This window comes from Martes martes (assembly GCF_963455335.1).
Source record: "Martes martes genome assembly, chromosome: 14".
Classification (NCBI taxonomy): Eukaryota; Metazoa; Chordata; class Mammalia; order Carnivora; family Mustelidae; genus Martes; species Martes martes.
The window spans coordinates 47184815-47310155 of NC_137902.1; the positions used below are offsets into that span (position 1 = coordinate 47184815).

The 125341-nt window shown below is 49.3% G+C and overlaps 2 protein-coding genes and 1 long non-coding RNA gene across 11 annotated transcripts; 1 reads left to right on the plus strand and 2 right to left on the minus strand.

The window, feature by feature from the left end:
• Positions 1-5217: 5217 nt before the first annotated feature.
• On the minus strand, positions 5218-58754 carry TSPAN14 (tetraspanin 14). The gene is made up of 9 exons (XM_080823507.1): positions 58669-58754; positions 30894-30991; positions 17105-17155; positions 15084-15230; positions 13427-13597; positions 11336-11461; positions 10168-10212; positions 7990-8109; positions 5218-7023 (listed from the first exon to the last, which is right to left on the minus strand). Exons 2-9 carry the CDS (start codon positions 30972-30974, stop codon positions 6952-6954), a joined length of 813 nt encoding a protein of 270 aa, XP_080679633.1. The 5' UTR covers positions 30975-30991; positions 58669-58754; the 3' UTR covers positions 5218-6951.
• Positions 58755-59042: 288 nt separating this feature from the next.
• LOC308355470 lies at positions 59043-76157 on the plus strand. 2 transcript variants are annotated; one of them, XR_013967970.1, is made up of 4 exons: positions 59080-60288; positions 63144-63268; positions 68850-68958; positions 75635-76157. It is a non-coding gene; the product is annotated as an uncharacterized lncRNA (long non-coding RNA). The 2 variants fall into 2 exon arrangements; XR_013967969.1 differs by lacking the exon at positions 63144-63268 and having other exon boundaries at positions 59043-60288; positions 75635-76104.
• Positions 76158-81311: 5154 nt separating this feature from the next.
• On the minus strand, positions 81312-101185 carry PRXL2A (peroxiredoxin like 2A). 8 transcript variants are annotated; one of them, XM_080823141.1, is made up of 7 exons: positions 100994-101185; positions 98385-98486; positions 90717-90879; positions 88638-88729; positions 85640-85780; positions 84802-84966; positions 81312-82104 (listed from the first exon to the last, which is right to left on the minus strand). In XM_080823141.1, the coding sequence occupies exons 3-7, from the start codon at positions 90859-90861 to the stop codon at positions 81991-81993; spliced, it is 657 nt and encodes a 218-aa protein (XP_080679267.1). In that variant the 5' UTR covers positions 90862-90879; positions 98385-98486; positions 100994-101185; the 3' UTR covers positions 81312-81990. The 8 variants fall into 8 exon arrangements, with proteins under 8 accessions (XP_080679267.1, XP_080679268.1, XP_080679269.1 ...); XM_080823142.1 differs by having other exon boundaries at positions 90717-90896; XM_080823143.1 differs by having other exon boundaries at positions 90717-90896; positions 98369-98486; positions 100994-101177.
• Between the last annotated feature and the right edge of the window lie 24156 nt (positions 101186-125341).

The window sequence follows — 125341 nt, forward strand, 5'->3', positions numbered from 1 at the left end:
CCGGCAGGACCTGTGCTCCCGACGAGAAGTGACACCCTCTCCTGCCTCCCCACCTTTAAGGCACAGAAAGCAAACAGACCTTGAACTCCAGATACCTGCTGAGTCTCCTGCAGACCTCCAAGCCTTGGTCCTGAGAGCACAGAGAAGTGGGGCGTTTTGCATCAGCCCACCTGAGCTGTGACTTGGAATCCAGGCCGCTCAGCCTGGTGGGGACTGGCCTGGTGGGGATCTGCTGCCCCTCATTAATCTCCCCAGCAGTAAATGGGGAGCACATGCTAAGTGCCCTGGGCCCATGTTAAACACTTCACCCACCTCGGCTCATGTCAGCCTCAAGACAAGGCCACGTGGAGCCATTACTATCCCTACTCTACAAAGAGGGTTCAAGGAGGCTAAGTAACTTGCCAGAAGCTCCACGGCTGGTGAGTGAGTAGATGGCTGGGCAGTCAGGGCTCCCACGCTCTTTCATCTCCAATAATGAATGGAATATTCCTGGGCCCCCTGTTGGAGTGGGGGGGAGAGCATTTAAATGAAGAAACCAAGGTACTAAGTTCTACTTTTTTTTTTTTTTTTTTTTGAGCCCAAACTCCAACTCAGGCTCAGGCCTCTTCCCACCACAGCACAGGTCCTAAGCCAAACAAATCTGGGTCTAGGCTCTCGCTCCTCTCACATAATGACTTTGGTTTTGCAGCCTGGCAGGTGCAGGGGAAGGGGAAGAGGCCGGCACAACCCATCCCTGTCTCCACTGGGGCTGCACTCCCACAGAGCCAAGACCTCCTCCTCCTCCTTCCCCTCCTGTCTCCGTTTTGCCTCCAAAATGAGTACCTGCGTCTCTGGGGAAGGGGCCCTGCAGGCAGGCAGAGGCGCCTCGCGGGTGCCCCCCTTCTCCAGCAGTGGGATCGACCCAACCACCAGGGGGCAGCAGTCAGGCCGTGAGCCGTCTGGAGTCCAGACACCCAGGGCAAGGAACCAGGGCATGCTGGGAGATGGGGTGGTGCTTGACTTTCCAAGGGCCACATCCTAGAGCTTCCTCCGGGCTGACAGGAGCCAGGCTTGTGTCTGCCCAGACTCTTTAGCTCCCTCCCTATGCAACCTCAGGGGCAGCCCTGAGTCTTGAGGGCTGATCTTCACTGACAAACAAGGTTGCCTCCCAACAACCCTGTTCCCACAGGACCAGCCATCTTCCAGGGCAAAGGCAGATGGCTAGCGCTCCCTTGCCCATCTTGCTCAGCCTGTCTGTGGAACCTCTGCTGTTGGAGGTCCACAGGCTACTGGGAGGAGTCCTTGGAGAGACATCACCCCCCTCCCATCTACCCCCTTGGCCCAGAGCCAGCCCATACTTCCATCACGGATGCTCATGCCCACGGCACCCTCAACATACCAGCTATGGGCTGGCAGCAATAGACATGCCCCAGCCCCGAGAACCCAATCATCACAATGTCAGTCCACCTCCTTGGGGAACTCCTTTAAAAACATGTTTTTCTTGCAAACCCTTCTAGGAAGTCATTCTAACAACAAAATACCATGGAGTTTTTATAAGCCCTTGTAACAACAAAACACCACACCAACTAAAACATCCACCCACGGAAGCATCATGAGGGCTGTTGGCAGCCTCCCCAATGTTCACCCCCTTCCACAGGGGTCTGTTGCCCTGACACGTGGTTTGAATGGGAAGGACGAGCGCAGGGGCTTCTGGGAGTGGGGGCTTCCCTCAGTGGCTTCACTACCATCCCACTCCCGTCACAGTGAGGACCCAGGTTGTCTGTGACGGGTCTGCGCTCCCTCTGTCTCGGCTGACGGGGGCACTGTGGAAGGCAGAGCAGAGAGAATAAAAGAAACCAGATCCTGTTGGCGTCGCTGAGCCACTTGGATCAAACCAACCCCGAAACTCACCCCACCTCTGGACTTTCCAGTTTCAGGAGCCAAACACCTCCCCTCATTGTATAAACCGGTTTGAACTGGGTTTTCTCTTACCTGTGACTGTAAACATACTCCCCTGGGCAGAGCAAGGTTCGTTCACTGGCTGGCGGGCCCTGCCTTGAGCGGTGTGACAGTGAAGGTGCACTGTGGACCGGCATGCACTCATGGAGAAAGATTTCAGGGAAATATCAAGTAAAATTAATTGTTGACTACCACGTAAAATAGGATTCTACCCTAAATAGGATTCATATGAGGATTTCTCATATGAGAAAGATTTGGGAATATGAATCCACACTTTCTGGAAGGGTACCTGGGAGGGAGCAGTTGCCTCTGGGGAACGGGAAGCGTACTTCTTCCCATTACACGAGCCCACGCTTAGACTACTTATACATATAAAATAACTAGTTTTAAAGTTGTTTGAGGTGATAGATTTACAGTTCGAGGTGCTCATTTATTTTGGTGGTTATTAAACCCTGCTTCCAAAGCCCCCACTGAAGTAGGAGAGCAGAGCACGGGAAAAAGGCGGAGGGAAGAAAGAATGCTCTCGGCCTTCCTGAGGAATGGTTCATTCCCTCCTCCAAAGCCAGGTTCTCTGAAATCGGTCACTTTGCAGGAACGGTGCCCACTTGAATGTAGCCTTGACTTTTTCTTCCTCTCAGAGCCATTTCCCAGTCCTTATTCCCCAGCGCCCACGGCAGGTTTTCCAGAGGCATCCTGGAGACCCCAACAGCATTCTGAGAATGAACATACCTCTCTTCACTGCCATCTGGAGGCCGAAAAGACTGGTCTTGCTGATTTGGCAGAGCTAAAATGGCACTAAGGTATAGGGTCCCCTGGATGTTCGGAGTGCCACGTCGGCCCTGGAAGGTCAGGCAACAACCTCTTGAGTAACAGACACGAGCTTATGGAAGCACCTTTACCAAGATCCATCACTGGCGCCAAGCTACCACAGTTTAGGGGCAGACAACCTAAAAACCCTGTGGCCCTGTGGACAGACACCATGCATGACCCTAGAGCTGGAAACGCCCCCCTGTGAAAGTCATACAGTCATTCCACTCACCTCGTACACCTAAAGGCACTGGCCCTCTGGGGGGCGGGGCTGAGAACTTGACACCTGGGCAGGACCTTCCTAGGATGCTGGGTCCTTCCTTGGGTGCTGGGACCACTGCAACATCCCCTTGCCTTTCCCTGTGCCTCTGCAGTCCATGCTCTGAGGCTGCAGACCAAGAGCGGTCAGATGGCCCCTGCTACCAAGACTGAGGCCTTCCCTTCTCTGCTGGCCTCCTCTTCAGGGGAGCTCTCCCTCAAGGTCCCTAAGATCGCAGAGGCCCATACTCATATGCGTGCCCATTACCACCCCAGGGGCAGACCCACCCGGTGCACAAAGACCTCGGTGGGCTTGTTGCGTGGATAGCAGCTCTGGCCTTGCAGGGAAGTGAGCCTGCGGCCCGAAACCAGGGTCTCAGGGGCAAGGCTGAGCACCATGATGATCCGAACACCGAGAATAAGGCTGAGCGCCATATTGTCCCAAATCCAGGCACACAGGCAGGAGTGGGCATTCCCCTCCCTTCTCCAAACGCCTGTCAACCTGCCACAGAGCCCGTGAGCTGGGCAATCTTCGGGAAACCACTTCTCCCCGGGCATGTCCTTGGTGTGGTTTCGCTTAGCAGGAGCCAGGCCTACTCGAACAGGTACAGGTTCTGGAGCGGGTTTCTAGAGTTTGAATCTAGATCTTCCAAATCCTCAATAGGAACTCCCCTTTCTCCGAGCTGCACATTTTGGGCATGAAACTGGTTTCCTCCGAGCTGTTTCGGTAACTGAATTTAACTGTTAAGTGCCTGGAGCACACCCTAGTTCCGGAAGGCTGTGCAGCCAATTCATTTTTATTGTTATTCACATGGGGAAACTAAGCACAGGCTTCCCGGGCACTAGGAGACGGTTTTCCTGTCCTAGAAGACGGTTTTCCTGCCCAGCTCACAGCCTAGCCCTCCAGGCAGGGCGCACTCCTGGAGACAGGTGAGCCCAGCAGTGGTAGTTGCTGGAGGGCGTGACAAGGATGGGGAAGCCTGGGCCCAGAGGGTGGTCCAGAGTGCTGGGGGCTGCAGAGGCCAATAGGGCTTGGTGAAGGGGTGAGCAGCTTTCAGTCAGGGAGGAGTGCTGGGCTGTGGAGGGCAGGGTACAGAGACCCAGACAACGAGGCCCCCCCCACCCCAGGGAAGGGAAGGCAGGCAGGCAAGGGGGTAGAGGCAAGTTTTCGGAGATGGGGAAACACCTAATGTGTGAGAGGGATAGGACATGGGAAAACAATAATGCAGCCGAGTCCTACACGGAGCAGGGCAGGAGGGGCACGGGAAGGATAAAGGAAGAGCCAGAAATGTTGCAGTGAGAGGTGGCGGTGGGAGGGACGTGCACAGGTCACGGTGGCCTCCTCCCGGTCTGGGAGGGCAGGGAGTGCAGGGGTTGCTCGGGGCTGGGACGGCTGCACTGTGGCTCCGAAAGGAGGCAGGTTTGCTGGAGACAGCCACGCATGCACCGCTTCTGCCAGGCTTCCTCTCTCTTCTCTCATCCAAACACTCAGAGTCGGAGGGGATGGCTCAAATGGCCAGACCTTTGTTAACTAATTGAAAAACACACTGAACTTTGAAAAAAGTCCTAGCTAGTCTTCACCTGCAGCTGGGCTGGGAGCTGTCAGGAGACTCACAAGGGGTCCAGCCACGAGGGCGACCCAGATAGATGGGCCAGAAGGAGCCACCCAGGAGGCTAAGCTGTTGGACGCCCACACCCCAGCAGCGTGGGTCCAGAGCCACCATCTCCCCGGGGCAGGATGGGTCAGAGGCATACGGCAAGGTGGACAATGCTACTAACCCTTCAGTTGGGCCTGCAGGTCCAGACACACTCATTTAGCAGCAGGGCCCAGATCCCCACCCAGTGTCCCCAAGCTCTCACACCTGGATCACACTACCCGAGGCTATACAGAGGTTGCCTAATGATTTTCCTGCCCACCTGCAGAGTCAGAGTTCTGCCTCGTGCTTCCAGCTGGACGTAAGCAAGCCACAAACCTGCTTGTTCCGGGTGTAACCTCCACACAAAGGATAATGGAAAGTGGCGCACGGAATCTAAAACAAATCACTTGATGGAAGTTGTTTCAAACTGTACCGCCCGTGGATTCCTTTACCCTCCACTGTCCTGTCCTGTCTAGTCACTCCCAGTGCCTTCAGTTCCCTTGGCAGCCGAGTTTACCACCACGATGTTTCATGCCATCTTGATGTCACTCAAAATAAAAACGACCAAGACACCAGCATTAATATAAAGATATATTCCATAAAAGAGTTTGGCAGTCAAAGAAAAGCATCACACTTCCTGCAAACACAAGCATTCTTCTTCCTCTAGTCTACAGAGAAAATTATAAAGAAATAAAACAAAAAACAACAACAACAAAAAAAACCCAGAAACAAAAATCATAACATCATCCACAAACACCCACCAGTATACACCACACTAGCATGTACACTTCGGCAAGTAAGTGAAGGTAGCACTCAAGTCCCTGAACGAGGAGGACAGAACTGGTACGGGGTCCGGAGAAGCGTTAGAGAGGAGCCCAGCCAAAGACACACAGACACGCCAGCCACCCCCCGCGGGGGGACCTGCGGTACATAAGACAGACTTCATTTCCAAGAGCAAGCCCCAGGACAGCCCTGCCAGGGAGGGTGGACATGATCACCACAGATCCCTGACTGGGGACAGTGGAGGGGGGAGTCACCACCAAAGTTAGCCAAAGAAGAACCATCCTGACCTTCTACCCAGCTGCAGGCTGGGGTCTCGGGCTCGACACAGGGGCCCGGCCACAGTTACGCTCTCCAGGGAGAGGCAAACACCAGGCCGGCCAGCGGCCCTTAGCATGTAGCCTCGATAGAAGCCCTGGTCACTGGTTCCAGGCTGGACGTCTCTGGCTGGGGCTCCCTGGCCTTGCAGTGGGGGGGTAGGGGGAGTGGGAGGTGAGGTCAGGATTCAAGTTCCAGGTGACGGATTCAGTAGCACCAAGACCAGAAGACGGCGAGGCCTAGCTGGGGAAGGGAGTGGGTGCATGTGAGCTGGGGTGCAGAGGAAGGGAAAGCACGTGTGTGCACCTGGGCTGTGAGGGATGAAAAGGAGAAGTTGAAGGGGTTGGTTCTTGAGACACACGAGGGAACTGAGAGGAATGGCTTCAGTCCCAGACATCGTGTAAGGCTGCTTGGAGGGAATGCCAGAGGAAATGAAGAAATGGTGTGAGAACATTCTTATCCCTATAAATAAACTATTTACACACTTTCAGAAAGGGAGAGCCGACTCTCAGAGGAGCATCCGCCCGTGGCCCGCTCCCCCTGTGTCATCAGGACCTGATACTGTGGAAACTGGAGGCAGGTCTTGCCCTGGGAGGGGTGGTCAAGGAGGCACTCCGTGGCGCCTGTCCACACATGGCTCAGGCTTCCTTGGACATGGCAGAGGAACCTGCAAATACCCCCCAGCTTGTGCAGACACACATGCTCTGCTGGTACGGTCCCCTCGTGCCCCTTTCCCTCCCCAGTTCCAGGCGGCACCCTTCTGTGGCTGGGAGAAGCCTCGTCCACGTCTGCTGTGCCCCCACTCAGGTCCCACTCATAGCAGATATGGCTGCCCTCCAGGCCGGCACTGACAACACGAGTGGGGAGGCCAGGGTGCCCTGCAGACACGCTTAGTCTCCAGGAAAACTGAGTCAGGCCCTTTTCACAGCCATGGGAACCTTCTGTCCCTCAGAGTCCCTACCCCACTTAAAGACATGGTCTCCGTCTCTGGGTAAATTCCGAGCGGGCGGGTCTCTGTCACAAGTCCGTGCAGGTCAGAGGAGCTCCTTGTCTTCAGCACCAGCAAACAGAAACATGGAGGTCGCGTCACGCTGATGCCGAAGACGGGGTGCTGGCTCTGGCTGGGTGTGTCCACTTCTCTCCCTCTGGATGTCGGGTTGACAGCAGCGAAGGGCTCTGGCGTGGCTCAGCTCTGCTTGCTCACCTCTGCTCCTCAGAAGTGATGGCCTGCCTTCACCGCCTCAATGTCCGAGATCAAGGTCTTCGCCAGGAAGATACCAAAAATCTGAAACCAAAGCCAGGGGAGGCTGTCAGTGCTGGGGCCCGACGTGAGAGGGCGGGCACAGAGGGCAAGGTGCACAGGGCCTGCTCTGCAGACACTGAGGATGCAGCACAGAGGACGTACCCGCCCGTAAACAGGGAGTCCTGGGGTCTGTTTTGCTCTATCCCTGGGGCCTAGAAGTCTGGGGCAAACGGCCAGCAGCAGAGAAGGCCTGCCTCCAACAGGGCCATGCACATCACATATCATGCGCTGGGACACACTTTGTACCCACAGTTAACCCCAAAATAACAGTCACCTGACTGGTTTTGATGTAAAATAATAAATCCTGATGTTTCCTGTAAACTTGGATTCCATGAAAAAAACAAGGTTCTCCCTGGTTTTAGCTGCGCTGCCATCCCACCTTGGTGACCAGCATCGTCACTGTTTTTTTACCAGGAACAGACCAATGTGAACTCGGAAATCTTGGAATTTTGCTTATTTCCCCTTTAAATTCCTGTTGTAGTTTATATCTGATAAGCCAGTCCTTCCGAAGTCCGAAGCTTTGCCCATTTCGCAAGTAAATTTGTTCTTTCCTTTTCTAGATGCTTCTGTGTCTAAGCTTCCCTTGTGATCACTCAACACACACACTGGTGGGTTGAAGGAGGAAGGAGAGCGTGGACGGTCCGCAGCCCCCAGGCCACATCAGGCACCCTCTTGACGGCAGCATCAGAGCTGAACGATGCACCTTCCGCACAGCGGTGGCGGCCATCCCAGAGGCTGCTTGGGGGCTGCCAGTTTCTCCTCCCAAGCCCTGGGCACCCCGGAGAACCGGTCTCTCTGACTGGCAGAGTTCCTGCCTCCCCTCCCCCTCCCCGTTCTCCGGGCAGCTGCCAGCTCGGCCCCCAGTCTCCCCACGTGTGAAATCTGGTTCAGATGAACAGGTGCGACCCACAAGGACAAAGGAAGCCACAAAGGGCAGGGGGAGCAAACCTGTAGCAGGGAGATGGCGATGAAGACGCCAGCCACGATGTAAATATTGCGCGGAAGCCAGCCCTCCAGCGCCTGGATGCAGCCTTTTGTGAAGATGGACTCGTCCCACTTGCTCTTCAGCTGAAGGGAAACAGCACAGTGACCTGAGCCCAAGACATGCGGGGCGTCCCCACCCCGGCTCCCCAGGGGGCTCCCACGGCGGGCAGGGCGAAGCTCAGCCGGGGCCGGGGGGCTGGAAGGCGGGTGCCCGGGACGGACAGAACCCTCCAGGGGAACTGCCTCCACCTGCCTCAGTCTCTGCCTTCTCCCTGGGCAGTCTGCATCTTCTACTCCGCCCAGAGGAAGGCCCCTGGCGGTGGTCTTTACCCACTTCTGGTGAGGCCTCCCCAGACTGAAAGAGGGACTAATTTGGCACACTCCAGAGCCCACATCTGAAGGACACAGAGGGCCCTCAAGGCTCCAAGGAGGAAGATGGGGCTTTAAAGAGAGAAACTAGAAGGGCCTTCAGCATCTTCTGAGTCAGAGAAGTTGGCTGCGGAAGGAGGGGACAGTGGCTTCCCAGAGTGTGTCACCCCCGCCAGGGAAGCTTGGCTCCAGGAGCCAGAGTCACAGTCATAAGCCAACGGGCACCGTCCAACCCTGACCCCTAGTGGAGGCTCAGGACGCACACAGGAGAACCTCCGGCACGCGCAGCGCATCCTCACCCCCACCCACCGCCTCGTTCATGGCAATACTGGTGGAACAGTAATCTATTTTAGTGGGGCGAGGGGCTGCACTGTGTCCCCCTAAAACTCAGAATGTGACTGCACTTCGAGACAAGGTGTTTGAAGTGGGACTATAACCCTAACCTGAATCATCCGGAGAAGCCTCTGAACGGCAGGACACCAGCCATATACCCTAGCCCCTAACCCCCACTCCTAACGCTAACCCTAATTCTAAAGTTATTTCCCCCAGACAGGTCTCTGAACTGCAGGATAATAGGCACATACCCTCACACTGTCCCCGGCCCTAACCCCCATTATGCTGGCCCTAAACCGAACCCAAACTCTAGATGTGAGGGAAAAAACGATGTGTTCCATATCTACAACAGATTAGTACTGAGCCATAAAAAAGAGTAAGATCTTGACATCTGCAACAACATGGATGCAGCTACAGAGTATCATGCTAAGCAAAGTAAGTCAGTCAGAGAAAGAGAAATACCATATGGAGAAAAAGGTAAACAAATTATAAAATGAGGTCATCAGATAGGCCCCAATCGAATATGACTGGCATCCTTATAAAAAGTGATCAGGACACCAAAAGACAGAGGGAGGACCATGTGGGGACACACACAGGAGAAGGCAGCCACCTACAAGCCCAGGGGAGGCCTCACACCAGCCCTGCCAGCACCCTGATGTCGGACTTCTAACCTCGAGTTCTGAGGAGAGAAGTTTCCATGTTTCAGCCACAGTCTGTGGTACTTGGTTACGACAGCCCTAGAATCTAACACAAGTAGCAACGAAAGGACGATGCTGGTACAGGCCCGTCCCTGTGTAACAGGCGGAGGTCCCTGCAGAAGGGCTTTGGGCCTCCCAAACCGGAGGCACACATCCCTGGCGTCCATGGCCAACAGGAAAGGTGCCCGTAGATTCCCCAAGTTCCCTCCTTCAGAACAGCAGTCACTCATACCACCAAAGGCCACTGAGCAGTGCCTGGGGGAGGGGGACACTCACTTCTCTCCACCCTCACACCCCCTATGGCCTGAAGAAACCCCAGGAGAACTGAGCCTTCCTCCCGCCCCAAGACCCGTCTCCCTCCTCACTGTCACCCTGCCTCCACATGGCGGCTAAACCAACCCCTGCGCACCTGCAGCTTCACCCTGAACTCCTACAGAACAGACACCCACGGAACTCCAAGAAGCCATTAAAAATAAAGCCTTTGTTCCCTAAACTTTCATCTGACCTCTTTCCACTAATGAAGCAACTGCTAGACTTTGTGACCGCAGTTCCCAGGCTGGGAATCACCCCCATCACTGGTCCCCGGAGTCCTACTGCCAGCGGTTCCTACCCAGCTCGCTCCCAGCTTAGACGGCCCCTCCCCGAGTCTCACCCACTCCAATTTGCACTTGTGCTAAATCAGGAAGTTGGGCCACAGGGAATAAACCTGACAAACTCAAAGTTGCATGCCTCAGGCACTCACCTGGGTCCTGACGTCATATCCACACTGTGTGTTCACAACTTTTTGCTATAAGAAAAGCAGAAAAAAAATGGTCATTTTTGTTCTCTTGGGAAGCCGGTGGTAGAAGGTTCTAGAAAAGTCCCAACCAAACATCAGCAAACACCTGTACAAGTTTCATTATAGCTTACATCCTTTAATCCCAATGCCAACTAACCTTTCACACTAGGACAAAGGTTGACCAACTGTGTGTGTGAAGGAGACCCGTCTATGTAGCAACTATTCAACTCTGCTCTTGGAGCACGAAAGACACGAACAAATACATAAATGAATGTGCATGGCTGCATTTCAGTAAAACTTCATTTACGGACACTGAAATTTAAATTTCATATGATTTTCACCCATCACAAAATATTATTCTTCCTTTCACTTATTGTCAGCCATTTACAAATGGCTGAAACTACTCTTGGCTCGCAGATCATACAAAAACAGAGAGGAGGCTGGATCTGTCCCATGGGTCACAGTTTGGCAGTGCCTAAGCGGGGAGATGAAAGTTCCACTCGCTCAGTATTTCATGATCACAGTGGGGATATCAGGCTCTGTCTGTGCGGCCACAGCAAACCAGAGCTTCCTGGTCTGGGAACTGGGTCGTGTGACAGTGGCTCTGCCCTGCCTGCTCCGAGCTCTGGGGCCGCATACTGGACACCTGTGAGCACACCAAGAGCTGTAAAAGGCTCAGTTCTAGCAAATGTTCAGTGCTCCTTCACACATCACCCCAAGGGCCCTGGTTCTGGAATCCATGGACCCGGGCTATGGGCTGGGAATGAGAACAGGTGAAGAAGAAAAGCGAGATGCCTCCACCACCCCCAGATGGTGAGTAAACCCCCCACCCCCCTCGTTCTGTGCCCCGGGCATTCTCTCCAGAGGATGGTGAAGAAGGCGGCCCAGGGCTCACCACATTTCTAGCATTTCATCCAGGAACCCTAAGTGAGAGCCACTCAAGGGAAGGACGTGACTGGTTTTCTCCTGCCTCACCCAGAACACCAGAGCAAGGGCAGGTCATGCAAAAATGTGCCTGAGATTTACACACAGAGGACTTGGGAGCTATAGACCCTGGCGTGGTGTGCACAGGGAGCACAGAAGCAGCCCAGAGCCCAGAACTGCTACACGCCCCCCGGGCAGGCCAACTCACCGCAGGGTCTGGCACGCAGCAGGAGAAGGGCACCCCACACTTCTCGCGGCTGTAGCTGGCACCACTGCAGTTGAAGTAGATGTTGAGGTCCCAGTCTTCTGGACCATATGCCCCGCAGCACTGGTTCTGGGGTCACAAAAGTCGAGAACTGTCAGGGGCTCTGGCTCTGAGCCAGGGCTAAGACCACCCCCCCCACACACAGGGGATTGGGGACATGAGGGGAAGTGCTGCTCCATTCACACACAGAGAAATCCGGGCCCCCCCATTGACCTCCCACATACACAGATGCTAAGCATGATAACCTAGGCAGCCTTTAAGAAGGAAACCAGGAAACCTCATCTAGGACATCCCCCCCACCAGGGTGCAGCATGCAGGACTCCCTCTGCAGTGTCCCCTGGCCTCCCCGGTGACACACCATTCAGGTCCAGACCCTCCTCCCCCTGGAGCTTCTCCTTCTTCCCCTCGCCTCAGCCCAAAGTGTATTCCTCACTCTCCGTGGAGACCCTCAGTATCTCTGATGCAGTTCTCTCATATCCTCCAAGAGAACCCCTCCTTGTGGGCAGTGAGTGGGGCTTCCTCCCAAAGAAATTTCCAAGCTGGCCTTACTTCCCTTAGGTGCCTCTTTACAAAAAACAGCTGCTAGACGTCTACTCCCAAGGCCAGAATCATGAGCAGGGTGAACAGTTAACACAATCACAGCTCAGTCCCCCTAACCTGGGGTCTCTGCACCCCCCACTGTCTGGTGTAGTTGCAAACACAATCGCTGCTCGTCTACAAACTTGTAAAACCAAACACTGAAAATGGCACAGGGATGTCAAGGGCCCCCCAGACCAGGAGCAGACTCTGTTGTCTCCGTTGTTACACTTGTCCTGGCTGCTGACATGGCATTGGCCATGATCACAACAAATACACGACCAGGGTTCCTGGCTGTCTTATTTCTAAGATTAAAACCCCACGCCCCCCGCCCCTTTACCCTGCTGTGGTTCCAGCTGCTCTCACGACTCCCAAATATTTCAGCGTGAGCAATCTCCAATTTACCGAATGCCTCTGGAGAGTGTGTTTGCAAGAGGAAAGGATGGCACTGGAGAAGAGTGCCCTGTCCTCGAGGCTAGCGGGGGGCAGGAACACCCGGGCATGCCACGGCTCTGGGACAGCGGGGAACGGCGGGAAGACTCAGTGAGGGCAGGAGGAAATGGCTGAGGTGGGATTTTCGAAGACAGATGCCGGTCACTATTATGACACAGGAAGTGTCTCTGGTCACATAAAGTGGGTTTTGCTGGGTCCCGGGATACACGAAGTAAGGGTAAACAAGTTTTAGTGAACATGAGAGTGGACCAGAGTTATTTTTAATGCTTGCTTGCTTGTTTTCTCCTCAGAACCCAAGTGTTCCACAAGAAGTCCCTAGGGAAGCGAGGTTTTCCGGCAGCGCACAGACAGACCACACGACGGCCTTGCCCCAGCCGGTGGCGGGGAACGGGCCCCCCCCCCCAGGGCAGGGACGGCAGTGGTCCAAGCCTCCAGGTGCAGCTGCACACAGGGAAGGCGGAGGCCAGATGGAGTCAAGGCCAAGGCCTGGGATGGCTTAGACAGCCCCCTGGGGACATATTCCAAGGAGGTCACATTCCTCCCCATCTGGGGAAGCTTCCTCCAGGCAGCTCTGCCCTCTTGAACAGGAAGGGGAAAAGGTCCCAGGGAGGAAGGGGACAGGAATAGCCTCAGACGGTGAGTCATGCACCAGGGAGGGGACGCTCTGCCCCTGGGTACCCAGAGCGCCTGGGACTTGCGGCCGCCTGTGTGGCCAGGACCCAGGAAATCTGGGCCCCTATAGGAGCGTGCCCGCAGGGGCAGCAAGACCGCCTGCCCCACGCAAATGGGGGAGGACACACTGCAAACACACCTACATGGCCAGGCAACAGTAAAAGGGTAGAGTCAAACTGACCAGAGGCCAGAGTGGCCCCCCAACGGCCTCCCTGCCACTTGCCATGTGGAGGAGGGACACCCCAGGTTCCCCATTAGCCGAGGCCTGGGCAGCGTGCATGGCCAGGGAAGCCCACGCTCTAGCCAGGAGGCCAGCACGGATGCGGTGCTTACCGCTTTCTGAAGGGAGTCAATGAGGTTCTGCAGGTCAATGTCGTCCCGGTAGGATCTGATGTTGCTCTCGAAGAACTCCCGGAACCGGTCCCTCACCCAGTCCTGGAAGAGGAAGGCCAGCACGGCCACGGCCAGCTCCAGGAAGAAGATGAGCACGATGGTACCACAGAACTGCGTGGTTGCAAGAACACAGGCGAGAGTCATCACACCTCCAGCCTCCAGCCAGGCACAAAGCCTCGTCTGACCAGGGATCAATGCCTGCTGCAAAGAGGGTGAGCTCCACCCCTGCGACACGAGTGCAGGAGTCCTTGGGAATCCCATGTGACTGGCTGGCAGCCCGCCCCCTCTGTAAATGGAGAGGTGCACCCCCATCCCCATCGCAGCACCACTGGGAAGAGAGGAGTGAAAGGACCAGAAAGCTCCAAGCCACTATGTCCCCCACTTCCTGTGAGGCAGCCTCCCTCCCCAACAAGGAAGTCCTATCCCGGGAAGGAAGGGCTAACCTACCCCACCAGGCCACCAGCTCCTCTAGGGCAGAGCCTGTGCCCCAGACACAACACCTGACCACTCTCCTCGCACACACAACTGTCAAAGTTGCTAGAAATCTACTGTTGCCCCCACTTTAGGGACGAGGAAACAGAGGCTCACTCTGGCACATGGCATGCTTGAGGTCACGCAGCTCATGCAGGACATCTGAGTGCCTCTGTACGTGGCAAGACCTCTCCAGAAGCACAGCACCGTTGGCCACCACAGCGGTGGCCCTCTGCAAGGGCCCCCCGCAGCCGCACCCCTCCCATCCAGCAGACTTCCAGCCAGCAGTGTTTGAGTTCCCCCGCCTATTACCACCACTGGTCACCCTGCGCTCTAAGCTGGGAGGCCACAGCAGGCGAGGGTCTCAGGGTAAGACAAGGGGAAACACCCGTGTGTGTGCGCACACACAGACACACCATACACACCAGGCCCTTCAAAACCTAACCTCCATTCGCACAGAAGGAAAATACTAAATATATTTTTAAAAGGAAAAAAATGAGAAGAAAAAAAAACACATGTTTCGCTTTTTAAATTAAGCCCAGGGAAGAGAAGGCTTGATCTAATAAATTCAACAAATAATATATTGCAAAACACGATTATGTGTTTTCCCCACCAGGTGCTATTTAATTTTAACTGAACGCATTTCAGCATGAATTTTTATCTAAATATAAAACCAAACCCTAAGTAACTGGCAGTTCTGCCAGGAAATTAAGGATTCTGTGTTGCACATCCCAACACACACCCCCTGGAGGAGGAAAACGGTTTCCTAACTTTACTGGCAACATCTTTTGATCTTAGCCAAGAAGGGCAAAGGCGAGTAGCGAACAAACAATTCCTTCAGAACTTCAGAGGGAAGAGGCAAGGGAGGCGGGGGACAGGAGCCGGCTACTTAGCCATCTCTTCCCTCCAGAACCTAAACACCAGAGCGAACCCACTTCTCCAGGGGTGAGCAGCCAGCTTAGCTGACTGTTTCCTGAAATCTTCCCAGTCGGTGGGCAGCCTCCTCCCCACACGGCTGGGGCCCAGGGGGCCCTGTAAGAGCTACGACCCTCTTCGGCCAGATAAGGGGTGAGCCTGCCCAGCAGAGTCCACACCTCCACCCACCCCCACATCTGCAGCCACTCACAAACTTGAGCAGACAGATGTTCTCCCGCAGGGCGCCCACGCAGCCCGCGAACCCCAGCGTGAACATCACCACGCCCACCATCAGGACCAGCACCACGGGGTCGATTCCATGCAGCCGGGTCACTTTGGTGAGGTCAGACAGCACCCCCTGAAAGAGGCAGAGAAAGCATCAGTCAAGTGAGTCAAGGGTGCCTGGGGGGGAAAGGGGGACCTAGGTTATGTCCAGAGCTAAAATAAGGACAGGGACCTGTCTCCTGAGGCTCAGTCCTGTCCTTAACAGCCAGGCCAGAGCACAGAGTGTGGCCCCTGCCCACTTGCCCTCTTAGGGCCCCCTCTGCCCACAGATCCTTGCAGGTCTCAGCTCCCAGGGCCCTTGCATGCAGCAATCCTGGGCTGCACCTTGGCTCTGAGTCCCTCCCAGGCCGACCCCATGCTTTTTTTTGGAGACTGCAGGGTGCCTGTGCCAGGCCTAGAGTGCAGGGGGGCCCTGGGGAACCCTGTGGTCTCTGGTCCAGGCACCTTAGGGCCAGAGCCTCGCCCTGGCCTCGGGCCATGTGACGGCTTACTCTGCATGCAGTTTGTAGAGAATCCCACTACCACGAGCTAAAAACAGCTTCAGTATGCACACTGTTTTGGAAACACCCACCAAGGGCAGACGAAGCAGCGCTGTCCATAAAACCTTCTGTGATGATGGGAGGTGTTCTCTATCTGCGCTGTCCCAAATGGTAGCCACTGGCCCCATGCCCTGTTGGGCATCTGAGCTCATGTTTCATTTTAACTAACTTAAATACATACAGTCACATGTGGCTAGTGAGAACCAAAACTGACAGAAAAGTTCTACAGGATTCAAAGGAGGAAGGAGAAAGGAGCCACCAGCCAGGCCCCCAGGGACCCCTAGGGCCCCAGGGTAGCCAGGCCTCTGCTCAGGGCTCTGCCAGAATTGCTGCTGTTCGGGAGATGGCCACATGGTGGCGATATGAGTCACAGTTTGCGCAGGCTTGTGGGGTTTGTCCGCAGGACTAAGGGACGTTGCACTCCAGCTCCTGCCCTTTAGGGGATTCCAGGGTACCCTGACGATACCCAAACCCCAAGGCGGGCCTTATTCAGCTCCAAAGACCATGGCAAGAAGGCCCATAGATCTAAGCGCTCCTGCCTCTATCTCCCAGAACCCAAGGCAGGTTCCACTGAAGGGATAAGAGGATAGGGCCTGGGGCTCAAGAGGATGCTTTAGTTCCCACCGTTTCCCGCCTGGCTCAGTGCACCTTACTCCACCTTGCTCCTTCTCTCTCCCCTCTTCCGCCCTCCCTGGAGAGAGGGTCCTCCTAGGCTCTCACATCTCCCTGGCGTGCACCCACCAGCAGAGCAGAAGAGGGCACCACAGCTCCGAAGTCTAGTCCCCTCAGAGCTTCCACTGCCCCTTGTCCCGCTGCACAGGAAGAGCCCGGTATCCCCACCGCCCCCTGCCCTGGTCTCCTGTACAGGCTGGGCAAGGAGGCTCACAGGTGTGGAAGCCCCTGCCCTGCCCCACAGGGCACCCAGGGGGATTTAACACAGCCCTGCTCCCGCTCTCAGAAGGACGGAACTTTGGGAACAAACACGACTGTGTTCAGGGAGCTGCTGGCTCCCAGAGGCACGGACAGGAGCAGAAGGTGGCCCCAGGCCCACCCCAGACTCCACCGCAGACAAGCCCCCGGGTTGTCTGAGGCTCCTGGGAACAGCAGAGAGGGCTCTCCGCATTCACGGATCTCAAAAGACCAGCCCAGCCCAGCCGTGGCCCCTAGCAGTGACCCCACCACGGGGAAACAGAGCCAGTCCCAGGGCCCCAGGAGGTCTTGTGATCAGCTCAGTAACCACTTCTCAGAGCTGCCTCTGCGACGACCACAACTGACAGCAACAAACCTACAAACCATTACCCCAGGCAAGAATGCTTATCAGGGGAGTCTGGAGGAAGGAGCAATGAAAGCTGAACACACCTGGTCTGGGTTTCCTGATGCTTCCAGGCCTGCTAACAGTGACACCTACCTTTTCGCTCCATGCCCACAGTCCGACTCCAAGGAAGACAACTCCAGCAAGCTAAGCAGGGGAGGGGTGGAGGGAAGGGGAGAAGTGGGCAAGGAGGGAGAGAGGGAGAGAGTTAGTTAAAAAACCAGGACCATGAATACGCTCCTTCGAGGAGCGTCCACACGACTAGTCAAGGGACGTTCCTGGCTCATGTCCATGGAGGCAGACCAGGGGTAAGGCAGGCCCTTAGCCCCTGCAGATGACACAAACTCTACCCCACAGCAAAGGGATGGCCAGGCGTTTGGGATAACTTACACCTACCTTCCTAACATCTGGCCAAACTCCTTCTACCCCAATGGCCCCCCATGCTCCAGAGAGCAGAAAGCAGGATCTCCGAGCAGGGTCTGCCCCCGACACTGGAGTCAGAGACATCGTGACAGCCCTGCCCTGTTTCTTCCACATTCCCAAATCCCCTGAAATCTCTTCAGTGCAGGATCCGGTGTAAGGATGACACGACCCCCTGTGACAGCCCCCCAGGTGCACTCATGGGCTTTGAGGGCCAGAGAGCCTCTCTCCAGTGCCCTAGGCACCGCCACGGGGACACAGAACCCGTGGCACCAGGGCCACACATGTGCTTCGCATTACTAGTTACTGGGTTATTCATTATAGAATTAAAATAGGCCTGTGCGAAACAACACACTCACCCCAGAAAAGGAGCACCCCCCCACCCCACTGGGACCAGGCTGACTTACCTATACCACAATGGGAAGCCCCCCCACCAACACCACACAAGTTTCTAAACCAGAGACGATTTCTTCCATATAAAACAAAACACCTGGTCTCTGCAGATGACGCTGCCGATTTTTCTGTATAAGTTCTTTACACCATGCTGGCATCTGCCTGCCTTTTGCCAGCCCCTCCCGCTAAATACTGGGGCCAGGTTTGCCTAGGACTCACCTCTCCAAGGCATATTCTCACACTTTAAGACCTCCCTGCCTCCTTTGTTCACTACTGGCCCCGCGGGGGGGGGGCTGGGGAGGCGGCTGGAGTGGGAAGGGAAGGACCTTTAAAGAAGGCCCCCCACCCACCCTCACCCCGGGAGATCACAACCTCTTTCGAATCACAGACCACTTTCAGAGAATGCTTATGTGCCCAATATTTGGGACGGGATTTCAGACGGTTCGCAGACCCCTGACCACTGGCTCCCACAGAAGCCTTGCCCGCACATGATCTGTCCATTTCACAAAGGAGAACACGAGCCCAAGAAGGCCAAGATCAAAACACCCAGCAGTGGAGGAGAAGGGCCTAGATCCCAAGTCATTCAGCAAATACCGCCTGAGGCCCTCCTGAGCACCAGGCCCCCTCTCTGGCACTGGGGTTGGCACAGAGGACGCAAAGCCCCTGATGCTGTTGGACTTTCAACTCCAGGGAATGACACGAGGTCCTGTATATGCCATGCTGGTTTCTCAACTCCTCAAGCCTCCCGCTGAATTAACTCGTGGCTGAAGGCCTTGGTTCTTCTTGAAGGGGTGCACGAGCACTTCCTTTCCCTCCCCAAGCGTCTTACGCTGCAGGGCAGGCAAGCCCGAAGGTGACCCATCACTGCCCACTGAACCCGGCAGGCTTCCCGCCCCGCCATTCCTCAAGGTCCCCAGGGACTTAGCCTCTCACCAGAGCTGGAGGTCAAGTCTTCTTTCTGTTTATCTGACCTGACCAAACACAGCTGGTCATTCCCTCCTGCACTGGTCTGCTCAGCTTTGGGGACACAAAGCACTGGTCACTCTTCAGCCTCTCCTGCCAGTTCCCCCTCCTCCAGGCACCTCTATGAGCAGGTGAGCCTCACTGCTCCGTCCAGGACCCCTCCCCGTCCCCCGAGTTCTCTAGATGAGGCCATAATCACAGGGCTTGGAAGACCTTTACACAGCGGACCCACACACCCGAATCTCCGCACCTAATGTCCACGTGACTCGTGCACGGAACCTAGCTGACAACACTGCAGTTTTCGCATGTCCCAGATGGAGCCTTGCTCTCCCAGCCCCAACCCGCCCCTGCCAACTCTTGTCCTTCTCATTAAATGGCACCATGGCCGCCTCACTTGGTTGTTTAGATCAGAAAACCTACACCTCACGCCCTCCAAATGCGTTCAGAGCAAACGGGGGCCAAGCAAAAGCCCAGCCTGGCTCAGATCCATGGTCAAGCCCTGCACAGAGGCTTCAGGATCAGAACAGGAGGCTGTCCTTGAGGCTGTCCTCCCCTGTGCCTCCCCTGTGTCCCCAACAGCACTGCAGCAACTACCAAACCAATTCCCATCACAGCCTCCCTCCCACCTGGCACCGTGGTGGACGGTGAGAGACACCTGAGAGAAATCTGCCCATCCAGGACCCGCAGCTGAGTCCCGGCCAGCTCCCTCCCACCGCAGCCCAGATGCCCTTCTCTCCCAACGACTGGGCACTAAGAAAAGGGCTAGTGGTTTTTTCCATTCTGTTTTAAAGGAAGAACTAACATGAACTAGCACCAGAAAGACAGGAACCGGCAGGGTGGGGGAGGGGGGTCACATGTCAGATCATGGGGTTCAGTGAACACTGGCCCAAGGCAGGAACTTTGGGGACCAATTCTAGAGATGAGAAGACTGAGGGAGGACCAGACAGGGGAAGTGGCCTGTCTGGGAGCTCACCCAACAGCCCTGTGAATGAGCCAGGCCAGGACACACGCCAGCTTCACCCAGCTTCCCATGGGGCCCCTTCCCCGAATCTCTCTGGGGCAGATGGTCTGTGGGGCTGGGCTGTTGTCCCTGGCGGCCAACCATCTGGGAGTGACAGTTCAGCTGGGTGCTTTCCAGCCTCAGAGTAACCTCCTTTGTCTCTCTTTTATGACCTGATTAAATCCCCTCCCAAAGAATAGGGCCGGACTGCCGCTAAGCCCAAAGGCCTTGGGCCATCAGGTCTGCCGTCCACTGTGGTCACCATGGCAGGTGGTACCACTCTCCTGGGTGCCAAGCCCAGCATTCAACACTTCTCATGCTCAAAGGGCCCCTCTCAAACCCCATCACGGGTGTGTGGTACTATTACCCCCTTTATCAAACAGGAAAGCTCAGAGGTACAATGACTTGGTTTTCTGCCCAAAGGCACACAGCAAGCCAGTGGCAGAGTTCAAACCTAACTGGGGTGTCTCCGACCCTCCTGACAGCACTTCATCCCACCGCCCACCGGGGCCACGAAGACAAGCAGCAGTCTGAGCCCCCCACCGAGGGGGGCTAGGATAGGCACCCGTGGCATGGGAGTTCCGCAGAAGGGGCTTATGGGCTGTGAAACTCTGAAGCTCACAACCCATATCCTCAGGTGGCGAGGATCACTCTGTGTCCCACTCTGTGGCCAGGAAGTAGGGCTTCCCTGGCTGTCACTGTAAAGATTACTGACCCCTTCCCCCAAGACAAAGGCCCCTTATTCTGGGGCCACTCTGGGCTAGAAGCCCCACGGAATCCACTCACCACGTGAGCAAGCCTGTGGCACTGCACCCAACAGGTTCAAGCGACAGCAGAAGTGCAGACACCTGTCCGGGCCCTGCCAGATGGGCAGAGGGTTCCAATACCAAGAAACTTAAAAGCAGCCCGTCATCACCCACAGTTTAATGGCCACGGCCTCTTGCAAGACTGCATTTCGGTGTATGTAAAAGGCCTTGGGCAATTCTTGCAGGCTTCAGAGGCCTTCCATCAGGGAGCTCAAGGCAAACCACCAACAGCAATGCAACCCTCTCAGCTCTGCCCCCCTGGCCTCTGGTTCTTGCAAATCCCCTGGTTGCCAGAGACTGACATTCACAGGGCTGCCTATGGGAGTCCCAGAGAAAGGACCAGAAGGAGACCCAAGAGTAAGCCAGACTCAAGGCCAGAGTAGTGCTGAACACACAGCACAAGTCGGCTGGACCTGGTTCCGGTCTCTACTTTGCACCTTCCCGGTGACTGGACTTTGTGTCAAGTCCAGGAACTCCTCTGTGCCTATGATTTCCTCTGCAAAACAGGGACGACCTTTCCTGGGTCATAGGAGGGTTGCAGGGATTGGAGGAAGTGTATCACAAGTGACATGCTTACCCCAGGGCATGGAGCTGGTCCAAGGGAGCTTTGCACTCCTGCAAGGTGGGGAGCAGAGCAGAGACATCAAGGGGTCTTCCAGATGCCATCAGCATTTGCTGACTCTCTGCGCCGCACCCCCCAGTAACCCAGCCCTAGCCTTTGTCCTAAGACAGCAACTCTATACCCAACCTGACCCTGAGAGCCCACGGGGCTGAAAGTGAGTCTCAAGGCTTCTGTCCGGGCCAGGAAACCTTGCCCTTCAAGACTGCAGCCACTCTGAGCCCTACAGAGTTCAGGGAAGGCCACTTTCAAATAGTCCCACATTCAAAGAGTAAAAACTAAGCCACTTCTCCGTGGGAGTCTGGAAGGTCTGGCAGCCGGAAGGGACACTGGAGCCCAGCTTCCTCATTAGTGGGGAGTGGAGCCCAGGCCGGGTGGTGCCTCAGATGGGGTCACACAGCTATCACACACCAGCTTTCCTCCTGCCGGAAGGGTGGCTCTGAGAATAAGAAGTGTGTGTGCCCTTTCCAGCACAGCCAGCAAACAGATGCTAGGGGCCCCGGTGAGGAGGGGTAAGACTACCCAGAGGCCTCTGGGGGCAGTTTCCACAGATGTCTCTGAGTTTCCAGATAACAGACAGCCCACCCCCACCAAGCCCCGCCCAGGAATGACTGTTTCAAGGCCTTCAAGAGGAAGGAAGGAGAAGGGCAGAGTCATCTGAGGGAGGTTAGAAGCAGCCCTCCAGGCAAGGGAGAGAAGGAACCCCAACTAAGCCTCAGCCCCACCTTCACCCCAGTCTCCACGGTTGCAGCGCAGTTCAGTGAGGAACTGTGGGGCAAAACCAAAATAGGAAGCCAGCACTGACATTTCTATAGAGGGCCAGACAATAAACATTTTCAGCTTTGTGCTGATGTCTGTTTCAAGCACTCAACTCTGCTTTTATAGCAGAAAAGCAGCCACAGATAACACGTTAACGAATGGGCAGGGCTGTGTTCCAATAAAGCTGTATGTGCAAAACCTGGCCAAAAGCCAGCCAGGCCTGTGAGCCACAGTCTGATGAGTGCTGCGCTGAACTTTCACACTGAAACCATGTAGACCTCAGGACCAAAGACAAGATTTCCTTCAGCTTGGTCCCACGAACCCTGGGCATCCCTATAATTCAAGTCTCCAACCTGGTCGTCTTTATAGGGCCTGAACAGGTCATAATAAATAGCCTGAAACCGTAAGAACAAAATCCCAAGTGATCTATCCCCACGATGCAATATTATAACTCTCAATGTGGTGGTGCCTGGAGGTGGGTCTCTGGGAGGTATATAGGGTTGAATGTGATCATGAGGGTGGGGCCTCCATGATTAGTATCCTTGTCAAGAGGAAGAGAGACCAGATCTCTCTCTGCCACGTAGGACCCGGCAAGAAGGCAGCCATCTGCAAGCCAGGGAGAGAGCCTCACCAGAACCCAACCACACTAGCACCCCGATCTCAGACTTTCAGCCTCCAGAAAAGTGAGATATTACATTTTTGTTGTTTAAGTCAATGAGTTGATGGTATTTTGGTATGGCAGCCTGAGCTGACCAAAACAGGAGGATGTTTAAATGGAGAAACTATATCTAGCATCTGATCAAAAGTTACTAGATAGGGTGCCTGGCTGGTTCAGTAGGTAGAGTGTGGGACTCTTGATCTCAGGGCTGTGAGTTCAAGCCCCATGTTGGGTGTGGAGCCTACTTAAAATAAAAAATTTACAGAAAAAATACAAAAATTTACTAGATAGGCAAGAAGGGAAATAAATGTGATCTATAACAAGGAAAAATATTCAGTAACTAGAAAAAGACACAAACATGACAGAGAAGGTGGAATTAGCTAAGACATGAAAACAGATTATTGTACACACCCTTGGGGATTTAAAAGGAAACATAAACATAATAAGGAAAGAAATAGAAAACAGAAGGTCAAATGGAACTATTACAAATAGAAAATACAACAGTGGAAATGTAGAATTCACTAGGTGGGTTTAACAGCAATTAGACACTATAGGAGAAAAGATCAGTCGACTTGAAGACAAAGCAATAGAAACTATTTGAACTGAAGGGTAGGGGTGGGGGAATTGAACAGAGCCTCAGTGACCCATGAGACAACAAGCAATCTGAGAAGAAAAAGGGAGAGAGGTGTATATTTGAAGAAATAATGGTCAAAGTAGTCTTAAATCTGATGAAAACTATAAACCCACAAACCCAAAAGCCCAGTGAACCCCAAACAGAATAAACAAAGAAAACCACACCAGCCCATGTCATAAGAAAACTGCTGAAATCCAGTAATAAAGAGAAACTGTGGAAGTGAGCCAGGAGGGGGAAGAAAGGACACATTACATACAGAGTACACATACACAAGATATTTTAACCAAATGAAAGGAAAATGTATCAAAATGCGTGAAATGCAGAAAAGAGTATCAAATACCCATACTAGGAAAGAAGATCTAAAATCAATGATCTAATCTACCTTAAACAGCTAGAAAAAAGGCAAAGTAATCCCAAAGTAGAAGCGAGGAAATAAAAATATGAGCAGAGGCGCCTGGGTGGCTCAGTCGGTTAAACCTCTGACTCCTGACTGAGGCTCCAGTCATGATCTCAGGGTCGTGAGATCAAGCCCTGTGTCGGGATCTGCGCTCAATGGGGAGTCTGCCCAAGATTCCCTCTCTTCCTCTGCCCCTCCCCCTCTGCTTGCACAGGCTCTCTCTCTAAAAAAATTTAAAATAATAATAATAATAGGAGCAGAAATCAATGAAACAGACTTAAGATAGATGGTGGTAACAACTGCAAGGAGAATGTAAATGGACCTAACACCCCTGAACTGTGCATGGAAAAATGGCTACAATTCTAAATCGTTCTGTGTGCCTTACTATAATTTTTCAAAAATAAAATTTAAAAATACTTTTTAAAGTCTTTAAAGATATCAATGAAATTCAGAACAAAAGAACAACAGAGAAAGCATCATCTAAACTGAAAGAAGTCAGATCCAAGAGTCCATCCTAACCTAGAGCGACAGGAGGCAGATGGATGGTTTTCCTGAGGATGGGGTGGGAGGGAATAACTACAGAGGGGCACAGGACAGTTTCGGGAGTGACAGAAAGGTTTTATATCTTCACTGGGGTGCAGGGGTTCCATGGGAGTATACAGCTGTTAACTCATCTACTACACACACTGGAAGTGGGTAAGTATTACTCTATCAAGTTTACACCTCAATAGAGGTGGTATTTTTAAAAAGTGTTTCTGGGGGGAAAAAAAAACGAGAGAGAGAAGAAGGTGGGAAGATGGGAGCCAAGATAGGAACAGAGGGCACTCCTGCACACAAGACAAAATCAGTAGACTGGGTCATGCCAGCTATCTACTAGGGAAGGATGCAGAGTTACACACATCACCAGTTGGCTAGATTTGACCCCAATCCCGGGAGTGTATAATAGTCATGTGCACTGGGCAATGATCACAGTGCACTGTGAACAGCCTCTGTCAGAAAACCCTGCTGATGACCCTGGTTTCCCACATGCCCAAATGAGAGCAGGACCTGAAGCCCCGCAGGGAGTAGCACCAGGGTGTTCTAGTGGAATCCCTGATTAAGCAATCTTTGCCCTCGGCCTTGGAAAGTGCAACTATGGAAAAATACACATACACACACCCAGGAGATAAGGCGATCTATTTCCTATGAATTGGGGCAACCCTTCTAAAGAAGTAATTTTGACTGTATAAATGTGTCAGCCAGGTCAAAACAACATACACACTCTCTAACCCATTTAATCCCACTCCTGGGAATCTATCCCAGCAAATAATTTCCCTCCCTTGCCCAAAGGGAAGAATCTGTACTATACCAAACTAATCTCTGCATCCTTATCTAGGATAGTAAAAAAAATTGGAAACAACCGAAATGTCCAATATGGGAATTTCCAAAAATACAATCAAGAAGACTATGTGGCAACCTAGAATGTTCTATGCTAGCAAATGCTGACATGAAAACACAGAACTCATGACCACAAGGTTGCTCTCACAAAAATGGGAAAGTGTCCTCGACTGCAGACTGGATGGAGCATGTAGATGGGACGGGGTAAAGCTGGGGTGCCTTGTCTTCTAGAATTTCCATGCAACTACAAAAGTTTGTTAAATAAAACTTGAAGAGAAACAGTTATTATTTCTCAGCAATGGAAGTGAAAATATACTACACACATTATTAAAGCCCTAGACTTTCTCTTTGCACTCATTACCCAGAGACAGAAGCAGAGAAACTGCGTTTGAGACCGGGCGGTCAGGCCTTGGGATGTGGTGTTACATGGACAGAGTTCAGCTCAAATAAGGGCTATTCCAGATCAGAGCGATGCAGAGACCTGAGCTCACCACGTGATGTGGGGAGCCCCCTATCAAAGGAGTTACACCATATAGGCCAAAGAGAATTAAATCCTCTATCCACAAAGGTGCTAGGGGCAGGGGGAGGGAGCTGACCTTTCACGCCTTCCCTGTCAGACTTGCTCTGGCTCTCCTGGGTAGGGTGACCACCTGTCCCCGTCTGTCTGGGACCATCCTGGGACACACCTGTCATTCAGGCAGAATTCTTAATAACCGCTCTTTCACTCTTAAAAGTTTCCTGACTTGTCGCCCTGCTCATGGGAGGTCTTTGTGGCTTTGAAGGAAGGGACCTGAAGCCATGCTGGCCACAGAGTACAAATGCCTGTGGCTCCCCTCTCACCTACAGGCTGCCCACCGGGCTCTGAAGCTAATTCCTGCACTCCCTAAGCAGCGAAACTGTGGCTCGGCTCAGACCTGCCCACGTCTCCGAGAAGGCCAGGGGCGGGGGGCTCATTGTCTGTACCACAAGGGGCCTCAGTTCTTCACCATTCATCCACCTCTGAAATAGATCCAGGCAAGGGCTTCATGTGAACCTTCGCAGGTCAAACTCGATGCTGGTAGTGGGAAGCGATCATGCGGTCGCAGACATCCTCTGAATCGTCCCCTCCAGGGGATTCACTCAGCCAGACCAGGAGGGCTCGAATTCTTGGTGGCACCAGATGGGGTGAGAACAAAAAACAGGACCCCCCTGCAGCCCTTCCTCTAGGGTATACCTCTCCCAGCGGCCCGTCCTCTGCCAGTCAGAGGAGACGGCTTTTTAATCTGAATCATGGGAAAGCAGAGACGGTACAGAACGAGCTGTCTGAACCATCTGTACGAGGCCAGCTCAGTGGCACTCGGCATGGCCACAGTGTTGAGCAACAGTGCCACCAAAACCGGAACTCTGTACCCCCCTCAACACCGACTTCCCCTTCTCCCCTCCCCCTGCCCCACGCAACCCCCCTCTCCTGTCCATCTCTGGGAACCGGACTACTCTTGGGACCGCCTCTAAGTGGGGCCACACAGGATCTGTCCTTCTGTGACGGGCTTATTTCACTTGCCGTGAAATCCTCAGAGCTCACCCGTGCTGTAGCATGTGTGTCACAATTTCCTTCCTTTTTGAGGCGGAGAAAGATCCCGCTGCATGCACAGAGCATGTTCTGTCTCTCTATTCATCTGTCGGTAGACATCTGAGCTGTTTCTGTCTCTTGGCTGTTGTGAATAAGGCTGCTGTGAACACAGGTGAGCAGACATCTCTCTGAGACCCTGCTTTTTCATTCTTCTGGGTCTATGCCCAGAGTGGAGTTGCTGGATCATATGGTAATTCTATTTTTTGACATTCTGAGGAACCTCCATACTGTTTTCCAGAGTGACTGTACCATCTTACATTCTCACCAACAGTGCCCGGGGATTCCAATTCCTCCACATCCTCGTCAACATCTGTTATTTTGGTGGGCGTTGTGTGTTTGCTTGTGTGTTTAATAATAGCCATCCCGATGGGAGCAAAATGGTATCTTCTTGCCATTTTGATTTGCATTTTCTTTTTTTTATTAATTAATTTATTTATTTGAGAGAGAGAGAGACAGAGAGAGGAAGAGAGAGAGAGCACAAGCAGGGAGGAGGGGCAGATGGAGAGGGAAAAGCAGACCCCGGGCTGGATCCCAAGACCCTGGGCCCATGAGCTGAGCCAAGGGCAGATGCTCAACTGACTGAGCCACCCAGGCGCCCCTTGATTTACATTTTCTCAAGACAAAATGACATTCTGCACTTGAAACAGGGCTCACTAATAAACCAAAGAATGACTATGATTTAAGAAAAAAAGAAAAAGGCAGAGGGGCACCTGGCTGGCTCAGTTAGTGGAGCACACAGCTCTTGATCTCGGGGTCATGAGTTCAGGCCCCACACTGGGCATGAAGCCTACATACGTACGTACATACAGACATAGATAAATACACTTTTTTAAGTAGAAAGTGCTCGTGCCCCCACAACACTCTGTCACCTAGAAGCACTGTTACCCCGATGACCCCTATGAAGCCCAGCTCCCTGCTCACCCCGTATACAGACAATAACTGTGTCCCCATTTGTCCCCTCAAGAGAGTATTTAACAGTCCTTTGGGAAAATCTCAGCCCTGAACCGAGGGAGAGAGCTTTAAAAACCCTGGTAAAGTGTGCAGGTATTGGCTATGAAGTATGTCAGTGTGCAAATAATTCTGAATGGGGAAAAGTACTCAATACAGCCTTGTTTGTTCTGGCTCCCAGCACGGGTCAGAGAAACAACAGGTTGCCTTCTGTGTATCTGAACCTGCCTACTGAGCCCAGGTCTGCCCGCAAAGCTGCAATCCCATCCCTGTGTTCATTGTTCCTTCGTGAAAACAAAACAAACACAAAAACTCTCTGTGCAAAACGATTATCTATGCTTTACACTTCAAAATAACGGACGGAAAGGGGTGTGGGGAGGGAATATAAATTAAACAGGATCAGCTAGGAGTTGATCAATGTTGAAGCAAGGTGATGGGAACATGGGGGGGCTGTTAGATCGTTTCATTTTGGTTATTTCTTCCATTTCAGAGAGAAAACTTCTCAGATGAAGTAAGGCTTGGCATATGACTGTATATGTTTCCAGCGATCCTGGGAGGCAGGAGGCAGGCCTGTGACATCAGCATTTCACCATGAAAACACAAAGCCTCCTCAGGATCACTCAGCACGCGTGCAAGTCCAGCCCGGCACCTGGGTGCGGGCCTCCCACTGCACCTACCCTGCGTCTCCCGGAGGGCCCTGCACCCCGCTTCTCAGGCCTCACCGCACACTTGCGCTCCAGTGCAGAAGAAGAGAGCAATCAGTGCCAGGGACCCAGAAGGGAGGCATCTGGGTCATTCTCCCCCCAGGCTCTCTTGTGCCTCATTTCCCTGACTGTTCCCTTTTGCCCCTTCCTGCTCGGTCCCCGGGCACACCAACTGAGAAACAGACTCTTGACCACACCCTTGTCAATCCTGCAGAATGCAGTAACACAGCAGCACCCTTCGCTCAAGCAAACGTGCTACGATTCTGGATCCAGGGGATCCAGTATTCGAATCTGGTGCTGCCGAGTTGTTACTACTGGACAAGTTGGGAAACTTCCCAAGAGCAAAGAATCTGTTCTGAAAGGAATGTGAAGAAATGGAGATTAGCGGGCCCTCAGCCACAGCAGAGAGAAGTTTTGCTCTCGCTGCAAAATTCAGGATGACCTTTAGAGGACAGGCACAAGACCAAGTAAGCAGAGCCTAGGGGTGGGAGAGAACATGTCACCCGGGTGTCCAAGTGTCCAAAGTGTCAGACTGCCTGCAAAGGCCAGGGGACCCTCTGCCATATACTGGGCCCATGGGCAGGGCCTTCAGGTGGGGCCAGGGAGGGAGCAGGGCAGGTCCAGGAAGCCATACACCACACAAATGAGGCAGCCACAGGCCTCTCATTAGGAAAATCCTATAGGAACCACACTGACTGTCCTATATTGCCTTATTTCAAGGGAAATGATGAAGTTGCTGGTGACAGGTTGTCCAGGCAAAGAAAAAGTAGTGGGCTGAATGGCCAAGCCACTGAAGCCCACCGTTTCTCCAGAACAGAAACCCTCTAAAACTTTGAGATAAATTATCAGGAGTTGATGATGCTATATGAAATCAAGGGTAAAAGCTGAGAAGTCTTAGTGATCTGCCCAGTTAGCAAGAGTTCCGGTCCAAACAAGGCATGCCAACATCCTCAGTAGAAGCAAAATGTGGCATGACGGCCAATCATTCTGTCCCTCCTTCTCTATGAGCCCCCCCCAACCCTGAAGCTGATCAGCGATGCTTGCTGCAGGTGCACAATCGCGTCCCCTCACCCACCCGCACAGACTCAGCATCTGCTTCTCCCTGGACCGAGCCCACTGGTGACACACACATGCTGTGCTACCTCCCCTGATGCCCTGACCATCTCCAGCCAGTGCCCGAGTTTTCTGATCTTCTTTAAGGCAAGAGTCCTTGAAAAAACCATCCTGAGTCACAGTCTCCACTGCCTCACATCCCGCTGGCCCCCCAGCCAGCCCCAGGTCGGTTTCCATCCCCCCAACCAGGACACACAGCGGCTCTGACCAGGGTCACCAATAACCTCTACCTCTTCAAAGCCAATGCCAATTTTCTGTCCTCATTCTATGTTACTTCCCTGTGCACAGCTAACTGTTCCTCTCTACCTGGAAGGCTTCTACAATACAGAGTCTCCCGGCCTCCCCTCAGCCCGCTTACTCACAGCCAACTCTGGAGCAGACTTTCCTCTTCAAGGAAGAGGTTGCTTCACCTCTAGCAACCCAAGACTCCATATTCACACCTCGCCTCTTCTCAGCCAACACATTCTCCCTCCATGATCTCATCTAGCCGCACCCCGCCCCCACCAGCCACCTTCTCTGATGTGGCCAAGACTTTCATCTCTAGGATGGTCACAGACATGGGAGATGGACATGTTCATGTAGCCAAGAGACCATTCTAATACTTCTGTCCCAAAATTCTCAGAACATGGTACCACCACCTATACCCTTCACTTTGCAGAATCATTCCAAAACTCGTAACCTACCAAGAACTACTAAAAGAAGTAGAAAATAATTCCACCTACTTACTGAGCATTGTAAGGTCCTACATGACCTGGTTCCTTCATGTCTCTGTCTTCACTTGTGTCCCCTCCCCCGTACTCACTGAGCTCCAGCGACATGGCCTTCTCTTTGTCCCCTGCACATGCCAAGTGCATTTCTGCCTCAGGACCTTTGCAGATGCTGCTCTTCCAGCCGGCAGCTTTCTTCCCAGACCCCTACTGGCTGCCTCTTCACGGGTACTCTGGTCTCAGCCCTTAAGTCACCTCCTTGGAGTGCCCTCCCTCGACCTCCCTAGCCAAGGAGCTTCTCCCTCTCCCTGCTCTGTTGCTCAGGAGGTTAATGTCATTACTGGTTAAACACAAGCACCGTAAGGAACAGGGCTTTATTGCCCTTGCGCACTCTTACCTCCCAGAGCGCCAAACAGAGCCTGGCCCACAGTCAAAGGGGCATAAAGCGCCCCGCTGCCAAGGTCTCATTGGGAGCATCCCCAGGGCAGGGAAGGGGGAAAGAGACCTCCATGTGGGCCAGAGCTCCAAGTGTTCCTGAGCCTCCAAGGCTGGGGTAGGGGTCCATTAGCCTGGTTTCTGATCACCCCGGCTATCCCCATCACAGTACTTAGCAGCCTGTTGTATAGCATTAACTTGTCACTGGTTCTGCCTGGTCTGGGGCTCTTCGCCCTGCCCGCCTTCTCCCCCGGAGCCTCGCAGTGGGCCTGGCCAATCAGCAGTGCATGAAGAACGCGATCCACTGAATTAAGGACAAGGCAGGGGACCAAGGTTGACTCACCCAGAAGACAATGTTGTAGCTGAAGAGCAGGTACTTGTACCAGCAGCTGACCTCGGCGTTAGAGTATCTATAATAGTGCATCTTCCGAGAAGCGGGACCTGTGGGCAGACGGGGGTGGTGAGACGACATGTGCGGCTGCAAAACACCCCCCAAAACTGCTCCCCCAGGAAGACCAAAGGTGAGGCTCACACACAGACTCTAGAAGTCTCCAAATTGTTCCCGTGTTCCTGCACGAGTCCGGGCATCACTTTACTATCAGTGCCAGCTACAGACTGGCCAAGAATCACGCTAAGTCAACTTTCTAAAAGCAGCCAAAAGAAGAAGAGAATTTTTTAAAGAATGGAGGATGCCAACTTTTATTTATTTTTTTAAAGATTTTATTTGTTTGAGAGAGAGAGAGAGACAGAAAGCACACGAGAGAGAGAGAGAGCGCACAAGCAGAGGATGCAACAGGCAGAGACAGGGAGAAGCAGGCTCCCCGCGGAGCAGGGAGTCTCGATGCCGGGCTCTATCCCAGGACCCCGGGATCGTGACCTGAGCCAAAGGGAGACGCTCAACCGACTGAGCCACCCAGGTGCCCCTACTACTTTCCTTCTGGAACCCAGTAGCAATCCAGGTGGGCCCTTAACTCCTCCACCACCCCCTGCTGCCGAAAGTGGCTCAGTGGTGGGGAAGGGGGTGGGGGTTCTCAAGCTGATCCCTGGGGGGCAGGCAGGACCTAGGGCTTCTAGGGGAATACTCACCCCCGGCCCCTCGTTCTCCTCCCACTTTCTGGGGCTAAGCGGGTGGTGGAGGCCGGGGTGGGGGGGAGTGGAGGGCGAGGCAAAACAGAAAAGGCTACTCAGGCCTTGTGACCCACCCACAACTGCCAGGAAGAAACCAGTGGCTGCCACCTTGCCAAGAAAGGGCTACTGCAAAATCCCTTCCTGGGAGCAGCCTCGGTGGCCTGGCCACGGGCTTGTAATGTCCTGAGCAAGTGATGCCAAGCAGAGACACGCAAACCATACCCCTCTGGAATGGGTGCTGTGACCACTCACCCTCCTGGCCATGGGGCGGCACTGACAGGCGCAGAAGCCTGGACCCACCATTCGCTCACCTCCTCCCTTGGAGGGCGATGGGAGAGTCTGGCCTCCAAAACCAGCCAGGAAGGGGACAGCGACCCAGCAGCCCCTGGCCCCGTCCTCAGCACAGGACTTCCACAAAAGTCCCCTCCAAGAAGGGAGTATGAATGCAATCCCAGGCTAGAGGGACACCACAAACACAGGACACACAAGAGGCCCCTGGGCAAGTTCCTGCCCTCTCAAGGCTTCAGCATCCTCAACAAACTGATCCCTAGCATCCCTGGTGCTGAGGGACCCTGCTGGCAGCATCACATGACTCCTTCCAAATACAGATCTGAGGGCTCTATCCTCTGCAGGTCCTGAGAAGTAGGTGCGAGTTGAGGCCGAGAATCAGCATGTTTGACAAATTCCCAGGTGATTCTGACAAGCCTAACGTCCCAGGTATCAGCCTGGGCACCAAGAGCCACCTGCAAAGGTAGAAGGACTGTGCTAGCCACAGCCCAGCACACAGACCAGGGCTAGGGTCGGGATGCCTGGTGGTAGGCAACTAACTAAAGGGAACCAACATTCACTCATTTGTGTTTCACACAAGACAAAACCCCCAAAGCACTGGGTTTTTCTCTAACTACAGGTGACTGGCTTCATGCATATAGAGAAAAAACATTTTTTAACTTAAAACTCAGGTAAGTTTATGACAGAGAACTGTCAACTTGGCCAGAAATGGCCTAGAAGTCAGGAAAATGTTCTAAATGGTAGAAACCCTGTTCCTTTTTTACAGACAAGACAATCCTGCTTCTTAGAATCGTCAAACACAGCCTCCTCTTCATGGTTCTTAGAGAAGCCTGGAAGGATGGCCATACCCTTCCCATGGAACTGGACTCCACAGACTGGGGAAGGCTGCCCAGGCACGGTACCCCAAAGTTCAGGAGTCCCAGAGAGTACTCCCTGGGCATCATTTAACCATGGTAAAGCTCTCTCTTAAAAGCTATGAAGCAAAGTCAGACTCCCTTCTTTCTCCACAGAGAAACCGGCTAGTTAGCACAAGTCTATCTGTTTCCCTCAGTACTGGCGACCTCATCCCTGCCCCCTGCTTGGAGCCTTTGGAAAATGATTACCCTGAGGTGATACAGGGACTCTCAACCTGGAGATCCCTGTTCTTCAGCTCTGGCCAATTAACTGTGGAGAACAGAGAAAGGTCACAGGAACCCCATGGGCTTGCAGGCTCTGGAGGGGGGAATTCTCCACAGGGCGCCTGGCCACCCTCACCATAAGTTTCACCCTCTTTCATGTGGCCCCGAAGGCCTCACCCCACAGACACACAGCCACCCAAGTAAGACTGCTTTCACAGACATCAGGGTCCAAATCCACACCCAGAGAATCTCCACACCCAGGACATACCCTCCCAGCCCTCACTTCCTGGAAACTCAGACATCTGGAATTACACTAACCAGGTCCACACCGGGGAAGGACCAGAAGCACCCTAAGCAACCACAACACAGTGTACCACACTCATATGTGTCCCCTACACACCTGCCATGCACAACCCAGAGCATTCACATGAGGTATCACACCATTTCTGTTGAACCAAGATAACCCTCTGTGGCCTCGGGGTGAGGCTGTCCCAATGACAGCATTTCCCCATCCAACTCACCAATGAGGAAACTGTGGAGGGGAAACAGTCTGCCCCCTTGTTTATTCCTCCCTATGGGAAGATAAGGCATTCAACTAACCACGAGGTGGGGAGAGCTCGCCCATTTCCCCCCCGCCCCACACACACCCCACCGTGAACCTGAGGAGCTGGGAGGAAAAGCTGCCTCTCACCCTTGCACTGCTCTCTATCCCACTGGCCGGAGGGTGGAGAGGCAGATCCTGAACTTCAATGTCACAGAAAGATCCTGCGTCCACATGGGTGCGTCCCAGGGTATAAACTAAAGGAGGTAATGAGGGAAGGAGGTGATGGAAAGGTTTGGACCACAGCCTAAACCACACCCTCCAACACGGGGTTTTCGGCCCTCATCTGGAGACCAAAGCCAGCGCTGAGCTCCCGAGGTCTGGCTGGGCGGCTTCACTGCATCAGTGAAGGAAAAAGGACTGATGAGTACACCTTAGCTGCCAACCTGAGAGTCATCCACACAGACATGGAACCCCAAAAGGGGACAAGTGTATCAGTGCTGAAACTAGAACCCAGATCTGACTCAACATTCAGCCAAAACGACTTCGAAGTGACTATGGTCCCTGACAGTTCACCAGTCACATCAGAGGAAGGCAGAACTTTGCTCTCCATCAACTAAGTAACTCAACGAAAACCAACACCGTTCCAGGGCACCTGCTGGCTCAGTGGTTAGAGCAGGTAACTCTTGATCTCAGCGTTGTAGGTTTGAGGCCCATGTTGGGTGCAGAAATTACTTAAAAATAAAATCTCTTAAAAAGCAAACAAAAAAATCCGACCAAGACCATCTATCTTAAAACACACACACACCAAGAATCTTGTTTTAACAAAATAACAAAATATCTTAAAAGATAGCTAAACTTTTCACAAATGCTAATTATCATTGCAACAGAGAAGGATCTCCAAAAGCTATTCTGTAGCTTTCATATTCTGTAGAAATACATAGAAAACAACGATCAGAAAAATTTAATTCCAAGTCCTGAAACTGTCCCAGTTCCCGAACTTATTAAAACAGAAGAAAGCATTTACATGACAAAGTGTTTGTCAAAACATGTACATCTCAAAACAAAGGGGAAGGTTACAATCACGTCATAGTGTTGAGAGAGCTGGCTAGCAGTCTGAGAGCTAACTAATAAGCCAAAATAAATCCAAATATTTAAGGTTGCAAGCACACACAAAATAACAGAGCATTTCAGGAAATCTCCTTCGTTTTTGACCCAACAGGGGAAAAAAATACGAAGTATAAAAATATCAATATGAAACAGATAAATAGTTTTCAAATTCCCATTCAATTAAAAATAACATTAACATAAAAAGAAATACAAATGATGTTTTCAGCAGTTGCAGCAGTTATGACAAAGGGTAAAAATCTACAAGACATAAAAATCCATACTTAAAAGACTCCAGTGTCTTTTATGGACATTATATGAAATGGATGGACACTATAACTAACATGGCAAAATGCCCACCACCACTGGATGGGACACCGAAAGACAATGCAGAGACACTATTTCATGTAACACCGTTTAGCAACAACACCGGCACTACTCCAGGCAAGCCCCTGGTGAGGGTGGCAAGTTCGTACCTGGTCACTGGCAGCAGAGTCGACCGTGACTACCCTTGGGCAAGCAATATGTTTAGAGATATTCAAAACCAAAAAAAAAAAAAAAAAAAAGTCATACCCTTAATCCAATAAAGTCATGACTAAGAACTTGCCTCCAGAAAATAAACCAACAGAGGAAAAGGAATATGCATTAAGTATGAAATCTGAACATCATGGTTTGCAATTACAGAACAATTTGTAAGCATGTGGTTAAAGGCCAAAAAGGAATATAAGAGTGTGGAAATGGCTGCATGGGGCGGAGGATTCTCTAAAAACATTTCAACTGTTGTGCTCACCATTACCACCTCTGCATTATACATGCAAACTGGCCACTGCTGGGGGGAAAGGGTGGGTGGGCCTACCTCAGAGGTTATTGGCCCCCAAATGTGATGACCTTTACTGGCACTGTAGACCAGGCTTGTCTACTTTGGGATCATTTCAACCTGTAAGAGTCCTTCTTTCTTCCTCTTGCTGTTTATTTATTTATTTTTAATATTTTGTTTATTTGAGCGAGATAGAGAGCGGGCATGCGCGAGTGCATGGGGGGAGGAGCAGAGGGAGAGACTCTCAAGCGGACTCTCCACTGAGCATGGAGACTGACAGCGGCTCGATCCCACAATCCTGAGATCATGACTTGAGCCAAAACCAGGAGTTGGACACTTAACCGACTGAGCCACCCAGGTGCCCGAGCTCTTCATTCATTTTCAATTTTAAAAAAAGCAGGGGCACCTGGGTGGCTCAGTGGGTTAAGGCCTCTGCCTTCGGCTCAGGTCATGATCCCAGGGTCCTGGGATCAAGCCCCACATCGGGCTCTCTGCTCAGCGGGGAGCCTGCTTCCCTTCCTCTCTCTCTGCCTCTCTGCCTACTTGTGATCTCTGTCTGTCAAATAAATAAATAAAAAATCTTAAAAAAAAAAAAAAGCAGCACATGCTCAGCTATAAAATATCTGAACAATTCAGTAGGATGAAGAGTGAACTGGCAATGAGAAACCACTAAACACTGTTTTTCACATTTTCACCATGACCCATAATAAGAAACACACTAACAAAATCAAGCCAGTGCCCACATACTCGCATGCGCAACTGAGCCTCATGAAACCATCCCTCCCTCACTGGGTGCCTTGCGTTCTAGATTTGCTGTTTCCGTTTTTTTTTTCCCCCCCAAGATCATGCTTGCACATTACCTAAGAAGCAACCACTGTAAAAAGCTGTGTTGACAAAAAGAGCAGATCCTGGGCCACGGCTTGGGACCTTTTCAACTTCCAGCTGATCTTGGTATTTATACCCCACACAACAGCTCTTAGAAACTTCTGTACACAATACACTTGCGTTACTATTCCCCGGCTTTTCAGTTCTAGGTGTTACCTACCCACTTCCTACCCTGGAAGGCAAGAATGTAACTCTCTTTTTTTTTTTAAGATTTTATTTATTTATTTGACAGAGAGAGATAGTGAGAGCAGGAACACAAGCAGGGGGAGTGGGAGAGGGAGAGCCAGGCTCTCGATGAGCAGTGAGTCCAACATGGGGCTTGATCCCAGGATCCTGGTGGGATCATGACCTGAGCCGAAGGCAAACGCTTAACAAGTAAGCCACCCAGGCTCCCCAAGGATGTAACTCTCTTTATTCCCGTGGAAACTGTTTGTCCCCCTGATACTCCTCACTCTTCTCCTTTCCTGTATCTCCACCCCAATTACAGTTAAACTCCAGCAACGGCTGGAGTGATTTTCAGAGTTTACGTTATTATGATCTCTTCAGCCATCAGAGTGAGCCATATAAACCATGATTACTGTTCCCACTTTTTGCTCTCTGGAATTAATAATCCTCTTGTTTTTCTGTTTAATTTCCTGTAAATTTATCAACATTCAACCCCAAATTCAATGCCAGTTGTTCAAGTCTCCTCTAAGTACATTCATTCACACCAGATGTTCTAATTCTATTTCTTCTTCCAGAAGAAAACTCTCCTGGAGCTTACTGAGTTCGAGCTGGACTGGTGTGCAGAATTTCCTTTACTTCAATTTGGGATACAGCCCATGAGAGATGCAGTCTTGGCTCCACCGGGTGGAGAAACCCTTCTGTGCAAAAGGCAAGGTTTTGGGAGCCTGTATGTCTGAAAGCATCTTTTATACTACCCTCATCTTTGAACAAAAGTTTTTGTACAGAGTTGGGAATCAATTTCACGGAGAATGACAAAGGCACCGCTCCACCATCTTCTATATTCCAGTGTACCGAGAAGCCATGAAACCACTCAGATTCCTGATCTGTGTTTGATGTGCTTCTTTCTCTCGGTAAAATTGTAGGATCACCCCTCTCTCCCTGGCATACTGAAATTTCAGGGCATTGGTCTGGGTTCATTTTCACCCACTTGGCTCAACAACTGATGAGCTCTTCCAATATGGAAACCAATATCCTTCTAGGAAATTCTTTGTCTTGATCATTTTCCCCACTTGTATTGCTTTCTGTTCTCTCCTTCTGCAACTCCTATTAGTGGACATGGGAACCCTGCCTGATCCTTCTGCTCTATTATTCATCTCTTCACCTTTTTTTTTAATCTGTTTCCTGAAAGACTCCTTCAACTTTTTCTTCTAATCATTCTGATACTTTTGTCCTGCCCTTAGTTTTTAAACTTTTAATCATTTTGTTTTCAAAATATTCTTTTTTTAATAGTATCCTGTTCTTACTTCATGGATATGAAATTTCTTTTATCTCTGAGAAAATGTCTAAATTTTTTTCAAAACGTTCTTCTTCCTAAATAGGGATGTTTCTCTCAAGTTGCTTTTTTTTTTTCTATTTGTTTTGCTTCCTTTCACATTAGGCAGCTTCTTCAGATGTTAGTAACCCTTGATAATCCCCATAATTAAGTAATCCTCATGAGGAAGGGTAAATGCCTAAAAACTACCTGGAAATGCTGAGTCCCGGGGCTGGTGAGCTTCTGTTGTGGGCTGATCCAGCTGCCGTTTGCTAGGAAATCCTAGCTGTTGCCATCATTATCTCTTTCTTCCTAGACCAGTCAGGTTCCCCCAGTGAGGTCTCCTTTATTTTAATCTCCTCCCTAGAAGGGAAGGGTCTGGATGTCAGTGTTCTAGAAGCCAAATGGAAGTAGAAAGCTGGGGAATGAATGTGATCTCCCACTTTTACCTCTAGGAACGCCTGGAGTCTCACCTTCTGAAGAAGGTTTTTCCTTCTCCAGAATAAATCTCCAATGTCCAGCCAAAGGGGAGAGGGTGTCACCAAGCATCACAGAGGAAGGAAAGTAATCTAGGTATCTAACCACATCAGCTACTCTCCAATAATTCTTATATTTAGCTACCTCAGATGCGCCTCTGCCCCCCTTAACCCCGAAGTAACAATGCAGTGACACCAACTTCTCTATTTTAAACTCGGTCACTCATGCATCTATTCCTGGCTGGCAAATTTTTTCTTGTTGTCGTTTCTTCTCCCATTCCCCTGTCCTCAGAGACTCATTCCTTTTTAAAAATTCCCTTTATCTTGGTGCTCCTGGGTGGCTCAGTTGGTTAAGCAGCCGACTCTTGGTTTCAATTCAGGTCGTGATCTCAGGGTCCTGGGACTGAGCCCCATGTCAGGCTCCATGCTTAGCAGGGAGTCTGCTTGAGGATTCTCTCTCTCCCTCTGCCCCTGACCCCACGCACTCACACTTGCTCTCTCTCCCTCTCTCAAGTAAATAAATAAATCTTTAAAAAAATTAAAAAAAAAATACAAATTCCCTCGATCTTAACTTCTGTGAGGTTCTGTAACAAAGTAAAATTAGGTGTGTCCACTCAATCCAACAATTTACCAAGATCTCTAAGAAGACTTCAAAATATTTTTAGTTGCCATCTTTTTCCAGAACAAAGCAAAAAACCAGAAAGCATGATTTATCACCATATAAAAGAAAGGGCAAAATAAGCCTGCAGATGTAGTTAAGATGACTGATCAAGTGGCTTAAAATAGTGAAATTATCAGAATGGGTCCAACGTAATTATGTGAGCCCTTAAAAGCAGAGCTTTCTATTGGGTGAGGGTAGAAGTAGCCAGGTTCCAAGTACAAGAAGGATGCGGTACATTACTGCTGGATCTGGGCTCCAGGAGCCATGTGCATGGAGCAGGAGTTAAGGGCGGCCCTGGCTGACAGTCAGCAAGGAAGCAGATTCTTGCTTGGTCCTACAGCAGTCAGGAACTAAGTTCTGCCAACAACCAGCATGAACTTGAAAGCAGATTATTCCCCAGAGCATCCAGAGAGGAATGCCACCCTGCTGACACCTAGATGTGGCCCATGTGAGACCCTGAGCAGAGATCGTAGCTGAACTACACTGTACCTGGACAGCACCATCCACCCATAACGTAGAACGCTCACCCCTCCCTAGTCACCCTTGCTGTCTCCTCTCCCACTCAACTCTCCAGTTGGCCACTCACCAAGGTTCAACCTTTCCATGTGGCTTTCGAGGCTCCCAGCACTGACATCTGGCCCAGTCACGGGCCCATCCCAGGGAAGGGCAGCCCTACTCCCAAAGGAGCTGAGGGCCCTGTTGCACCCCCGGGTAGCATGCCCCAAGCCCTGGACATCCCTAGCACCTGAGAAGGGAGACCTCAGAGCCCATTCTCAGCCCCAAGAAACAGGCAGGCCTAAGGTGACGAGTCTAGGCAGGGATAGGTGAATACGGAAGAAGAAGAGCTTCCAGTCGGCGGAGGGTCACAAAGGCAGGCCAGAGTAGGCTCTCTCATCGCCCACAGGAATGGTGTGGAATCAGCCCCAAGTCACAGCCACCTACTGAGAGGGGAAGAGCTCAGATCCACAGGCTCTCTACTGCTCTCAGAGTCACGCTCAGAGTCCAAGTGTCTATGTCCCAATCTAGCCCATTCCCCTTAGGACCCAACTTCTCACAGTCAGGGTCTGCCAGGAGCAGTGTGAACTGGACATGGTGGCAGCAGCCACTCAGAAGTATCCAGAAGTTTCACTCTTCCTCTGGGGAAGACACTATAAAGCCACACAGGGGTGAGGGTGAGCCACCGCCACTAATCAAGGGGACAGCGTGCCCCCGGCACACAGGTATGGGAAAAGGGAGGTTCCCCGTGTTCAGAGACTGGAGGCCCAGGGATGGCCTCCATGTGGAGGTCCAGGGAAGCCCAGGCTACCTGCTCTGAGCCCCAGCAGACTCCCCAATGTGCCTGGGGTTCTAAGTGCTTGGTTTCCTGTATGAAACTCTGAACTTAGCAAACATAGCATTAGGAGTTTCCACCACCAAAACCCACAGCCCAAAACCTGCTGAGTCTAAGGCACACCAAGGGGCCTCCTTGTTGATCTTGGTAAGAGGAGAGACCTTTGTCTACCTCAGTGCTGTTACCGGGAAAGAAGCAGAGGGAGGGACGGAAGTGGGTCAGAGGAGGGAAACAGAGAGGCAAGGGCTCAGCGGGAGCAATGCTGGGCCTAGAATGGAGGTCACCTAATCCAGTGATTTTCAAACTTACTATTTTTATTACTTTGTAAGCTACAGGAGGTTTTGTTCAAAGAAACTCTGACCCAGAAACCCAGTATGGAGACAGGCAGAGCAGGTCACGCATCTCAGGTGTCTGGGAGCAAAGGGGAGGCTCCACGAGGGACACACTTGAAAATGATGGGCCTGGTCCAGGGGATCCCAAATTCCAAAGAACATCAGAATCCCTCAAGGAGTTTTTCCAAAATGCACATAGAGACTAGTTCAATAGGACTGTGACAGACCTGGAAATTCACATTTTTAAGAGCTGTCCTTCACGGCAGTCAGTTTGAAGGGACCCTTGCTGGCCAATCCGCAAGAATCTGAGCCTCAGACTAACAATTATAGTAATGGATTTTAACTCACTGAATAAAGTAAAAATCCGTGAGTCCGCTCAGATATATACTAATACATGGACTAATAAATAAGTGGAGAAGAGAAAGCTCTCCTTTACAGCAGAATGCCAAATGATAAATGCAGAAGGAATTAATGGAATTAAAATATCACTGCTCAGCCACCACGACAGAAAGATCTGTCAAGAATCTGGTGTCAAGAATCATCAGTGGGTTTTTTGTTGGTTTTTTTTTTTTTGGTCTGTTACAGCTGCTACAACAAAGTCTGCTAAAACAGACTAGGTAGCTTATAAAGAATGGAAATTTATTTCTCACAGTTGGGGACGTCCAAGATCAAGGCACAAGCAAGGCCAAGTCAGGGCCCTCTTCCTGGCTCAAAGCTGGTAGCTTTCTGCCGTGTCCCCCACACGCTGGAAGGAGCAAGGGAGCTCTGTGGTGTCTCTTTTAAGGGTGTTAATGTGATTTATAAGGGCTCCACCCTCCAGACCGAAGTACCTTCCAAAGGGCAGTCAAACGGGGCAGTAGATTTCAATATGTGAATCTGGGGGACACAAACATTCAGACAGTAACGGGCTCTAACTTTAGTTGATGAAAGTTTGATGAGAAACAGCCTGTTTACATGGTCTCAGAGGATCTCCCCAAAGGACACTTATTAATTACAGAGAATATAATAGTAACTCAGCAGTGGAGAAATCCAGCAGATACCACCTCATTAACTAAGTCATCACGGTTTCCATCATCAGTAATGAGTCAGGCCAACACGGGTCCCACCTTAGGGGATGTACTGAGAAGACACCTCATTTCTGTGGTATTCCTGATGAAAATGCAGAATGTGAATCTCATCTTAAGGAAAAATCCAACAAATTCAAGTTAAAGGAGATTCTACAAAATAACTGGCCTCAAGTCAAAACGTAGAGCTTGTGGCCATTTTCCTTAAACAAACCATCCAACAAACCACAACAACAAATGCAAATACCACGTTAGGAGCAAGAGCAAGCCTGGGGCCCAGAGAGAGACGGTGAGGCTGATTCACCAGGCAGCTCACCCACCGGCCCACCCTGGTGAGGCAGGGCCCAGTCACACTTAGCTGCTGCCCGCCAACTTCTCGGAAAGCTGGCTGAAAGGAGGCCTGGCACCTTCCTGTCTTCCCGGCGGCTATCCCCTCTGCCGTGGAAGGTGACAATGGCGGCTCGCAGGAGGACAGGGAGCCCCTGCTGCCACGGTGCCCAGCGCCCCATCAGCACAGTGGGCCCGTCTCTGAAGCCCTAATGTCTACACCCAGAAGCCGGGTGTATACAAGATGCAGAGAATCCAGGCCCAGTTCACAGTGACATCTTCAACAGGGACAAGATTCCAGGAGGCCAGCACACTGAAACGTCCAGACCTCAGGGGGATTCACCTGGGCCCTCTGTCCACTCTGAAATTCTCAGCTAAGGGCCTGGGGCACAGGCTCCCTCGACTGAAGAAGACTTGTGGAGCAATCCCTGAGTGTGCCAACTCGCTCAGCCCGTCTCTCCCAGGGAAAAGGCTTTCATGGTGGGAGACAAACACCGCCGACTTGATTGCACATGTCTGGACACCTGCTGCGTGCAGGCACCCACAATGAGGCTGTGGAGGCCAAGCACTCCCAGCGAGACCGCTGCCTGACTCAGGGGACCGGGGACACACTTCCTTCTACAAAACGCGGAGTCAGGAAGGTGCTGGAGGGCAGGATCCTGCACAGGAAGGAAGGAGGAGGCGGGAAGCTGGTCAGGAAATGCTTAACAGAAAAGCTGCTTTAAATGTGAACAAGACGAGCACTCCACATGGAGGCGGTCACCAGAGTGCCCTGAGATGGAGACACTACACGGCCACCGGGACACAGAGGCCACCAATCCATCTCACCCACAAGGCTCCCAGAGGCGATTATCAGCATGGCCCCGGGTGTGTCCCCTGTTCTGGGCCAGGCCCTGCCAACAGTGTCACTACACGCCAGCGTAGCTGCCCCCATAGAGCTGACACCACAGGGGCCCTACCCGCCACAGATGCTCCAGACGATGAGCAGGCCCACTCGTGGGGAGAAATCAGCTCTGCTCCAAGAACTGAGCCTTCCCCACCATGGAGGGCCGCGGGGGGTGGGGGGGGTAACAGGAGGTGTAAGGATTCGACCTGCACTTCTCATGTAGACCTGAAGTGTTCTCTTTGTAGGCGTTTGCCCCAACCCCGTCCTGCTCAGCGCCGACACACACACACAAACTACGTAAGAGAACTGACAATTACACATATTGACTCCTTTTCTTCCAATTTTCCATGCCTGAAATGCATCAAGATTATGGTTCTAAAATGTTAAAAACCTCTGTACGCAACATTGTACACAGTACAACATTGTACACCGTCTGCTATGATATCCTGTGTTTTAAGACAACCAACCCACTTCACCCCAAGGACAGCATTGGGAGCACCCCAGATTCCTGCCCTGGGGTGGGAGCTCTCCAAGGCCAGGGCAGAGCCTGGCTTCTGGCTCCCTCCCAGCAATGCAAACAGGCCGGGGGGGGGGGGGGGGCTGTCACAGAGCAAAGAAAACAAAACAAACTAAGAAAAATGAAGCCTGCTCAAAAAAAAATAAATAGAACTATGTGCACTGAAAACATAAAGAGAAAAGGAATGGGGTGGAGGGAGAGATTTTTTTAAAAAAATGCAAATCAATGGTGGGCCCTGCCGAAAAAGGCTGAGAGGGGTCTGTCAGGAGATTAGCAGCTCAGTCCCTAAACAGAGTCCCAGCAGGCTAGCCCCCACCCCCGCAGCTGTGCCGGGAGCCAGGTCTCCTCCAGCCTGGCAGACTCATGCCCACAAACCCCCATCAGAAGGCAGGAGGTGGGCAGGCAATCCTACTGGTATCAGAGGAGCCGTAGCAAACTTTTTTTCTGCTACAAAATTAATGCAGAGTCCCCTTTCGGAATGATTTCTTTGAGCTTCAACATATACCATAACATCGTTCTACAGAATGGTTTGTGTTTCTATGAGAAAACAACATTTACAACCTGATTCTGATCCTGTCGTCCAGCTGGGACAGATGGGGCGGGGCGAGTGGCACCAGATGGCTGAGGGAGGCTCCCTGCCACCCTTTCACAAAGGAGGGCTCCGTGCCCCAAAGCTGACCTCGCCAGCAGGCTTGGGGGAGGTGCCTGCAGCTGCAGGCCCAGGGGGCTTTCTCAGTCCCCAGCCCCACCTCCCCGTCGCCCCCAGCACCCAGGGAGAGCTGCTGGAAACTGCACACCCGAAGGGACAGGGGCTGTCAGAGCGCCCAGACCCGTATGAAGTTGACAGCTCTCAGGAGAGCAAGAGGGGGAGATCCGCGAAACCACCAAACAGACTAAGGAAGGTGCTGGAGCAACAGGTGGGCGGAACAAAGGTGTCTGAGCCAGGGCTTCTCAAACTTGAAAGTGTATGCAAATCACCTGGGAATTTTGTGAAAATGTCAACGCTGTGTCTCAACAAGCTGGCAGGTGTTGCCAATGCTGCCCTGCGACAGGCCCGTGGGCAGCGCGTTGAGCGGAGAGGAGCTGAGATGCCTAACAGAAAAGCCACAACCATGAGGGCAAGTCGTGGGAGGAAAGGCCACCCACCCTGACTGTGACTAGATTGATAGGGATGTCATCTGCTTTGCTGGAGTTTTGGACTTTGTTCAGTATTTTGATGCCTCCTACTGGATCCTTCCAGGTTATTTTTATTCCCATTTCACAGCTGTGGAAGCTACTCTAACCCAGTGACTGGAGAAGCTGAACTCCCTGCCTCTTGGGCATCTTCCAAGAAAGACTGCTGTGACTTCCGGCAGAAACACACAGCCTAGAGCAGTGACACAGAGGCCGGTCCTGGTGAGGCAGGCAGACAATTGGAGGAAAGGCACTGGGCCGCCAGGCACAGGAGGCCCAGGGGATGGCGGCTGGGTGGGGAAAGGCAGATAAAGGGCCAGAAACCAACCCTAAAGAGGCACCAGCAAATGGATGGTCTTGCCTTCTGGAATCCACAACAACATGGAGACAAAATTTAAACCTAGCAGGCCCCCCCATCCCGCCTCCCTGCCACTCCCCACCCCCTCCCTTGTAGGAAGAGGAGAGGGGATATTTAGGTACAAAGAGGGTCACTATGTCAACGTTTCTGTTTTTACTTTTAAACAGCCTGGCCTCGCTTTAAGGGAGGGTAAAATCCAGAGATTTACCTTCCTCCCCTGACTCCATGATTCAAAGAGGGAATGCAGCCTTTTGGAGAGAGGAGTTACTCACTCACACCACACCCAGCCCCTGAGAACCGATATTATAGGTTAGGCCTCAGGGTGGGTGAGTTTCCACTGTGAAAAACATCTGTGGAAGGGAACATCACCACCACCTCTCGAGAACCTAAGGAAGAAATGCCTTCTGCCAATCCCATCTAATAACATTTCCTCCCCAAAAGATCCTGAGTTAGCAAGAGGGGCTTTCAAGGTAGTGACCAACCATTAGAGTCAAAGAGCTCAGAGTCAGAGCTAAAATGTTCCTGAAGTTCATCTTTGCACCCCTTCCATTTTCCAGAGATGGGTGCCTATGGAAATGAATTGCCAAGGTCCCCGGGAAAGAGACGGTGGTGGAGCTGGGACTCAACGCCAGCCTTCCACCTCCACTTCCAGAGCACCGTGCTGCTGCAACCATGACCCTTCCCAACCCCATCTGGGTCCAACTACCTAAAAGCAGCACCTGTGTTTCAATGCATTTAAAAGTAAACTTAGCTTTTTGCTGAAATGACGCCACTCCAAAGTACAACCCCGTCCAGGGCAGGGACTCACTTCCTAATTCTTGAGACCTGGCTAATAAGGAAGGGAGCGGAATCTGCCACCCCAAAATCTACCTCTCTGGCATAAAGATTACCTCGATCTAGTTATTTTTTAAAGACAGCAGGCAGGGGAGAAGTTCTGAGAACCAAGGAGAAGTTACTGAAGGGAAATTTACATTGATAAGGGGAGTCTCCACTTGTAAGGCTGTCTCCTCTCAGTACCAGGAAGACCAGGATGACACTAAATCATAAGAAACTCTTATCAAGGAAACCAGAGCCCAACTTAAATCTGCATAACAACCTTATCCCGGTTCCTGGTCTTCCCTCCCAGCAGAAGCACGCATTTAAGGTGATGGCTTAGGCCATTTCAGGCAGTTCCTCAAGTTCTTCTGGATCTGTATGGCGTTTGTAGGAGGTGTACCTGTTACTAAACTTGTTTGTTTTCCTCCTGTTAATCTGCCTTTTATTACAGGAGCTCTCAGTGAAGAACCCAGTAAGGCAGAGGGAAAATTATTTTTCCTCCCCTACAATGAGCCAGGCTGATCTCAAAGATGGATGAGTTTTGGATGGGTAACATAAAATGCTAAACACACACAAAAAAAACCAGTGAAAGTTACTAGTCCTCATGCAAAACAACTCTATTTCAAAGGCAGGTGACTATTACAGATTCTGGCTGCGGTTTAGAAAGCAAAGCAAGAGACTTCTGGTTTGGGGCAGGCTCAACTCCAGAAAGAGGTACCCGAGTGTAGCACTCAGCTCTGCCTGCAACTCCACCCCATGGGTGAAATCGGTCCCCCAAGAGGAAGCTCATTAGGCCCACCAAAAACCAGGGGAGGTGAGACACAGGGACAGGGGATGGGTCCCCTCGGCTGGGAGAAAAATTCCCACAACCATACAGAGATCAAAATAAAAAGAAACTTTCTCAGCCACCCCTGCCATTACATGCCAAGAGATCCTCCACGGACTTCACGCAGGGGAGCCAGGAGGTAAAGGAAGACCACTCCTGGTGCCTGGGAGTAGCGTTGTCTGTCAAAGACCTAGAGGCTAGAGCTCCCGCGGTGCTGTGTGTTCTCTCGCCCTCCCTTCTCTCTCACCTCCTCCACCGCCACAAACGGGTGGGACCTCTCCAGGTCCCCACTGCACAAGTCTGATCCAGTAAGAGGGGGTGACTGTCTCTAATCAAAGAGATTTTGGCAACCCTGGGCGGATGGGGAGACAGCTGGGAGAATGGAGAGCAGCCGGGGGAGGGGGACTGGCTCAGTGGGAAGATTCATGCACAAGTCACCAGGATTCTGATACAGTAAGAGGGGGCGACCATCTCTAATCAAAGAGAGATCTCAGCAACCCTGGGGAGATAGCTGGGAGAATGGAGAGCAGCCGGGGGACTGGCTCAGTGGGAAGATTCATGTCCTAAGGGCTTCCACTGGTGATCTGCACCCCGCCGCCTGCTGCCTGCTGCCCGCCCAGCCTGCCGCCCGCCTGAAATTCAAGAGTCGGGACGCGGCAGAACAAAGGAAAATGGCCGAGGCTCAGGCAGCGTGGAGGCTACAGGCCAGCCCCCCCAGCAAGCAGGCTGTTCTGTAGCTGAGCGCTCCAAGCAGGAACAGGGCACACTGGGCTGAGCACCGAGGTACAAAGGGAAGTGGAGCCTGCAAGACTGACAGTATCCCAGGCACACACCTGGCCGCCACCCAAGGGCATAGCTGGCCCAGGAGAGCTCAGGCAGCACAGAGGCGGCAGGCAGGTAGCTGAGAGGACAGGCACCATGCATTCCCACTCCTTGCCTGGCTGCTCTAAATTCTTGGTGGGGGGGTGGTTCCAAGCACAGCATAGAGACTTGAGAGGGGCAAAAGGGAGATCCTGATGGAGGTAACCACAAAAAGCAGGGCCCACCTAGATCTCCAAGAAGTGGGGGGGCGGGGGGCCCACTGGGAGAGGGCAGAGTCCAGGCTGGGCAGCTCACCCAACATCACGAAACACAAGAGGGCCCTGGAATGGCTAAGACCGGTCTCCCAAAAGACTTCTAGGAGCATAAAGGGCTCCTGCCGCCACCAACAATAGCAGCACTGGGCGCCCCCTCCCCCCTTCCCCTCTCCCTGCTCAAAAATCCACAATGGGAGGCAGCAGGAAACCAGGGCAGAGCCTGTGAATAGCTCCACTGTCAGTCCCCAGGCCCCACCTCCTCAGCCCTACAGGTCAGCCCTAGCTGCCACCCGGCCACAATAGGAACCTCTGTGCTGCCCTGGCCCGAAGGCCCACACAACGGAGCTGTGGGCATGGGAAGCTCTGGACTTCTCACAGGGGCAGCAAGTGATGGCAGTGGAGGGAGACACGGGGCAGGGGCACAGGCATCAAACCCACCAGTTCAGGGTCCTGTCAGCCCCCTTTCATCTGCCAGCCAGCCTTAAAAATCCCCCTGCTTCTGGCCCTGCCCAGGTGAGGGGCAGCCAGAGCCACAGCGGGAAAGACTGTGGTCACTTGCAAGGCACACAGTGGCCATGGGGATGGAGAAACAGAGGGCTCCCAGAAGTCCCAGGAGGATGCCAGGAGATCGCTCCCACAGGCACCCTCTCTCACATTCCTCCCTCCCTAACCTCAGCCCAACCCAGGAGGAAAATCTCAGCTGCCCTCAACCCCCAGCTTCTGCTCTGAAAGGAAGCCGCCTGAGAAAACCCATCTATGATTTACACCAGGTGCCTTCCACCAAGGCCTTTAAAATCAGAGGGTGGCAAGTCAGACCCAAAGTGGCCTAAAGCAGCTGGGGCTGAAGAGCAGGCTGGAGACGGGGGATCCTAGAGCAACAAAAGGTCTGAGGAGGCCAGGACAGGAGGTCTAACCCCCACACCAACCCCCAAAACTGAAGAAGAAAGTGGATGCCCAGGCCCTGCTGGTTTCTCAGCCAAGACTCCCAGGTCACACCCCTGCCCACGTCATGCACGCTCCTGGGCCTCCTCAAACCTCCATCTGCAAAGCCTCTCCTCCCTCCCCAGCCCTCGTCTGGCTCCGGTCACCTCCTCTTACATCACACTTTTGGGTACGCACAGGGCACAGTCAAGAGCTGCAAACAACAGGTGCTTTGCGGAGACAGGCTAACCTGAGCTGAACCAAAACAAGACTGCGGTGGGAACCAAGCCACCAGCCCCGCCACGGTGTGCTCCCTCCAGCTCAGGGCTCCGCCTGCAGAAATAAATACAAGATCCCTCTGGAAGAAAAGCTTGGAAACTTTCCTTCTCCCCCTTGGAATCAAAGCAACGTGCTTCTTTTCTCGTAAAGCACTCAGTGCCTGGACTCCTCTCCCAGCCGTCTATTATAGGCCTACGAACATGTGCAAGGCATTCCTGCAGCTTGGCTTCTAGAAACAAAATTGGTACTGAAAGCAACCTCGATGTCCATCAATAGAGGCTGACAAAGTGAATCACAGTTTACCACACAGCGGAAGAACGTGCTGCTCTTAAAAAGAATGGACTCAACTGTGAGCTGAAATGGAACAATCCCAAGATAAGCTTTAGAGTAAAAATCACTAAGTACAGCACAGAGTAATTAGTATACTAGCAAGGGGATAAACAAGGGGAGTACAGAGAGGAGACGCGTGACTGGGCGCCCAGCATCTGGTGGTAGAGGCCTCAGGGGAGCAGAACTGAAGGGGTCAGGCATGGAAATGCTAATTTTCACTATGTATCTTTATGTGGTTTTTTAATCATGTATACATTTTTTAATTAAAAAGTTAACCTAAGGTGCCTCGTTAGTGCAGTAGGTAGCGCTCAATCTCATAAAAAGTTAAAGCTAAACTGACATTTAAAATCCCTCGTGTTTAAAAATAAATAAAAAAATGGAATAAAATAAAATAAAATCCCTCAAGTTTGTGACTAAAGACATACACACAAATAATCACACCTGTAACTCTCCACATGCAGCTACTGGTATCTCCCTAAAACACCTAAACAGGTGGTAGGGGAGAAATGGGGGGGGGGGCAGCTTCTGTCATCAAGAAAGAGGAGCAACTCAGAGAGCTCCCTGCTCACAATTCTTCCCCAGGTCCCAAAATAGAAGTTTTCCCAGGAAGACCAAGAGCAGATTCTGCCAAAGGCAGAAAGGAAACTTGAAGAGATCTCACAAGGAGGACCCCTGGGGGGCAGGTCTACTCCCTGGTGAGACTGAAAGACCCCCAAGCTTCAGGCCACGTGTGCAGGTGTGGGGGAGGCTGAGCCTCGAGCATCCCAGGCCTCCAGCAGGAACCCTTCTCAGGGCCCTCCCCAGACACTGATGAGGCTCAAGAGCCTATTGGTATGAACCCATCCCAATTTTAGCAGCTAAAGAAAGCTATTTCAACAGATTTCTAGGCCTGGCCCAACTCCAAGTACAGGCTAAAAACAGTTTCTCCGAAATCCCAGCTCAAAAACCCCAATCCCTTAGCCACTAAACCCCATGTCTATACCTTTCCGGAAATGGGAACTACAAAATGGAGTCAGTGAGATGGGTCTGTATATTTGTTCCTTACTAAAGGGATACATACATGTTGTTTAAAAGCCTCCCTTAACTGCATGTCAATAAACACTCTGCACTCAGAAGCACTGATGTATTTCCTCCAAGTGATTTTCCCCCTGAGGAGCAATATAATAACCATCCCAACCTCTCCTGCTTTGGAGGGGTATGACACAATGCCTGTTAAAACCGGGACTGGCCAGAGCGTTTGGGCGAGACCATCTAGAAAGCAGGGAGTGGTTCATGAATGGAGCTCTCCCTGCCTCGCAGAAACAGGCCCCCACTTAGTGCCACCACCCCCAGGCCACCACAGTGAAGATCTCCTAATGACCTCAAGCTCACAGACTGCCCAGGCCACAGGGAAAGAAGGCTGGAAAGAGGGGGAGTGTATGTTTGGCTCCCCTATGCCATAAAATGCTCTCTGATGACTACTCACTGTTCAACTGGTAGCCCCCCAATTAAAGAGAACACATGAGATTTCATAACAGAGAGAATCAGGCTGACTTGGAGCCCTCAGACCTCAGCTGCTGGGAACCAAGCCCCTGCCCCTCTCAGTGCGCCTGGCACAACCCCTGAGCAGCTCTTACCCAGAATCCTCAAACCCTCCATCAAACCAAGACCGGCTCCTCTCCAACCATCTTCCCACATGAGTGGGCAAGGACCCCACCCCCAAGTGAGCACTGATCCTCCCACACACCAAATCCTGGGGCACCTCAGCTGGCACCTGCCCCATGACCTCATCTGTTTTCCTACAAGGCAGCAGTTCAGGCTACCCTAACCCAGAGGGGCCTGAGCCACTCCTGCACCTGGGTACATGCCACTCCCTCCTCCTTGCTCCCTGGGGAATGAAAACCCCACCACACCACATGTCAACATGTATCTCCCTTCAAAATGTATCTGTGTTTACACCATTACTTGTATTTCACAGGAAGCATCTAGGAGACAGGAGAGAGTGACCGTAGCAGGCAGGATGAGGGCACAGAGCCAGCTTCCGGCCTCCAGTCTTCAGGAGTGAGGAAGGCCCCCAACCCACAACCAGCAGATTTTCTTCACTCACGTTTCTGTCTCACAACAGCGGGTGGCCTCCTTCCTAAAAAGTTGGCCGTTGAGACAGGAGCTGCCCCAGGAGTAGAAGACACACCAAACAAGGTCATCAGTGGGGACTGACCACGTAGAGAGGAGGGGCAGAGAGAAAACAAGGAGCTTCGCGCCTGGTTGGCTGAATGCAGGGATGGGAAGGCCTTAAACAGGGGAAGGTGACTAGGGGGCTCCCACCAGAAGGCAGTCACGGCAGGGGAAGGAGACCGCCCCCCTCCCCATCCAGTACCTCCCTGGGCCAGGCTCAGACAAATGAAGCAGTCCAGTCCCTAGGAGGAGGGAGATCCACAAAGCAGTTGGACTGGTTTGCCTAGGATGGAGAGAACAAGAAATACAAGGTGTAGAAGCCAAGAAACAAGGGTCAAACAGGGAGGGTCCTCCAGCATCAAGGGGCTATGGTCTGGCACCCAACAGATCTGGCAACAGAAGCCAAGGGTAGGGGGCTGCAGGGAATCCAGGCCCCAGGTCTACAATATTCCCAGGGTACTGAGGGGCCGTCCAATAGGCTGAAAATAAGAAGCCAGGAGATGCCGAAAAGACAAGGACACAGGTTTCTGTAAACGGGGCGAGCCACCTATCCTGAGAAACAAGCGTGAACAGTGAGGAGCTCAGGACAGTGCGAGAACCAGGCTGAACGCAGGCTGCTGTAAGCCTCGGAACTCTGACAGACCATCTCTCTCCCTGACCAGACGTAGCCAGGCTCTCCGAGCCCTCCGCTCAGCCAGGCCTCACCTTGGGCTTCCACCTCCGGCCTCGCAGAGTCCAGTCTCAGGAGGAATCCTGCTGAGTCCGTTTGGCCAGAATCCCTCACCCTCCATGTCTGACCAGCTACTCATCTTCCAACAACCCTCGTGTTAACAGTGGATCACCCTAGCCTGCCTTCGACAGAATCCTGAGGTCTGTCAGCAAAGGATCCCCCTACCCTTTTCCATTCACCAACTCCCTCCATTTCGCTCCTCAGCTATTAATCTCCACTTTCCAGGTTGTATCTGAAGTGGAGCCCAATCTCTCTTCCCCACTGCAAAACCCCAGAGCAGAAGTCCTATCTACTGCACTAGTCCTACAGAAAGTCCGCTTTACTGCTTTAACAAGTGTTCGAATAATTATTTATTTAACAAAACGGAGCTCCAAGTCTTCCTTGACCCAAAATGTGGGAACCACCTGTTCTGGAGCTGGGGCTGGCCTCCCCACCAAGGCCCGGGGACAGAGCAATCTGCCTGGCCCTGGGGTTAGGGTAAAGGGCTGACATAAGACAGCCAATCTGCAGGCTGGCCAGACAAGGTGGAGGTCTCTTCATGACGACAGCCACTCAGCGAGCAACCAGAGCCTCTCCCTAGAGCTGCCGGAGGCACAGGATGAGCCAAGTCCTGAGCACAGGAGGGTGCCACAGACCGGGGATCACAGGGCTCCTGCTGCATAAAGTCACCGGTGGCACGATCCGAGGCAGCAGGTGAGTGGGGCCCAGTCACCCCTCCTCAGGAAGCCCAAATCTGAACACGAGGTGGCCCTTTCCCTTAATGCCATTTTCTGATGAGCCCAGCTTTGCTCAGGTACCCCAAAGGCCCTCTAAGGCTGTCAGCCCAAGACCTGGCCTTGGGACCACACGTCCTCGAATATGCTGTGGCCCTCAGCGCTCCCAGGCTCAGGACTCAGACCTCCCGACGTAGATAAGTTTCAGGGGACATGCATTCAATTCCAGCAGTTGCTAGGGACTCTTTTGTAGGTGTAAGGACTAGGAATTATTCCTCAAAGCCTTTTTTTAAAAAGCTCTCTGGGTCCTGCAGAGTAGCTTGGCACAGGTCCCAGCAGCTGGTACACGTCGTCAGGGAAAACCCAGAGAGGTCATCAAACCTCTCCTCAGGTTGCCCGGCCCCTTGTCCTGGCCTGCCTCTCCCCAAACCTTGGCCCTGCAGGAAAGCCCGGCCTCAGCTCTCCCAAATTCCAGAGAACATGCAGTCTCAGGCAGCACCAGGAGCTCCCCTCTCACCCAGGTTCCCAGAGGCCACTTTAGAGCAAGTTGCCATGGCTCTGGGTCATAGAGCACAGGCTGGCAGAGTCCACCGAGAGAGGTGCCAGTTCCTTCAGTTACCCAGCTGATGGACACCAGGACTCCAAGCCTTCTCCCTGGCTGCTCAGTAAGGCAGAATGGACCTTGAGAAGGGAAGGGTTTAACCCCACCCTGCCCAGGCGCACTGAAGCTCAGCTGACCAGGCCTCCCAGAGGAAAACCACAGCACGGCAGAACATGGCCCAGCCCCACCCCACCCCACCAAGCCCAAAAGTAGAGGAAGTGGGGTTCCCAGAATCAGCTGCTGATGAACACTTTGCTGAGAGCTGTCAACGTGTTGGCAGCAGTCCCAAACCAGAGCGTCAGGCCTAACGCCGGGACTAGGTCCTGCTTCTCGGATCTGAAATGTGTAGTTGAGCTTCACAGTAACCCCATGAGAGACAGAAAGGGCAGATTCTTCTCTCATTACAGATGAGAACAATCAAGTCCAGACAGGGGGAAAAAAATCAAACACTTGTCCAGGTTCTTGGGCTAGAAAGGGGGCACGACCTGAAAGCTGGCCTCCCCGCTGTCTACCCGACAAGCCGGACAATGTCATTTGTCTTCATGCTTGATCGGCAGAGGCACCGAACACTTCCCACCACCAGCCAGGACTGTGCTGTTCCAACACAGGCGCCTGCCCTTCTCTGAACCAAAAAATATGCTGTTTGGTAGAAAATGAATGTGGGAGCACAATGAATACCCCATATTGATTCAGAGAGGACACCACAATAGCGGAAGGTAAGACAAACCAGGAACACTGGCATCCACCGAGGCCAAAGATTCACAAAGCACTAGTCTCCGTTGTACCCGGGAACTCTGGTGACCAGCCAAGAGTGAAGCCATTGCTGTATACCCCCATGACCTCTCCCCCTATTCCAGATGGGAAAGCGGAGAGGACCTGAAAAAGGAGGAATCAGGAATAAGCACAGTAAGTTTACCCAGTACAGAAGCACCTGGGGTCTCACTTCCTCCACTAGGGTTTCCTGGCCCTGTTGGAAGTCACCAGAGACGAAGCAGGTGACAAAGCCCAAAAGCCAGTTCCATAGCTTGGCTGGCTCTTTAATATGCCTCAAGGGGGGCTCAAGTGGAAAACAGCAATTAATGGAGGGGTTCTTCCCCCTCTACAGCCAGACAACCATCCCAGCCCCACACTCAATCAATCTTGTTCTCCATGCGTTTCCAGCTTTTAGTGACCTCGTTAACCTTTCCTACAGGCCTACAAGCTCAGACCCGGAGTCTCTGAAATGGAAGAAGAAGGGCAAGGCCTATAGGGGTGCTTCTACCTGTTCCTGCTTCTAGAAAAGATGGCTGCTCCTACCAGCCATCTATGGATAAAGCATGGGGAAGTCCAAGAACTTCAGGGCTGATGTGCCAGGGCAGTGAGGGGGAGCAGGAGCCCACTTCCCTTCCCACCAGCATTAATATCCCTCTTTAAAGGCCACCAGGACCCCGCAACAGAAAGCAGGGGTTGTCATCCCAGTGCACAGCCCTCAGCACTGGGCTAGGAGCTGAACATGTGCTTAGTAAGAATCCACAGCCTGGGACTCACCACGAGTCCTTGGGCCCATAAATGAATGCATGAATGAGCAAAAGAAGACCCATGGAACTCAGGTAACTTGCCCAGGGTCAGAGAGCGGGCTGCCTCTGCAGACTACCCATTACCAACCCAACCCACAGTCTCGCTCGCCCTCCCAATTCATCGTTAGCCTCAACAGTGTTTTTTCAACTCATGACCCATGTTTCTGATGACACAGAAACATGATACTCAGGCCTCGGCCTTGGGAAGAAGTCACAGAGCAGGAATGGTGGCAGGCAGAGGGGAGGGAGTCAGTGCTATTGACCAGATGTCCCTAGTCCCTAGTCCTCTTCCTCACCCCACGCTCTAGGGGTCAGTAGGTCCACGTGGCTGCTTTGGCCACTGAAATGCCGCTTCTGGGCGGGAGTCTTAAGAGCCAGGGTGAGACTGACAGCACTCTCTGTCCCTCTGTCCAAGGGTCTGGAATGTTAATCAGCATGGGTTCGCAGTGAGAACAAAAGAAAGCACATATGCAATGGATATGGTGTGAGCAGTAAATAAACTGCTGCTGCTCTAAACCTCGGAGATTTGGGGATTGTTATGACAGCAAACCCTGATCTATCTAGACAGATAGAGGCCACAACTCACTCCCCAAGCCTCCCTGCCTGGCAGTGCTGGGCTTCCCATTCCCTGGCCCAGGGGAGGCAAAAGCTACGTCAGCAGTGCCTCACCAGGGGGTCAGGGATGGCGGCTGCATGCCCAGACAGATGAGATGCTTTCAGAAGCAGGGGATCAAAGGATCCTGCACTGAAGGACCTACCAGCTCTACTGCAGGCCAGCCTTGTGCAGTGTCCTAAACACCTTTCATACAAAGGCTCTGTCTACATTAGAAATGACGAAGTAGCTCACATTGAGACCTGGAGCAAGTTACTCTGTGACCTCTCTACAACAGTGTCCTCCTCCATCATATGGGATGGATACATTATGTGGTTCAAGAATCAAATGAGTTAACGTGAGTAAGGCTTCCAGGATAGTGCTTGGTATACCAGGTCCATAAAGAGTAAGTCTCAGGGCACCTGGGTGGCTCAGTCGGTTAAGCATCTTTGGCTCAGGTCATGATTCCGGGGTCCTGGGATCCAGCCCGGGATCAGGCTCCCTGCTTAGCAGAGAGCCTCCTTCTCCCTCTCCCTCTTCCTGCTGCTCTGCCTACTTGTGATCTCTCTGTCAAATGAATGAATAAAATCTTGTTTTAAAAAAGAGAAAGAGAGAAAGATTCAATAAACTCACTGTTACACACTCTCAAACCTTCCACAGAATGGCTATAAACTTTCCATAACCTCCACTAGGTCTCAACTGGAGCACAGGTTGCCCAGGACCGGCACAATGGTACTCTGTAGGCTCAGCCAAACTGAAAACCCATCACATCCCTGAGCTCACAGTGACCCAAGGGAGGCTTCAGGAAATGTCTCCAGAACCCAGGGCTTCCAGAACTCCCTGGCCTCCACTATCACCATGACCTGCAGGGCAGGGCATGAGGTTTGCCCTCCCATTCTCAAACATGAGAAACCCTCACCTGTCCTCAGAGATTATCACAGCTCCCCGGCTGGTAAAGGAAGAGAACTTCCCTGGGCAGCCAACCCTCTGCAGGCCCTTCTACCTTCATACCTTTTCTTCCTCGAGGCAGCCACCTTCAGAAGCACCAGTGGATCTGGAGTCCTGCTTGCCTGGATAGTGCTGCTTAAGCTGAGATCAAGCCCAGATCAATAAAACACCAGAGAGCACCTACTACCTATGTCCAGCCTGGGTTCCAAGACCACACGGGGCTTACAGGCCAGTGAGGGAGTCGTGAGCCTCGAACAGCACCTGCAAACAGCACCTGGCCCTTCTCGTATCCCATGGACTATCAATCATGCTTTGTTAAATGACCTGAAGGTCACATTTGATGGTCCAAGCAGTGCAGTTCAAAAATGCAAAGATGGAGAGATCAAGAAATTCTCCAGTTGAAGGTGGGACAACAAAGGATGATGAAGTAAGAAGGGAGGGAAAAATCCCTCTAGCGACCTGTCTCCCAGACCCTAGGGATCCTCAGACTGGGACCAAGTTTGGAGAGAACTGAGAGAGGAGCTAGAAGGGCCTATGGGACCAAGACTGGAGAGGATGCATTCTGAGGGTGCCAGGGCCCAGGAGGATGCCTGGAAGGAAGTGTGCCTCTGCCAACCACAGGGCTGGTTGGAAGTAGAAGGGATCTAGGAGTGCTGGGGGTGCTCCGATAGCCCAGATGCCAGGTTTCCTTTCACAAATAGGGAAGAGTGGCCCAAGCACTCAGCTGGCATTAACTTCCCCTACTTTGAGGTCAAAGGGTAGGAGGAAGGCTACTTTTTAGGATTTGGCAGGCAGCTACACCCACTCCTATGAGCCGAAGCAACCCCCATCCGAGAAGGAAGACCTCTAGAGAGCAGACTACTGGAGAGAGCACACCAGCAGAGGCTCCCATGTAACACCCTGCACTCACCCCCCCCAAAAACACCTGAAGCCCCCAGACACCAGCAGGGCAGGACAGCCACTGAGTGTGCACAAACCGGGGCACTCATCACAGCTGGCAGCCATTGGCCAGGCCAGTACCAGGGCCCACGCCTTCCCCCAGAATCCCCAGGGCAGGGACCACTTCTAGCAGGCGACCAACTCCAGGCATGTCCCAGAGGTCCCAGGACTGAAGTCCCTACACACACACACACACATAAACACGGACACACACATCCTACCCACTTGCACCATCACTGCTACACACACAAACTTCCTACCCCCTGCATCATCATCCCTATACACACACAACCCCACACAAACACACACCCTGCCGGCACCACCACCCCTCCATGCACACACACTTCCTACCCACCCGCACCAGCACACCCCCCCCCCCCAGCAGGAGGAGCGGCGCGAGACCAGACAACTCCGTAACCACAGACCCAACTCCACCGAAGCTCTAGTTAGGTCAGGAGCCGGGCTTTGCTCCCAAGCACAACCTCACACGACCAACACGAAGAAGCTGGCTCACCCACCACCTACTCAAACTCGGGCCGCCCCAAATCCGTGCAGGGCAGAGTGGGGCGCATCGCCGGAGTGAACCACTCGGTGCACACCCACCCCGGGGCGGGGGAGGGGACGGTCTTCCCAGATCTGCAGCACCCTCTACCCCTGGCCGGAGCTCTGGGGGTGCCGAGGGTCCCTGGCCGAGCCGAAAGGAGTGCCCCTCCCTGGGTTCGCTGTCGGGGACAGGGTGCAGAGCCCCTACAAGCTGCGGCGGCGGCGGTCCGGCCCCTCTCTCCCCGAGCTCTCCCACCCCGCGCGGACCCGGCACGCACCCGTCCGCGGACGCGGGCAGGACGCGGGCGACAGAACCCCGAGAGCCAGGCTGGTCGCCCGCCGCGGTTCCCACTCCGCCCGGCGCCGGAGTTCGGTTCAGCGGGGTCCCGGCCAAGGCCTCCAGCCCCTCGCGAGCGATCTGGTCAGACAAAGCAAGCGCCGCCCGCGGGGCCGCCTACGGGGCAGAGGCAAGGAAGCCGGAGGGGCCGAGCCCGAACCTGTGGAGCAGTCCTAGTCCCCAGAGGGCGCTCGGCGGGAGGAGGGGGTCTGCCTCAGACAATGAGGGGGACAGGGCCCGACGCTCCAGCGGGGGCTTCGCGCTCCACTCACCCGGGCGCGGCTGCGGCGGCTGCGGCGGCGGCGGCGACGGCGGCGGCGGCTCGGCCCGGCTCGGCCGAGGAAGTTAGAGCAAGTTCGGAGGCGCTGGGTGGGAGGGCGCGACTCGGGCCGTCCGAGAGATGGGGGCGGGGCACGGAGGGGCGGGGCCGGGGGCAGCCGAGAAAAAAGCGCCGCTTCCCTGCGCGGTACGGTGCCACCCCGGCGCCTTGGGCCCCGCCCCCGCCCCCGCCCCACCCCCGGAAGGCCACGCCCCGGGCCCGCCCCTCCCACCCCTCCCGCCCCTCCCACCCCTCCCGCCCCTCCCGCCTCCGGCTCGCCCCTCCCCCCAGCCTCCCGGCCTTTCCGCCCGCGCTGCCGCCGAGGCGGCGGCGGGGCCTGGTCCTAAGCCCGCCCCTTCGTCTTGCTTTGGGGCCGCGGGGAGCGCTCGACGAAGGTGTGCCCCCCCGGGTCCCGACTGCCTTGCGGACGACTCGGCTGGTCCCCCCCCGAGCTTGCAAGAAACCCGAGTTGTGGGGGCCGAGGGGAGGCCACATCTCAAGGGGTACGGGGGTGACGGGTAGGGGTGAGCTGAGGATTAGAAAAATGGCCGTATTGAAAATAGGAGGCGGGGCCCCTGACTGGCTCAGTCGGTAGAGCAAGCGACTTTTGATCTTGGGGGGGGGTGTCTTTAGTTAAATCCCCCGTTGTGCATAGGGCTTACTTAATAAAAAGACAGAGAGAGAGAGAAAATAGGTGCTCCTGCCTGGCCTGGCGGGGGAGGGGGATGCTTCAAGAGAAGGGCAGTAAGTTAATATTTTGCACTTCTTTGCACACTGGGCAGCAAAGACCTGCTCCTTCTTGTCTTGGTGCTAAAAATACCAACCTTTCTTTGGACTGCCTGCTGAGATTTGTTCCTAAGATCTGTCCTGGGGAGATGGCTGAAAGCACTCTTGAGGAGCGAGGGAGACTTCAAGTATAGCTAGCTTGCACAGGGGTGGTCAGGCAGCTGGCTAGGTACTGGCGTTGGAAAGGCTGACCTCAGTGGTCTCCTCCCACCTCTGAAATGAGACACAGGCGCACTCTGATTCTAAAACTCTTCCAGGGGAAAAGAGCTGAGTGGGCCACAGGAAAGTGGCCACGTTCTAGTACAAGCAACCAACAGGTGGAGTCCTATGCAAGGAGGAGATCTTGCAATGCAGACTGTTCAGTCCATTCCCCGTTGTTTTTATTAAGGGGGAGGCAGCCTGCTTGTGACATCCCAGGCAGCTCCGGGACCTCCTGGTGAACCTGTCCATTCAGTCACCCTTAAGCAGATAACTGAGTGCTTGATCGAGTGCCTCATCTGTGCCAGGTCCTATACAATGCTGAGGATACAACAGTAAACAAGACTGCTGAAGCCTCTTGTTCCATAAAGCTTACTTTTAGTGGGGAAGACAATTACAAGTTGAGATAAATGCTGGAACAAAAGCAAGGGGTTGGGATAGAGAATAGGAGCCACTTTCCATGGAGCTGGCAGGGAGAGTGTTTTTGAGAAGGAGACGCTGAAGTCAAATGGATGAGGAGACAGCCTGGGGGACAGCCAGGCAGACACCTTCCAGGTTGAGAGCAGTATGTGCTGAGGCCCTGAAAAAGGTAAGCTTCGGGCGTGGGAAGGAGCTGCCAGAAAACAGTGCAGCTTGTAGAGCAAGCCTGTGAAGCAGAATCAGGATGAGGTGGGGAGGTGGGCAGGGCATGCGAGACTGTTTGGGGATGGAGGCTTTTTATTAAACCATTGAAGGGTTTTATGCGGAAGACTGACATGTTCTGATTGACTGCTGCGTGAAGAATACACTGGGTGGGGCACCTGGGGGGCTCACTGGGCTAAGCCTCTGCTTTCGGCTCAGGTCATGATCTCAAGGTCCTGGGATCGAACCCCACATCGGGGTCTCTGCTTAGCAGAGAGCCTGCTCCCCCCCCCCCGCCTGCCTCTCTCTGCCTACTTGTGATCTTTGTCAAATAAATAAACAAAATCTTAAAAAACAAAACAAAACAAAAAAAAACACTGGGTGGGTGGCAGGCAGAAAGAAAAGCAAAAAGACAATTAGACTGTTGTGGCAGCCCAGGCCAAAGATAATGTTGGTCTGAACCAAATTGTGGCCACAGTAAGATGAGTAGTTGAGAGAAGCTATTTTGGACTTGAACTCAACAGGACATATTGGTGGGATGGATGTCACAGGAGGAAAGGGATAACTTTCAAATTTATGGCTGGAGGAAGCTGGTGGACAGGGCCTCATTGATTGGATAAGTAACCTAGAAGAAAGGGACTAGAGCTCAGGGAGAAGCATCAAGAATTTTGCTTTAGCCATGTTGACTTTGAGATGCCCATCAGGGACCCAGTTCAATTGTTGAGACTGGGAGCTCAGAAGGGAGGCCTGGGCTGGGGGTGGGGCTATGGGAGGCATCATCTTCCAGAAGATAAAGGCTGTGGAAGGCTGAGGAAGTTACTTGGGTGAGCCGGTAGTTGCAGAAGAGAGGGTTCAAGAGGAATCCCGAGGAGCCAAAGGAGCCAGAACAAGAAAGAAGACTGAGCAAGAGAGGCTGAGGAGGCAAGAGGAGAACCAGAGGCTGCTATATTCCAGAGACGGAGAAAGGAAGGACTTTCTAGAACAGAGTGGTCGGCTGTGTTAGATGCTACTTCGAGCTCAGATAAGATGAAGACAGGCAGCGATCCGTGGACTCTGGCAACATGAAGGACATTGGTGACTGTGAAAAGGATAGCGTTCCTGGAGAAGTGGGACGGGGAGCCAGACCGTGGTGGAGCTATCGTGTTTGGCCAGCTTGTCTAATAGGGAACAAGAAAACTGGGGGGGGTCTCGAAACTGATGTGGACTCACCGGAGACTTTGGCAGAGATCGCTAGATGACCCTAATAGCCATTCTCCCCCTGGCTACATGGCTCCCCAGAATAAAAGCAAGTTGTCAGACTCCCTTGCAGCTAGGTGTGGGCATATGACTTAGTTCCGGCCATCCCGAAGTAAGGGGAGGCGTCCACGAACAGCGTCTGAGAACTAGCTGTCAAGGGCTGTGGTGCTCTCTCCGCATCTGTTGCTCTTACCCGCTCACTGGAGAACGTGAATGTGTGGCCTGAGCTCAAAGAACCATATTAGACCACGAAGTGGATGGCGTATGCTGAGGATTTTAGTGCCACCAGTGAGACTACATCTGGGTTCCTAATGTTCAGGGAGCCACCACACCGGCTCTGGGATACCTACCTCTTGACTTTGTTTAGGAAAGAAAGAAATTTCTGTCTTGTTTAATCCTCTGTTTTCTGATGCCAGTAGCCATATCTAGCTTTAACTCTTGTTAGAATCCTGAGGGGTTTGTTGAAATATGGAAGTTACTAGAGCAAGTTTATGGAGTGATAGGGATGATCCAGGATGGAAGGCAGGAGTGAGTACTCTGAAAAAAGGGAGAAGGGCATGGGCCCCAATGGAGAGGACACCTCTGATGAGGAACACCTCCACCATTATTGAGGGGGGTATGGAGGCAGAGATGTTTCCAGTGAAGTAGACCTTGGAAAGGCAGTCATTCGCACCTGATGATATCTGCTGAATTCTAGATGTGAAGGAGGTCCTGAGCTTAGAGCTAGGAGGAAGGAGAGAGTGAAGCCACCATGAAGCACCATGGACTAGCCGTGGAGCTCCTGCCAGCCTCAGCAGCCTCTGAGAGACCGCCCCCTTGTGGACAAGTTGGCCACACTGCCACAGGAGAGGAAGAGGGTGAAGAAGGGACGACTGGGTGGCTCAGGTGGTTAAGGGGCTACCTTTAGCTCGGTCATGATCCTGGGGTTCTGGGATTGCATCAAGCTCTTTGCTCAGCAGGAAGCCTGCTTCTCCCTCTGCCTGCCGTTCCCCCTGCTTGTGCTCTCACTCACTGTCTCACGCGTGCCCTCTCTCTCTAGCAAATAAATAAATAAAATCTTAAAAACAAACAAACAAACAGGGTGAAGGAAATGCCCACAGAGCCCCCACAGCCTCCTCCAGCCCCCACCAGGCCTCACCTGACAGTTACTTATGCCATTCCCAGCTGCCATATGAGACCCACCAGGCATTACCTGACCCATTTTATAGCAATCTGTGTGGGTTCGGAGCCTCAGGGATACTCAAAGCAGAGCAGGCCCATTTTATTTTCCTGGTTTAAAAAAATAAAAAGAATCAAGAGACCGACAGCCCCAGTTCCTAAAAGGGCTGGCTGTATTATAACCCGGGACTTAGTTTCCAGGCCAGCCCCTGGAACTGTAATTACCAAGAACACAGCTGAATTATATAGTGCAGACTACGAGCCTTAGGTATGGATTGTGGGAACAAAAACCAGTGCAGGAAGGAAGAAAAAGCAGCTGAGAGTTTCTTCTCCTGTTCCTGAACCTGTAAATGAAATGTTAAATGGCAGAGCTTGGTCTTAATTGTCCCTTGACATCCTCCTTACCCCTCTGGCTTGGTTGAGTTCCAGTTTTGGTCCCAGTGCTGCCTTTGCTCTTCCTGGACTCCATGCCGAAACTCTGTGGACCGGCTGCAGGCGGGGAAGAGGGAGGAAGCAGCTTGAGCAGAAGCAGGGCTTGGTGTTGAAGTCTAAAGGTAAGCAGGGTGAGGCCAGTCAGAGCTCCGCGGTGCAGTACTGGGAACTGGGGATCACTCCTTCCTTCCTGAAACATTCGTCACCCTTGACTGGTACACCATGCTTCTGGCTCTGCCTCTACCTCCCTGGCGGCTCTTTCAGTCTCCATGGTCCCTGTCCTCTTTCTCTTCCTGATCTTCTCCAAGTCTGTGTTCATCAGAATTCTGCCTTGGTCTTTTTCCCTTCATATCTTGCAGTGTCAGACAAATTCCAATTTTTCAGAATTACATTTCCCAGCCTCCCTTGGAGCTAAGACTTGCCATGTGACCTGACTTGGCCAAGGAGGTGGCTGGCTGTGGTGATTTCTGGGAAAGTGTCGCTTTCCTAACACAGGTGCTTCTGCTCTGTTTGTTTTGCTCTTCTGCCTGTCTGGAATGCATGTGGGAAGTAGAGCTGGAGCAGCCTCAGAGCAGCTGGCTCTGAGGAGGACAGCTTCCTCAGTAAGGAGAACTCCAGAGCAGACCTATAGGGTAGACCTGGGACCTGAATGAGAAGCTTGTTCAGGAGGTGACCTCCCCGTGCCCTTCCAGCGCTGCCCACTTGTGAGTCCCGCATACCTTAATCACTTCAAATGAGAGAAGGTGGTTTTGCCAAGAGGAAGCCCCCAGACGTGGCCAGATGAGACGTGAGAGGGAGGGAACAGATCAGAGAGGTTAAGACACAGACCCATGAGACTGCCTGTGTTCAGCCCCCAGCTCTGTCCCTGGAAGTTTGGAAATAAGGGACATACACAGAAAGTGAGTCACCTGACGGTATAAAAAGTGTCCCTTCTGGAATAATCTCATGTGAACTGACCTTCACAAAGCCATGCATTTATAAAACAAACGTGGGAAGTAGTCCCAGGGAGTCACGCAGCCCTAAGTGGTAGAACCAGAACCATCAGCTTTATGTCCAACCTTCCACCCAAGACTGTGCCCCCGGGGAGTCATAAACTCAGGGCTTTGGGGGACTGTTGCATCCCTGGGACCTCTATGCTCAGGCCCTGCCAGGAGTAATCCTGATAGGACCCTTCCCCCCCCCCCCCCGCCAACCCTGGAAAGGGGAGAGAGAGGTACCCCTACACACCCCCTGAAGCAGAACAGAGCATAGGTGGATGCAGCAGGCATCATGGGTGCCTCTGAGTCCCTGTCACGGCTTTTTGCTGGTCCCATGCGAGAGAGAGAGAGAGAGAGAGAGAGAGAGAGAAAGAGAGCCTTGCTGTCCCTGGGGAGTTTTGCTGGGCAGTTCTGCTGGGCAGTTCCTGCCATGTGCACACACTGCCATCTAGGGGCAGTTGGCTGAAACGAGATTGTCCAGCCACTGCTGGGTGTGTATGTTGGACCTGGCCAGGAGGGCTTCTCAGTCCTTGTCTGACAACAGAGATGCCGCCTTCCTTCCTGGAGCTTTTGTTCTCTTGGCTGTCCTATTTACCTACCCAGGAAAGGCCACATATTGCACACCCAACTCCTTAGAGTCTCCTGATAGCCCCATAAGTGTTGCTGCTCTTCCCAGACTACACTGAGCCCTTTCCCCCTGCCCCCTCACCTCCACAGGCTCTGTGAGGTCTCAGCCACTCCTGTGTCTTTCCACATCTTCTGTACACTGACCATACTTCACGTTTATTGCCAGTCTTGCTCTCTCCTGAGTTGCCGCCCCTAGACTGTCTAGAATGACAATCTGATCCTGTCAGCCCTCTCCCCTAAATCATTAGAAGTTCTTTCCACTGAATGTTCTACAGAGACTGACCGGGTCTGGTCACTGTGACCACATCTCTGACCACAGGCTGCCCTCACAATCACTGACCCGGCCTGCCACCTCCAGTGTGGTGGTGACCGCACAGACCAGCCTTCAGGATCAGGTGTTAGAATCTGATTGCTCAGGAGGGAACTGCCCCTGGCAGAAGGAAGCCACCTCCCCTTGGGCTATAGGGCCCAATGTTCACCAAAGCCCCCTTTTCCTCACTTCCGGACAACTAAGAGTGACCCCAGCCCCTGCTTCCCCACCGGGTCAGTTGAGGCTTCCCTTGGAATGGCCTCACAGTTCACCCCCTCCATACTATATACCCCATCCCACTTCTCCCCACTTCCTGCCCACAGGTCACGGGATCCACTTCTGTTTCCAGCGTGCCTGGCCTCCACACAAGTCATCACCTCGGCTCAGAACTCCTTCTGTCCATTCCCTTTGACTGTGTGAAGATGCAGGAAGTAGAAAACCCTTTAGGCTAGTCCCTTAGTCAGGCTAGTCCCTTAGTCAGGCGCTTCAGAATAGGTCTCCACATCACTGGCTCCCAGAGCATCATTCCAACTCAGATCCTGATGTCTTGCTTTGTTTCTGCTGCTCAAGCTGCTGCTGGCCAGCTGGCCCCCAGCTTGCCCAGGGCTCCTACCTGGCTTCTGCCCCCTGCCTCCTCTGTCTTTGGCTTTTGCCCCCTTCCTTTCTCTGAGAGGCACATGCAGTTTCCCCAAGTGAGTTGCTGGTTGCTTCAGTCAGTTGTCACCACCCCCATCCTTTCTTGGGCAGAACTTTTGTGCCAGTCTTGTAGGTGCCTGGCCAGCCCATAAGATCCTGATTTAGAGCCTACGATCCACCCCAGGTCCAGTCACTTTGTCCAGGGTGGACGATTTGTGACACGGGGATCTGGTGAGGGGCCTCCCACGGGAGGTATAACATGCCAGCTCGCTGAGATTCCCCAAGAAAGGGCAGTGATGCGTGGCATATGGGCACATGTCTACCCTGTCTGCTGTTAGGGTTGCTGACTACAGATAATAAATTTAGATGCATGCATTCACATTTTGTAACCAGTCTTAGTATGAGTATGCAGATCCGGTTTTGTGATGACTGTATTCTTACTAGTCGATATTTAAAGGCGGTTAAAATATTTATGAGACTGAATCATTAGAATCCGGAAGAGCATAATTGATTACATGTAATGTTTAAGTTTTCAGGGAAATCTACTTTGTTAAAATTATAAAAATTCAATTTATTAGTTGTAGAAATAGTATAGGCATACCTCATCTTGTGTTTTGCTCTGTGAGGCTTTGCATTTACTCCATTTTCTACAAATGGAAGCTTTGTGACCACCCTGCAAAGAGCAAATCTCTTGGGGCCATTTTTCCAACAGCATTTGCGCCTTCTGTGTTACATTTGGTAATTCTTATGATATTTCAGAGTTTTTTTTATTATTAATGTGATTGTTAGGCTGATCTGTGATTGGTGATCTTTGATGGTACTATTGTCATTGTTTTGGGTGCCATGAACACTCCCATATAAGACAGAACATTCAGTTGATAAATGTTGTGTGCGTCCTAACTACTCCACTCATTGGCCATTCCCCTGTCTCTCTCCCTCTCCTCATTCTCCCTGTTTCCTGAGATGCAGCCACCTTGAAATTAGGCCAGGGGCGCCTGGGTGGCTCAATCGTTAAGCGCCTGCCTTCAGCTCAGGTCATGATCCCAGGATCCTGGGATCGAGCTCTGCATGAGGCTCCCTGCGCTGCAAGAAGTCTGCTTGTATTTCCTCTCTTGCTATGTCTCTCTCTGTCAAATAAATAAATAAAATATTTTTTAAAAAAGAAAGAAAGAAATTAGGCCAATTAATAACCCTACAATGGCCTCCAAGTGCTCAGGTGAAAGGAAGAGTCAATCAATGTAACAAACTTCATTGTCATCCTGTTCTAAGAAGGTGCCACAGCTGCCCCACCCTGATCAGTCTCAGCCATAAACACGGAGGCAAAACCCTCCACCAGCCAAAAGATTACAACTCACTGTAAGCTCAAATGCTGGTTCATGTTCTTTAGCAATAAAGAATTTTTTAAAAATATTTTATTTATTTATTTGACAGATAGAGATCACAAGTAGGCAGAGGCAGGCAGAGAGAGGGAAGCAGGCTCCCTGCCGAGCAGAGAGCCTGATGCGGGGGCTCCATCCCAGGACCCTGAGATTACAACCTGAGCCAAAGGCAGAGGCTCAACCCACTGAGCCACCCAGGCTCCCCAGCAATAAAGTAATTTTTGATTAAGGTATGTACACCGGTTTGTTTAAACATAACACTGTAGCACCCTTCATAGACATAGTAATAGTAATAAACCATAGTGTAAACATAATTTTATATGCACCAGGAAACCAAAAAATTCACTTGACTTGCTCTATTGTGATATTCGCTTTACTGTGGCAGTCTAGAACCAAACCTGCAGTATCTCTGAGGTACGCTCAAATAGGAATATGTAAAAGAAATGCTCTTTCCATTTTCCTCCATTGCACATTAGACAAGGTGTGCACATTAGACAAGAGCTAGATGTGTTTCTCTTTGTGCACGGAGCCCCTTGGGCATTAAAGAACAGCTGTGGGGAGCCCCATGGGGTGCTGGGAGCCAGTCGAGGGAGCAGGACCTGTACTGTCTGTACGTTGGGGGATGGGAGGGTGTCTGTCCTGTGCTGTGCCACCTGGCCCAGCTGGGACCAGTGGGAGGAGCTGGGCCATGGACTGAGTTGAAGGGTTCGCTGCTGGTGGCGCCCCCAGCCCTCACCCCACGCAGCCTGAAGTCAGCTCCATGGTTCTCTTGAGTCAAGAAGCCTGAGGAGGAGATGAGAGCCAGATAAAGGCAGCTGAGACCTCTGCCTGGCAGAAGGTTCAGAAGCTCCTTGCTTCAAAGGGCAAGCTGCACTGCTTATGCTAGGAGGTGGCCATGTGTCCAGGCACTGCTTCCCAACCCTTGAGCCCGAAGGGTGCTGGTCTCCTCCTCCCTCCCTGCATGCGCAGTGCTGGGGAAGGGCTTGGCAGCAGAACTGGCCCTCTCTCCCCTAAGCAAGACTAACACAGTCAGGAAGGGTACAAGGAAGGCTGGGTGCCAACTAGGTCTCCTGGCTCCAGAAAAGCAGCTCTCCCACATGTTTATATGAATTTGCATTTCTCTTCAGGCCTCTGCCCATGCAGGCCAACGGGGCTTCCCCGACTCCTCAAACCATATGAATTTTGTACAGTTTGCTGTGGCCTGACTTTCACACCACACCTATAACCCTTTCTGAGGGGGTGAGGGCAAGGGCACAGAAACTTCTGGTCAGTGAACAAGCTGCTGAGGTTTACTAAGCACATAGGGTACTATGTGCTTTTTCAGTACTTTGCAAAAATTTTTCAGTACATTGTTAAAAATGTTGAATTAGTCAATGCATTCACATGGAACAAATGAGAGTTTAAAAGGGACATTTCCCTTCCACCTGTGTCCCTAGCCACCAGTACCCTATACCTAGAGACAAATACTGTTACCAGTTTTTCTTTTTCTTTCTTTCTTTCTTTTTTTTTTAAGATTTTATTTATTTATTTGTCAGAGAGAGCACGCGCACAGGCAGACAGAGTAGCAGGCTCCTCTGCTAAGCAGGGAGCCCGATGTGGGACTCGATTCCGGGACGCTGGGATCATGACCTGAGCCGAAGGCAGATGCTTAACTGACCGAGCCACCCAGGCATCCCTGTTACCAGTTTTTCCAAGCCTTACCCCCATCAATATGTTACAGCAGACACTGCTGGCTGAACCCTCAAATCCGTTCTGTTTTCTTTTTTTTTTTAAGGATAGAGTCACCAGCGTTTAACAGATATACAGCATCCGTGAGAAAAACTACATTTCCCAACCACCCTTGCAGTTAAGTGCAGGCCTGAGTCCTGCCTGACCAATGGGATGTAAGTAAAATTGATGTGCTCCTCTTTCAGGTTATATCTTTTTTTTTTTTTTTTAAGCTTTATGTATCTAAGTAATCTCTGTACCCAACATGGGGCTTGAGCTCACAACCCCAAGATCAAGAGTTCCGTGCTCCTCTGACTGAGCCAGCCAGGGGCTCCCTTTATACTGATGGAAAGAAGTATGTTTAGCATTTGTCAAAATTCAACATCATTTCATGATGAAAACTCTCAACAAATTAGGTATAGAAGGACCATTCCTCACCATAATAAAGGCCATATATGACGAGCTTGCCACTAACATCATACTCAATAGTATAAAGTTAAAGCCCTTTCCTCTAAGATCAAGAAGAAGACAAGACTCACCCACTCTCACCATTTCTATTCAACTTAGTCCTGGAAGTCCTAGCCATAGCAATTAGGCAAGAAAAAGAAATAAGGCATCCAGATCAGAAAAGAAGAAGTAAAATGATCTCTTCAGATGACATGGTATAAGAAACCATAAAGACTCCACCAAAAACTTCTAGGACTAATAAATGAATTCAGTAGTGTCACAGGATACAATATCATGCAGAAAAGGAAAAAAACAACCTCAGATTATTAAAATCATAAATAAGAGAAGGACCATTATTATGAACTTTTCAGAAATAAAAGTATGATAATAGAAAAAAGAAAGCAATCCCATTTACAGTAGCATCAAAAAACAATAAAATATTTAGGAATAAATTTAATCAAGGAAGCAAAATCTCTCTGCACTGAAAACTGTAAGACACTAATGACAAATCAAAGAACACACAAATGCATGGAAAGATATCCCATGAATTAATATTGTGAAAATGTCCATGCTACCCAAAACAATCTACAGGTTCAGTGCAATCTTTATCAAAACTCCAATGGCATTTTTTATAGATATAGATAAAACTACCCTAAAATTTGTATGGAACCACAAAAGACCCTGAATAGCCAAAGAAATCCTAAGGAAAAAGAACAAAGCTAGAGAATCACACTTCCTGATTTCAAGCTATATTACAAAGTTATAGTAATCAAAATAGGATAGTACTGGCATTAAAAAACAGGCATATAGGGGCGCCTGGGTGGCTCAGTGGGTTAAGCCTCTGCCTTCATGATCTCAGAGTCCTGGGATAGAGCCCCATATCGGGCTCTCTGCTCAGTGGGGAGTCTGCTTCCCCCTCTCTCTGCCTGCCTCTCTGCCTACTTGTGATCTCTCTCTGTCAAATAAATAAATAAAATATTTTTTTAAAAAACAGGCATATAGATGAGTGGAACAGAGTAGAGAGCTGATGACATGATTGTCTATGTGGGTTTGTTTTTTTTTAATAGATTTGTTTTATCAAGTTGAGGAAGTTCCCCTTTATTCCTATTTACTGTTTTTTTTGTTTTTTGTTTTTTTTTTAGGGTTTCTATAATAAGTGGGTTTTGGATTTTGTCAAATGCTGTTTCTACATCTACTGATATGATCATGTAATTTTTTTTTCTTTAGCCTATCATGATGGATTACATGAATTGATTTTTGAATGTTGAACTGCTTTCTACACTCATGATGAATCCCACTTGTTTGTGATATATAATTCTTGGTATACACTGTTGGATTTAATGTGCTAATTTTTTTAAACATTTTTACATTTATGTTTGTGAAAGATATTCAACTGTACTTTTCTTGTAATGTATTTTCTGGTTTTGGTATTAGAGTTCTGGCCTTATAGAATGAGTTAGGCAGTATTTACTCGACTTCTATCTTCTGAAAGAGATTGTAGTGAATTGGTATAATTTCTTCTTTAAATTTAGAAATTCAGCAGTGAACCCAGCTGAAAGTTGTGCTTTCTGTTTTGGAGGGTTATTAATGATCACTCAGTTTCTGCAATAAATATAAGGCTATTCAAATTGTCTGTTTCTTCTTGTGTGAGTGCTGGCAGATTATGTGTTAGGTGGAAATTGTTCATTTCATGTAGGTTATCACATTTGTGGGTATAGAGATGTTCACAGTATTCCTTTATTATCCTCTTAATGTCCACAGGGACTATATTAATGTCCATCCTTTCATTTCTGGTGATAGGAATTGGTGTCCTCTCTCTTTTTTTACTTAGTGTGGTTGGTTACAGGCTTACCAATTTTAGCGATCTTTTCAAAGAATCAGCTTGTTGGCTTAGTTAATTTTCTCTGTTCATTTTCTGTTTTCGAGTTCCTTGATTTCTACTCTAATATTTATTTCTTTTCTTCTGCTTACTTTGGATTTAATTTGCTCTTCCTTTTCTAGTTTCCTAAGGTAGAAGCTTAGATTAATTGATTTTACATCTTCTTTTCGGATATATGCGTTCAGTGCTATAAAGTTCTTCTAATCACTGCCTTCACTGCATCTCACAAATTTTAATAAGTTGAGTTTTCACTTTCACTTAACTAAAAATATTTTCATATTTCTCTTGAGATTTCTTTGTTGGCCCATATGTTATGTAGAAGTGTGTTGTTTAATCTCCAAGTATTGTGGGATTTCCAGCTATTTTTGTGTTACTGATTTCTAGTTTAATTCCACTGTGGTCTGAGACCAGACATTGTATAATTTCTGTTCTTTCAGATTTGTGAAGTTGTGTTTTATGCCCCAGGCTGTGATCTATCTTGGTGAATGCTCCATGTGAGCTGGGGGAGAATGTGTTTTTGCTGCTGTTTGATGAAGCAGTCTATAGATGCTCATTATATCCAATTGATTGATGATTATTGTTGAGTTCGATTATATCCTTACTGGTTTTCTGCCTGCTGGTTCTGTCTATTTCTGACACACAGGTGTTGAAGTCTCCAGCTCTAATAGTGGATTCATCTATTCCTCCTGCGGTTCTGTCAGTGTTTGCCTCATGTATTTTGATGCTCTCTTGTTGGACACATACACATTAGGATTTTTTGACTTCTTGAATACCTGTATTGTATGTAATACCCATCTTTATAACTCTCCTTGCTCTGAAGCCTACTATGTCTGAAATTAATACAGCTACTTTTGTTTTCTTTGGATCATGTTAGCATGATATATCTTTCTCCCTCTATTTACTTTTAATGTATATGTGTCTTTATATTTAAAGTGAGTCTCTTATAGATAACATACAGTTGGGTCTTGTCTTTTCATGCACTGATATAGAGCCATCCTTGAGAAAATCTCTATTCTTGATGGATTTTGACCATTGTATTTAAAGTGGTTATTGATAGGGGTACCTGGCTGGCTCAGTCAGTCGGGCACCCAGCTCTTGGTTTCGGCTCAGATCATGATCTCAGGGTGGTGAGATCAAGCCCTGCATTGGGCTCCACAGTCAGCACAGAGCCCGCTTGAGATTCTCACATTTTTCTTCCCCCTCTGCCCTGCCCCCTGCTTGTGTGCATGTGCACATGCTCTCTCTAAAATAAATAAATAAATAAAATCTTAAAAAATAAAGTGGTTATTGATATAGGTGGATTAGTATCTGTCATATTTGTTGCTTTTTTTGTCATTGTTCCTATTTTGAACTTCCACTTCTTTTGTCTTTTGTGATTTTTAACTGATCATTTTATGATTCCATTTTCTCTTTCCTAGTATATCAGTTATTCTTCCTTTTTTTACTTCTTTCAGTGATTGCCCTAGAGTTTGAAGTATACATTTACAACTCATACAAGTCCAGTTTCAAATAACTCTACACTATTTCATGAGCACTGTGAGAACCTTATAATAACAAAATAATCCTAATTCCTCCCTCCCATCCGCTGCATCATTATTGTCATTCATTTTACTTATACATAAGCATAAATATAAGCATATATAATTGAATGTACTGTTACTATTATTTTGAACAAACCTACCTGTTAGATCAATTAAGAATAAGAAAAATGTTTTTATTTTACCTTCACTTATTCCTCTGATGCTCTTTTTTCCTTTCTGTAGATCTGAGTTTCTGATCTATGTCATTTTCCTTCTCTCTAAAGCAGACATACTTGCAAAAAGTCCCCCAATTTATGTTTGTCTTAGAAAGTCTTTATTTCACCTTCATTTTCGAAGGATAATTTCACAGGATACCAAATTTTAGGTTGGTGGTATTTTTCCACATCAACCCTTGAAAAATTACACTCTACCCTCTTCTTGCTTGCAAGGTTTCTGAAGAGAAGTGGGGTGTAATTCTTATCTTTGTTCTTTGAGAGGTAAGGTATTTTCCTCTGATTTTTCGTTCCTTTTGATGCTTTGCAATTTTAATAGGATATACACAGTTGTAGGGTTTTTTGTTATTGTTTATGTGGTTTTTGTTTGCCATCCATCCTGCTCAGTGTTCCTTGGGTTTCTTGATTCTGTGGTTTGGTGTCTGACAATAATTTGGGGGAAATTCTCAGTCATTATAGTTTGAAATAGTTATCTTGTTTCTTCTCCTTCTTGTATACTTTCTCATTGTGCCTATGTTATACCTCATTTTTAGTTGTCCCACAGTTCTTGGATATTCTGCTCCATTTCTTTCAGTCTCTTTTCTTTGCTTTTCAGTTTGGAAAGTTTCTCTCGAGATATCCTTAAGCTCAGTGATTCTTTCCTCAGCTGTGTCCAGTCTGCTAGTAAGCTCATCAGAAACATTCTTCATTTCTATTGTGGCGTTTTATATCTCTAGTTTTTCTTTTTTAAACTTTCCTAAATGTCCATTTCTGTGCTTACATTGTCTATCTGTTCTTGCATGCCGTCTACTTTATCCATTAGAGCCTTAGCATATTTATCGTAATTGTTCTAAATTCTCAGTTTGATGATTCCAACATCCCTATTGTATCCGAGTCTGATCCCGATGCTCATTTTGTCTCTTCAGACCTGGACTTTTGCCATTTAGTATACCTTGTAGTTTTTTCTTGATGGCTGGACAGGATGTAGTGGATAAAAGAATTGCTGTAACAGCCCTTTAGTGATATGGCGATAAAATTTAAATTTTTTGTTTAAAGATTTTATTTATTTGACAGAGAGATCACAAGTAGGCTGAGAGGCAGGCGGGGAGAGAGAGAGGAGGAAGCAGGCTCTCCGCTGAGCAGAGATCGCAATGCGGGGCTCGATCCCAGGACCCTGAGATCATGACCTGAGCCGAAGGCAGAGGCTTAACCCACTGAGCCACCTAGGCGCCCCGATATGGTGATAAAATTTAGCAACGTGTGTGTGTTGGCAGGGGACCGTGCTCTATAGTCCTGGGATGAAGTGTGAGGCTTTTACTGAGCCTGTGCCTCTGGCCTATGAACTTCACAAGTACTCCTTAATGCACCCGAACCCTCATCTAGCCCCATAAATGACACAGGACGGCCACAGTGGGTCGTGTCATTCCCTTCTTGCCCATGGAAAGCGAGCGCCTGCTGGAGTTAGATATGGTAGTCCCTCCTTATTTGCAGGGGGTATGTTCCAAGACCCCCGGTGGATATCTGAAACCATGGATTGTACTGAACTCTATAAACTCTATAAAAACTCTGTGTTTTTTCCTCTACATACATACTTAGGATAAAGTTCAATTTATAAATTAGGCACAGTAAGAGATTAACAATAATAACTAATAATAAAATAGAATGATTATAACACCATACTGTAACAAAAGTTATATGAATGTGGTGTCTTTCTTTCAAAATATCTTATTGCCCTCTACTCACCCTTCTTGTGATGAGATGATAAAATACCGACACGATGAGATGAAGTAAGATCACTGACATAGGCATGTGATGTAGCATTGGGTTACTGTTGACCATTTGATGATAGGTAACAAGGGGGATCATATGCTTCAGGATTGTGGTTGACCATGGGTAAATGGAACTGTAGAAAGCAAAATCACAGATAAGGAGGACTACTGTATTTCTCTTTCCTGGGTCAGTTAGGTTCTGATAAAACGGCATCAGGTTAGGCTCCAGTTAAATGGTGTTTCCCCAATAGTTTGTTGGTCTTTTGACTTTGCTTATGGTTGTCATGCCATCCAAACTCTATTATTTATTCAGCGCCAGGCTCTGTCGTGATAGCTGGGGAAACTGGAGTGAAGAAGATTAACACTTCCTTGCTTTCCTGGAATGTCCAATCCATTGATCCAGTGGAGGACAGAAAAACAACACAGAGATCTGGGCTGTAGGTTTGGTCCTGATGAAGAAACTGTGGGGCCTGTGGCTATGTGGTAAAGATGGAGAAACGGGCCTAGAAATGGAAGAGCCCAAGGTGTCATGGTGAATTGGTGGTCCAGTTCTGGAGGCTTAGTTAGAGCTCTTTTCTCTCTATCAAAAAAGCTGTTCCTGACCAGCATTGGATCTTGTAATATTATCTCCACAGAACTGTTTTCTTCCCATAAAGTGAGGGGTAGGATCAAGATTGGAACTGATTTGGTCTGTGTTAGGGAACATTTAGAATAGGAAGCAGACCAGCCCATCCTGTTGGATGAACAGTGTTGATAAAGGCCTCATCTGCTAGGGGGAAGTTCTGTAGGCAGTTTCCCCATAGGCAGGGCCAGCAAGGCATTTCTCGGCCTCTCCCACACCATTGCTAATTATGGCCAGACCAGCCCTGAGGGTGTACTTCTAGAATAAGGAGATTTTCTCATCAAATCTTTGGTTACTTTGAAGTGACAAGGGCAGGTTAAATGCTAACTTCTTTTTTTTCCCCTAGGTTTTAAAATGAACTGATTTCTTGTCATCATCCAAAATTTTTCTTTTTTTTTTTAAGGGTCATTATGAACTTATGGTTGTAAACATATCTGACATGCTTTAATCCATCGCAATTACAATACTCAAACTGCCCCATCTTTAGCAAGAAAGAGCTTCCTCCCAGTGGATCCCAAGTCCTTTCTTTCTACAAGCTTGCAGTAGTCTTTGACAGCTGGATTCACATTTGGTACAACAAGATGTTCCAGGCTTCTCTTGTACACTTTCTGCCCCAAGCCTGCAATCAGCCGTTTGGAGTCCACTGGATATCAGAAGACCACAGGCTGAGCTTGGCTGCCTCATGGGAGAGTTTCTTCATGTTTCCCAGATGAACAACATGGAAATCAGGGCATGGTGTCTCTTGCCTAACTCTGCAACAGATACTCTGTCCAGGGGTGCCTGGCTGGCTCAGTGGGAGGAGCATGTGACTCTTGATCTCAGGGTCGTGAGATTGAACCCCACGTTGAGAGATTACTTAAATAAACAAACTTTAAAACAAAACAGAATAAAATAAATAAAACATGCTCTGTCCAGGGATTAGACATAAAAAGGGAAAATTCCGTGGGCTTCTCAGATTTCACAGTCATTTCTCAATTGAAGTCAGTGGTTTTCCACCTTGCCTCCATAGTGAAATCCCCAGGGAGCTTAAAAAAAAAAATGCTGCCTGGGCCCATCCCCAGACATTCTAGGATGTGTCTTGAGCAACAGGATTTCTTACAGTGTAAACCAACCAGATGGTGCTCAACCCTGGCCGCACATCGTTAATCATTCCATATGTGTTTTTACACTTCACTACGTGTATATGGAGCTCTAAACAATACTGTTGCACGTATCTTAAAAATGTACAAAAATTGCATCCTATTGAGTGTACCTTTGGGAAGCTGGTTTTTCACCCTAGCACTGTTTGGATGCATCTGGAGTTGATACTTACACCTCTGGTTCGTTCACTGTAACTCCTGCACCACATTTCAGGTCTTTCCTCCCGCTCATCATCTTCCATCCCTCTCCTGCAAAATTCATTGCAGTTAGTTGCTCAGGCCCCAAATCTTGGAGTCATCCTTGACTTTCCCTTTCATCCCACGTGCTGTTGTTCATGAGATCCTCTTAGCTCTGCCTCCAAACATACCTGAGATGTGGTGGTTTCTCACCCCTCTTTTGGTAGCCCCTGGTTCCACCCACCGTTATTTCACCTGGATTTGTGCAACAGCATCCTAAGTGGTCTCCCTGGTGGAAACTTTGACCCTCTACAATCATTATTTCAAAGCAGTCTGGATAATATAAATCAGATCAGGGGCGACTGGGTGGCTCAGTGGGTTAAAGCCTCTGCCTTCGGTTCAGGTCATGATCTCAAGGTCCTGGGATCAAGCCCCGCATCGGGCTCTCTGCTCAGCGGGGAGCCTGCTTCCCTTCCTCTCTCTCTCTGCCTGCCTCTCTGCCTACTTGTGATCTCTGTCAAATAAATAAAATCTTAAAAAAAAAACATATATATATATATATATATATATATATATATATATATATATATATAAATAAATCAGATCACGTTACTCCTTTTCTCAAAACCTTCCAATGGATACCCATCTCTCTCAGTAAAATTCAGAAGTTCTCACCAGGAGTTGCCATGCATTTCTACCATCTCCCCACCTTCTGATCTCATCTTCCTCCTTTCCTCCCTTACTCATGTTGCTCTTGCTTTCTTATTGTTCCCTGAACATAACAATCCCATCCCCACCACTGGGCCTTTGTATGTTGTTGCTGTCTTCTCTGCCTGGAATGTTCTCTCACCAATATTCGTAAGACTGAAAATTAATAAAAAGAAACTTCATTAGAGTGGGCAAGCTAGAAGAGGGAGCCCTAGCACTCAATGTCAATTACAGGAGAAAGGGTCAGTAAGGAAATCACAACAGGAAAGAATCATCAATTTCAAGCCCAAACAGGAAAATATGTATATTCTGTCTCCTATAAGAAATTGACAACTCCTTGCAACTCAGCCAGTGAGAAACATTGTCACCCCGAAGCCTTGCTTTTCTCTGATGTATTTTGGTTCAAAAGAACCCCTCCCAACTTCTTCCTTGTTCTCCATAAAATAACATTCCACTCTTTTGTTGCACTTGCCTATGTGTTTTGCCACAGCTTATGTGTCATGAATTGCAGTTCTCCGCTACTCCCGAATAAACCCATTTTTGCTGATTAAAACACACTTATTTTTGAGATTAAGAAGACCTGCTTTCTTATTTCTGTGAGATGTCATATTTTATGAAAGAGGTCCCCTTTAGCCAACTGTCCCCAGTAATACATATATCCCATCTCTCCCTGTGCTCTTACTACATTATGGGAAGAACTGACTCCTACTTTCAACTAGTTTATTGGGTTGGCCTGGACCACCATTACGCAATACAGAAGATAATACATAATAATACAAGGTATACCCGGGAAAAAACATGTCCTTGAATGGATTACCCACCCACCCCCAGATCCAGGGATCCCTCCCACAATCATACTCTATGGTAATTGCTTTAAAAACAAACTAACCTCAAAAGAGACCCTTATCCTTCCTCTTCCTCCCAAACATAAACTCGCAAATATATACTTGCCTACTTGCCCCATGGGACATAAGCAACATAGAATAGAGGAGAGGTCGCTCAGGCTGCGGAGTAGTGTTGATTCAGTCTGGACCCTCTGATCCAATCTACCCTCTTCACACACAACTTCCTACACACGCTTCCCCACAGCTCACCTTCTCTACCAGCCCCCCAGCTCTCCATCACCACAAATATGTCTGGCTCTAGGAAAACAGGCAGTGCTCTCCAGCCACCCCCCGCCCCGGTAAAGTAGTTTTATTTTAAAATAGCCATTCATCGGGACGCCTGGGTGGCTCAGTTGGTTGGGCGGCTGCCTTCGGCTCATGTCATGATCCCAGGGTCTTGGGATCGAGTCCCACATCGGGCTCCTTGCTCAGCGGGGAGCCTGCTTCTCCCTCTGCCTCTGCCTGCCTCTCTGTGTGCCTGTGCTCACTCTCTCTGACAAATGAATAAATAAAAATCTTTAAAAAAAATAATAAAATAAAATAAAATAGCCATTCATGTGAAAAGGGCACTCCTTTTGAGAAATCCAGGTATGGGGCAAGAAGACGTTGAATCACATAAGCAAAACTGATCGGACTCCTCCCTGTTCTCCCATACCTACTATTTACCTTTTCTCTGGCTATATCTTGGTTCAGGGACTTGATTTCTGCCTGAAATGACATCTTTATCCAAATCTCCACCTTGAAAATTCAGTTCCGGCCCAACTTCCCCCACATCCACGTCCAAACTATCCCTGACCCTTGCCACCGGAAGACTATTTTCCAAACTCATCAGGGTTTATCAGGAGCCCCCTGGTTCTGGGTAAGTTCTCCTAAAGATATGAGTGCTGGTCTTGCAAACTTGACATTGAACTCTTTGTGGATGGTTCTCAACCTTGGAATTTTGGAATCATCCTGTAGGTTTAAGAAATATGGTTGCCTGGGTCCTAGCTCACGGATTCTGATTTAATGAGCCTGGGGGTGTGAACAGGCATCAGAATTTTTTTAAACCTTCCCAGGTGGTCTTACTCTGTATCCAAATTAAGAACCATGGGCTTTCCAGCAAGGACTCTTTCTTGGAATCGCTTGGTAGTTTGCATTATGATGGATTATCAATTCCTTTTCAAAAAAAGAAAAGGTAACCTGCTAATTAATGCTTGTCAAAGGCTGCTGAAACTTCAATGTCCAAAGCCCACAGGCATTAATGTCTTTGATTTGTAGGGTGTTTTAGATTCTTGCTTCTCGGAGTGTAAGCCATGGACCAAGAGAATGCCAATTCCATCAGGAGCTTGTTAGAAATGCAGAAACCCTGGCCCCGGCCCAGTCTTGAGAACTGTAAAACTTTGAGCACAAACAATTTTGTCCTTCCCACCAATTAGGTGACTTGAACAAACACTAGCATAGTTTCTAGCAGCTCAAGACTGTTTCCCTGTAACAACCCAGCACTCCTTGAGTCCCTGCCTGGGAAAACCCAAGCCTGCCAAAAGAATTTACCATTTGTTACAGCCAAACACCTGACCAGAACCCTCTGACCTCCCTTTCCATAGAGCATTTACTTAAAAAGAAAAAAAATTTTACAATTGTAAACAGTTTCTCTGTCCCTTTAAGATGTCTGTGCATCTCCTGAAACCCAGGAGTGTCTGTCCCAAGGACCTGAGAGTCACCCCTTTGAAGCACAACCCTCAAGACAGATAGGGCTCCTTCTCCCAGTCTCTGTGGGTGGGCAGAAGTTAATAAGCTAGCCGGTTAGCAGACACAGATAGGCTCATCACCTTGACCAATCCCCACCACCCACTTTCAGTAATTTTCCACTTCTGTAACTCTGCTCAAGGCATCGCTTGTCTCCCCCCCCCCCCCCGCCCCGCCCCACCTCCCTTATCACCCTTTAAAATTCCAGTTACCTCTGCACAGAGGCCGGTCGAGATCAGTCCCATATGGAGGCCTCTCCCCTACTGCAGTGGTCACCGAATAAATCTGTCTTTCCTGCCTTTAACGAGCGCGTCCGGCTCTTCTTCAACTGTCTCCATTTTAACAAGATTCTTAGGCATTCTGCATGTACATTAAAGTTTGAGAAGCACTGTTTTATATTCTTCATTCCTTCAAATGACTTCTAATAAACAGCCCTAACTGGTAGACAGGAATTACGATGCCCATTTTACTAGTGAAGGAGCTGAAGGTCAGAGCTCCGCTCAGTCACACGGTTCAACGGGAACTGGAAGCCACTTCATGACTGAGTCACCATGCGGCGCTAATGGGAGAGAAGGACACGCTGCACGCAAGGGCCCAGCAGCGACACCGTAGGGGAAGAAGGCAGGCCTGTCTTCATGCCCCCTCCCCGCCATGTCCCTGCAGGCTCTCCTCATCTGTAGTTGCAAGAGAACCGTTTTGGAAGCATGCCTTGTCAAGGTACCGGGGAATTCTGATCGGAGTTCTCCTACCTGTGGCTGGAGTCCCGGGAGCACGGCTGCTGGGGGATGAGTCACTACACTGACCCTGCTCAAGGACAGAAGAGGGTTGCCTGGAAGCCACAGAAGCCTCGCCTTTCGCAGGCTTGTGGGCACACGGTGCTGCTGGCTCTGTGCGAAGTCAGAGCCGGGCGCGGCCTTAGTCCTGCACCCGTGGCTCCACGCTCTCTGCGCTCACTGCTGATGCTCTCCGAGCTCCAGCTCCGACTGTCCCCATTCTTGCTTTCCTGGCTCAACACTGACTCCCCGCCTCCTGGCCTGTCTGCTTGCTCCCTGGTCCCTTCTTCACAGAACTCCCGTCCCCCCACCCCCCAACCCGGGCTTTTCTTGATTTCAAACTTGCACACAAGACAAAAATTCAAATGTAACAAATCATTGAATTAAATTATATTTCATCCTCTCTGTCCCTTCTCCTCATTCACCTCAAATTAGACTGAAAGACTATCAGTAGGAGATCAGTTACCAATTTTAAACACCCGTCATTCCCCTAGGGAAGACAGCGAAACCACTCACACGAATGACAGGATGAATTTCTCTGGTCGTTTGCAAACCTCTTAGAGCATGAGAAGTAGAGGAGCTCCCCCACCACTACCCCTTACCTTATACACATGGAGAATACTGATTTTTCATGCTCAATATCTTTGACACCAATGATTTAAATTCAGCCATCATTATGGTAAATATTTTTATTGTTAGCTTTATCAGAAAAACTTGTATTATAGGCAATTTCTGATACATAATTTTATTAGAGCCAGAGATGATCACTTCTAGAAAAACAAACCTCAGGTTAGAATGGAAGACAATGAAAAAACAGATTTCACTTTATAATTTACTTTTAGTAAGCCATCTGAAGCCTGCCAATTCCTTTGCATGAGTATTATTTTAACATTGTATAAGAGGTCATTAATAGAAAACACACATGCCCCAAACCTTCATATCCTGAATCTTCAAGTCAATCATTAACTTTTCTTAGATTTTTGAAAACATGAAAATAAAAGTCATTTCTGATAACAGCACTCACACACCATGTACACTGTAAGGAGGTGCAGCAGTCAAGGCTAAACCTCGTATTCTCCAGGTTTTAGCTGAAATTACCCTTACTGATTTCTTAGATTCTTATCAGTCTTGTCTGGGGGCTTACTGATTTCTTAGATTCTTATCAGTCTTGTCTGGGGGCTATTTTGCCTTTGGCGGCCTAAAGAGAACACAGTATTAAAATACATTTATGATCTCTACTGACAATACGGCATGAGTGGGTTTCTAACTCTGGGGACATGAGTGGAGACACAACACATCCCAGTATGCAGCTAAGTGCCCCTAGTTATCCCTGAGCGGGGCAGTTTCATGTGATCACTTTGACTCTGCAGCCGAAGTCTGGGGTTGGATCTTCCTAGCAGCTTCCAGAACAGAAACCGGGTTCACTTTGTCTCCGAATTCTTTTTCTCGATGCTCAAGAAGAATGCCCTAAAAGGAAACAAGAGGGAACATCAGTCCTCACTCTGAGTCACTCATTCATGGGACAGACACAGCAGCAGCTAGGGCATCAGGGGCCAGAGATGTGGGTCAGACCTGGCTCTGCTCCTGAGGGGTTCAGTTCTGGTGGCAAAATGGGAACAGGTAGGTTACATCACAAAGGGTGAGCTGTGGTACTGTGGGAGGAGGAAGTCAGGAGTGACATCTATGTGGAGGGATATAATGGGGTGACCAGGGAAGGCTTCACAGAGGATAAAACATGGAAGGCAGTCACGGGTAGAGGTGAAGTAAAACAGCACACCAGGCAGAGAGAGTTGACACAGAATGAGCTTCCAGAGAAAAGCCTCGAGGTGTACAAGTGGAGCTCAGAAGTCAGACGGTGACCATCTGAAAAGGAGACGTAACCTCTCTCGACTTCAGTTTTCCTAAGAATGCAGATGCCGCTCCTGATACTGTGAAGTAAAATGCTCTAAGACAGAGGATACACCAAAGTTCCTGAAAGTGGTAAAAAGCACAAGATAGTGTGTTTGAGATCGGTATCGAGAAATCCTTGTGAAAGAGTTCCTCGACCCAGGAGATCAGGGAACTCATATTAACAAAACAAATAAATATACAAATATTATAAATATGTTTGCTGCACCATTATTTATAAAGACTTTTTTAAAAAAACTAAAAGTCCCACTACACTGAGGTGACTACAGGAAAGCCAATCAGGAAACTATATTTACATGTCTAATAAAGCAGTATGCAGACATCAAAAATACTGAGGAAGAATGACACGGGAGATGTTCGTGACACACCGTTAAGTGAAAGAATATCTAGGAAGAGATTTTCTTAAAAAAGCGGGGGGGCTTCTCAGCTTAGCTCTGTTCTAGTGGGTTATAGGCAGAGGCTAAGCTATGAAATGACTCTCCTCACCTTCTACTGTTGCGTTTTCAAATTTTCTATGTTGAAAACTCATTACTTCTTTAAAGTAAGCGTGTTTTAAAGATAATTATTATAAAAGAAATCCCCACTGAGGGGCAGCTAGCTCAGGGGGACTGTGAAAACTCTGTGCTCCAGAAACCTGGAGGCAAGTCCTGAAGTCAGCCAGGCCAGCCCACCTGCCACCAGAAAGGAAGAAGGCCGTGCTCCAGGGAGCAGCAACAAAGTCAAACGACACACCTAGCAACACCGGGAATGTGCCAGCCAGGCTTGGGGAGCCTGTGAGCACCACATGAGTCACTGGCAGGCAAGAGAAGACTGCCAGGTGAGCTCTGCCCTGCCCCGGAGGCTGAGGGAAGGCGGCGCTAGGGGGGAGGAAGGAATCCCAGTGCGCCAGAGCCAGAAGAGGCTGGGCCACTGATCCTCTCCAGAAGAGGCCTGCCCAAGTGCAAGGGTCTCTGGAAGGGGTCTTTGGGAACCACTGCTGAGGAGAGGCTCTGGGCAGGGGAAGGGTGCGGTCCATGGAGCAGGATGTCTCTGAGTTCCTGAGTTCCATTTCCATTGTACCACTTAGCAGCTGTGTATCTCTTAGAGGAGTTATTTTGTCTCATTCATAATTCATCTCCTTACATGTAGATGGGAATAAAAGTCCCTAACATCGCAGACTGGTTGTGAGGAAGATGGGAGATGGTACACAGGAGGAATCAGAACAAGGCAGGCACTCTCTGGCAACCGTGATCACCAAGACATTTTGATATATTTACCAGAAAGGAGGCAAATAGGTTTGTATTATATCAGACACCAATCCATGTGAGAATCTAATACAGACAAGCAACAGCAGTTACCAAGGTTTAAAAGGAAGAGAACAGAAGTAGAGCTTAAAATGGAAAGATTTCTATTCATCCCCAATTGAGAGAAGTATGCAATTATTAATGTTAACAGTGAGATCCGCCAATGCAAACAATACCGTCTTGTTACCGAGGAGGCCAAGTGTTAATGTCATGTCCAAATTTGGCAGAGACAGGACCCGCAGTCAGGCCATCAGTCTCGAGGTCCTCCTGCTGGGTTCTGGAAACTGCATCCACTTCACCTCACCCCTGCTCTGCATCCAACCGGCACCTGCTGGTACTGCCTTCCAGCACAGGGGAGCCCCCCTGGCTCAAGGCTGCCTCCTGGGCTCACAAGGCCCCTGTGCTGACTCTGGAGCCTCAGAGCCAGTGCCCAGAGCAGCCTGTCTGCGGAGAAGTCTGTCACCTCTCCAGGGCAGTACCCCACAGGGAAAAGTGCTGTCTCCCCCCATATCTCCTTGCTGCTCCCCCTAATACAGGCTGTTTTTCTTCTTTCTCTCCTCCTCCTTTTCTCTACTGACCATCCCTGAAGACCTGTGAGAATTGCGGGGAATAAGTTCTTAATACATTAAAAACAATGCTTTTGTTCAAGTGCTAAAGACGGAACTGGACATCAGGAAACGTGGATGCAGGCTTGCGCTCACCCACGCCCCTCAGTCCCAAGTTACTGGCCCGCAGAACTCCCAGACCATCTCAGGGCATTACTGTGATGAGTGAGGAGATTCGAGTGTGAGGTGGCTTGTGAGCAGATGTGTGATAAACAGTAATTCCCCTTCCTTCCCCTTCCTCACACTCCCTGGCTTTGTGGAAGAAAGGCTGTAAGACTCCAAGTAAGGAAGGTCACCCCCATATTGGGGTCTTGCACCAACAGACACAGACACACCCACAAATCCACACGTGAACAAGAGGAGTTTACCTGCTTTCCTGATCCCACCACAAAAACTCCCCCAAGGATGAAGCCTTCGCCTTCCAGGTTTCCAGAAAAGCCTCCGTTCCGGGCCCGGAAGAAGTTGTACCAGACACCCAGACGGACAAACCCCATAAACATCATCTTCCGTCTCTGGGGACCGTAGAACCTTTTCTGCAGGACCAAGAAAGACAGAGCCCCTTTGAGAAGCCTGTATGCCTGCCTTCCCCCAGGAGGAAAGGTTCCCAACAGGCATTCATTCTCAAGGACCCAAAGCTTGCTGCTTCATGTCCTCCCCCCAACCTAACCCCCACACGGCTCCCATTCAGGAGCACTCTCAACTGCCCGGGGAAAGAGAACCCTGCCGGGACAGCTTCCGACCCCAGGGCAGGCCCATGTTGCAGAAACAGCTATGCAGCTTTCCACTCTGCCTCTAACCCCTTGCTGGAGACACATAGGGCTCTTGTGCCCGACAGGGTGCTAACAGTCTGACATCCTGCACAGGGGACAGCAGAGGGGAAAGGAATATGGCTGCAATGAAGGAAGGGACAGGGGCTTGTGCTGGTCCCCGCTGCATGATGCTAGAACCCAGTGGGGCTTCAGCAATTTCCCAGGCTCCCGTGCCCAGGTCACAGTTTAGGAAGGGCTCAAGTAATAACTGAGAGGACACCTGTCAAGCGTCCCATCACGCTGTGCCCAGAGAGCTGCATGAGCTCCTCCAAATTCAGGACAGCTGAAAGGGAGGCCAGCCTCCAGCTCCAGGCCAGACATGCCCTGGGCCATCGAGCTCTCCACACCTGAGCACAGTCCCCACCAGTCTGTGTCAACAGGCTCACAGGAGATGCACCTTTTCATCCAGGAAGATCTCTCCTTTGAAATAAGGCTGGAAGTCCTGCACTTCGGTCCTGATTTGTTCCTTCACCACTGCATACAGGGGGACTCCCAGCTCGTCCAGCTTAGGCTTCAGGGAGGACAGGTCTGCAGCCTCCTGCAGAGGACAGGGAACATCAGGGGCACAAACTCCTGTGGTTCTACAGCCAGCCAACACCCGCTCCCCTGCAGGCCCAGAGCGGGGCTGGCACTGCATGTGGAAGAACAAAAGCAACAAGATGCCTGGAACAATGAAGGCCTGTGGAACCCGGCAGAAGCCTGGCCCAGCTGGGCCTGAGGCCTCAGTTGGAGGGTGTCAGGTCTCCTCCTCAGCCCAGGCTTCTTGTTCTCTCCAGGGTGGGAAGGGGAAGCAAGGCTCCTATTATGGGTGTCCGAACCATGGCCTGGGCAGCATCCGGTAACTGAGAAATTGCCACCAAACATGACCGACCGTAGCCACGGTGCCCCTCCCCTGCACCCGACCAAACCAGCACAGCCTACATAGGCAAACTTCATTCAGGCCGTGTGAACAGCTGCCCCCATGCCGTTGCTCAGCTGGCTCCCCACCCTCCAACAACCTTCCTTTTTCTCCCGTTCAAATCCCACCCTCCAGAAAGGGGTCCCTGTTCTGAAAGTTCTCCCTGGCTCATCTAGCCTGGAATAAAGTCCCAATTCTCTGTGCATATCCAGTCTTTCTTCTTGGAGACTTTTTGGGAAGCGAGTCTGTGTGTGACCACCAAGCTGAGCACGATCACTTAAGTTCCCAAGTGTGTGTCATAGTTAGATGCCATGTTTTCCATTTCTTGTATCCCTTCATGCCCAGCACACGGCTGGACACACAGAAGGTACCAGATACCAGGTGGAAAGATTTGAAGGTGAAGGTGGATGGTGGGGACAATGCAGCTAGACTGATAAATACAGACACCCCTCACTCTCATGAATTACATGCTGGATGGAGAAAGGAAACTACTTCGTGGTTCAGAAAAAATTCTTCACAACTAGTATCAGAATTAAAGAAATAACAGCCCACTTGGCTCCAATACAAATATGTTGCCGTATGTAGCAACTACATGTAACTTTCTGTTTATTTGCTGGAACAAACAAAAAGGACAGCTAAGAAAATAGAATCCGTTATGAAGCACTAGTCAAGAGCTTCAGTGAGGGGCAAACCTTGCCCTACGGCAGAGAGGACTACAGGTCTGCTGTGGCCTAAGACCACCCGTGTGTGAGATAAAAGGATTTACTCTTTTTTCCTGGGCACTGTACTCTGGCGTGTCACTGCACAAAGCCATGAAGTGGAGACTCAGTCCTATACCTCTGGTCTGGGCCACTAAAATAACATAGACTGCCATCCAACATATGTTTCTCACAAACGCTCCACCAGGCAGGGACCAGGGCACAGACAAGCAGGTTGTAATTAGGGAGGGTGGTTGCTCTTGGGATCTTGAGGCTTTAACTGGCCTTGGAAATCCAGTCACAACAGGCTTCCATGTTGGTATTTGAAGGCATCACAGCCTTTGAACCAAAAGCCCTGAGTTTTTAGGCCTTACTTCCCATGGCAGGCAGAATAATACCCTCTCAGGATATCCACATCCTAATCCCAGGAAGCTATGAATGTTTTGTCACAGGGTCAGGGGGCATTAAGGCAGCAGATGGTTGCTAACCAGCTGACCTTCAAGGAGAGGATCCTGTATGATCTGGGTGGCTCCAACCACAGGGGTCCTTTCAGTGACATGGTGATGCAGTGTGAGAAAGACTGGACCAGCCATCTTGATTTTAGCCCAGTGAGACCAACTTCAGAATTCCCACCTCTAGAAGTGCAAGCTAATACATCTGTATTGTTTAAAGCCACCAAGTCTGTGATAATTTGTTATAGCAACAATAGGAAATTAACACACCTCCCCACAGCAGTGTGACTTTGTCACAACCTGTCCCTCTACTTCTTCCTCCGTTAAACAAGTTGTGTTTTATAGGAATGTGTGGGGGAGACAACAGGCACTGAAATGCCCTGAATGTGAGAACATTCTCTGTCAGCCCAGCCACACAGGCAGGAGAGAGAGCTCAAGGCTGAAAGGATGGTCCAGGCTTATGGAGGACAATCAGAGGAAGGAGGATGACCACGTGGACAGGGCCAATGCCACCACGTGAGAAGCAATACTCTCTCATTCCCAGTTCTCCCTTAGGCAAGGCAGATCTCAGAATCTAGGTCTTCTGCCACTGACTGTGAACAGGACAGGTCACCAAACTCCTCTGGCCTTCACCTATCTGTAAAGTGACAAGGCTGGACTCTGCTTTCCCTTGATAAGCTTCCTCACTTATGGAACAGGTGATCATGGCCTCCTGTTGAGGGGCCAACCTGGAGATCACCTGGTCATGGAATTCCAAATTTCACCAAAATCATGCCAACTGCATTCACACCATTGGCATCACTGAAACCCCACTGTGCTGCCAATGCCAAGACACACAGTGCAGCAGTTGAGGAACCACGTGCAAATCTGTGGCTCTTGGCTGTCCCCCAGGGACTCCAGGTGGGTGACCCAGGAAGAGGGGGACAGTCTACAAGTGCAACTTTGCACTCCCCACCCCCGCCACAGGTGAGGGCTGCCCATGGCTGAAGCAGTAACCATCTAGACACTGCATTTCAATAATCAGGTGCCTGTGCTGAGCACCAGGTACACAGAATTGGACCGGTCCCCATGCCTGATTAAACGGGAAGATGGCCCCAGACACAGACAATCCATGAAAGCACAAGGGCCTGAGAGCATCAAACGAGAGTCAAGTATGTTTGCTAACCCAAGGATATGGTGAGTTGTTAAATGCATACACACAGGGAATAAATCAAAAGAAATACCTAGAGCAAATAACAGTGATGATCAATGATCAGAGTAAGCCTACAGGCCCTTAGTCCTGGCTGGAAATGCATTGGCCCCACTTGCTAGAATCCTTTTCTCTGTACAGATCCTTGATGTACTCACCTCTCGGCAGAGGAAACAGCCTGGCCTGCGCACAGCCATTATCACGGCTCCGTTCTTTTCCCAGAGCTCCTTTGCTTTGAAAGTCCTTGGTTCTGGGGAGAAAAGGCAAGTCAGTATTCTCTCCTCCCAGCCCAGCCTGGTCCCAGCCATGAGACAACTCATAAATGACACCAGTCTAACAGAGGACTTGGAAACAGAAAACAGGAAACACAGACAGGAACAAATCACCCTTCAGAGGAAGGACCCCACTGTAATCAAAATCTATTGGCAAATGCGAACATCCCAAACTGGAACATTTCTAGAAAAATGGCAAATTCCTTTGCTGGTACCAGTGGATACTGTAATGATCCTTTAGGTCAAAACCTGAAAGAGATCTTGCACTTTGATTAAAAAAAAAAAAAACACACACAAAAAAACCCCAAAACCACCCTAATTCTTCTTTTTCCTTTTTCTTTTTCTTTCTTTCTTTTTTTTTTTTAATTATTGAATGGGAATAGATCAACAGAAATTTTTATGAAAAAAAAATTTTTTTAAAGATTTTTAGTAATCTCTACACCGAACATGGGGCTTGAACTCACAATCCCAAGATAAAGAGTCACTCCACCAACTGAGCCAGTCGGGTGTCCCAAATTGATTTTTTTTTTTTAAGGTAGGCTCCAAGCCCAGCATGGAGCCCAACACAGGGTTTGAACTCACAACCCTGAAATCAAGACCTGAGCTGAGATCAAGTGTCAAACGTTTAACCAACTAAGCGACCCTAGGTGCCACCTTATGAAAAAATTTTTTAACCTAAATATATTTACTGCATGATTATTCACAGGAGAGGGTAGAAGATGGCCAGCAAGGAAATGCCTCAGAGCAGTATGGTTGTATAGCTCAAGCCTGGCCGTGGTCAGATAGGGCCTACGTCCAGTGCGGTAGCGTCGGGCACGTGCCAGCTCCTCCCCAGACCTGTTTCCTCAGTCAAAAGTGTAAACATCCAGCAGCTCCACTGAGGCTGCAGGGGGCATCAAAAGATGGGTAGCAAAGTGCCCACCGCCATGTCTGCGAGAAAAGTTCGCAGTGAGGGCTCAGCAGTAGCAGCTCTTCCTGTCCTAGCATTTCTCAGAGGAATCCGTGTCCCTGTGGGATGTTCTGTGGGAAAAAAGAGGGGGCTAAGGTCTGTAATCAAATGAGACTGGGGAACCCTGGGTTGAACACAGCCAAGCAGGTCTCTCCCAACAGGACTTCTTAGTCTCCACGAAAGTGACCTATGCTGTAAATCTGCAGTCATAGTGCCCGCCTGCCCTTGACAAGCTTCCTCACTCACAGAACAGGTGACCATGGCCTCCTGCTGAGGGGCCAACCTGGAGACCACACGGTCAGTGAGCCCCAAGTTTCACCAAAATCATGCCAGCTGCATCCACACCATTGGCATCACCAAGCTGCCAATGGCAAGAGCACCACAGTGAGGCAGCCAAGGAACCACGTGCAAATCTGTGGCTCTCAGCTGTCCCCCAGGGACTCCAGGTGGGCGCCCTAAGAAGAGGGAGACAGGTAGGTCCAGTCTACAAGTGCAACCTTATGCTCCCCACCCCCATCCTGTGTGTGCTGCGCCACAGGTGAAGGCTGTCCATGGGTGTACCAGTAACCATCCAGACACTGCATTTCAATAAACAGGTGCGAGTGCTGAGCACCAGGAACACAGAATTGGATACACAGTGTTTCTCAAATGCATCTGACCAAGGAGCTCTTTTCTGTGAAGATCCAGGAGACAACATCAGAAAGTGAAAAATGCTTGACCAGAAAAAGCTAAAATGTAAAACATGGTATGCAAGAAGATCCCAACTGCATACTATATACACATGGAAAGGAATGTGCAAAAACAAAAATGAGTGCTGTGTCAGGGTAATGGGCTTATCAGTAATTTTAAAAAGTTATTAAACTTTCCTAATGTTGTTATAGTGCCTTTTCAATTAAAAAAAAAAAAAAAAAAGGAGAGCGAGAAAGTAAGAGCACCCTTTTATAAGGAAAAAAAATGTGTAAGTCTGCATCCCAGCACCCTGGAAAAGTACAGAGGCTGGTGGGGTCCTGGCTTACCCTTCTCCAGGGTTTTCAGGTCTATGTCCTCCAGATACTCCAGCGTCGCTTTCTGGGACTTGGACAGAAACACGTCTGTGTTGGCCAGGAGCAGGGCCAAGGCAGCCGCTCCCAGGGCCCCCGCGCCAATGGACCACATCCCCATGGTGAAGAAACTTGGATCCTGGAGGAAAGACATTTCTGGAGATTGAGAGGAAGGAAGAAGATGTTATTGCTCCCACTTTGAGAGAGCTGGAATCTGGTCCCCATTCAAGCCTCTGGCTGGGCAGCAAACCCAGAGGCAGAGGAGGGGAACAGCGGTGTCAGAGACGGGAGAGGATGACTGGAGCGGAAGACAGGAGCGGATGATGAGAGTGGACGAGGGCCACTGAGCACCTGCTGCCACAAGAGCTTGGGAAAACAACAGACACCTAGAGGTTCCTGCCCCGGGAGCTCACTCATGGGTCAGGAGCAAGAACAGAGAAATGAACAGCCCTCCGAAATGTCTCTCTTGCCATTCTTCTCTTGTGCCCAAGGCCTTGGCCCCCCAGCTCTGTGGGGGTGTCCATGCTGAGCCCCCTGGAGGCAGCCTCCTTTCCTTTTCCCCTGTCAGTGGCTGCTCTTCCTTCATAGTCTGGGAGTGTCCACCATCACCTCCCTGTGGAGAGGCAGCCTTCTCTTCTTTGATCGAAAAATACTCAGAACACCAATCACACTGTGTTACCTTGTCCTTCTTCCTCTTCAGTTTGTGACTCAGAAACAGAGACCATACCATTTGCCCAGCCCCAGGCAGTGCCCAGCAGGGCCTCACTCACGGTAGCATCACTCATGGTAGAGTCTCAGTACTTTCTCTCAACTGCGAACAGCTTTGTATTTCATTCATTATACAAATAGAACAGTCTCAGAGTGAAAAAAAAACAAAAATAAAAAAAGAAGCAATACATAAAACCAGAGTCGATGAGAAAGTAAATAGCCCCTGAACATCTAGCAGCTAGTGAATGACACAGATGAACAGAGATGGCCGCTAGTAAACACCAGTATCTAATATGACATTCTGCCCCGTGTCACTAGCACTACACACGTCTGCTGGATGAAGAGGAGTGGACCGAGAGAGCAGGCATTATTTATTAAAAAAGCATGGTGCTAGGTGTCTGTCTGCCTCACAGGGGCTGGCCAAAGAGGTTTGCATGGGTCACAGGGCTCTGCAATTGCAGTGGAGTCCCACGCAGGTCCTGTAGAACCCAGCCATGTTCCCAGCTCATTCCTGGGGACCTCCCTAAGGCTTCCTCTAATTGGATCCCTGGGACTGGAGCAGGTACCCCATCCAGCTGCCTTCTCCTGACAACTACTTAAAATACTCTGTTTCCACGGCCCTCCAGTCATCCTAGGGTCTTATCCTGGGGCCTTCCTTCTAGGTACCAGCAGGACTCTGGGCAGAGATCACCGGGTACAGATCCAGGGTGTATGTGTGGCCCACCAACCAAAGACTTCTGTCTCCCCTCCAGCACTTGGCTGGGGAGAGGATTTCTCCAAATGATTAAACAAAGGCCCAGAAAGCCACATGCCACTGCCGGAGCTGGGGCTTCGAGGGATCTACTGCCATAAAGTGGGGTTGGGAGTAATGTGGTGGTGAGGATTTTGGGAAAGGGGGGTAGGCCAGGCTTGTGTTGGGGTGGGGAGGAGGAATGACCAATGAAAAGAGCTTTGCAGAAAAAGGAATCTGGCATCTGCATGTTAGGGAAGGGAGAAAAGAAGGGGAGGCCTGTGTGTGTGTGTGTGTGTGTGTGTGTGTGTGTGTGGTGGGGGTGGGGTGCTGCTACAGCCCCTCAGCACCTCTGATGGGAGGGGCTGGAGCTGGGAGAGAGGAGTTCTCACTGCGCCTCGCAGCACAGGCATCACACTGAAGGGAAGATCTCATGCCTCATCTCAGGACTAAGCAATCATCAACTGCATTTTAATCAGACCAGGCAGGCAGTTCACAACCACATGGAAATTTGAGAAGAATTGTCTCAGAGCAAAGAATCCAGGATTTTGTGCTTGGTTAGCCATAAGCCACAGAATAAAGGCCAGTGATGAGGGCAGGCTGGGCTGGGAGAGCTGCGACCTCCAGCTTCCCTTCTCTCAGCTCACTGTGGGGGTCAGCGGGCCTCAAAGTGAGCCCATTTCCATTCTTCTTCCTGGAATGTCTGTCCTACCCCATCTGTTCCGTTCTTCAGGACTTGGGACATCTCCCCAAGAAGGTTTCCTGGATGCTCTGCCTACCCTCGCTCGCTACCGCTCCCAGGAGACACGTCGTACCCATGATGCTTCCTGTGTGCTCCACACAAGATGTGGACCTACCTACCTTTGACACTGCTACCTTTGACTCTGAACAGCCATGCCCATGCAGCACAGTGCCTGCTTGATACACAGTGAGCTCTCCAAAACAGTGCACACAAATGAATTCAATAGAACTGAATGATGAGGATGATGACTCATGGAGAACCCAAGTTCTTGGACCAAGCAGGAAAGAACCTTTCAGCCTATGGGCTGGCTTCCAGTTCTTTTACGAGACAAAGTTACACATTACTCGATTATAATTCGTAGAACAATTAGGGGCATTCACAGAATAACCACAGCTCTCACCTGTGTGCTATAAACAGGAGATTCCCTAGAGCCTGGAACAATTTCTGCACCTCTACACACGTCCCAAACACCCCTGGACTTCTGACATGTGTGTATGATTCAGGAGCAGATGGCGTGGCCTCTGATCACAGATCTGATAACATTTCTGCAGCAGCACACAAAGACCAGCTTACATCTATCCTTCAAAAGGACTCGCTTCAACTCCTGAAACTTGAATGCACTGCAGGACGCCCAGAGAGCCTTACATTCAGCTCCACATCCTCCTAACACACCACTGCTGCTCTTAGAGACCAATGGCTCCATCTTCCCACCAACAGCCAGTTAGCAGCCTGTTTGCTCATGACTGCAAGGGAACAGGACTCAACTAGACTCAACATTTATTTCTAATCATTTACTCAGCACTGACCTGTTCAATCAATGGCAATTTGGGAGGATATACAACTAAATGGAACACAATCCTCAAGGACACACAGGCCTAGTACACAGGTAACAGAAATTCAAATGGAAAAGGGGAGGCAACTTGCTCCAAGTATGAACATGAAGCTATGGGGATGAGAGCCAGCTCCATCTGATCTGGGAAGCCAGAGAAGCCCAGAAGGATGTGGCTTTGGGGCTGGCATGGGACTCAGAGGGCAGAATGGAAGGGCTAGGCCCCACCTGGGCTGAATAAGCCTGGGAAAGACCAGGCTGGCTGGGGGTGGATATCAGTGCTCAAGGCACTGGGAGAATGCAAACTTCTATGTCCCAAAGGCCCCCCACCCCCACCTCAAGTTCAAGAGCCAGAATACAAGATGTGGGTATTGTTTACCACCCCACCCCCACCTGGAGCTGTGCCCCAGAAAGTGTGAGCAGAGAACTACCCTTTTGAGGAGCATGGACCTCATTCTCAAGCCCAGCAGCACTAAGATGTGAGAGCAGTATTAGCTGCAGAGGTGAGTCAGGCCTCTCTGTGAATCTACGCCAGGGAGCCTCTAGCAGCTGGCACTTCTGCTGGGGTTAGCAGTGAAAATTTACCCCTGAAAACACCTAGAAAATGTGTAGGTTCAGCCTCTCAGCCAAGCCTCCCTGAGCTATAAAGCATTCCCATCCTGGCAGATCTCAGAGCATGTGCCACTGCAACTCACTGCATAGTGAGAATGACTTGGGCTCGGGATCACAGCTATTCCCAGGACAAAAGGGGGAGGGGAGGGAGACCCTACTCTCTCAACATAACAAAGCATTTTCACATGGGCCTCTAGGGCTATAGGATAGTGCTAAATGCTAAACCTTCATTTATTTGGTGTCACTTGACACTCAGGGCCTAATTTCATTCACCCAACAGTGTTTGATGCAGATATTACCCCATTTTACAGCAGACAATTCGGAGAAGTTCAGGACCTTCTCCAGTGTCACTGAGCCTGCAGGGAGCAGTACTGAACTTGGACCCAGGTCACGACGACTCTAAAGCTGCAGTCATCTACTGTCATACCTTGCCTCCCCACACATTCATTTGTGGGTTTCTGGGGGACAAGGGGTATGATTCCCCTTTGTCTTAAAGAGCATATAAAAAAAAAAGATTAACTTGTTTTTTTGGTCATCAAATACAGCCAAACCATTAAAGGAAATTTACCATATGACAGATGTCCCTTCTCTGTCCTCCCCTTCCTAACCTCACCCGTTAAGAAAAAGGTCAGTTTCTCTGAGAGGTAACAGTAAGGTGGTTTACAGAAGCCTGCCCCCGCCTGACACGGCTACAACCCTGGGTTCCCACGGTGGGACTTATCTGGTCTCCTCCTTTTCCACGGAAGAAGGTGAAGCATGCTAACAGCACAGATGAACAACAGCTGTGGCCGCTCAGAGTGGCAGCTCTGTTGAGGGGGACAGCGTGCTGGTCGGGGGGACAAGACCCAGCTGGGCTCCCTAGGCAAAGCTGGGAACATCCCGTCTCCCAGTCTCATTTTCCTCCACTCCAAAATGACGGGGCTGGACAAGGTGAATGCGAAGGCTCCTTAAAGCACCCCAGTGCCATCGTGTGGGTCTATCAAAAACAGCTCACTTTGGAGTCTGCACATTCTTGGGTCCCCATCAGAACTCTCCCCCCTTCCATTTCAGTTTCCAAAGTGCTTCTTCCCTGTAGCCCAGAGCTCCATGAGCCACTCCCCACCCGGTCCCGGATCCCCAACCTCTGTAGTTCAAACCTGGGAGCAGGGCACTCACCATCCACAGCGACCACACTCCCGCTTCTGCTGACAAAGAGGCCAACCCAGCAGGAGCAGGCGGGAATCAGGCTGCAGGGGAGGGCTGGAGGCGGGGCTCTGGAGTCCCGCCTATGGCCTCAAGCTCACTCTCTCACACCATGGGCAGGACCAGGCCACCCAGAAACCCCGGGGGCTCCTTCAGCTGTTAATACTCAATCTCCAGAAAACATCAGAATGGAGAGCTGCCAAGGCCCCCAGCCCTTCAAATAGCTGAACAAAGTTTGAGTCATTCGCAGTCATGCAGATTGTAACATTTATCAAGTGCCAACAGACCTGCCCTGCCATCCGGTGCAGACAAATGAAGTGAAGGCCTTAACACCGCCCACGTGTCCCACTAGCGGAGATCAAAGAGAGACGCCCCTTTCTCCATAGCTCCTTCTGCGGCCTGCTCCTTGCCCCGTCTATCACCCCACACCCAAGAAGTCAGCAGGCACCCCGAGACTAAGAGTACTTGCTCTCTGTTCTTTACAGCCCGCTCCCCGCCCCCCCACCAGCCTTCCTTTCTGGTTCTTCCACTTCCGTGGCTCCTCTCACCCCACCCCTTCGTGGGCAACCTCACCTACTTCCAGTGCTTCATTCTCACCCCTTGGTATTGACTTCCAGGTTCTGACTGCTGTTCCTGACTCTTAAGTTAGCACTTGGAGGTTCCGGAGGTCATCTCGGTGGCACCACGTCCAACAATGACTTCCGCTAGAGTCAGGGTTTCTTCCGGAGTTCCCCAGCCGACACAGGCATCTGGCCGACTGCTCAAGACAGAGCTGAGAGTAGCAGCCCACTCCTTCTCCCCTGCTGCCTGCCTCTAGTCAGTCAGGAAGTTCTGTCCACCTACGGAACATGTTTGCCCCTGTCCTCTCCTCAGCCTCACTGCACCGTCCAGGCCCAGGCCCCTGTTACTCTGTGCTGGTCCACTCTGCTGAGCACAGAACAGGCTTGCCAGGAGCCAGGTCCTCTCCAGCTCTCTCCATGCTGCAGCCAGAGTGACAGAACACCCTGGCCCACTCACATCCTTGCCTGGTCCTGGGCTCTCCGAACTCCTCGGCATGGTTGACGGGGCCCATCACAGCGAAGCCACAGGCCACCATTCTGACCACTCCGTGTGCAAGGACCATAACATGTCTTGTTAGGCCTCTGAACTGTTGCTGTGCTCTTTCCTTTCCCCAGGATGCCCCTCCCTGCCATGCAAACGATGTGAAGGCCCGGCACAAATAACACTCTGTCTCCCAAGTGCCTTCCTGAAAGCCCCAACTATCAACTGTTCCCTCACCTCTGATTATATAGTGCGTGTTTGTGTGTGTGGATACGCACACACAGCTTTGCACACCACACAAGCAAACGGACTGTATTTTAGTTACTGGCGTGTCTGTGCACACACTATGCTGGAGCAATCTGAGGGCAGCGGCTGCTGTCTTACTCATTGCTACACCCCCAGCACTTAACACCAATCCTGCTCATCAGTGGGCCGTCAATGTCCCTTGAAATTGTCTGAATATTATTCCTTAAACTCCGTTGCAACTGATTTGGAGGTACCCAATTTCAGCTCAGTACCAGAAAGTAATTTTGGACAGGGCTGGCTTGACCTTGAATCAAACACTCAAGCGTGGGGTGTAGGTGATCTTGGGTTGGGTGCTAGCCCCACTGCCCAAGGGCAAGGCAATCTGACACGAGCCGTGAAAACATTCTGTACCGACAGAGGAAGGAACTAGCAAATTTCAGGTTGTCCCAGTTCTGACATCCAAAGATCCTGAAGTACCACCTGGCTTCAAGTGCAGGGTTCGGACATTCCAGAAAGCCATGGGGACACCTGTGGCCAGTGCTCTCCTGTGGGATGTGCACACGCTCATTCCCTGCTTCCCCAGCCTAATTCCAGCCTGTCAAGGAGCTGCCTCTGGCCAGGAACTGATAAAGCCTTCCTAAAACAAAGTATCAGCACTGGGTGGGATAACTCATGCCTGAAACAAGTATAGACAGCATCGGAGTCTACACACAGAGGGTACATCTGCCCAGCCCAGCCCCACCCAGGGAAGCCTCCCTCCCCAGAATGAGCTGGCTTGGGACAGGCTGAAAGGAAGAGAGGGGTGCTGAGGAAGGCAAAAGAAACCAAGAATGCACATGGGCCTCCTCACCTCCAGCCCTCAGTGAACGAGGCTAGAAGGGACGTTTCATCTTCCTCCTTTGCTCTCCTACCCCTTCTCCTTCCCTCAGAGCTCTGGTCAGCCCCTCCTTCATTGATCCGTGAGGAAACTAAGGCCCAGAGAAGGGGCTAGCTAGTCCAAGGTCACATGGGGGTAGGGCTGGTCAGTGGCTGTAGCTGGACTCAGGTCTGGGTCTCCCAACCCCCAATCCATGGTTATTTACCCTGCACTGGACACTCCTGCAGAAGCTGGAACAGTGTGGGGTAGAGGTGGGGGAATCAGCTTTCAGGAAGTCTGGGGGTGGGGGGTGGTTCCTGAAGTCAGCTCAATGACCTGAAGAAGGCTGAAAGCAAAATTGCTCCTGAACAGGGCCTGGGAATCTGTGGCTAGAGAGAGCACCAGTCTTTCCCAGGCCCAGCGCTTTGCAAGCAGCTTACAATGCAAAGCCAAATGTTTTCGTAAGGATCACAGTGCCCATTCTCAGAGGCCATTCTGCACCTCTCCTCTCCACAGTAACAAGGTCCTATCAGTCCTGGATGACAGAAGGCTAGGCTTAAAAATGCCAGTTTAGCAGCCTGGTGACATGGGCACGCAGGGCCCCATGAGCAGTAGGGGATGCATTCCCACCCACCCAGGTCATCAAAGACCACGGACCTAGCCACTTACAGTGAGATCTCACCTACTTGCCTACTTGCCTCAGTCTCCAACTTTCTGTTCTGCTCCTTGGGGTGACTGTCTGCCCAGCTCTGGCCCAGCTGTCTTCTCAGATGCCAGAATCAGGAAGTTCTAAACAGATGCTGAAAGCAGAACAAGAAGACGTAATCAGCTACTGGGAAACTCTGAGACAAACACGAATCCTCTGATCGGGGATTGAAGCTACAGAGCCCCCTAAAATACGTGACTATTCTGTCCCTGACTTGCATAGTCGGCCTCCTGACTGGGCTCAGAAGACTAGCTCCATCAAGTTATACAGGTGTGGATGGGAGGGCAAGGGAGATACCACAAAAGACCTTAGGTTTCTACTCTTTGAGAGGTCACCTTGTCCTTCAGGATCTCCTTTCTAAAAATAAGAGAACTTTGAGGGGTGCCGGGAAGAATATACAAGAGCAACATACAACACAATAAAATATTGCAGAATACTTTGATTTCTTAGTACTGCAGAATCTTCTTTGCAGGGCTCTGATTCACTTGTTCCTTGAGGGCATGTCATTTGAAGAACATAGAACGCTAAAAACTTCTCTGGCTGTGCCACCCTGGGTATATGACTACAGATCTGCCTCCTGGGCATAACTCTGGGTCTGGAGGGAACGATGGCTGGTCTCAGGCCCTTCTGGCCTAGCTGTTCACTCTACAATGCATCTTCCATGTGGTGCCTGTCACCACAGCCTTCTGCATTCACAGCACCAGGGAAGGCAAAGGGCACTGTTCAGTTGAAACCTCCCTGTGCCAAAGGCCACTGAGCACAGAGGTGGTTCCCCCAGCCTCTGTACAGTTGTTGCCACACAACCCTCAGGAGAGAGAGGCTCAGGAGTCTCTCAGCTCAACATTCCACAAAGAGGCAAGAATTTGGCGGCAGGAAAGCTGCCTTATTTCTGAGATACTGACAGAGCCTGGGGTTTCAAGTCCCAGAATTCTAGTCCTAATCAAATTTTCTGAGAACCAATTATGTGACACAAGCTGATAAGACAATCATCAGAAATGTCTTCTGTACCCCTAAGGAACAATGCATAAGATCTCAATGCAATAGCATGCCCTTATAGAGCAGGAGGATAGGGGAAAAGCCACACCAAGAATAAGTAAAATCTACATCAAATTCCTACAGGTTGTAGAACCTGGACAAGGCATTGTTTTTGCAACAGTAAAATGTGAATGATTCCCGAGTTATCTTCTGCAGAGTTGTAACAATCAAAAGATTCAATGTACAGATGGTGCAGGGTGCCTGGGTGGTGCAGACAGTTAAGCAACCAACCCTTAGTTTCAGCTCAGGCCCTGATCTCAGGTGGTGGGATAGACCCTGTTTGGGACTCCCTCTCCTTACACCCCCTCCCCCTCTTTCTAAAAAATTAATAAATCTTTTTAAAAATGTACAGATGGTGCTTTATAGCCTACCTTACAAAGAGCGACGTAAATATGAGGTCTGATCCTTACTCATTTCTAGATTAGTCAATGATTGCCCCTAAAATGTAGTTTGTACACAAAATGGAGGGTTTTTGACAACTGGGTTATGTTCCAAGGAGTCAGGGTTTGCATTCTGAATCCCAATTCTTGGACTCCAGGACTGGGCTAGAGCAGAAGCACCCAAGCAGGTTCCTGGGCAATGCTCTTTAAAATAAATCCTAGGTGATACTTCTTTTTTTTTCTCAATCATCTACCAAGTTCAAAAGAAAATACATAAATTTAAAAAAAAAAAAAAAAAAACCTAAAGTGAAGTCTAAGTAATTGAGCTGTGCAAACAGCACGGTCTGGAAGGAAAACAGGCCCAGAGTCAGCCGGGTCTGAACCCCAGTCCTCCCTGGGTGTGCTCCCTTCCCAAAGCCCACATCAGGCCGGGCCTTAACCATTTTTTTCCTCCCTCTCCTTCACCTCCCCGCCCTGCAACAAGAAGTCAGATCCGTGCCTTGTTCATCTTTTCATTCCCAGCCTTCGGCACAGGGATTTTTAAATGCGCACTTGGACTCTTTCCAGTTCTGTCGGGCGTGTGTAAATTTTACGGGAAGAAGGGAGCAGGTGTCTGAGATTCAGAGGAAACCGTGGCCCCATAAAACGCACGAGCCGAAGGAAGCACAGAGCCTATGCAAGCGCAGAGCCGGGGAGCCAGGTCCCTCAACCTCTGTCGGTTCACCTGCGGCTGTTCCGCCCGGTAACCTCCGGCAGCCCCCGGGCCCGCCTCAGGCTCGGGCCCGGCGGAAAGGGCGCGCCAGCGCAGAGTCTTTTTCTCTGTTCTCTGTCCCAACAATTCCGGCAGGTCGTGGTCATCGGCCTCCCTCAAAGCCCGGGAAAGCCCGGGGACGGGGACGGGGACGGGGACGGGGAGGGGGCTGGTTCTCCGCCAGTCAGGTCGGCTCCGGCCGCAGCCCCGGGTCTTCGGACCTCCAACGCCGGGTTCTCTAGCGGACCGCGGCGTGCCGGGCCGGGAGGGACGCCGTCCGCCGCGGCTGTGGTGGGGGCTGTCAGGGGCCTCGCAGGTGCGGCCCCGCCCCGTCGGCTCGGAGGGAGCTTCCAGCCCGCTTTGGAGCCGCCCGAGGGGCCACCCGCGCACCCCCGACCAGGTGTCGCGAACCCGTCCCTGCCTCAGTTTCCTCACCTGCGCCACGACGGGCCCACCCCCGCGGACATCACGTGAGCGCGCGCAGCTAGCACCGCTTTCCCCCGCCCGCCGGCTTCGGGGCCGGGCGCCGGAAGGCTACCGCGCCAAGCCTTCCCCCGCCCTAGGGGTCCAAGGGGTGTCCCCACGCCTGCGCTTCTCGGCGCATGCGCCACCGTGCCTCTTCCATGTGACCAGCCCCTCTCTTCTGGTAGGATCTCGGGCTCTACGGCCCCTCCTCCCATGGGAGGAGCCCCGGCTCTGCGGCCGTCCCACTTCTCTGGTAATGCACCCGGTGCCGAGCTCATGTTTGAGTCTGTGCGACTCTCGGGAAGCTCCCACCTACTGTTCCTCGTTCTCTACTGAGCTAGCTAAGCGCTAGCTTAGCTCAGTCCTTCGTGAGTGGTGACCCTAGGCCCCTGACTCATTGGTTAGGGGCACTGCCTGGAGCAAAAGGAGACTCTGGACTGTCTTATTTGGATCTGAAAGCACCTGCCCCTTAGCCGTGGGTCAAAGATACCTTTCAGCTTAGCGATTTTTTGAGCGTTTTTTTTTTAATTTTAAGATTTTATTTATTTATTTGACAGACAGAGATCATAAGTAGGCAGAGAGGCAGAGAGAGAGAGAGAGAGGAGGAAGCAGGCTCCCTGCAGAGCAGAGAGCCCGATGTGGGGCCCGTGCGACCCTGACCCAAGCCAAAGGCAGAGGCTTTAACCCACTGAGCCACCCAGGTGCCCGGAGCGTTTTTTTTGTTTGTTTGTTTGTTTTTTAATGGACTTCCCCCTCCCCCCCCTTTTTGGCGTAGGGATGAGCAGTCTTTACGACCGACGCATTCCGATGACTGCCCTTTCAAGCTTTAGGGACAAATTCAGAATTGCTAGCCCTTGACCCCATCTCACATTCTCTTTCCCCCCAAATCCTAGCTATTGGGCAGAGGATAGTGCCTGAAGCACCGGCTCCTGGGATGTTGCCGGACTCCTGCTGGAGTCCAAGTAGCATGGTCTAGTTTGGCCCACACTTACTCATCCATTCACTCATTCTTTTACTCCTTATATATTAAGTGTCCACACTGTTTTATGGAAGTAGGCCGTTGGGAGAACACCTTTTCAGAGGCAGGAAGAACTGACTCACAATACAACACTTAAAGTATCACTAGGACAATGGGGTGATCAGTTACAGTGTTGAATGGTGTAGCAAAGCAGGGCTGCCATGCCTACCTGTCAGGGGTGGACATCTGCCTGAATGCCTTCCCCCCCACTTCACCTGGGAACCACCTGCTAGTGTACAAAGTCCAAAAGCTTCCCTGATTGATCTCCCTGATCTCCCACTCAGTCTCTAGGTTCTTAGTAAGCTAATAGACCTAAAGGGTCTATTCAAGAGGTCTCTCCTTGACCCAGACTGTGAGTTCTTTTGTTCACCTATGGGACCCCAGAGTCTGGCCCAGGGCCAGCACCAGGACATAAATGGGAAGTGTTATGAAAAAGAGGGTGTTTCTAGACTGGGGGCGAGAAAGATCAGTTTAGGTGAGCATGCAGGCTTCTTGCAGGAGTAGGCAGATGTTTGATTTGAAGGCCCAGAAATATTTGGTATAATTTGGTACAAAGTGAGTATAGTCATAAGAAGGCAATTTACCCCCAGATGAACTTTCTCATTCCTCCTCACCCCATGAGGGGGTGGGGAAGAAGGTTCATTTTCTCCATCCTGAAATAGGATGTTTGGTCAATAGTGAGGAAGGTTACAAGGAAGAAGGGCCACTCAGAACAAAACAGGAAGCCATTTCCTTTGGGTATAGGTCCCCAGAGACTGGCCATTAATGACAGAACCATTCAGGGGTCACAGGTAGCAGAATCCCGAGGTGGAAAGCTCCCTCAAGTTTCAGCTGAGATATAATTACCAAATGCAAAAAGCCATGATTGTATTTACACTTCTGTAGCATTCCAAAAGCTCTAAACTTCAAAAACCAGGCTAGATCTGATAGCTAATTAACACACTCCTCACACTCTTGATTTCTCCGAGAAGGTACAGGCTGAACTCATTAAAAAGCAGTCATCAGACCAGAAGAATAAGTTATGGGCAAGTAGGCACAGGAAAGGAAACTAACAAAGCTCAAGGATTAAAAACAAAAACACCAATCTGCCAAGTTTTAAAGAGAAAAGCATCTAAAAAAATAAAATAAAGAGAAAAGCAATTCTAGCTTTGTAAAGACCCTAAAATAACCTAGATTTTTAATTTAAGTGAGTCGACATTCAGATTGACTGGCTTTGTGACAACTTCTATAACTTTGGCATCCTATCCTCTTGACAGGGGCTAAGAGAGTGTTTTGTCCTTCACAAACCCCATAGGGCAGGCAGAAAACATTGCTAGCAAGATGTGGGTAAAGACTTGTGACTCTTATACCATCACAGCTACTTCTAGATTCAGCTAGCTTCATCTGCTCACTCAGCAGTGATCCATGCCAGCAGTATAACACAATTTTTTAAACTGATTGGTCCTGCCGTATATCTGGGCTCAGTGAGAACAGTTTATGAAGCAGCTAGCATTAAAGTGAAAATAAAATAAAAACGGTGCTTGACTTCATCAGGCCCAGATTCTCATTCTGTGGATACATGAAAGTGTAATCAAGATCTAGAAATGCATGAACCACAACAATGTGCACACATCAGCTGCAAATATCCTTTTTCTTGCCGGTATCCCTGATTCCCACTCTTCCTAATTTTTAAAAAGTATATAAAGATGCCCTACTTCCACAGTATGCCTCACAGCCAAGCTTTTAGGGTCTTCTACAAGGAGTCCTCAATAGACATAACCAATGGCTTACCAGGTGAATCAATGACTGACTGGGGGCTGAATCACTGTGTCCCCAAGTCAGGCTGCCTCAAGAGTCCCTGCTCATCATCATTTGCTCTATCCTTTGACATTTACTGAGGCTTCATTTGGCTAGCAGCTTTGATTTGCAAGAAACAGAAAGTCTAGCTGAAACTGTCTTGAGCTGAACCATAATGTCACCAGTGATCCAAGTTCTTCTGCTCCACTTCTTTATGTTATCCCTGTGTTGGTTTCATTTTAGGGCTGGTTCCTCTTGTGATTTTAGGATGGCTTTCAAGATCCAGCAAGGGGAGGGGCAGTTAGACCCAGGAATGAACAAAGCCCAGAGCCTCACTGTGACTGGCCAATCGCTGTGGCCCCGGTACGGCTGCCCTCTGATTGGTCTAATCTGGGTTAGTTTCCATCTCATGCATCATTGTGTGCATGCTTAAAAGGAACGCTAGAAGTGAAATAAAGGTGGTAAGGTGTTCCAAAGCAGTCTCACAGGCAAAGTCTAACTCTTCTATCATTTTTGGACTCAGAGTCACTGACGTTTGCATGTGTCACACAATATTATCCTTTCGTCGCTAGGAACACTGGTGATGGAACATTTCTTTCTTTTTTTTTTATTTTAATAAACATATAATGTATTTTTATCCCCAGGGGTACAGGTCTGTGAATCGCCAGGTTTACACATTTCACAGCACTCATCATAGCACATACCCTCCCCTATGTCCATTTCCCCACCACCCTCTCCCGTCCCCCCTCCCCCCAGCAACCCTCAGTCTGTTTTTTGAGATTGAGTCTTTTATGGTTTGTCTCCCTCCCAATCCCATCTTTTCATTTTTTCTTTTCCTACCTCCCCCCAATCCCCCTGCATTGCATCTCCACTTTCTCATATCAAAGAGATCATATGATAGTTGTCTTTCTCCGATTGACTTATTTCGCTAAGCATGATACCCTCTAGTTCCTGATGGAACATTTCTTAAAGAGTGCTTCACTGGGGGCGCCTGGGTGGCTCAGTGGTTTAAAGCCTCTGCCTTCAGCTCGGGTCATGATCTCAGGGTCCTGGGATCGAGCCCCACATTGGGCTCTCTGCTCAGCAGGGAGCCTACTTCCCCCTCTCTCTCTGCCTGCTTCTCTGTCTACTTGTGATCTCTCTCTCTCCCTGTCAAATAAATAAATAAAATCTTAAAAAAAAAAAAAAAGAGTGCTTCACTGTTGTCTTCTGCTCAAAGCTGGCAAGAAGTTTTGATAAATAGATGTTTGACATCTTAATGATAGTCTTTCAAAACACAAGAATTGATGACATTACCTCTCATTGCTTTGGAATTTATTTTAATCTATTTCAAGAGATTTGGCAAATTTTCCATTGCATTACAGTCCTTTTGCATGCATCTTAGTAGCAAAACAGAATAGATTTTATTTGTATGTGGGATTGGGGGTGGGGTGAGGATAGATTTCATTCTTAGTTTTATAAACCTCTTTATTGTTGCTTTGCAAGAAAATAGAAAAATGAAGTCATTTCTCTGATGACAAATCTCCTTTGCTAATACCAAATTTATGTTCCACTGCTATCTATATGAATTTCTTCATTCACAATAACTTTTTCATTTGAGTGCCAAATCATAATGTAATCTTTTGGAAGATTTTTATACAGCAATTAAACTTAACTCATGGAGCATAAAAAATGTGCACTTGTAACTGAATGCAACTTAACTAATACAGAATTCAAATTTTATAAGGAAACATAAATGTCTGAGAGTAGTTATGAAAGATACATGAAAGAACAATGAGGCAAAATTTGCCTTACCAAATATCAAAATATGCCATAAAGTCATTGTAATGCAAATGAATATGGCCATTGTCTAAAAACTCTGCGTTAGCTGTAGTTTCTCAATCATGGTATGAATTTACTTCTCCTTTTTTTTTTTTTTTCTTTTGCTTGAACTTAAAATTGGTAGAGCCAGAGAGTAACAATGGGATTTAGGATAAGGAAACTAAGGCTGGTCACATGGGCAGCCAATCAGGTTCACATGATTGAGTCTCAACAAAAACTGTGGATACCAAGGCCTGGGTGAGCTTCTCCAGTTGCTAATACTCTGTGTGTGTTTGTCACACATCACTGCTGGGAAGGTAACACTGTTCATGACCTCACAAAGGACAACTGGAAGCTCTGGGTTTGGAACTTATTTAAACTCTGCCCTCTGAGTCTCTTTTTTAGGCTAATTTTGATCTGTATCTCATCCCTATTAAAAAAAAAAAAAACTATAACCATGACTATATCGGCTTCCAGTGAGTTTATGAATTCCTCTGGTGAATTACCAACCCAAGCATGGTCTCAGGGTCTCTGAACTTGCATTTGGTGTTAGAAGTCAAGGTAGTCTGTGGATCGTGCTCCCTTAAACTCACTATCCTTGATAAGTTTGAGGGCATCTGGGTTATGCCAGCATGGTGAAACCAGTTAAGAACTTTTCTATTGATTCGGCCTATTAAATTCTATGTTTCTGAAACAATACTCATTTCAACTAAGTTTTAAGATGTGTTTATTTAAAGTCGTTCCCTAATAATTTTTGGAAATCTCTGCTTTATATAGTTATAGCCCATTTCTCAATCCAGGGCTCAATTTCCTTGTCACTTTTTTTTTTTAAGATTTTATTTATTTATTTGACAGAGATTACAAGTAGGCAGAGACGCAGGCGGGGGTGGGGGGAGAGAAGCAGGCTCCCCACCAAGCAGAGAGTCCGATGCGGGGCTTGATCCCAGGACCCCGAAATCATGACCTGAGCCGAAGGCAGAGGCTTAACCCACTGAGCCACACAGGCACCCCCTCACTTTTTTTCTCTTGAATTAAAAAATTATCTTCAGTTTTAGTAAAATATAAATTTTTATTCAGCTATGGTTGAGGTAAACTTATTTCAAGTGTTCAATTTGAAGAGTTGTGACAAACGTATGCAGTCATGGACCCACAGCTCTGCAATCATCATACAAAATGTGTCTATTTCCCACTAGAGTTCTCTTATACCTCTTGGTGCCCAATTGCCCTCCCCAGGCTCCTGGCCCCAGGAAACCACTGATCTATTTTTTTGTCACTACAGTTTTGCTTTTTTGTAGAATCTCATGTAAGTGGAATCATGCAGTATGTAGTATTTTACTTCTGGCTTCTTTCACTTAGGATAATGGTTTTTAGATTCAGCTATATGATGGTATGTGTCTGTATGCCATTCTTTTTTGTCACTGACAAGAATTCCATTGTATAGATAGGCCAAAATTTATTTATCTGTTCACCACTTGATAGATATATTTGGGTTATTTCTAGTTTTTTGGCCGTTGTGAATAAAGGTCCTATGAGCATTTGTATACAACCTTTGTTTGGACATATGCTATCATTTCTCTTGGATCACTATCTAGGAGTGGTCATATGGTAAGTGTATGTTCAACTTTATAAGACACTCAGACTGTGCTCCAAAGTGTCAGTATGATTTCCATTCCCACCAGCAACAGGTAAGAGTTCCAAGGCTCCACATCATCCTTAAGATATGGTATTGTCAGTTGCTTACTGTGATTTCCTCCACTGCTAGCACACTTGCCATTTGACCTTAAAGCCTCTCTGGGCTTTAGTGCATGTGGTCCATTCTCTACAAAGATCCTGCAGGAACCCAGAGACGGAGAGGACTTAGACCCTTCACTGTGCTGGGTGTTTCTAATCCCATCTCTTCTGTTAGTCTTAGAAATTCCAACATCCCCATGCACTTGGCTCCTCCAGCCTTTCCTCCTCTCCACGTATTGGCTTTTTCTTCTTCCCAAGGGGATGTGCCAATAGGTGAGGACCCTCCCCCCTCCGCTGGCTGGAAACAAAAACCCTTAGTCCTCTCTCTCTGTTTCCAAGATCCTACCTCCTCAGATTCCCTGTCCCGGGTGAACAGGAAGGAATCACTGCCATCCGCTGGGTCTCTGTCCCTATTTCTGTCTCAATTCGGTTCTGTGTCTCTCTGTCTACACCTGGCTATGTAGGTCTGTATCAACACGCTCACATGGTATGTGCCTAGAACAAGGTCTACAAGGAAATATTGCAAATTGGTAATAATGGTTACATTTTGGTAAAGGATAAAACATGAGAGAGAGAGAGAGTCTACACTTTTTAATATGTAGACTTGTGGTTGGCAACAATGTGTTGGCACTTTAAAGCAATGTCATTACATAGAAAATAACTACAATGTTAGAAATAAAAGTGTGTTCACACTCCACATCTTGGGCACATCTGTTCTAGGAGATCGCTATAGCTCTTCCCAGCTCTGCCTACTTCGCATCTAATTACAAGTTATTGTTTTAAAAACCATCTCCATTTTCAGCACAGAGGAGAATGTCCTCAGAGCTCCCAGACAAAGAGAGACCAGCCTAGTGAGTTCCCTTCATGAAGGGGCTTCCCAAGATGCTCTCAGTTTCATTCTAAAAACGTTTAGAGGGAAAAGCATCCCTGAGAGCCTAGGAATGCCACACAATCTACAGTGTCTCTTTTCCTAGTGCCACCTTCAGTATAACATGTGTCTCAGACAGAAAAACTGTCTTTAGGGTGAAAAAAAAAACATTTTGTCTCAATCCACAGATACCCTGCTTTGGACAATAATACACTGCCAACAGCCAGTCCTTCTGAGAGAGGATGAAAGTCTCCTCCCTGCCTCCAGTCACCTCGCCTCATGGACTCTGGCCAATCTCTCAAGGTGTCAAGAGCATGCCCTTGTTGGCAGACTGTCAGGACACCCAGGGATCTCTTCGGATGCTCTTTCTGCATCTCAGCCATGGTGGTGAGCTTCTGGTCTGTGACAGGGCTTGCTGGGGCTACTTCCTGAAAAAGCAAGGGGGTGGGTATTGTCCACACTCTCCTCAGCCTCACCGGAGGAAACATCAGCTCAAGGCTTTTTCCAGGCAAGGTCTCCTCTTTGGTAACTCAGTGTCTCCTCCCGGCAGGCTGCTATCTGAGTGGTGCCTGTGTCCCCTGTGAGGGAATACCTACTCTCCATCCTTGGCCCGAGGTGCTCAGGTCCACGGGGAAAGCTGTGGCTTCTCTCTGGCCAGACACCATGGACACTCAGGGAGACCAGGAACCAGACTGGCTCTGCACCAGGCTGCTGGCGGGGGTCTCTGCGGGTCCTGTGGCCCTGTCCTGAAGTGCCCACGCTTCATGAAGAGGACTTCACATGGTTTCAGCTCACGTGCCATCTGCTCTTCAATCCGACTGCCGTTCCGACATGTTTCCAAACATTAAAAGATCTTCGCACACATGCTGTTTCCCCAGCCTTGCCTGCCCTTCCTGCTGCTTTTCTGCTGTTGTACTCCTCTTCATCCTTCAATGCCCAGGACAGATATCATCCTCATTACGCTGCTTTTCTGGTCAGCCTGAGTTAGTTCCCCTCCTCTGAGCTCCCATGGTTAGTTCCTTCTTCTGCTACCGCAGCCCCTCCCTCTCGCTGCCTCCCCCACCTGGCTAGCATATGCTCTTCATAGCCAGGCTTCCAGACCAGGGCTTGGGACGGTTATTAAGAAGAATGGCTTGGCTCTCCGAGACAGGAATTCTGATTATAGAAATGAACCCAGCCAGGAAAGTTTCAATGGATCACCCAGGGTTCATGACAGTTTTCTCTAAAGAGGACTCTGTAATTAGTCGTTTAAGTCACTTTGGCACCACAACCAGCAGGCACACCTTTGCTAAAGAGTTAATCATGTAACAAACATCCACCATCCCACTGAGTCATTGTGCTGGAGGGGCAGGTTCCAATATTTAGGAACATTCCTGCAAGCCTGATCCTTGGCCAGACCTTTCAACCGTGCTGCCCGGGAAAGAGAAGCAGACCTTTCTTTCAAAGGAAAATATATGGATTTGAAGTGTTTTTCCCTGGGGGCACAGTATACATGACTGAATTTGAAGGATGTTTTTCTGCACAACTGGCATAAAATTTTCCATATTTTCCAACAAGTCAATGCATGGCTCATCTAGCAAATGATTTATATTAATAGATACCCATTATCTGCAGAAAGGGTTTCTGGGATGATGTTGTGCCTGAAGTTCATAATTATGCTACAGAATGCCAGGTCTCTCTCTGCAAGGCCCGGATCTAGGAATGTTCTTGCTCCTTCGTGTGGTGCAGCTTTAGAAATTTGTTGAATGTCAGAATATGAGTTTTGAATGTCTGAATTTCCTAAAATAAACGTGCCCTGAAGCATCTGAAGTGTTCATTTCAATGTGTTCACTCTTGAAGAGGTTCTGTGTTTTTTGGTTTTTGTTTTAAATAAAGCAGTAATAAAACATGCAACCAAACTCACTGTGTGTTAAACCTGGGAGTCAAGCAGGGTCTGAAAAAGATATCTGCACAGCCACATGCAAGGCAGCATTTTTCACAAGAGCCTAGAGGTGGAAGCAACCTAAAGGTCCACCGGTGGGTGAAGAGATAAACATAATGTGGTATATACACGCACCAGAATATTCTTCTGTCTTAAAACGGGAGGAAATCCTGTCACATGCTACAGCATGGATGGACCTTGATGAGATTGTACGAAGTGAAATAAGCCAGTCACGGGAAGACAAATGTCGTATGACTCCATTTATATGAGGTATGCAAAGCAGTCAGACTTCTAGAAACAGAAAGTAAAGTGGGGGGCACGGAAGGGGTGGGTGTGGGGGGTTGTTTAATGGGTATGGAGTTTCGCTTTTACAAGATGAAAAAGTTCTGAAGATCAATCGTGCAATGAATGATGTGAGTATCCTTAGCATATTGAACTGTGTGCTTAAAGATGGTTGAGATGGTAAATTTTAGGTTTTGGTTTTTTTTTTTTTGCGATTCTTTTTTTTTTACCACAATAAAAAAATGGAATGACAACAAGACCAAAATAAACTTGGGAGGCTATTCAGGATCACCTGGTCCATCCTACCGTTTTGCAGATGACAGAGAGATCGGCCCAAGGTCTTCAACCATTTCGTCAAGGTGACCTGACTCATAGCTGGCTACTGGTCATGCTCCAGTAGCCTGTTTTCCCAGCAGCTCTATTGAGTTTCCTTCCTCCTCCATCAGGGAGAGGAGGAACCACCCAAGGTCCGGTGATGCCAAGAGGGTCTGCAAGGCACTAAATTCTAGTCTCTATCACCCTGTTTTCTCTCATACCACCATCAGCCTGCTGGGTGGCTCATTTTTACTGGGTACGAGTACAGATAACTCTGGAGACAAGTCATGTGCCCCTCTGGGTCGTAAAGATGATGGAAGCCCAGAGAATCGCCAAAGAATGGCAGAGTTAGCATCCCCAGTACCTGGAAAGCTTTTCCTGGGCTCCAGAATCTGGAGCCACACTCCCAGCCAACACTGCCCTCGCTCAAATCAGAGATTTTTCTGGCCTATGCACTGGGTTGTTCGTTGGCTTGAGTCTGCGTGCACCTTTCTTCTCAGGCTCAAGGAGACTCTATGGCATCCTTGCAGACCTCCAAAATGGTCTCACTATGGAGCTTTAGCGTCACTCAGTGTGACACTCTGCTAGGTATTCAAGGCCATCCCTGACCTGACCCTCATGTACTTTTCCAGTCATATCTCACGGGAAGCTGACATTGCGTAATGACTTTAGCTAGGGATTGGGGTCAGGGTTGAATTCCAGTTTTAACAGCCTTTCTCGCTGAGACTTTTTCACTTATCTCACTAAACCTCTCAAAGAACAAAGATGGTAGTGTCCATGTGTGGAAGATATGACGAGATAATGCATTCCAAACCTGAGCCCAGAACCTTACAGTGGAAACAGTCTTTGAAGCCCTTGGAACTGGAATTCTTGTCAGTGGCCCAGGTGTCCTCTGTTCCAACAGATTTGGCTGATTTATCAGATCTAGACACTGTGCATTCCGACTTCTTCCTCTGTCTTATTTGCTCTTCATTCTTTCTAGAACATCTTCCCCAAATCTGACCAAGGCCCAGAGGAATGCCACCTCCTTGAAGCCTTTACTGACCTTCCCAGGAGCAAAGTAACTGTGCTAGTGGTTAACTTGTATGGCTCTGGGCTATAATTAGCCATAAGGAAACTGTGTTACCCTGTGTTACAGTGTCTTGCTAAATGCAAGTGCCAGTACCTGAGATAAGTGCTGAGCCTTCCTCTCGGCACTTTGGAAAGTTCTCTGAGCAAATTCCACAGTTCCTCTCTTCACAGGAATTCCGTGAGACCTCAGGGAGGCACATTTGTGACCCAGTTTGTCAGCTACCGCAAGCCTTAGGGAAGAAAGAGGCTTTCTTGAGTATATTGCATGGAACCTTCTAGCAGGCTGCAGGCCGTGTTCTGATTTATTCAGCAAATGGAACCCTGGGTGGTGGGGTTGGCTTCCCTCTGCACCACCTTGGACATGACCTCTGCCCCTCTGTTCCCTACCTGTGTTTAGATCCAAAGGTCTAGGCTAATTTTCCTTTCCTACCTTCACAGTAACTTCTCCTGCTTTGGGTTCTCTTGGGACTTGGGGTTTCTCTCTTGGGACACGATTCCAACCAGCTTTGAGTAATTATTATTTGGCATGTGATTTGCTCCTTGATTGGATTAGAAGCTCTTCAGAGGCAAGGATTATGTTGGACCAATTTCTCTATGTGTGCAGAGCCAAGCATGGTATTAGCTCATGCTTGGTACCCAATGGTCTTGTGTTAAGTGTTATCACAGTGCAGACAATAGCTACCAATTGCCATATACTCATGACCTGTCTGACCCCGTTCTGTGTCTCACATCCATGACCTCAGGAATCCTCACGTCAGTTCTGTAAAGAAAGCATTACCATTCTCTTAGAGACAAGGATTAGGGTCACCCGGGTGGCTCAGTTGGTTAAGGATCTGCCTTCAGATCAGGTCATGATCTCAGGGTCCTGGGATCAAGTCCCGCAAAGAGGGAGGGGGGGGTCTGCCTCTCTCTCTCTCTCTCTGCCACTCCCCCTGCTTGTGCTCTCTCTCTCTTAAAAAAAATAAAAACTTTTCTTTCTTTCTTTTTTTTTTTTTTAAAAGACAAGGATTAGAAAGTTTAAGTGATTTGGTTAAGGAAAATGTGGAGATGGAATTATAATTCATCTCCACATGAATGGATAGATGCGCGGATGGCCAAGCGAAACACATACAGACATATCATTGAACTGCAAAATTTCCACGTCACACCTGAAACCAGCTATGCAAGCCTGAGGACAGCTGGCTTCCCCCAGGCAACGTGGCCCAGCATTGTGATGTGGGCTGCCTGTTTGGGGGCTGTCATTTGTCCAGACTGGGACTGGGACTGCCACATTCCTAAGCTGCCACACTGGGCAAGACAGTCTGCACAGTGGCTCCCGATCCTCCTCTTGCTTCATCTTCACTGTTGGCCTCAGTTTAATCTGTAAACTCCAGAGCGGGGAGCCTTCTCCCCTAGCACGTGCCTGCGCCAGGGAGGGGCTCAACAAAGAGCCATTCTTATTTGCAGGTCGCCCCTTATGTAAAGTCTACGTCTATTTTCTGAATGAGAAATACGGAGGCTGAAGCAGGGGTATTTTTACACAAAGTTAACCGGTAAGTAGACGTCTATGAAAGCAAACACAAAAAGGAAACCTGTCTGCCCTCTCTCAGAGGTCTGTCCGTCTGTGTCTGGTTCTTTGGATAAGCAGACACGTGGCCTGCACAGACGCCCCACGTCTCAGAGGACAGTCTGTGAAGTGCTGGTGACACCACATGGTCGTGAGAGGAAACACAGTTTGGGGCTTCTGTCACCACCGAGGGGGGAGCGGGGCAGGGGTGGGGGAGGGGCCTCCCAGCACCAACACCACGACAGGTTAAGGTTTAAAATAACGTGCGTTTAGGACCACACCGGCAGGAAGGGCAACAGCAGCTGTTACCACGGAGGATCTCCCGTGTGCCGGGCACACCACAGTGTGTGCTGTCTGCGAACGAGCTCCTTTCACTGTCGCCGGCGCTAGAGGCTGGCTTCCGGACAATGAGCCCTCGGAAGGACCACGCCTCGTAGGAGAGAATTAGTTTAGCTACTGGTGGTTATACTAGTGATCGTAATACTGGCAGTGAGCAATGGATAATGGCCACTGCAAAGGCTATTCTAATAATTCTTTTTTTTTTAAGATTTTATTTATTTATTTGACAGAGAGAGAGCACAAGTAGGCAGAGAGGTAGGCAGAGGGGGAGGGGGAAGCAGGATCCCTGCCCGGAGCAGAGAGCCTGATGTGGGGCTCGATTCCAGGACCCTGGGATCATGACCTGAGCCGAAGGCAGAGGCTTTAACCCGCTGAGCCACCCAGGCGCCCCCTATTCTAATAATTCTAATCGGAAGGGCAGCACTATGCCAAGAGAGCAGTTTCAGTGGGTCCTCCTTCTCCTATTTCCGTGGACTAATGGTGTATTTTAGGTTAGGTAACCAGCGAAGCTGAAGAATGTGGTCATGTCCCCCAGCTTCCTCCACGGGACAGACTTGCCCACAAAGTTGCAGGTAGAGAAGCTGAAACCCAGAGGAAGAGGATGTGCAGAGCCTCTGACAAGGACAGACAGGTTCCAGAGACCACACGGAGGGAGACCCAACAGTGTGACGTTGAATGCACTTAGTCTGCCCAGCGGAGAAATGGGACCCCACGATGAGCAGGTGCATGACAGTCTCAACCACCAGGGAGATCAGTTTTCCTCCCAGGGGAAGGACTGGTGGAAAAAGTAGCCAGAAGAATTGTTGTCCCGTTTTGGAGGCTGGTGCAGAAGAATCCTGTCGAACCACAAAGACTGGGGAATGAAGCATCCCATCTCACAGTCACGGAGAAGCTAAGGCTATAAATGTATATTTTAGACTTTCTAAAGTAAAGAAATTGAGCTGTTTCGACTCATATGGATACATTTTATTTCCCCAGTGGAAAAATTGCTTTATTTCTTTTTAATTTTAAAGCCCTCATAATCATTATAAAGAAGTTTAAGTGATACAGTAAAGTGTGAACGACATAAAAATTTGGCAGCAATCCTATCACTCAAATGAGCATCTTTCCATATAGTTCTCTGTGCACAGATATGTGCGCACCTACATAAACATATGTCCTGAGATAATATATTTGCTATGTCCTCACATACCTTGCTACATTATTGCTTTTAGTGGCAGCATTATAGTCATAGCAGAATGTTTTCGTGATGAATTCCAGTAATGCCCCTTGTTCTTACTATCTACCTATCTGAAATACACAAGACATTAAATACCGAATCAAAGTTCTCTTTTTGTAATCTGCAGTTAAAATTGTCAGCCTATGTTTATATGTGTTTGCTTTTGTTCTGTGAAGTTATTCAGGAAATGTTCCTATCTTTGTTTTAAGAAAAGGTTAGATGCTAAGCATAGTGGTACCTGGGATACAATACTGCAAGATTCTGGAGTTCGTTCTGCCAGTTATGTAAAACAGCACGCTTAGAGGGGAATGTGGGCAGGCAGGGCTTGGAAAAGTTCCCTAAACCTGGAGCCCAAGCCCCTCCAGAGCATCTCTGTCCGCTCCTCCATCCTCTGATACTGCCCCCCGGTGGTGGCGATGGACACTCAAGCTAGAGCCGGGCAACCTCCAGCCGTATCTTTTTGTCCTCTTTCCCCTCACTGGGATACTAGAAGGACACTAACTACTTAGGCAGGAGGAAGATATACTACAAGACAGAAAAGCTTTATTTTTAGTTATGTGGATTCTGAGTCTTGGAAAATAGTTTTGGAATAAGGTAAAATAATCCCATCCCTTTACAGCACCTTTGCAAACACCCCTCCTTTTTCTCCCACCTCTCTCTCTCTCTCTCTCTCTCACACACACACATACACATACACTCACACACATATACATACCAAAATCATATGATCACTCACACATAATACCACGTTCCCCCCCTATTTGTGAGCATTCTCATGGCTTTGGGTTTTTTACTCCTAGAAACATGTTCTGCTGCACAACTTTGTACGTACATCTTTCTACATTTTGATAAATTAACAAGCACTTTGTCGTGCCTCATTTCCTTTGTTGGAGGAGGGGGGCTGCAGGAGGCACAAAGTGGCAAGAAGTTTCTTTTCCCCACCTCTACCACAATGCCCCAATGCCTCAGGGCTCTGCCTGGGGACTACAACTACGACCCTTCGACCCTTCGAGGAAGCCGTGCAGGTGGGAGGGAGCAATGACTGCTTGACCGCATGGACCTTCAAACCACTCTTCAGAGAGCAAAGGAGCAAGTTCACTGAGCAGGAGAGACACTGCATGGTATTGGATATATGTTCACATGACCTGTCACTAGGGATGACACAAGTAATCTAGGGAGGAATCTGAACTAATATGCAGAATGAGATCACTGAAATATGGGTAATCACTCTTTTTTTTTCTTTTTTAAAGATTTTACTTATTTATTTGACAGACAGAGATCACAAGTAGGCAGAGACAGGCAGAGAGAGAGGAAGGGAAGCAGGCTCCCTGCTGAGCAGAGAACCTGACATGGGGCTCGATCCCAGGACCCTGGGATCATGACCTGAGCCAAAGGCCGAGGCTTAACCCACTGAGCCACCCCAGCGCCCCTGGGTAATCACTCTTAGTGAATAGTTTTCAGAGCCCATATTGAGCTGGGAACATACGGTAAATAGCTTCTATCTATTGAGCCCTTGTATGTGTTGTTGCCTCGTGGAAAGCCCAAAACAACCTTACATGGAAAATCCTACAAGTGTGCTAATTTTAGGGGAGGAAGGTATCTGGGGCACAGAGAGGTAAGTAACTTGCTTACAGCCACGTGGCTAGTAAGTGCCAAGGCTTGGATTTGTATGCAGGTCTTGGTGAACCAAAACTCTGATTCTTAATCATTGTTATGCTTCTTTCCAATTAAAAAACGAATTATTGAGGAAAAAATCAAGGAGAAATTGACCAATCTCATTATCAATTCTTTTTTTGGTTTTGTTTTGTCCCCAATCCTCATTGAGCTAAGGGACTATAAGCTTCTCATTTCTTCATTAGATACCCATATAGTCATTTACTTTTTCCTCTGGAGTTTTTGAAGTATTTGATGCACATTTAGGCCTGATATTTTGTTACATTCTTATTGATAATCTACTAAGAAACGGTTTCTTAGATGATTTCACCATTATTCTTTTTTTCTTTTCTTTTTTGTTTAAGTAGGCTCCGTGCCCAACATGGAGCTTGAACTCATGACCTTGGGATCCCGAGTTGATGCTCTACTAACTGAGCCAGCCAGACACCTTTCACCATTATTCTTCACGTCTAAGGAATATCACTTAAGCACAGCAAAGAAGTTATGGTTACCTATAAAATAGCCACTTTTGAGAAGGAATTTGATTCAGAGTGGGGGGATATGAGGAGCAATTAAGTTTTGATTAATGACCTCCAGGGAACTTCTCTCTCATGATGAAACTTCCTGGTGAAATGTGGCTGGGTTCTTTCGTCTCTTCTCAGTGGTGTCTGTTCCTTGGCCTTACCTCCAAGAGCTTCCTCTGCTGGAGAATCAATTTGGTAACATCCCCTCTCAGCTGCTGACTTGTTCTGAAGGCTGACACACTTTGGGAACTTCGTCTCTTTCTAAAGGGAAGCCTTGGGAGTCATTCTTTGGGTACTTCCTCCTGACTGACCCCGTTCTGTGGCGCCATGACTTTCGTTTTTGTTTGCTGAGATGTATCTTCTTTGTTAATCTTAGTCTGGAGTTCTCTCTTGTGAAAACTTTTTAAAAAAGTTTTTATGTATGTTCCAGTTAGTTAACATAGAATGTAATTTTAGTTTTAGGTGTACGGTGTAGTGATTCAACATTTCCATACATCACCCAGTGCTCATCACAGCAAGTGCCTTCCTTAATCCCCATCACCTATTTCACCATCCCCCACCCACCTCCCCTCTGGTAACCACCAGTTTGTTCTCTATATTTAAGAGTGTTTCTTGGTTTCTCTTTCTCTCTTTCTTTTCTTTTTCCCTTCGCATGTTTGTATTTCTTAAATTCCACATATCAGTGAAATTATACAGTATTTGTTTTTCTCTGACTGACTTATTTGGCTTAACATAATACTCTCTAGCTCTATCCATGTTGTTGCAAATGGCAAGATTTCATTCTTTTTGATGGCTGAGTAATATTCAATTATGGGTACATATCACCTCTTCTTTAGCCTTTCATCAGTTGATGGACAATTGGGCTAGTTCCATAATTTGGTAATTGTAGATCTCATGGAAACTCTTGAAAAGATTGTCTTTGAAGTATGAAGGGTAAGCAAATTAAACTTGAAGTGGAGAAAATCTTCATCCCTTCGTGGCCCTCTAGAAAGGGGTCATAGAATACTGAGGAAGACCTCCCTCTAAAGCTTTAGCTTGGGTAACACACTATAGAGTTTGCACTACAAGATGACATCTATGGGAATACATTTTTTGGGAAAGGTATTTTCCATGGAAGAGACAATGCTGAGCACTTCCTCCAGATGGGCTACAGGCAGATGGCATTGTGAGTTCAGTGGCAGCTCAGTGTTCTTCCAAACGACTCCTGATTCCTAAGACATTTGTCTTGGCTATCTTTCTCTAAAGATTTTTTTTCCTTTGGTTAATGTTTGCCAGGGAACTTCACTGAGTTGGATCCTCTCCATAGATTTGCTGACAGCATATGCTGGGGAGAACTGCCCTGACTCAAAGTATTCATTACTTGTTTCTCTTCTAAAGGATTGCTTGGAAGATTTTTATCCGGACCATTCTTATCCTTGAAACTTTAAATCTCCAGATGGTATTATTTGACCAAACATATATATTACTATTTGTGGTGACATTTGCTGAGAAAGTTGTTCTTTATTTAGGGTTTTTTACTTAGTAGCTTTACCCATGACAATGATAATTTTTTTTTTTTGATATTTTGTTTTGAAGGGATCTGGAGATGGACACTAACTTGTCTGAAGTCATGTTCTCAGGAATATCATCCTGCAGAACCACTTTGGTAAACTTGTTGCTCCTGAGGAGTAACCCCAAGAAACTCTGCCCAGGGGCCTGCACTTATATGCCTTGGTTTAATTCCTTCTGATTTCAAGATTTACTTAGTTTTATCATTTCTCAGTGATTCAACAAATCATCCCTCCTTTGAGGTTTTGTTCTAAACATCTTGATCTTTGGGCATTATTTTTCTGTACGAATTTTCTGAATATCTTCTTTTCTGGCCAATCCTATTGGTGGAAGCTTCTCTTTCTAATGCTATTTTCTCTGTAATTATATCCTAAATGGAACTCCTCTTTCAGACCAGAATTTTGGGGTGAATTTCCTTCCGGATATCTGATCATCAGATTTAATTGCTCCTGAATAGACTTGTGAGAGATCATATCTTTTTCATCATCTTTTCTACATGAGAGCCTCCCCAAGGGAGTGGCTTGGGGAATTGGTCACAGTCACATTTGCCCATTGATGAGAAATCCATTGATGTCACTTAAAGAATGTGCCCCAGTCTATGTTTCTTAAAAAAAAAAAAAAATGAACTGCATGCACACACATGTGCACACACACACACACACACACACTACTTTAAAAAAGGTTTTTTTTTAAAGAAGGCTCCATGTCCAACATGGGGCTTGAACTCATGACCCTGAGATAAAAAGTTGCATGCTCTACCAACTGAGCCAAAGAGGCACCCCACATGCACTACTTTCTGAAGAGCCTCATCTTGAATATATTTCTCCAAGGACCTCGGGCCTCCAAGGGACCCTACTGGGCTAATTATTTTGTGGCTAATTTTATTCATGGAATCTCTTTATTCAGCAACTAAATTTTGAGGAGTCTCATAAACACTGATTTTAAGTACAATGTCATGATTATGACAGTGATGACTATTGAGGAATTTTTCCTGGGCTCACTTTTCTCCTAAAATTGCTTTCTATTGGTCATTATTCATGGAGGTTTTTCCTTGGTCAGGCTCATCTGTTGAATTTATCTCTCCTGGTGATAATTCTTGCAAAGTCTCTTCTCAGCTATTTGCATCCAGGTAGTTAGCTTCTCCAGACAAATGATCTGGAGCTATTACATTCTGGCCCATTCTGGTTCTGGAATATGTCCCCAGGGGTAACTTTTTGAGGGGAGGGGTGGGGAATGATCGCAGTCTGGCTAAAACAGCCATGGGTTTCATCATTAGGGGCAATGAGTTCTCTGAATTTCTCCCTTCTTGGCATTATACGTGGATTTTTCTTTTCTGGTGCTTCACATGGAGCAATTTTTGCCCCAACAACCTGTATATGTGAACTGTACATCTTTTGATATTTTTGTTCATTCCATTTCACTTTGCCTAAACTTATTTGTGTGTGTGATATTTTCAGATAATGATGTCTTTGGATCCTGTCATTTTATTCCTGAAGGTTGTCCTTTGGACAATAGTAACCAAAGAATTGTTTCCTTTTCTAATCGTTTCTTTGGGATGGATATCTTTTGACCATGACTCTAGAGGACAGCAGATCCAAGAAACCCCATCTGGTGCCAGCATGACTTCTGACGCTGGCTTCCAAAGGTCTGCTTTCTGGGAACACTAACTAAAATTTTCTTCTTTCTGTGACATTCAGACTTGCCTTTTGTTGAAAGACATCGGAAGAAGTTTCTTCTCAATGAACAGAGCTCAAACACGAAAGCAGAAAGACCAAGAGGACTTTCCCTTTACTAATATGAGACATGCAGTATGACTCAGCTGTGAGCCTCCTTGAGGAATTGTTGGCTCAAGCATTGGACTATCTTCACACAAATCATAAATTTTAATCCGGCCATGAAAATCATTCACTGGTTTTTCTTTGCTGACAAGCAACTTCTTAAAGCCACATTGTTGGTTAATAGAAGCTATTTCACTTTCATATTCTGAACATATCTGGTAGAGAGAGCATAGCTTTTGTATTGGTTCCCCAAAAGTCATCCTTCTTATTTTCTTTCCAAAGATAGAAAAAGGATATTTATTTCTCCACAGGATAGTATTCCACCTTTTGAAAAAATTTATGATCTATATAAAAATGTAAGAATGATATCAATCAGTACTAATTACTCAAAAGAATGTTTTTACTGGAAGATATTCTGTCACTGGGAAAAATAATTTATGGACTTTATGACTTTCATGGTTATAACAGCATCTCAAAAGGATTTAAGATGAAATTTTGAAGTATCCTATTTGGGATTGCAAATGCTTAGAATATCGGTTAATTTTGGCTGATAATCAAGACAATAAAATATGCATGAGCAGGCTTAAATGCTTCTGGATAATGGTGATCATTTGAAAGCTCTTTGAAGATTTCATTTCATCTAAGAGGTAAGAAAAAGACTGTAATTGACTTGGAGTAAAATGTCCATGGACAGGGGAATCAAACTTCCTTTATCAGTAAGTGCAAGTCAACACAGACTAGCAGTCCAGTGTGTGAGTTCTTGACAGACAAACCCGAATTCCATCTCCCAGTTTGCTGACCTTGGGCCAATCATCCATCTCTGAGCCTTGTTTCCTCAGCCATAACATGGGGATCATTAAAGTGCCCAACTCGGGTGTGCTCAGAGCGCTGAATGTGATAATGTAGTCAAGCACTTAGCATAGTGCCTGGCACATATTAAATATCCATTGTAAGTCAGATAATAGTCTTGAAAACAAAGATAATGCTTTTTAAACTGTATGTTTCATTCTATTTATTTATTTGACAGAGAAAGAGAGACAGCAAGAGAGGGAACACAAGCAGGGGGAGAGAGAGAGGGAGAAGCAGATTCCCCACTGTGCAGGGAGCCCACTGTGGTGCTGGATCGCAGGACCCTGGGATCATGACCTGAGCTGAAGGCAGAAACTTAATGACTGAGCCACCCAGGTGTCTGTCCCATATGTTTCATTCTTTTTTAAGAATGAAATAAAGAAATAAAGAATAATGAAATAAAGAAAAAAGATTTTCTTTATTTATTTGAGAGGGAGAAAGAGTGAGGGAGAACATGAGAGGGGAGAAGGTCAGGGGGAGAAGCAGACTCCCCATGGAGCTGGGAGCCTGATGCAGGACTTGATCCCCGGACTCCAGGATCATGACCTGAGCTGAAGGCAGTCACCCAACCAACTGAGCCATCCAGGCGCCCCTGTTTCATTCTTTAAACACATGTGGAAGAATAAATTTGAAGGGTAAGTGGGAATTTGTATATTCCCTTTTGAAAGTATAGAAAGTCTGAGTGAAATCATATGGTATTTTTTCTCTGACTGACTTATTTTGCTTAGGATAATGCACTCTCCATCCATCCATGTTGTTGCAAATGGCAAGATTTTATTCTTTTTATGTCTGAGTAATATTCCATTATATATATATAATATATATAATATATATATATACATATATATACATATATGTATACATATATACATACACATATATATGTATACATACATACATATACACACACACACACACACACACACACACACACACATACACATATACCCCATCCCAGCATAGAAAGTCTGAGTGAAATCATATGGTATTTGTATTTCTCTGACTGACTTATTTTGCTTAGGATAATGCACTCTCAGTCCACCCGTGTTGCATCCAAAATGCAAGATTTTATTCTTTTTATGTGTGAGTAATATTCCATTGTGTGTATATATATATATATATATACCCCATCTTCTTTATTCATTTGTCTATCATGTATGGAATTTAAGAAACAAAACAAATGAGCCAAGGGGAAAAAAAGAAAGAGAGAGAAACCAGGAAATAGACTCTGAACTATAGAGAACAAACTGGTGGTTTCCAGAGGGGAGGTGGATGTGGGGGATGGGTGTAATCAATGATGGGGATTAAGGAGGGTGATGCATGGAAATGTTGAATCACTCTATTATACATCCAAAACTAATACTACACTCACTGTATGTTAACTACACGGGAATTAAAATAAAAACTTAAGAAAAAAAAAAGTAAGTATAGAAAGTCTGACTGAACGCATATCTTTTGGGTATAGAAGCAAGCCATCCTAAACATTTCCTCTTTGGGAATGGTCCCGATTTTAAAGTCACTTCAAAATTAGGCATTATTTTGGAGCAAGTTTACTCAGCCTCCTCATTTCTCCCTAAACAAATAAAAGCTGGGATTCAACCTAGACTTCTCCTTCCCACTCATGGTGGATTCCTCTTCCCCAGCACCTCCCAGATCTGGCCCTTTCCTGCACCCTGAGCCTCTCCAGCCGTTCCTCCACACACCGCTGACACTCTAGTGAGTCCTCGTTGCTGCCTCCGAGCCTTTGCACGTGTCCTCCTCCTGCTCTCAAACTGCTCCTGGTGGTGTCTCACCTGCTGTCCTCTCTACCACCGTCTCTCCTTGCACTGCACTTACTGTGGTCACTGAGCCTCTCCAGCACTCAGCGCTGAATCTCTTACTGCTCCTGCCCATCAGGAGAGGGAGGCCAGTGAAGAAAGCTGCCAACCACAAGAGCTAGAAGGTGAGGAAAACATGATTGCCCTTCTTCAGGTCCACCTTTAGTTGCTCACTAAAAACAAAGCCAGCTTGGCCAGAGGTGGGATACGTAATGTCATTTTAGCAAGAGAGGCGAGAAAGACCATACAGTGAGCGAAGGCACTGAACTTCCTCTAGAGAGTCTGTCCATCAGAAAGGGGCAGCGCAAGCACTGGCAGTGACCTCCAGGCACTGCCCTGGGGGAGGAGGAAGAACTTGGCCATTTTCCTTTGCCATTTAGTCCCTGAGCAAACCTGGCTTTTGGTAAAGCCTACGAGACTCTGGTCACCACCGTGACTTGGTTTGTCCTGGGCTGTGGAGAAGAGCCATCTCTACTGGGGGAGGGATGAGTCAGGCTGCAAGTCCCATACCCTTAACCAGATGATCTCTGAGGCTGCTCTTCTGAGGGTGGTGCTGAGGAGTGAGTTCAGGCTCTTACTCTGGAACCAAACCGTTGGGAGTTTGAACACTGGCTCTCCTTTCTAGCCAGGTGGGCCCAGGCAGGTTAACTGATGTCTTTGTGCTTCAGATTCTTCATCGGTAAAATGGGGATAATAACCATACGTATTTGCAAAACATATGTCTGATAAAGGGTCAGAATCCAGAATATATATAAAGAACTCTACTATTTTTCACATATTAGATTGGCAGAAAACAAAAGTAAAATAACTAGCTCAGTGTGCCAAGAGGATAAAGAACAGCCACTTTCAAATGGGAGTGTAAATGAGTCTAGCTTTCCAGCTGACAATCTGGCAGAACTGATTGCAATTAAAGATAAAAAAATAAAATTTTCTTTTCAAAATAAATAAAAACTACAGTACATTTTTGGGATAATTGAGGGTGTTTGAAAATGAAGTGTACATAAGGCAAGAATTTTATCAACTTTTAAAAAATTCACTTCTTTTTTTTTTTTTTTGAGAGAGGGAAAGGGAAAGAGAGCAAGCATGAGCAGGAGAGGGGGAGAGGGAGAGGAAGAGAAGGAATACAGCAAAGTCTGAGTGATTTGAGTTTACATCAACCTCACCGGCATTCGGTGTTGCAGTATCTTCTTTTAAGGACTTATTTATTTCTTGGAGAGAGAGCATGAAGAGAGCAGGGGGGAGGGCAGAGGGAGAGAGAGAATCCCAAGCAGACTCCCTGCTGAGCGCGGAGCCTGATGCAGAGCTTGATCCCACAACCCTGAGATCACCACCAGAGCCAAAATCAAGAGTCAGACATCCCATCAACTGAGCCGCACAGGCGCCCCCACTGTCACTATTTTTTAACTCCAGCTATCCTGACAGATGTATAGTGATGCATCATTGTGATTTAAATTTGCATTTCTGTAATGGTTAATGGGGTTGAACATATTTTCATGTGCTTATTTGTCTTATGTATATACTCTTCCATGAAATGTCTGTTCATGTCTTTTATCCCCAAAATGCCAACATCTTTTGATTTAGCAATCCATAGACAGATCAGCGGAGACCTCCTAAGATCTGTGCACAAGAAGTGCATCGTAACAACTTTTCAGTAACAAAATAACAGCAAACAAAAAGCCAAGCTTGGCAACAGTGCAACAAAACATTAGTCAGATGGATTGCATTTTCATGGCCCAGGGATGTGACTAAACACTGGGGCCAAAGAATGATCAAAGGCAAAAGTATGGAATCCCTTAAAGTAGACAAAAGTTATGACTTCCCTCACACAGGCTGTGATGTCCAAGAGATCACCGCTCTCAGGCAGAGGACAAGCTTCCCAGATTCACCTTTCTCCTGGTCTGCTGCAGGGACCACAGGGCCCTCTACAAAGCTCTCTTGGCTTCTTTGTGTGGGTTTTTGGATCTCTTGGCTTTTTCCAGCTACTCTGGAAAGTGTGGCTGAATGCCTTCCCACCAGGTGCAAACTAGAAGGACCTCAGTACCTGCCCAGAGTGCTTCACTCAAAGACTAAGTGGGTCAAGGTCACTGAGAGTTTCCCAGATTGGCCCTTTGTGATAAAGTCAGACTCCATTTTTTGGAGTCTGCTTGCTCACAGCTTGTAGAGGTCAACTCTCCCTCTTCCCCGCATCTGGGCAAGCTGATAAACTCAGGTGCTCCCAACTTTGGCACAGCAAGAGTTTCAAGCCAGGCAAGCCTCTCCCCAA

Bases quoted from the DNA above. Each gene is read 5' to 3' on its own strand.
- TSPAN14 (XM_080823507.1), bottom strand. From the start codon at position 30,974: ATGCACTATTATAGATACTCTAACGCCGAGGTCAGCTGCTGGTACAAG. The intron at 11,462-13,426 runs GTAAGCACCGCA...TTGTGACCCCAG, and splicing joins TTGACTCCCTTCAGAAAGCG to AACCAGTGCTGCGGGGCATA. The intron at 8,110-10,167 runs GTGAGTGCCTGA...GTTTCCCTTCAG, and splicing joins GATATGACGTCAGGACCCAG to CTGAAGAGCAAGTGGGACGA.
- PRXL2A (XM_080823142.1), bottom strand. From the start codon at position 90,894: ATGTCTTTCCTCCAGGATCCAAGTTTCTTCACCATGGGGATGTGGTCC. The intron at 88,730-90,716 runs GTAAGCCAGGAC...TTTTCTCCCCAG, and splicing joins CCTGAAAACCCTGGAGAAGG to AACCAAGGACTTTCAAAGCA. The intron at 82,105-84,801 runs GTAAACTCCTCT...GTTTCCTTTTAG, and splicing joins TGGTGGGATCAGGAAAGCAG to GGCATTCTTCTTGAGCATCG.